General features: G+C 35.9%; 1 protein-coding gene and 1 long non-coding RNA gene across 2 annotated transcripts; one reads left to right on the forward strand and one right to left on the reverse strand.

Annotated features, from left to right (window-relative positions):
* Window positions 1-216: 216 nt before the first annotated feature.
* Window positions 217-35,889, reverse strand: LOC140002437 (uncharacterized). The gene is made up of 5 exons (XR_011809002.1): window positions 35,706-35,889; window positions 34,758-34,849; window positions 32,007-32,065; window positions 8,401-8,543; window positions 217-554 (listed from the first exon to the last, which is right to left on the reverse strand). It is a non-coding gene; the product is annotated as an uncharacterized lncRNA (long non-coding RNA).
* On the forward strand, window positions 35,663-109,903 carry VEGFC (vascular endothelial growth factor C). Its single transcript, XM_027456375.2, is given in 9 exon segments — window positions 35,663-35,768; window positions 35,771-35,878; window positions 35,881-36,113; window positions 86,473-86,686; window positions 87,847-88,037; window positions 99,998-100,149; window positions 103,950-104,059; window positions 104,506-104,836; window positions 109,380-109,903. Coding segments are annotated over 9 exon segments (1,545 nt in total). The 5' UTR covers window positions 35,663-35,677; the 3' UTR covers window positions 109,495-109,903.
* Window positions 109,904-144,179: the final 34,276 nt, after the last annotated feature.

Consider the following 144,179-nt stretch of genomic DNA (forward strand, 5'->3'; position numbering starts at 1 on the left):
AAGAAAATACAACCAGTCTTTTCTTTTCTTCTTTTCTTTTCTTTCTTTTCTTTTCTTTTCTTTTCTTTTCTTTTCTTTTCTTTTCTTTTCTTTTCTTTTCTTTTCTTTTCTTTTCTTTTCTTTTCTTTTCTTTTCTTTTCTTTTCTTTTCTTTTCTTTTCTTTTCTTTTCTTTTCTTTTCTTTTCTTTTCTTTTCTTTTCTCTTAATTAGGTACTTTACTTTTGACAATGGCAATTCTGCAGCATATCCATATATATTAAACTTATTACACTACTATAACTGTATGTACACCGAAATAAAACTTAACTGTTTAGATAGTATAACACTTTTATTCTATTAATTATTCTACTCATTATCTCATATATTCTCTTTTATTTTATATGAGCTTAATGCAGCAAGAGGGGAGAAAGGCTTTGTTTTGTAGCAGTCCCCAGTCCAAGAAACACAATTCTTCAGTCTGCATGTTCATCCTTTGAGTTCTGGTTGTTAAGTGAAAGTTATGATACGCTGCCTGATTTCACTGTTCCCAGCAATATGGCATGACTTTGAAAACTCTGGAATGAAAGACAACATGAATAAAAAGTCTTGCATTCCAGAGCAGGGGGTATACTCAAGAAGGGGAGGGAATAGTGGGGAGAGGAGAACTAGGGCTTTGTCTTCCAAAGCGTAACAGCATGTTTATAATAGAGGAAACACATACCCTTTTAAAACTGACTTGATTGGAAGAAAATTACTTTTTGCCGGCTACTGAAATCCCTAAGCACATGCTGGTTTGTTTAATGGGAACCGATTTTGAAAGCATTTATGGAATGTATAGAGGGATCCTGTCTGAAAACATATACAAGGAAGGCATACCAGCTGCAGTTATTCCCTTCATCCTCACCGACATTAGCAATTTAAGATTTAGCAAAGCACAAATCACCCATGACCTTCTGAGCCATGCAGTCCCAAAAGAAAGTGGTTGAACTCTGCAGTTAGTCTGGGAATTATGAACAAACATCACCATACCATGGAAGACCTAAAATAAATCTGCAACAGTATTGAGAACTGGGAGACAATAGAATAAGACAAATTAAAAACCTCTGTTTTCCTTCATATACTGCAATATTCTCTTCTGAGGATCTTCGTGCCCTGTAAAGCTAGCCAGTGAACAAGACTGAGGACCATAACTGCATGTTTAGCTCCTATTGTTTCCTCTGCTATTACTTTTCTATCTTTGTAAGTCATCGAACAGCAAATGTTGAATCATGCTTCTATCTGTTTTCTACCTGTTCATGTAGAAAAAATGTAATCCAGGGTTTACACAAATGCTTGTGTAGTATATGACTCTAAATACTTCCTGAAATAAATGCTGAATAGTTCCTTTTGTATGCCCTATAAGAAACTTGCAGAAGAATAATATTGTACCATTACAGTTCCACTCTAAAGGCTGCCTTTTAAAAACACGTGTTCACTACAGGAAATTTGCATGCTTCAAGTGTGGGTTTTTTTGTTTGTTTGTTTTATTGTTGCTTTGTTTTGTTTTCAAACTGAGTATATAATCACTTAAAACACACGTTGAGTATATTAATATATCTTTAGTTAACTTTCTTTTTTGTTTTTAAGAACCTTTTTCTGTGATCCAGTTTACAATATCACTCTCCAAACAAGTGTATCAACATGAGTTGTGGGAGAAGGTGAAAAGAGCAAGAGAATGAGATGCTGGAGACAAAATGGGAGTGGGAATTTTCTAAGCTAAATCACTAATATACAGTTTTAAAACCTACTCTAAAGACATTAGTGTGGGACTTGTTATTACAACTTTCTTAGTTTCTTCCTCAAAATGGAAGAATGTCTACAGAAGGGATTCAGAAAAATTCCCAAAGTACTTTTTGGCCTTTTACCTTTGACAGGTAAAGCACTGTCTAGGATGAGAGGATCCCTGCAGGCTCTTCTGTCATCAATGAGTTCTCCTGACCCTGAGTTATAAAATAACTCAGAGAACATCCCATTCCATGCCAAAATGTTTTTTTAATGTCCAAGCTATTCATCTGCTTCAATTACAAATTCAAAAAGTAGTTTGGGATAAGTAGAATTGTATTTGGAAGTCAAATGAACAATTATTTGCAATAGAACAACAAAAAAATATCCAGCTCAACTCCTGAATTAGGTTTTCTAGGCAAAATCTGGCTCACTTTAATAAAAACTTCTTGTATCTTTTACAATATATGATCATATGATTAAAATTGATTTTATGATACATAAGGCTCTAGAGTTGTTATAGTCAACATTCATCTTCACAATAAGATTTCCTCCTGAGAAGAGAAAAAGATGGGAACTTTCCCAGATGGCTCTTGTGAAACCTCAGCAGGTTTTTTTTGTTGCCTTCCATAGGGAAAATAAAAGAAGGCATGGTGATTAATGTTGCCTGCATTTTTGGCAACACTAAAAAATATACTTAGCTCCTGAGTCCATAATTCTTAATAATATTGTTATAAATGTGCTTAGTTAATGGTGTGCATAATATTATAAAACTTTTGAATGCATTAGGAAAGTTCAAAAAGTGCCCAAGGCACACTAAAGTAAGCACAGGGAATTCTGAGGTTATTTTTCACTTTTATTTTAACAAGAGCAAGTACTCCTAATAAAAATGTGGTGTTAATATGTAATAAAAATTTCTTTCTCGTCAGCATTACCAAATGTGTTTTTCATTGATCAAAACCTACAGTCACAAATTAATTCTTTTAATAATGGAATTAACTTTTGCACACACTGTCTTATATTACATTTCTGTTTATTATTTCTCTCTTTCTAAAACACGACTGAGAAATAAGGGCTTCTACTCTCTTATTATTAACGTGAACATTTAACTGTTTTACAGCCCCATAGCATATCAAAATTGTATTTCATAGGGAGACTAGGAAAGAAAAAAAATCTGTCATTCATATGATTACTGTGACCCTTTCTATCATATTCTCTGGAACCTGTCACCTTCTACTTTGGACATTTCCAATACAAAGGTTTCTTCATGGTCATAGTCATTCTCCTGGACTGTATCTGGTTATGTGTTTTTTGATTTTATTGTTTTTGATTTGAATGACAGAAAGTCATTATCTCAACTCAAGCCTTGTTTTACACCTTTATTATATAAAAAAGAAGTATGAATACTCTCTAAAGTGTTGCAAATAAGACTCGTGTATGGGCCCAGAAGTATTTATGAAGATAAAAAGATTTTTTTTTCCCTACTTAAGAATTGTGAAGCGAGACTTACTGAAGAGTTATGCTGTCAAATGCTTTTCACCACTTCATGTGTCAGCAACTGGATTTGGGCAGGTGCTATTAGAAAACTAGAGCATGTGCTTCAACACCCCTCTGGAGCAATTCTTTACTCACACTACCATTTGGGTTGCATTCAGCACCTGTTTTTCACATGGATAAACATACCGCACAGTTCTGGTTTTGCAGAAGACAGTAGTGTTTAATGTGGGACACTGAATAGAGATACACTGGCAAGAGCTATGATACATGGGCTAATGCTGAGAAAAGGACAGGAGATGAATATCAATCCTGTACAACTGAGAGATCTCTTTTCCTAGGTGTGCCAGTACAGAAAGTAAATCACTATAAGGTCTATGCTATTGCTAAGATGCCTGCTCTATGAAACAAGGAATAGAGATAGAGAAAAAAATATTTGAACAGTAAACTTCCATAGAAAAGTTGGTTTTGTGGGCAGTAGTCTGAGGACAACCATGCAAAGATATCCTGAAACCATAATGTAAAAAAATAATAAATTATGGAGTGTTTAAAAATGCAATGAATTTGAAGCTACAGTTCTGAGATTTTATAACAAGCTTTTTGAGACTTTTTTTTTTTGAGATTTGACTTGACATTTTTATTTCATCTTTTCCATTGATCTTTAAAATATTGATACACTTACAGTCATATTATGAAATAAAAAAAGGAGAACTTACTGTTCATCTAAGTGAATTTAGGTTAAACTCATGTTTCCCAAAATGAACTGGCTAATATTTACCTGAGAATAGGGTTCTTCTGATTGCTTGGTCTGGGCATGGAATTTGATCAAAACAACTTTACAGGGTGAAAGCATGGTCTTAAACATTTCTCATGATATACCTTGTCTATCTGAATGTCTCTGCTTACATCAGTCTGACAAACTGACATTACAACACTCTGCCAGACTTATATCAGTCTTTACTTATCAGGCTATCAGTCTGATAGAGTATATGAACATGCATAATAATCCAAATGAAAGAAGCCATGGCTGATCATTTACTTCCTACACATGAATTCAAACCAGCAGTCAGGCAACACACAAGTGAAGCTCTTTTCTCCTTGTCTACTTGCCTCCAAGCAAGTTCTCTTTGTCCTTGTTTGCTTTTATGTTGCGTGTTAGGTTTCCTTTTTTCATTTTCAAGATATTTCTACTGTGAAAAACAACAACAACAACAACAAAAAAAAAACCAGCACACAAAAAAACAAATCAATATTACTGTGGCTTCAGTCTTCCTAGTTAAGTGACTTAGCTAATGAAGTAAAACATAGAAGAATTAAAAATTCTCCCCTGGCCTCTAATGTTTTTCTAGTTATTAAAATTAGGTTCAGTTCCTTGATTTACCACATACTATTACTCAGTGGCCTATGTACTACAAGTGGAAGGATAACATGATAAGGAAGCACTGCAAAGTCCATTGCTTTTATTTAGCCTAGAAAAGATGACAGTCAAGTATGTGAAAATATACGGCTTTCAACTGGGAACATTAAAGTGCCATTGTTGGACAACCATACTCAGCAATAGCTGGGCTCCATTCCAGCTAAGCTCCTAAGTATAAATGCAATTCTGAGCTGAAGAACATACTTAGTAAAGCAAATAAAACTAGAAAAGTAATAAACTTATATATACATTGAAATGTGTTTGGAGCAAATCTCAGTGCAGTAGTTGTGTGCAGCTTGCTGGGCAATACACTGGACATCATTATGAAATTAAAAGTATTCAAGAGAAGTGCTAGTATATAGCATATAGAGCAGCACACATTACACAAATTGTGATTTGTACTTATTTTTGCAGCTAAGTGCAATATGTTGAAACTGCTACTAAACATTGAAATCGGCAATTAAGAATTAGTTCACCTGAGTAAAGAGCATGCTTTGTTCAGTTTCAGGTGAGGTGAAGGCTGTAAATAACACAATGCCTTACCTTTGCCCTCTTTTCCCTCACTGTTTTTACACAGATATTTCTATTAGAAAATTCCCTAGTTTCACCAACCAATGTAAAAAGTACTTATACTGCTCTAAATTCACAAGAACATCTTTATTCTTTTGAAGAAGATAGCTTTAACCACCACTGTTAGCCAACCTCCTGTTTCAACAGCCATTAGCTTTATTCAACCCCACTAGGACTCCAGAAACCAGCCACCCCTAATCTGATCTCCTTTCAAAGCTGAGCAGCAGGGAGAAAAAGATTCAGGTGTTGTCACTTACTTTTAATTCCTGTGTGCTGATGCCCAGCTGTGGAACAATCAGCATGCTCCTGCAGACAGTATTTCTCTGAGTTTTCTAGTTGGCCTTCATATCCATCAGTTGATGTCTCAAATATCCAACAACTGCTTCTACAGAAGTTTGGGTAGGCTTTTTTTAAATTATTATTATTTATTTATTATGTGTAAGTGTTGAATAATATCCATCTAAGGTTAGAGTGTTAATTTTCTGTATAAAAGGTGATGTTATTTTGCCTCTAACAGAGTAGTTGCATGTGTGGATTTGTACTTCCTGAGGGGGTGGGGGGAAGCCTAGTTTACTAAGGTCTTCTGTCAGTATTTTTACCTAAAAAATTGATTTTATGTTATTCTAAAGCCATGGCTACATAACCCAGAAGCCTTAGGGAATGAATAGAAGTGAGGTAAAGAAGCACTTGTAAATCTTAATACCTGTTTCATCCTAAATGTATCTTAGTATCAGTATTCATGTAGTAGTGGTTGTTGTTACTGTTATTTCAATGGTTTTTAATATTTCAGTATGTTAGGAGAAGAGTTAAAGTTAACATGAATATTCTCAATATTTTGTAAGAGAAATTACAGTGCAAAAAATGGTTTATATTTGTGACACTTTAAAATGAAGCCTGAATATATGGATTTAACCTTGGGAATTTATTATTTTATTTTTTTTCCCCCAAGGGAACTTGTTATTCCTGCAGTCATTAGATCAAATTGTAGTTAATCTATTTTAGATTTGTCCCCAGAATAACTGAGACACTTAACTATAATGGTAATATTATTTATGTTATAAACAAATGTTGATTGTGTTTCTCTTCCTGACAATAAAACTTCTGCTGTGTAACACGTGGGAAACGAGTTTAGAAAAGCTTAAAAGGAATTAGTCCATATGTTGTTAAGGGAGTATATGTCTGTGTGAACGTTTCAGACCTGATTTTATTATACTCGTAGGCAAAGTTCTTATTTCAGTAGAAATATGATGTCTGCTGATGTGAGTAGTTTAATAAACACTTGTGTTCTCATCTAAGTGCTTTGTTTACTTTTTTAAGTAGGGGAGTAGTGAAATAGTACAAAACAGAAAGAATGGAGGAAAGAGTAATGTAAGATCATGAAAAAGAAATATGCTTACTTGAAAAAATGAAGTATTTCTGGAATAATGTTTCTGTAATGTGAAACTAGATCAACAGGAGTGAATATATACATTATATCGTGACAGTTTGCAAGCAAAATCAGTACATCTCTGATGTTAAGACAAATGTACCATTTTACAGCTTGATTTCACTAGTGTAGAGAGAGAAAATATAGGCCAATCAAGCTTACTACCTTGCTCTGTATAATTATGTTTTAGCTAGACAGCTCTTCCTGAAAACTCTTCACCTCAGTGAATGTCTTCATATTATGTCTAACACTGCACAACTTACTAATAATGACTCTTTTTTTTATTCTTACAGTACTATAATTTACAAATGGAAAACTGTTTATAGTAGGCGCTATCTAGGGACTTTCAAAGCAACTTTTACCCTTTCTTCCAATACCTTTTTAATTAGTGAGTGTATTTCTGGAATTAGTAGGTAAACAGAATGAGAAACAGCCATTTCAGGAGCTGTGTGGAGGCCTGTTAATCCTTTGGGATTCACTGGTTGGGTCAACACACAGGCAACCGTATCTGATACAGTTTCCCTTAAAAGAATTTTCAATAGATGTATCAGATGTATTATAATGCAATTTGAGTGGCCCAGGTCATTTAAAAAAAGGATGGGGGGGACTGAACTTGGATGGTCAAATGAAAGAAATTGAACCACAGTTGACAATTGGTAACTGGAGGAAAACTAATGGAGTAACTGTAGAGAAAAAGAAAAAAATCAAATGAAATGGGATCTTCCTGTGAAAAAAATGCTGTTTCGTCTCAGATTGAAAACGTGGTCATTAGAAAGGTGTTTTTCTTACTTAAGATTTTAGTGTTTGGACCTGTTTTACACTGTTGTCAGGTTTTTTCTCTTATAAATACTTTGGGACATGAAAGTCTAAGAAACTACTGTACTGTGCCCTGCTCAGTGGACTTGGACAAATTAATACGAAGCATACCAAGAAAAGGCAACTTTAGATGTGTAAAATGTGCTAGTTCATAATCTGTAATTTGACTTTTTATTCTTCATGGTGAGCAATTAAAGTTCAAACATAGGCTTATTTTTTTCCTCGTATTTGCAGATATGGCAGGCTAACATCTACTTAACAAATACCATCATGCCTAAACAGATAATTATTTTTAATTCCTGAAAATTTCAGTGGAAGAGATCAAGAAAAAACAAATGTAATATCTTATTTTTTCAGGCTTAGTGCTATTTTTATTAACTCCTATGCAGCCTCACAGTGCAGGTTGATCACATGCAGATAAAATTTTGACCAAAAAGACTAAGCAGAAAAAAATAAAGGGGACTAGAACATCTAGGAAGATATTTTTCCAAAATGTTTCATCTAAAATCTTCTATCTTGATTCTTAATTTGCCGTAAGTCTTTCTTTTTTTTTTTTCTTTTTTTTTTTTTTTCCTTTTTAAAAGGAAGCTGGAAAAATCTAACATCCCTTCCTCCCCCCCTTATTGATTTACACATGTTATTACATTTATCAGGAATAATGCTGAAACAGTTGATTGGAGTGTACTTGCATTTTCAGTAAGGATGGATGTGGTGTTAAATACAATAAAGAGAGCTTGTTTCTGAATTTTAAAATGTTGTTACTTCATTAAAAAAGTACTATGTACTAAAAAAATCCAACTCTAGTTATTTAAGAAGACTACAAACTTTTGATGGAAATACTTGCAGTGAATGTGTGGGACATTTGGGAGCTGGAAGGGGAATCTAGTATTCCCTAACTGATAATCTGAATTATTTTTGGTTGAAGAGACATCCTTACCTCAGTTCATTTTGGAATATGCTGATCCTGAATCAAATGAAGAATGCCTCTTAAGCTAATATTCTTGTCACTTTAATTCTGTGTTGTCCTTGCAGGTGCTCTGTTGTTGTTCCTGTTGTTAAAGTACTTCAGGTGATATTAATCTAGAAGCAAAAGACCAAAGATTCAGATTCCATTTTGCTGATACTCTGTTGGTATGCATTTGTGCCGTCTATGGCATCATGTACATCATGGAAAACGTGTTTAAGTCCCTTATTAAAATATCAAATTTTCAGTAACTTTCAGTTAATAAGATAGTAACACAAGTTATGTAGGATTTAGAGGTATCAGAATTCTTACATGCTAGAAAAATACAAAATTTTTCAGTCTGCAGGTTTTTGTGGCTTATTTACTCTTGCAGTAACAAGTAAATGGGTGACAATGCACTTGAAATACAATGCTTTTTTTTTTTACCACCTAAAAATTAATTACTTAGCACTCAAAAGGTCACAATACCTATCCTGTCCTCAAACAAAAATATCATCTATCATAAGCCTCTAGCAGCTCTATATGGGCAGAGAGACTGTCACATTACTGAACTTCTATAATCATTCCAGGAAGATGTTACTGTAAAATTATATATATATCATTTTGTTTAAACTCTTTGCGGGTTTTTATGTGGTCTGTTAGGTGACTGTAAGATAATCAATAAGAAAATGGTAATCTCTTTGTCATGCAGGGCTTGTCCAACCTTATTCCTGAAGTCTCCTTGATAAGCCTACACTTTTTTTCAGTATTTAATGAAAAAGCAAAACAGAGAAATTTAGGAAGCCTGAACTGGATAAGGGATCTAAAACGTAACATGGTTAGTAAATAGCTGAAATAAGTGGCTTAGGAACTGTATTTGAAAACTGAAATCTTGTAAAAATGTTTAAATGCTTCATATATGGACTGTGTAACTTGGGGAAAATGAAACATAATACCCCATAGTTATGATTTAAAAAAAAGATAATAGAGTAATGCTATGTTCTGCATACTGTGGAAAAAATTGGTCATTCTTAGTTAAACCTTCTTCATTTTATCTATGAAAAGTCCCTCTGATTAGTTATATATTGCCTAAAATAAGAAGTTCGAGGTCAGTTAATATAGTATTGAGCACTCCGACCTAAAGGGATGCTCTCTGCAACTGGGATGCCTCTTATTACATACAGCATCTAATTTTATTACATCTATTTAACTTCCTTTTCTAGCATAATGCTGTTGACCTTACTGTTTTGCACATACAATGAAAAGACATTCAGAAACCAGGTATCACTTAAGTTCTTAGTCTATTAGATTTCTTAGTGTTGTTTTGAATACCACAGTTAAATTAGCGTTCAAAAAAGTTAAAACTTTAATAAGTCAGATAAGCTTTATAGACTCCTATTATGTTTAGTTAGAAATATAAAAAGAATAGAAAGTCAAAAATTGATCAGCTATGTGGATTTCCTTTAATTTTGCCTTTTCTTAAGGGAAGATGAGCAACAAAATTATAGAACAACATTTTAATGTTTGAACTAGATAGTAGAATAGGGACCAAGTAGTACCAGGCACTCAAGAAACAGTTGCTACATTGAAAATAACTGTAAAATATATATATATATATATATATATATATATATTTTAGTGGTGATTTAGAAATACTTAAAAATGAGATTTATCATTCTGTTGCAAGAATTCCATTGCCTCTGTCTCTTTGATAAGCCCTCCTTTTTTTTTTTTTCCTTTTACCCATGGCTAGACTATTATTTATTTTTTAACATAATTTTCAGCATCTGGCATAGAAGAAAAAAACATTCTTAAATTAAGGACAGGAAAAAGTCAGTTTTTAATGTCATAATAGCACTACCAGATGTTCAGGAAATGTTCATTAAAATAGGAAACTATTTTCAAAATGTCAGTATTAAGCTTTGTGCAAATTATTCAAAAAATAAGCATTTAACTTTTGTATTACCTACCCAAGGAGTAAACATGATTCTGTTGCCTAAACCTTGGGGTTAGGGGGAGGATGATTTCAGTCTCTGGACTCCCGATGAGTTCCCCATTCCCAATAATGAGTACTGGATATGGACATATCTATTAATTGTTGATGATTTAAGTATGGTTTGCAAAGGCACTGAACTGAAGGAAAAATAAATGAGATTTAATGCAATTTAAGAGGGAATGATTCCAGCAAGAACTATCTCATTTCTCACTTTATCATCTACTGAAATATGGCAGGGTTATATATGCATATCGTTAGATGGAGAAAAGTAAAATAGTAACTATTCCTTTCTACCAGTGGAAGTATGAGCTTCTTTTTACCCCCTAAAACACAAGTTACTTTATTTTAGGTTATTGTATGCATAAAACTAACATGTTTCTGAATGCAGTAGCAATATAGACACCTAGACAAGCCGCTATTCTAACCTGCATTTTTTTTCCTGATTCTACATTAGATTTTAAGTATTTTTATTAATGACTGCATATAAAATGAAATACTGAATTCAGCTAAATCAAAAATCACTCTAGTAAATTACGGATGGAGAGCTGATGGTTTCCTTTTCATCTGCTATGTCATATTTCTAACAAATAAGCAAACTCGAATTAAATGTTTATGGTAACTCAGACCAGCTACATTCCTAAAACAAAGCAGCATCACCATTACAATTCGAAAACTAAATCATCATGCCATTGCACAGGCATTATTTAAAAGGCTTAAGCAGACTTCCCAGGGAGGCTCATTTCCATCCAAATCAAATCTATCCCAAATGTAACCCTACCCTATTTGTAGTGCCTGGTGGGACACTTAGGGCTTCTGTTGTTTATGAAGTATTGCAGTGTAAGTAATTTGCCTGCATAAGAGATCTATAGCTTGAAGGTGAAAGGTCTTGATCGCCTGTGACCCAGAAACAAGAAGTGTTTAGCCTTTTTGTGTATATATAGTATGACCACTTCAAAACCTTTTGAATGTGCCTGTGCTGTGCCCCTGCAGCTTTATGTGAGCCTTCTCTCAACACTAATTGTTTTAAAAATTCCTTTAAAAGTCGTACTTCCAGGGACTGTTTGGCCTGCTAGAATGTGAATGGAAAAATTCACTTTCACAATTAAGCTCTCATAAGTGAATGATATACTTGCTCAGTAATTTGTTCCTAATTAATAATTCACTTGCTACCTAAAGCAGCAGCCTACAGTGATTTCAGTGATAGCATATATCTTCATAGTTTTAATGATCTGTGCAACTTGGGATATGCCTTAGTATTTTTTCCATATTCCTTAAAATCTCAGCTCATCTTAATGCAGTATATATGAATAACTTGCATATCTTACCTGAGAAAAGGAACAAATTTGGTTAACTTCAGGTATCTCTTAGATGAATGAAAGGATTTTGCCAAACAATCCGGAATTTATTACTGCAGCTGCTGGATCAAGGAGCAAGGAAAATAATCCAAAAATATGCTAAAAATCTGAACACAAACAAAGATTTTAATGCAGTCTCCTACCCAGTCTTGAGTATGATCTGAGCAACGTTTTAACACTTTTACTTAAAGTGTGCTAAACACTGTAAGATGATCTTTCAAGACTCTTGGCAATGAGATTTTAAGGGATATTTAAATCTCTATCTTACCTAGGGTTCCATGTTAGTACTCGAAATAGACTTTTCTTTTTTTCCCAAAGTATTGCTATTTTAAGAACTATATTAATACATAGATATACACAAATATCCTAGATCAATAGTAGGTGAGAATGGTCAAGCAAATTTATTTAGGTATCCAGTTTGTAGATTAATTTCTTATTACTACTGATGAAGAGTCTGGTAGCAGAGCAGGATCCTAAGAGTGCAAAAAATCAACAACAGGGGGGAAAAAAAGATTATGTTGTAGAACTAGCAAATATTAATGGAGTTAATGAGAAAGGGTGGCTCTTGTCCATTACTTAACAGGACAAAATTATTTTGATTTGTAAGGAAAAGCCCACCTTGACATTACCATAGCGAAGAGCTTCTCTTACGCAACTCTGCTGATCTCTTTCCCCATATACTGCTGAAAGTGCATGAGGTACAGTAGGCAAGTCATGGTGAAGTATGATTAGGATAAGAGTTCATACGTGGGACCTTGCATCAATTCTAGAAGTCATCCAGACTTGTTTAAAGGACACTCCATTTCTGCAGAATGTTTTTCCAGTTGCATATTTATTTAGCTTTTTTAGTGTATAAGCCAAATATATTACTTGACTTATTTTTTTATATGGGCCATACCTCTGAGCTTTGTTCTCAGAATCTTTGCAAGCATTTCCTTTTTGCCACCTTTTCTTATGGAGATGGGGACTAAAAAAGAAGAGTATATTGTGACTGAAATATTTAATATCCTAATATGTAATTAATTTAACTTCCTTTTGAAATATACTTAAATATTTTATCTCAAGGGTGAAGGCAGGGATAAGAGAAGAAATGTGACTGAATAATTAGTAGTCAAGTAAAGCAGTACTTTCATTTCATCGGTCTACTTCACTGAAAAATCATTTATTTTTATCATTATTTATATGAAAATCATGTTTCAGTTCTTAACTTTGCTCCAGTTATCTCAAGTAAACTTCAGAAAAATATTTTCATAAATTTGATTATGCTAAATATTTGCTTTTATTATGCAAAGCCCTGTGATTGAAAAAGCTTGTATGTAGTTGAACAGCAATCCTGAACAGTGGGGTTGAACGTACATGCTTAGTGTTTTAAAAGGTCTCTGCTGCCTTGAAGCTTTTTTGTTATATCCCAGTTGAGCAAAAGTAGAATGACAACTGACAAACCTAGACAGAAAGAAAAACTAGTATTGCAATAGTGACCAGGAGCAACTTCTTCTGTGTGGTTTGTACATTTATTCATATTGCTCTTTTATTTATTTTGGTGATATTGCTAACTTGCTGTAAGAAATTACAGCTGTTCAGAAAAATGCTCTAACTTGGAATATAATGTGCTTTTCTAACTGCAGCTTATTTACGTATCATAACATCCTTTAGCAGTAGATACAACTGTAGTGTTGCATGGAAAAGGTAAAATGAAGAGCAACTATTCAAGATAAACAGTTTAATTGTAATTCTGAGATGGATATGGCACGCCTGTGTTTACTGATTGTAAGCCATGACAATTAAAGTTAAGCTGTGACAATGTTTTATCTCTCCTATACATGGCTCATAGCTCTTCACAGATTAGGTCCAACTATTAATTTCTCTTGAAGGGATGGGCACTTGCAGGTCAGAGTGTTCACTTTTAAAATACTGTTTAGTTTTACAGAAAGTTGAGTAGCCTATTGATCATGTGGGCTGCTTCTCACTTTGGAAGATACCAATAATTGTAATGTTATTTGTCATTTCATGAGTTGGAATATGATTCAAGTTCCTAGGCCCACATACCAACACTCATACCTCTCGGGAGTAGTTCTACTAGCCTACTGCTAACTTTGGCTCATTATACCAAGATCATTGAATGTTTAGTCCTTTTGATGTACTATACATGTGATATATGAGAATGATAAGTGGGTGTTTCTTGGAAATTTCCTCTGTTTATCTGTAATATAAACAGGCCATACTTACTAGTCCTTAGGTAACTAGTTTCTGGCTCAATGTTTAATCTTTGGTATTATGGAAAGATTGTATTTTGGACCTGATTCTGTTTGTATTAGAAAATTATCTAGAGTTTGTAGAAATTATGATTTACTATACAGGATTATACAATAAGATTTACATGTATATATAACCTAAATTGAATGCCCTGATAATTCCTTTATGCTATGTATCATAGACACTTCAGCAATAAATTTTTCTAATCTTTGGGTTAGGCAGTATACCTCAGACCCCTACAAAATCTTTTCTTCGTATTTTAGAGGCTGTATCCAGTAAACTGAAGTTCTTTAACTCATGAGCTAACTGTGCTGTACTTCATTGCTTTTTCCTAACTGCTTGCTCCGTAATGCCGTCACAGTTATGTGTTTTTATATATATGTATATACATATGTAATTTATTAACTGTTTATATACAGTAAATCACCTTATGATAGTAATTTAAAAACATTCATTCTTGCTTTCAATTCTGCTATTCCAGACTCTTAGAATTAGAAAACTGGAAGGTGGCAGGGAGGAGTTTGTGTTCCATCAATTGTGTTTTTTCTCATGACGCTCGTAGTGTGTACTTGTATTGCATTTACCACCTCTTGTACTGATAGCATGACTTCGTACTACCTGTTCTACCTTGTCTGCAAATGATGAATGATCTCTCTTCTCAATATGGTGAAAAATCACACTTTACACTTTCTTTTCCAACTAGAGTTTGGAAAATATGGTCAGATGCCCAGTTAGGAGAAACAGATTCCTATTCTTCTGCATTTGCAGAAAATTTTCAAGTTGGGTTTTTGGGTCTTCCATCTTAGGAATGCTTTAAGATCTCTGCAGTGTCTTCATCTGTGAAGTCCTGCTAAATGGTGCATGGATAATGTTCCAGCATGTGCTGCTGTATGCAGATGACTTCAGAGAGTTAATCGCTCTTGTTCTCTCTTCTGTTTTGTTCCGTTTGGACTCTATGCTATCCATCTATTATGATGGTTATTAAACAAATAAAAAATCTCTTTTCTACTATAGAGTGAAACATCTGTATAATGCTAGTTGCATTATACAGGCTCTTTGAGATTGCTAAAAAGTCTTTCTGGTAGCTTCATCTGACAATGTTTCCTTACAGCAGGAATGAATGCCTCCTTCTTTCTCCGAGCACAAACTACCAGTCTGCACCCCTTAGTCTCTGTGTACTGTTTTTCCTATTGTTTTCAGACATGGGAAAGAAAAATCATTGGCACCCAGGTTTGTTTATCCAAGTCTTTGTAAGCATTACAGCATATGAGAAACCAAAGTATAATTCTTTTATATACACTAGCCTGCACTTCATGCATGGGGAAGAAGTCCTTTTATTCAAAAGCAAGGAAATCATTATGCATCTGGAGTAGCTAAAAACACTTTCTCCCTTGTCTTCTCCACACCTGTCACCTAGTGTAAAGACAGAGTTTACTGCAAGCAATCACTCTTCCATTCTAGCATCTCTTCAAGTAGTTATCAATTTGGCCTCTCCAGCAAATGAGCTGCTAAGCAGCAAAATCTTACGTATTGACGCAGCGGTCAATCCTTTGGTCCTCAGAGGACCAAATTTAAGGAAAGAAAAAAAAAGCCTCCCTTGACAGTTTGTTTCATAAAAAAAAAAAAAAAAAAAAAGCACAAAGTCAAAACACAAGAACCTAGATGTTATCCCCTGTGACCCAGTATTTTAGGGTAAATACTACTTTAAAAACAGGCAAGAACTCTCTCTTCCCCCCCCCCCCCCCCCCCCCAAAAAAAAAAAAATAAAAAAATGCACCCAGCCTTCTAGCAATACCTATTTAATTACCAAAGGTTTATCAATAGCTGTGTCTTTCTGACACCTGCGTTCCTCTGTAACAGCACAGCTTTAAAAGTGTGGGTGCAATGCAATACACAGTAATCTCAGCCAAGGGAACTGGTTGTGAAACAAATTTTTGGAAAACCACATTATTCAAGCATTTTGTCTGAAAAATGTGGCAACTGTTAATTATTGTTACATTACAGGGTATATTACAATGAATGGGAAAGAATTTCGTGAGTTTCAGCAAAGACTACAGATACTATTGCCATCAGAGAAAAAAAAACTACACACTGGTCAAGCTGTAGCTTAAAAAATTCTGGACTTTTGCCAGAGCTGTTACTTCTGTTACTTGGAGTTGTTAACGCTCACAGCACTTTCTTTCCTTCCCTTTTTAATTGCTGGGGGAGGAGTTAGCTCTTAGACTCTCCTTCCAGTCTAACTCTTGATGAATTCACACATTATGCAATGTGCCATGTATCTTTTTTAAGATAACCCTCCTATACTGATTTTGTGTACATAGAAGGGAGGACAAGGAAAGTTTTATTGCCAAAGAGGATAGTTTGTCTTATTCTTAAGTGGCAATAGTAAGTTGCTTGCAAGTCCAACTACAAAGGTATAAATGAAAGCAATCATAAAATCCTCTTGTTTAAAACTGAAGACTTCTGGTTAAAAATAAATCACTTCAGGTGAAGTAATTCATACTGAAATACAAGAAAACTACATTTCTGTGTTTCAGTTAGAGAAAGCATAACCTGCTAATCTTTCAAAACTACATATATATGCTTTTGATCTTCCAAATAATCAAAAAGGAAATTCGAAGGAAACCTCTTGTAATTTATAGCTTGACATGTTTAAACATATTACTATTTTATATTGTGTGATTCCATTAAGGTAATAGAAGCTTTTGATGGTTCTCTTTAATTATATTCTACTTCTATGAAGTTTTGTTTAGGTATTAACTTCAAAAGTCTTCTTGTTAGGTAGAGTTTCAGAGGTGCTACAAATACTAGTCAAGAAGTAAAGCATGTCAGAGATGGAGCTTATTACCCACTTGTTGTTTACTACTCACTTGAGCAAATTAACTTGCTAGTTCAACCCTTAGCACATACACATCAATTTTCATAGAATCAGTGGCTTGGGTTGGAAGGGACCTTAAAGATCACCTAGTTCCCACCTCTCCCACATTATGGGCAGGGATGCCACTCACTAGATCAGGTTGTCCAGGGCATGTCCAATGTGGTCTTGAGCACCTCCAGGGTTGGAGCATCCACAGCTTCTGTGGGCAACCTGTGCCAGTGCCTCACCACCCTTGGAGTGAAGAATTTTCCCCTAACCTCTAATCTAAATCTCCCCTCTTTTAGTTTAAAAGCATTTAAAAACCATTTCCCCCTGTCCTGTTGATATCTGACTAAGCAAAATGTTGCTCTGCATCTTTTTTTATAAGCCCCCTTTAAGTATTGAAAAGCTTAAATGAGGTCACACCGGAGCCTTCTCTTATTCAGGCTGAACAGCCCCACATCTCTCAGCCTTTCTTCATAGGAGAGGTGCTCCAGCTCCTTGATCATCTTTGTGGCCCTCCTCTGGACCTGCTCTAACAACTCCAAATCTTTCTTGTATTGGGGGCCCCAGACCTGGATGCAGCACTCCAGGTGGGGCCTCAGAAGGGCAGAGCAGAGGAGGGCAATCACCTCCCTCACCCTGTTGATGCAGCCCAGTCTGTACAAGTCTGGGATTGCCCCAACCCAGGTGCAGCACTTTGCACTAAGACTTGTTGAACCTCATTAGGTTCACATGGGCCCACTCCTCAAGCTTACCAAGGTCTGTTGGAATGGCATCCCTTCCTTCTGCTGTACCAACTGCACCACGCAGCTTGGTGTCATCTGCAAGCTTGCTGAGGGTGCACACAATCCCTATGTCATTGATAAAGATATTAAATAGTACTTATTTCTGTCACTTACTCTGTGTTTGCTTAAGTTTTCCATGATGGGCAGATGAAAAGGAGGAACAGAAAAGTAGTGAGAACAGGAAACTACAACTGGCAGCTTGGCGATTAATGTAGCTGGAGCTTTTATCTGAGGATTGCACAGTTTGTAAGGTGACAATTGAAGCCATACTGAAATTTCTAAGTCCATATTACAAGTGTGAGTGAATGTGGGCTTAAACAATAATGAATGTCTTCTGTTTTATCGCCTTTTTTGCTGAATATATCGGTGCCAAAATACTATTTAAATACAGTATGTTCACATGTATGGATTCTGAAAGAAAGACAATGTTCCTTTCAGGCTGTTACCATGCACTTCGTATTTTCTCAGCAACAAGAGCAAGGCCATCTGATTAGAAGTACTGATAGTACTAATATTTTATCTTCCTGGGAAGCTTTCCCTGGGGGGGTGGGTGAAATGAATCCTATACTCCCAGATTTGAGTCTGATCAGACAAACATAACACAGCATATAAGAAGTTGTTACCTTGTCTTGTACCCTAGAGTATGTATTCAAATGTGCCCACATCTGACTGGAAGATCTATAGTGGTAGTTTGTTTCAGTGAGCATCTCACCAATTACAAACATATTATTTATTTTCATTAGTACTTGCTTTGGTTTTCAGGGTGTTGTTGGAGTTATATTTCTGCTAGATTAAATTATAATTTCTTAACATCCATTGTTTGGAGAATTTATCTTGCTTGTTTTGAGCTTTTCAAAGTGAAATGCCAAAAATAAAGGCAACACTAGGTTTTCAGCAAGCCTGAAGATGTATCCTACATTGTACTTGATCAGTTAAGTTTTTCTGCTCTTTGACAAACCCTAAAAGCCAAAACGAGTGCTTAAAATTATCTTTTATGGCAATAGACAACTCAAACCGAATGTTATAAATCTTTTGAGAGCTGGCAGCCACAAACGACCTCTTACCATGAACATAACTGAACACTTTATCTTACAATTACACATTTTTGCTTATGAATGTAATTTTCCAGAAATAACCGTTAGTTGAATGACTTTGACAGATGTCACTGTCAGTTGCCTCCTCTGATAACACTGATCAGTACATCACCTTCAGCCTTTACATTTGTAGAGGCACATTCACCTTCTGTATGTAGTACACTTGGATCTTACAGGTGTTTACTATAAGTTACTCTCCATTACATAGCAAAAGATTTCTAGTCCAGTGAGGTAACCTGGGGAAAGAAGAGATGGGAATGGTAGCAACTATTCTGATTCTACTAGCAAGAGTATCGATAGCTCCCTTTGCGTGTTATAATGCAATTTTGAGTCTTATCAGTAGAGTAGAAGCCTAAATTATTAAAATGAACATGAGCTTCTTAAGAAATAAAGATATAAGACATTTCTGGATGGCCTGTATGAATAAGAAAAGATTTCAGGGAAAAAAAAAAAAAAAACAAACACGTTGCACCATGACAATGTCAAGTGTTATGTCTCCGTAAGGTTACAGATGCTATGGCTTAATACAGAAAGCAGGCATAGTGTGATATGTAATTAGCAATATAACTTATGGTAGTACAGAAGAAATAAAGCCAATTTTCTTCTTTTGTATTCTTGAGAGAACATACATACTTGCATTTGAAATTCACAAAATAAATATAACTTATTCTTAGAAAACAAAGCAGATATTGTTTTACAATTTGCAGGATAAGTTGCATGTTGTAGCCTGTCATGACCAAGTAACCTTAGCCTGATTCTGTTGATTCTGTTTCACCAGTTCCTGTTGCAGGTCTTTAAAAATGCACAAGAAGTAGAAACAATCCAACTCTTTGGTATTACCTAAATAAACAGTTCTTGCAGTATATTCACAGTAAATTAATTCTTGCCTGCTGTAATGAGCAGAAGTGTTTTATCACCTTTTTCAGTAAAATATTTAAACAAACAAGGATCGCTGTTTAAAAATCTAGTAATGTCAACATATGAAAATGTACCTTTCTGTAAAAAGATTGCATCTTAAAAGAAAGAGGACAGTAAAAGACCTCATGTATGTTAAATCAATTAATTCAGTATATGTTGCTCTTCCTTGAACCCTAGATGGTATCAGCATGTATAATTTTATATTCTTCTTAACTTTCTCTTATTTGTACAACAGAAATAGATAATGGTTTTTAAACTTATTAATTTTCTTTTTAACGTAAATTCTGCAGAGTCATGGTCTTATGCTTCACCTGAAGACCTGTAATTTTTCATCTTTATTCAGCTTTCAGATGTCTTAGAAAGAAAAGAAAAAACAGCTATCTTTTCTCAAATGTCTGTACACAATTGAATTTTGAATCCATATCTAAGTAAAATTCTTTTGTCCAACAGTATGTGATTGGTTGCATGTGATCTTGAGCTCTGTAAAGGTTCTGGTTGCTATGCATGAATTTACACTGGGAATGACAGAGATCAGAAAAAATACTAGTCAGTAATTCAGTCAGTACTCTCATGTAAAATTAGTTTCTGCTTTGTGCCATTAGTAGTTGGATATAATGCCTTTCATAGTCATGGGCTCACTCTCCACCACTGATCCCTGAAATGGAGACATTGTTTAGCATCACTAAGGAGAAACTTTTATGTGGGAACTGACACCTAAAAAGTACCATTTCCTCCAAAAATTGCAGCAGTGAGAGAAATTGCAGAGATGGTGCTCAGTCTTCTTTTGTATTACATTAAATATTCTGAATGTGTTGCCCAAATCTTATATGGGACATATTAAGAGGTACAGCACGTAAAATACACATGGAAACATCTGTGATTTCAAGTCAAACTACCATCAACTTCAAGGTTGCTTAATTTGAAGTTTGCTTAATTTTCTCAGATACATGTTAGTGGGAATTTTCTAGGCACTAATAAATATCAATACCACTTTGAGACAGAAGTTCTTCTAAGGCTATCTTGAGATAGCCTTAATGTTAATTTGATGCTTCTTGTTTTACTATTTTTGGTTGAGTGCATGCATGTGTACAATGATGGGTACCTTTCAGTACATGTGATGTTAACTGACTTGTCTCTAAATAAATCCTGGATCTCCACAAAGTTTCCTGGTTGGAGGAGTCTCAGCACAGTTGCATTGTCATGGTGCAACGTCTTTTTTTTTTCTTCTTTTTTTTTTTTTTTTCCTGAAATCTTATCTTATTCATACAGGCGATCCAGAAATGTCTTGCATCTTTATTTCTTAAGAAGCTCCTGTTCATATTTATAATATAAATATTATATAATAAATTATTAATATTAGTTATTAAATTAAATTTGCTCTTTTTAATGTGCTCAAATTCTCTCAGACTTTTATTGGTTTCTTTGTGAACATTTCATATACTTTTCAAGGTTGAACAATATATTTTATATTCACTGAAAAAAAAGTTCTATTAGTGTCCATTACATATGAACAAAGTAACTCATCTGTTACATGCTGCCTGAAATACTACTATAGTTGTCATGTCCTCTCTTTAATAGAAGTTAAAATACTGTGGCCATAAGGGAGATGGAGTAGATGCTTTATTTCTTTTTTTAAAATCATTCAATCTGTTATATTCTTTTTTTTTTTAATTATTTTTGTCTGAACTGAGATTATTTTATTAATCATTTTTCTTACTAGTTTAATAATTCTCTTATTTTCTTCTGCCCTAATTCTTCTTTTTTTTCCTTTTATTTCCCCTACTTTTCAAAGCGAGAAAGTTTCTGTACAAAATCCCAATTCATTTAAGAGAATTTCTTTCAAGAATCCACACAAAACATTTCCCAGTTGTAGGATTAAATTTTGACAGCACTGAACTATACACTTCACACTTTTCTTCTGTCTAATCATATTAATTTCATTAGAATTGCTTAATGTACAATGTTACAACTATGTGCACTATATTAAAAACTCCTGGAGCTTAAGCTTGTGGACAGTCTATTACCTTTGAAAATTTCTCTTTTTAATTCATGCTTTGTCATGTAACAGTACCTACTATTTCAATACCTTATTTCTATTGATAGAAATAAGAGGCAATTTTGTGTGACCTTAGAAAATAGGACCAGATTATATAAGAGCTGAAGTTTCAAATAAAAATTACGTTTTACGTGATACCAAGTAAAAGAAACTTGGTAATATGTGGTTTTGGTTTCAGGTTTCTGTTCTGTAGTGGTTTGTTGCTGGTTTCTGGTAGTCATTCATAACTGTATTGCTCGAGAAATACAGAGGCTTGTATGGTTACACTGTGTCTGATGAAGTTTTATGGCTTTGGAAACACTATTATATTACCCTTGCTTAACATTTTAACAAGTGCATAATAAGTTAAAAGAAATTTATTAATTCCTCTTTGAAAATTAAAAAAAAATAAAATAGTAGGATAGGAAGTGTTGGGTATCTGGAGAGAAAACTTGCGGTTTTGGAGCCACTTTCCTTTATTATAAACTGTTTGCTTATTACTGTTCTTCAGTGTTGCAAGATAAAGTACCACGCTACTTGCTACTTTTTTTTTTTTTTGGGGGGGGGGGGAGGAAGAATTTTGTTCCTTTGATTTTCTTTTTGTCAGTCACCAAGTATAAGTATTTCCAGAAGCATAGAGTTGTGCATCACGTTGTTTCCTTTCTCCGTCAGCCATTGTGTTGGGGTGGGGGAGTCCTGCTTTAACAGAGGGAGATAAACCATTTTAGCCTTGTCCTTGCTTCCTGAATGCATGCACCTGTAAATTACCATAGTTTAAGATGAATATTTCTGTGAGAGTTGTTTGTTAGAATGGCATTACGTGCCTAGAATCTTTTCTTTCATTCTTCTAATCTAAATAAATAATATTTCTAAATAGGAAAGAAAACACTTTTGTCATGATAGAATCAGCTTACTGTAAGCCTTATCTTGTCCTTAAATTACATTTTCATTCCTATAGAATGAAGAAATAGAAAGCTATGTTGCTGAGTATGCCAAGCTGAAAGAGGAACACTTCCCTTGCTTTCAATACAGGACTGAACTTGATGGAGAATCAGAGATTGACAGCATTTTGTGTTGCAAAAACAATTTTGTCTTGCCAAGGCATTTGGAATCTATAGATTTCTTTATATAGTGTTCTGCCTAAAAAGCAAAACACTGGGAATTAAATTTCTCAGTGAGGATAGTAGAAAACTGTTAATATTGTTAGGTAAACTGGCTTTTACTAGCAATAGTATTGGGACCCCCCCCCTTTTTTTTTTTCTTCCTAAGCCATAATGAAAACAGGATTCTAAACCATAACGCTGATCTGAATCAAATTTACGGATAAAACTTGGTAAGTGCTTTTACTACTTAAGTACAAAATTGATTCATATTTCATCCTAACACTTTGGTCTTTGAACACAAATCAAAGCCTCTCTGAATGGAAATCATGGCATGGAGGGAACTGGGGAAGTAGAGAAAGCAAATTTTAAACCAGAACAAAACAGTGCTTTCCTAGGTAAATATCAGATGTCAAAGGAAAAACAGATATTTGTTTAAATCCCTTAACTTTAAATTGGATTTAAATTTATATATTATAAATAGCATGCAGGGTGATGTGTTTTTTTTCCCTCCCCACCCCTGTGGGTTAAGCAACATTTTAGTAACTGCCAGTTACCAAATCACATGGCTACATGTTTCATTAATTCGATATTATGTATTCTGGTAGCGTGTGTATGACTGAGCAGCAGGATGTCTTTCATGTACAAAACACTAGCCAAATATTAATAAAACTGTATTCCTGTCAATCTTGAACATAAGCCAAAAAACTTTTAGGCCCTAGAAGACCTAATAAAGGTTTGTTGCTTTCTACTTCTGCTGGATGATTAGAAGTCTGTGAGAGTAGCAAGTTGAAAATTTCTGATGTGAGTGTAAACAAATAATTTCATGAAGTATAAGTGTACTGTACATGTATTAGTGACATGCTTTCTATTTCCTGTAGATGTATTATGACATTCTGTCTGATCTTTGGAAACTGTAACTGTGACACCGATGTATTCAGTGCTATTGTCCCTGTTGTATTAAAGAGAGGGGAGGGGGAGGGGGGGGAAAAAAAAAAAAACAACAAAACTAGAACTTGGAATAAGATATTCTGTTTAAGACACTCTTTGGACAAGCCGGGGGGTAAATCTGCCTGGGAAAATGGGATTTAAGTGTCTAGAAAACAAGATTAGCCTTTTCTATTTGATCTTTGGTGAAATCATGTTGAACTGAGATGTTTCATTGCTGACAGCTCCTAGTGAATTCGCTTTTTTTTCATTTTACTGAATTGGAGAGCAGAGGCCACAGGCCCTGCTGCCCTTTCATTGTCTCCTAACTCTGTTGAGTCAATTCTCATGCAAGATCTGCTGCTGCATGTGTTGAGTAGCTAAGGCTTCACTAATAGTATCTGACGTTATAATAGCTTTCCACCCAAAATTCTCGAGAAAGATTAGATGGACTCAAATCTCTGTGATTAATAGGATATGTTACTTCATGCAACTTTTTGCTTCTTTGAAGTAAGAATACATAATGAATGCCATAATGTAATTACAGTCTGTGACCTTCTAGAATTACTACCTCATATAGGTGGCAAAAAATAATAAAAATAATAAGGTAAATAACTTCTCCCTTGTTCTAAAAAAAAAAAAATAAAAAAATAATGAGTATAAGCCTCTGTAGTGGATGTAAAAAGCAAGTTATGTGCTTCTCATTATTTAATTGTGTAATGATTAAGGCCATATACATGGTATAATCTAAAAGGGAATGAAAAGAAATATTAGCACAGCTGTGGAATTTATTTTTGTCAGACCAACTAAATTCAGGAGAACAGAATGTCTTCAGTAGAATTATTGTCTGTTCATAATTTTGTAACAGAAATTCAGCATCCTAAATGGAAATTAAAAGTACAGTGCCTTGGAGGAACAAACCTCTCACATGGAAGTTATATCTCAGTTGGCTCTCTTTCTTCTCTGCTATTAATTCAGTTGAGCAGTTTGCATTTATTGCACAAGAAACTTAGCATAGATAATTGTAGAATTTCTTCATCCACAGGTAGGCATGTTCTGTTTGCAATAAGAACTTCTCTTCAGACATGTCCAAAAATTATGAGATCTGTCATACCTTTCTTTTTTTGTTGTTCAGTAAACTCTCAGCTAAAAAAGAATGAACAAGAAATAACTCTAAAATGAAGGCTTAAAGTCAGTCAGTTGAGAAACATTCCTATTTGATCAAATATGCTATTATTACCATTGCTCCATTTTGATAGTCAAATTATCAACATAGAGACTAATTCCATGGATTTAATTATGTGTCTCAATTATATTCCTGCCCACTTTTCCTCTGTATACTTTTTTGACTTCTCATTATAATGTGGGGGCTTCCCACGGACAGGATGCAGATACTCCACGTGAGACTTCTCTTCTATAACTTTAGGTATCTCAAAGTTGGGTATATAGTCTAAGTTATGCCACCCTCACCCTCTTGCTACTAACTGAGAACAAATAAATTTTAGTACTTGTCCTAAAATAAATGCCAAAGAAAGGGAAAATTAGTTCCCCTTTGGAAAGGGCCTATTGCTCTTCATTGACCAGACATTTGGCTTTAGGCTAGAACCTTAACTCTGACAGCAGGGAGGTAGGATCCTCTTCCCCATGTTTTACTTTTCCCGGGTGTGGTTAGTTTTGTTGAAAATGTGCCCACATATGACTACTGTTAAGAACCATTGTAATTCTCCTTTTGGATTTCGAGTTCATTGGCCCTGTGTGAGTAAGTGAATGCTGGCATGATGTAAGAGGAATGTGGAATAAGGCAACGGTGCCCTGGAGGCATCCTGGCATTTGCATGAATTTGGGGACTTCTGTGTATTGTACAGTTCAACTGATGAACTGAAGAAAAGCTCAATCAAACAAGAACTTTTTAAAATATATGCAGAAATGTTAGAAAGTATCTTTTTTTTTTTTTTCCTAATCTATAGTGAAAGAAAACAGTTAAATGTGCATCAAAATGTCAATTTGACATTTGTTTTGTTAAAATCAAATGGTTTAGCTTTTCATCATGGGGTTGGGGGGAGGGGGGAAAAGGAGTTTGCTTATAAGGTCAAGTGTTCAAGCCAACCTGAAAGAATGAGTAGTGTTATAATTACTCCCACTGCTGTGCAAACATGAAGCTGACTGAAATTAGCCTTCTTAATTATCAGCTTTGATATTGTATATTTAGGGTAACCTTTTGAAAACTCACTGAGTTTTGTCCTAGCTCTTTTCCAACTTGACTGCAAATAGATTGAATTTGAGAAGTTGTTTTATTCCTGCTGGCACTCAGAATTATTACTTAATGAGGCATCTGCTACAGTTAAACTAAACATGTCACACAATAAATATGCAAAAAAAAAAAAAAAAAAAAAAAAAAAAAAAAAAAAACAAAAAAAAACCAAAAACAAAAAAAACTCCACTGCTGTACTATGATGTCTACTTCTGATCTGGGGGAGGGGAAGAGAATATGCTTTTCCTTTTTATTTTTAAAACTTAAATTTTCAAGATCTCCTATGTACGTGAACAGACTTACTGTTTATATCACTATATGAATACATTTCTTTCCCAACTGAGTGAGAAAGAATCTTATCCTTTTCAGATAGTCAACATACTTGGATAAAGAAAATCACTTTTAAAAATTAGATGTGATTTGAAAGGAGCCTATTGCAATTCATAAGGCTCTAATTGCAATTAAGAGCTGCTCCTAATCCCCGCTGGCTGCTTTTGAACATTTTGGTGCAAAGACTGTAGACTATAGATGTTAGGCTATCAGGTGAAAAATACTCATCTCAGAATTGTGTGGAAATAAATGTGCTTTTGGACTACTCTAACTTCTATATAGCTTTGCCAACTAGAATATTAAGACTCCAGAATATTAAGATCCACCAGAAAACATCTACTTTATTTATAAAAGCTGAGTGATTTACTAGGAGTAACCTGAGAGCAAAAAGTATGTGGTATGGCCCTCTGTGCACTCCCTCATTAGCCTATAAAGATTTTTAAAACTATGGTGTAGCTCATATAATCTCTTGAGTAGCTGCTTTTGTAGCTGGCAGCAGCAGCATGTAGGCTCATTGACTGTCGGACCTTCTCCATAATCCTGTAACTGAGGCAGCTCAGAAGCCATGACCACGTTCCCTGACCACATAGTGCTTCAGTGGTGAAGAAAAATGAGATGGATGTATGAGCAGGGCTTTTCTGTATCCTGCGTAGGTGAGGTAGCTATGAGTGGCCCTATAAGTTATACAAATGGACAGGAACAGAATTATGACTAACCTTCTGGCATGATTAAGGAGGAAAAACAAAACCTGGCTCTAAAACTAGTGATGACTAAGCAGGCTCTTTTGATTGCTCAGAGTGTTTTGTTTTATTTTTTTAAAGTGAATTCTGTGCATCTCTGAAAATTATTTTAATATTATATTTTGGAACCTGTCCTCTTATACAGAATATCTGCACTTTTTTTTAATGCATCTATCTATCTATCCATTCTTTTTACCTCCTCCTCCTCCCATATCGCCTGGTTGCCCTGGGAAGATGCCATCGCTGCAGGGAGTCTTACTAAGAGGCTGGAGTTGTTCTGAGTTTTGAATACACTCAGGCTTATATTCATTATCAATAGAGAAGATTAGGTTGAGTTCCACAGCTGGAACCTGCTACTGAAAATGGTCTGTTGCTCTACCCTTTGCACTCAAGAGTTTTATGCTGGGACAGATTAGTTGAAGTGTCCCTGTGGAGTATAGCTGTAGGTTTGTGATGGGATAGGAATTTTTAAAATAGATTAGGCCCAGCATGCTATCCGCTTTTTAGATCAGTAGTAGCTGCTTAAATTCAGGTTACAAAGAGATAAGCAAGCAGAAGGACGATGGATGTGCTGTACTGAAGGCTGCTTTGCTCAGTGGTGAGCTGGTTCCATGTTATATGCATCAGCTGCTTCGTCTAGCCTGAAGTATTAAAAGTCAACAAGAGGCTAAAGGAATCAAAGAATCATTATGGTTGGAAAAGACCAGAAAGATATTAACAGGTTGTGCAGAAACAGTTCGGAACTGGTCTAACAATGTCTCTCATTAAATAAGTTAATTAATGATGAGGGGGGAAATTAGCACAGCTTTTGCCATATTGCAGGGAATTACAATCTGTATCACTCAGTGTTAATGTCATGTGATTAGGAAAATGAAGTTTCCTGGCTAGATGGTGAAGGAGGGAATTGTTTGTGGCCTCTGATGCAATCTGCATATCAATGCACCTTTGTTCTTTAATTCTTTGTCATCATTTTTGTTTTATTTTATTTTTAGTAGATTTTGGAAAATTAAAAGGTTGGGGATTTAATTTTGAGTTCTCACACATGGTGGATCCTCATCCTCTGGTCTTGAGCCCAGAATATATCCTTAGGTCTAATAGCAACAATAACACTCTTGATTCAGTACAAAACACAGCTTTTTGAAAGAAACATGTTATGGTTTTTATTAAGTAATTGTTTAGCAGAGACAAACCTTCATAGTGACCAAGTTAAGCATGGTGCCAATTCAAACTGTTAGTAATGGTAACTTCCTCATCAAAAATGATGTGTTTGTGTGAGTGTGTGTGTGTATATATATATATTTCTTTTTAAGATGGAATGATAAAATCTATTTTCCATTGTGATGGCAATTGCACTTGTTATTAATTTCATTTTGGATTATAAATAATATTTTACAGATTGGATTTCCTGTGTACTTGCTTCCAACCCTATCTGTTGGACTGACTTCTGCTACAATACTGATGCGTAAAAATGAGTTTTTTTTGTTATGACTAAGCGTACGTGGTCTGAACATGAGACTGAAAGACAAGAACAAATTTACTTTGTGGTTTGGACCTGAATCAATGAGGAATTGATTCAGTTTGCCTCAAAATATAAGAAATGCCCTATTGGCTCAGACAAACTGTCTGTCTAGACTGTCTATCTAGTTTTCTGTCTCCAACAGTTGCAATTGGAAATGTTATTTAGGGAGAGCACACAAGACTGTCTGCTTTATGCAGTCCACTTCACTCATATTCTTGCAGCACCTGTATCCACTGAATTAGGGATGCATGGTGGTAGTCTTCCACTCCTACATCATTTATTTATTTATTCACTTATTCTTAGTACCCATTTATTGTCCTGATTTCCATTATTTTTCTGATCTTTTTAAACTTTGTGGTTGTGTATGCCTACACAGCTTCTCACAGTATCAAATTTCAGAAGTTAGCTACCTGGTGTTTCAAACAAAAAACACGTATCTTCCCCACCCCTGCCCCTGAGAGGAAAAAAAACACACAACAAACCAAAGTAGAACCCCCACAAACCTCCCTTTCATCATTTTTAAACTAATTTTTAAACTACTTTCAACTAGTTTCCTCATGTGAAAAATGAAGATGAACCTAAGCAAGAGTCTTGGATCTGCGTGTCTCCTGATTTGTGTTTCACACTTCTGAATCAGTAACATGTGCTGAAGTGAAATTCAAAGTCTGAACCAGCACCTGAATTTTTAGAACTTCAGCCAAATCTTGCAATGTATCACTAACAATGCTATTGTTGACCCTAACGAATGAAGGGTGATGTTGGTGGAATATACTATTAGTTTGTTATATTTACAGAAAAGATCTAGCTAGCAGGGACAGCACAGACAGGTAGACTTCAAATTGGAAATAATTTTCATAAAGTCAAGAAATGACAGGAAGAAATGGGAGATAATGGATGCTGTTCTGTTTGGAAATGTGAATGCTCTACTTGCTTTGGAAGAGTCAGATCTACAACTGGAGGAAAGGGAATATCTAGCTGGGTAGAAATTCCTCAAAAAAAATAAAAAAATAAAAATCAGAAGTTTAATCTGACCACAACCTGAATATGAATCTGCCAAATATGTAAGTACCATATAGGAACATACAGGCAGAAGAGTGTTTTATTACTGTACTATTATCAGCACTTTGTTTTGCTCAGTACAGGTCAGTTTTGAAGTACTCTTTTCCAGTGTTGGACATCATCTTTCAAATGATGTCTGGATCAATTAAAGAATATTCCAGGGACAATTATAAGGATGAGTAGAACTTCAAAAAATGAAAATCTGTGCAGAAATTTTGGAAAAGCTTATTATTTTGCCTAAAACAAGATAGCTAAGTAGGGAGGGAATAAGTGTTCAAATACATAAAAGGCTTTTATAAAAAGGGTAAGAGAAGAATTAACTTTAGTAAGGAACCTATTAAATAATAAGGAAAAAATGTAGATCATAACAAGTAACAACACATTGCTCTGTTCTGGGCTTGGAAATGAATTCATCTTGATACTGCTTGATAACTTTTGGTGGAAGACTTAATACTTCAATTTTTAGTTGAAGGGTTCAGCATATTCTAAACTCCCAGAACTGCCACAATATTGAACAGAAGACTTGAGGCGCTGAATAAAAAAGTGGAGAATGCAGCTGAAGATACACTAGTGGAGAAAGAGGTATGCAGGAACACAGTTAATGGAAACTGCATCTCTTTACAGAAATAATTAGTTGGGCCATTGTTTTAGCAACTATAGGAAAAGGGGAGAATTCTGAATACATTCTTTGTCTTATTAGGCTGTCAGTTGGAAGGCTACTGCTGGAATGTTTGTAACATTGCAAGAGTTTGTGTGTGTAGTGGTCATATGGTGTTGAGTCCTACTATGTTTTGTTGAATCTAATTTTATTTATATAGTGATGTGGCTTCAGTTATACACAATTTAGTTTACACACAGCTTTCAGCTAAGAGGTAACATAAGCTTACAATCTGTCATTTTATTGTTTATAGTCAGAGGTTATAACTACGAACAACATCACTACATAGAGAGATTAATTTACAGGAAGTTAATGTTCTCTGCGTGCCTGCTCATGTGTGAGACCTTAAACACCAGACGAAAGAGGCACTATGATAAAGAGAGAGATTCTAATGTAAGATGGCTGAATAAAATGCATGAGAGCAACTTCCAAGATATTTAACTAGGCTCAGGGAATTCAAACATTTTCCTTTCCTTGAGATGCTGCTTTGTGCTGCACCTTTTTACATCATAACGTCCCCTTAATATGGCAAGATTTGATAGGGTTTTATGCTATTGCAGATGGCCAGTCAATAGCATAAAGAAGTTCTAATGTTAAATGCCAATAGTCTTGATTTTAAGAGTTTAGAAATAGGATCCCTGAGAACAAAGGAATTCTAATAATCCTGTAATCCTTGAATATCAATGAGTATCAAAGGGCTGAAGACGAAAGGTTCCTGTCTTGTCAGTTAATTTTCAAGAGGGATGAATGCCTATACCAAAAGAAAGAGACATTTCCAGATGGTGATTTTAAAAAATAAAAAATACTGGAAATATTAAAATAAAAATCCAGAAAATGAAAAGCACTAGGCCAAGCAAAGCATCATAGAAAATGATTTTGCAGATATGCCATCTCTCATTAAATTAAAACTATTCATTCTGTCAATATTTCTGATTAAAGTTACATTTCTGAGTCCCCAGTTGTGGGTTTTGTGTAGAACAGTACCCCATGGGTTAAGTTGTACAGTAAGGAATCCTGATCAAAGTCAAGGAAAGATTTCAGTTACTTATGGTGATCTTTAAGCCCCCACTCTTTAAATCCTTTTCTAGGATCGTATAAGGAAATATTAATTGAGGGCCTGTACAAATTATGCCTTTAAATCTTCTTGTGAGGAATGCGGAAGGCCATTATGCACACAATGAAATTTCAGTACTCCAAAATGTTTCCAGTAAATCATATATGTTTTATGTAAACAAGAGGATTTGTGGCAGAGAAGTGGACTACAGCCTCAAATCCACTGCATCATCTTTTTCAGTAGCTAATTGTTCCCTTGCATAAAACTAGTTACACATGGTAGATAAGTAGTAGGATAAGAAATGTGTAATAGGAGTTGGGACTGAAAGATTCAATTGTCAGAAAATTCATTACTTATCAGCTGTTCTGATAGTTTGACACTGAACCCTAAGTGCCTTCTCCCCTCACACATTAGGCTTGTTTACAGTATTTTACATAGGACTTTGCTAGTTAAGATACTAATTAACATCCATTTTTTTTCTTCCATACTTTTAAGCACTGGAGGAACAATGGGAATACATATCTGTAGGAGAATTAAGGACTAAGTTTACAATAGCACCTTCATTCTTTTGAGTTACTCCATAATAGCACTTCAAGTTGCTGAGCTTGGGGAAAAATGTCTCTATCTTTGAGATTTACATTAAATACAGATACCACCAAAACTCACCAGCAAATGTGTTTGTGGAAACAGAAGCAAACTTGCCGTTTTAACTCCTGGATATGTTTCTAAGAACAGAGCACAAAAGAGATTGATTCAAACCAAATGCAAGGCATTAAGAATAAGGAGAATGGAAATGATGTTGTGTGAAAGGAAAACATTCAACAGCTTGTTTTTCAGTCCTGAAAGATCTAAAATAAGCAAACTCTATAGTAAGCAAACAGACCAAATTACAACAGCATGCTACTGACTTTTGTTGCTGCTATTGACACTTTTCTGTTCCCCATTCTTGGCTCATGTTTCCTACGGTGGTTCATCTCTGACTTTTCTATCTCCATTCATTAGCAGTATGAAAGCAAGTAGTGAAATATATCTGCCAAATATATTGGAGAGGACTGTTAACAGATACATCTAGATGCTGTAGAAGAATGTGTTTCGTAGATGTATGTTATGTATGTATGTTACACCAACTTCACCATCAGAATGAGGCCTGGATATATTTTAAAGCAATTTTAAAACAAGACCAAGAGAATTCATTTGAAGGAATTTTATACCTGACATGAAAAACTTCCTTTTTTTGCCAATAGTAGCTATTACCACTGTTAAAGCATAACATGCCAAGAGCTAGAACTATATTTCTACACTACTGGAGATATCTCTTTAATCATTTGTGTTTATAAGGTCACTTCACTGCCAAGACTATTAAGAGCTGCTGAAAATTAATTAAATTGTCCTGTAGGCCTTGCATGGATATTTTCATATAACTGAAAATTATCAAATAATCTCTGTATTGAAATTTGAAAATAAGAGGAAGGATATCTATTGCTAAGCTCCAATGAGAAAAGATTTTAAATCAGCAAAACTTTAAATTATCCCGTCTTTTAGGGGACTGAAAGAATCACAGAATTTCTAGGTTGGAAGAGACCTCAAGAACATCGAGTCCAACCTCTAACCTAACACTAACAGTCCCCACTAAACCATATCCCTAAGCTCTACATCTAAACGTCTTTTAAAGACACCCAGGGATGGTGACTCCACCACCTCCCTGGGCAGCCTGTTCCAGTGCCTCACAACCCTCTCAGTAAAGAAGTTCTTCCTAACATCTAACCTAAAACTCCCCTGGCGCAACTTAAGCCTATTCCCCCTCGTCCTGTCACCAGGCACGTGGGAGAACAGGCCAAACCCCACCTCACTACAGCCTCCTTTAAGGTATCTGTAGAGAGCGATAAGGTCACCCCTGAGCCTCCTCTTCTCCAGGCTGAACAAGCCCAGCTCCCTCAGCCGCTCCTCGTAGGACTTGTTCTCCAGGCCCCTCACCAGCTTCGTCGCCCTTCTTTGGACCCGCTCAAGCACCTCGATGTCCTTCTTGTAGCGAGGGGCCCAAAACTGAACACAGTACTCGAGGTGCGGCCTCACCAGAGAAGAAATAAAAGAAAAAATAGAAGAAAAAAGAAGAAATAAAAGAAAAAGAAAAAAAATAGAAGAAAGAAATACAGCCTGAATTGACAGAAGTCTGTAAAATGACTCCAAGCCAATGTAGTATTCATTTACTTGTAAACTGAAGACGATTGAAATTTATGATACTTTTATTTTAGAACCTTTAAGCTTAGACTATGACTTGAGGTGTTATGAAACCGTGATTATGAGCTTTCTATCATGATGGTTTAAACTTGCTACACAGAGCAATTGGTGGAAATGCTCTCTTGTGTAAAAGTATTTCATGCCATGAAGGATGTTCTGTGAATCAAGAGAAAAGAGTGCTGCTGAAGTGGGAAAAGAGACAAGGAAGCCAGCTGATATAATGATAGCATAGCATGAGCATCATGTTCCATTTTTTGTGATTTAGCAATGAAGAGATGCTCTTTGCATGACACTCCATTGAAATATCTGTGCATGATTTTGTCACTTTCTGCAGCAACATGATGTTTCTTAGAGATTTTTGAGTGTTTAAAACTCAATCAAGTAATGCTGTGTTTGTTTAGATGTATTTTGCATCCTGGAGTATGCTTGCTGGCTTTAATCCTGTGCTTTGATCTGTAGCACTGCAAGGGTCTGTTGAAGAACAACAGGCTTTGTAAATTATACTATTTGGTGTCTTCATAGGGTTTTACTCAATTTCTACCACTGTCATCTATTCATTGCTTCACTGTGTCCTGGAGATATTAAAATGTTAGTGCTTCAATAACTTTGTAGTAACTATGAAAACTGTTTATAAACATCTCTCTATCCAAACTCGAGATTTCATTCTGACTGCAAGTTAAATGATTGCTTCCTAGAATCAAAATAATTCCTTTGCGCAGCAGCAAGCTGTGAAATGCCATTTTGAGAAGGGTAAGGAATGACACAGAAAGAACAGAAGGTGCCTACAGGCCTTCTAGAACCCCCTGTGTGTAAACTTTAGGTTGGCGCTCCCTGGAGAGTCACATACTGGGGCTCCCAAGGAGAGGAGCAGTGAAACATGAGCAGGGTGCCAGCAGCCAGCTAAAGCAGTCCGGGATCTGCCCACACAGTATGTTCCCATATAGTATTGTATCCAGAAGATGTTTATGAGGGATGCAGCACAGTTTGAAAAGCAATTTTAAACATATACGTGTTTCAAAAATGCTCTTACATCAAGCAGTGGTGGAACAGGGAATATAACTTCTTCCGTTTGCATAGCAGAGGTTTGGGCAGGCTGTTCTCTATTATTTCATTAGCACTGTGCAATTTGCTTTGGTTTAACATTTGACTTATTTTGTTGTAAGCTTTGATCAGTGTTACCGTAGCACAGCGTCTGTGTTGTTTTACTTCGGACTCTGAACAGGGTGGCACTTCTGTTCCGAGGTGGCTCCAAGCTGTCATTGATAGGGAGACTGCAAATAAGTAAGAGATACCCTGTGGGGTATTCAGTTTTTCACTTGACAAATGTTTTCCCTCCAGCCAAAAAAGCTGCATGCCTGCTACGCTCTCTCAAAGGGAGCTGCCAATGCTGCTCAACAAGTAGCTGGTTAGGATTAAAGGCAAATCTTGCAAAACTTCACACGGGCTCAGAGTGCATTGTAACCAACTTGATCCAGCGGTTTCGGAGCTGAACGCAGCCAGCGGGGAACTTTGATTCCCCCTCGGGGCTGGGACCTAGAGCGGGCTTTTTTTTTTTTTTTTTTCTTGGCAGAGGCGCAAAGCTTGGGGCTAGACAAGCCGGACTCGGCCACCCGCACCTCCTGGGGCTCCCCCTCCTCTCCTCCGCTCTCTGGCGGAGCGGGGCTGCCTCTCCCTCTCCCTGCCCGCGGTGCGGGGCGCTGCGCTCCGCTCCGGGGCCGCCGGCGGCAGGCGGCGCACCAGCAGCAGCAAGAGGAGGAGGAGGAGGAGGAAGGCCGGCCCCCTCTCTCCGCCCGGAGGCGCAGGCAGAGGGCGCTTTCGCCATGCGCGGCCCCAGGCGCCGTGCACCCCCCGGCCGCGCCGCCGCTGACAGGCGTCGGGCGAGCGCTGCGCGGAGCCCTGCGGAGCCCTGCGGGCCGGGCCGGGCCCCGCGGGAGGGCGCGCAGGGGCCGCGCCGCCAAGGGGGAGCTGCGGGTGGCTGCGCCGTGCCGCTCTCCTTCCCTCCCTCTCTCTTTCCTTCCCTCCTCCTCCTCCTCCACCTCCTCCTCCTCCTCCTCTCTGCGCTTTCCACCTCCCCTGCTCCTGAGTGAGCGCGGCCTCGGATGTCCGGTTTCCTGGTGGGTTTTTTACCTGGCAAACTCCGGATAACTTCGGTGAGAATTCGCAAAGCGGCCGGGAAAGTTGGGAACTCCCCTGCAGGCGTCTAGGAGCTGCTGCTGCTACCGCATCTTCTCCATCCCGCGGATTTTACTGCCTTGGATATTGCGAGGGGAGGGAGGGGGGGACAGGACAGCGAAAGCCGGGGTGGGGAAAGAGAGGACGAGAAGGAGCCCCGCAGCTCTGCCCGCATTCCTCCGCCCGCCCCGCGGCCCCCCGCCCTGCCATCTTAGCACAATGCACTTGCTGGAGGTGCTCTCCCTCGGCTGCTGCCTCGCTGCCGGCGCCCTGCTCCTGGGACCCCGGCAGCCGGCCGCCGCCGCCGCCTACGAGTCCGGCCAGGGCTACTACGAGGAGGAGCCCGACGCCGGGGAGCCGAAGGTAAGGCCGTGCCCCGCGGAGGATGCCAAGCTTGCCCCACGGGGCACCGGGCTCCGAGCCCCCTTGGGTGCGCCGCTCATAAGTCGGACCGGCGAGGAAAAGAGATAGGGGAGGAGGGGAAGAGGTGTTCTAGGAGGGAGGGAAAAGAAAAAAAAGAAGGCTGCACGGGGAATAGCCGCGTTCCCAAAGAAACGCGAAGCATCTGATGGGCAGCCCAGAGGCTGCGCGTCCCGGGGATGGGGATGGGGATGGGGCTGTGCCCGGCAGCAGAAGCTTTCCCGAGCCGGCAAAGCTCAGGGCTTCTCCGGCATGGGAGAAGCTGGGGTGTCCCGGCAGCGCCGGCGGCTCTGTGCAGCCCCCTTCAGCGGGCTGAGGTGCAAGGAGCCCGGTGCTGCTGGAGGAAGGGCTGCGAGAAGCAGCTGGACACAGGGATGGAGCACTGAGGAAAACGTGGGGGACGGTGACAGCAGAAATGGAGACTTTCCACTTGTTGAAAAGTCTCTCTTGGAGCTATTGACACTTCGGATGACTTAGTGCTGCGTGACAGCGCGTACAGAAGGTGTGATGTGACACACCAATCTGAACCTTGCCCAGGCATGCGGATTGGGTCCTGCTTAAATCCTCCAGTTCTAATCACAGATACTTGCAGGGCTGCCTTAACTTCTATTTGCATAGGAAATTTTGTAACTTAGTGTTTGAGTACATCTCAGCAGTCATTGTGGTTTTGCAGTTCTTGGTATGCTGATGCATAAAAATGATGCATAGAAAGTGATTGTATATGCATGTGCCATTATTAGATAGACCTCTGAAGTCTGAGCTTTATAACAGCTCTTCCCCTCATCTCATTGTTTTGAAGACTCGTGTCATGCTTTTGGAAAGCAATCAGGATCAAGTTTATTCGTTATTCATTTGGCAGGGGGAGTGTGTGGATTACAAGCTGAGCTGGTATTCTGACTTCTTTTTTCTAGGTTTGCAGTGATAGTTTTGATCTGGTTGGAGAAATAAACGCAATGTAACAGTGCTGTTTGGTTTACTGAACAGGAGTTTTGGGAGTTTTTACAGTAGCTACATGGGAAGTCAAGTGTTGACGGTGTACACATCAGCTGTACATGTATTTTGGATATCCAGACTGTTGCAGACCATATGTTGTTCACAGGCTTCATGCATTTCAAGTAATATTCTGTATGGAGAAGGTTGCTGAGTACGCTGTAGTCTCCCTCCAAATATTTTAATTACCAATGAATGTTATCAATTGTAATGTTCTAAATGCTAGTATGCTGTCAGCTTTCATATTGCTTAAATGTTTACTAAGTACTCTTCAAATCTAAGTATTAAAAGTTAGGAACACAAAATAAACCTGGTCACTCTTAACACTTAGGCTATTTATAAAAAAAAAAAAAAAAAAGTGAAACTTACAAAAGGGTAAAAATACCTGGACTCTCTCCAGCATGTGACTGACTATAAGCCAGTGAACTGAGTGAAACTGATGCTAGAGGTGTGTGCCCTCAGACTATCTTGTGCTGAAAAGGTAGGGAAAAAAAACAACAAAACAAAACCGGAACATGGTGCATCCTTTGCACACTGAAGTGGCTGAGATCGAACAGCTGATTGTGAAGAAATGCCGGAGTGATGCCGTGCGTTCTCATGCACGTGTTGCAGGCAGTCACTGTGTTTCTTAAAGAAACTTCAAAGTCTTTCAGAGCTGCCGCTGTAGAGCACCATACAGAAGTGCAAGCACTCCCTGGAAAGAAGGGAACTGTGAACAAACCAAAGGAAGAAAGTCAAGAGACAGGGAAGTGAGTGGGATAGTGTGTGTTAAGCTATTACATTAACAGAAAAGTGTTTTTGTGCCTGGCTACTGGTGAGTAGCAGAGAGTGAGAGAGATTGTGCATCCCAGCAGGCTTAGTCACGTTGGGAGACTTTAGCTGGGAGTTTGTTTCTTCTGATGGAACTGTTGGAGTGAGTGAGTATTGTGCACAGTTGTTGCTGTGACGAGAGAATGTGGGATGACTCTCAAGTAATTAGAAAGGATTAAATAAGTAAACTGTAAGTAATTGTTTCAAGGAAAATATGATTATATTGTCAGTAAAAAGACATTTGTTTGAACTTTCTGAGCTTGAATGAAAAATGCACGATCACTTCTGTTTGTAGATACTACGCTTCCTGTGTTTTAACTTTCTACCCCATACTGCTGCATTTTATACTGATGCCTAAGTGCAAGTTATATAGCCTTTTGGGTTGACGTTTTTACAACATTTTTTTTATTCCTCTTTGCTTCCTATTTTAAGAAGGTCAGCTTTAGAAATGTTTCTCTAGAGCATGGGTGAAGTTGAGCGTCCTCCAACACAGGAGGCAGAAAATAGTGTTGTGTTTTTATGCAGGTGAGTGTTATGTATTAGTTTTGTCCTGGAGATATGCAGCAACTTGGAAGCATTACAGATAAAAATAGTAGTGCGTCTTCATATATAGCTCTTGCAAAGGCATGCTCTGCTGCAGCTGGCCACTGATAAGCTTGTGCAACACTGCCTCCTCTCCCTTTTTTTTTTTTCTTCTGCCAAAGGGTAGTGTTCATTATATGACAAGATTATAGGGTCCAGATTAAGACTTCTCAGATGAACTGTCTGATCAGTGGATAGGGAGCGACCCTTGCCCGTAAATCATCTCCTTCAGATTTCCTGCACCACCAGGGAGTTCTCCCAGCACACAGAACCTCACTCAGCTGGCTCCGCTGCCTCATCCCCTGGCACCCAGCCATGCCCCCAGTGCTTCATGCCTGTGGCACGTCTTTAAATCGACAACATGTAGCGAATATGTGCTGCCTACCCAGGAGGTCAAAGTGTACTTAGTAATAATAATAATATCTTATTGTTTGGCAAAAGCTTAAAAACGAGCTGGAGGGGCTACGTGGGCATTTTGGGTATGAACTAAAATTCTGAAGTTACTGAAATGAAGGCGTGACAGTGGCATGCACTTAGACTGAATTAATGGGAATGTGGTAACAATAGCAGGAATAGGTTATTATGGTAACAATAGTGGTAACATTAGCACAGTAACAATAGTGAGAAAGAAGCTAGTGACACAGCTGGGAAGTCTTGCTGAAGTCCCACCTTCGTCTTGCTATGTAGTCAAACCTTTAGGATTATGTGGCAATGCAAAAGCAGTGTTGATCAATTGTTCCACATCAGTTCAGGCAGTTTGAAACTATAAATACACAAGAATTCTTAGTATTGCATTAAAATTAGAATAACAACTGAAAATTTGATTTTTATTTCACTGTTTTAGGTGTGTCCCTGAAAGTAGCAATGGGGCCTCTCTGTGCACACAGCCATACAGAACAGTCTTTGTCCTTTGATTTTGTGGATTTTCTTTTTTTTTTTTTTTTCCCACCCTCATGAAAATAGGTGCCCTTACATGAGCTCCCGTTATCTTAAATGCTATCTCAGCTGAGACATGCCTTTATCATCTTAATTTTATTTTAAATCTGACCTAATCATAAAGTGCTACCAGTTGATGGCTAATGATGTTTAATACCATTCATGTGGGAGTGGGAGGAAAGCAGTCTGTCAGTTTCTGAGACTTCTTCCTTTTCCTACATCCTGATGGTATCTCAAATCTACCATGTCATGGCCAGCTCTAAGTTTATGAAGTGTGCCTTAATGCTTGCTACGCACACTGGTAAGAAATGAGGCTGGGTTTTCCGGTCTGCTAGAGCACTGCTATTTTTCATAAGCCTCATGCCCAGTAATCAAGCAGTGCTAAAATGAATAGGCAGGGGGAAGGTTATTTTTCTTCTGCTGTTACTATTTTGTCTCCTGCAACTTGCTATAAACGTGGCCACTCTTTTTTCAGATGAACATGCGAAGATGCTGTCTTTTTGGGAGGCTTGACTTGTATCAAATGCAACTAGATGAATCTGAGTAATGTAATAGGACCTACTGTGAAGACTAAGTACAGCTTCTGCAAGTGAAATTGTTAAACCTTTGCCTAGTTTTCTGTGTGAGGAGAGTACAATACTAAGCTCCAAGAGCTCATGGCACTTCCTAGTTCTTGGTGTATGTACGTGCATTCCTGGGTATCTTGTGTAAGCACACTTATGTGTCTGTGAGGGATTTCACAGGATTGCTGCTGACAAATAACTGCGTTTCTGAAGGCTCTAAAAAAACCCTTTGAGGATTATTTTAACTAACTGCAGTGCTTGAAGGCTTACAGAAACATCCCTTCAAAAATATTATTTTTAAGCTCATTTAGGTTTAATGTCTTTTAAGCTTCTGCATGTTCTTCAAGGGTGTGTGTTCACTTATTTTGGAAAAAATAAACCAAGATTGCTGTTTTTGCTGTTGTAGCTAGAGTGGTGGTAATAATCATCTCCTGTTGATACCCTGCATCCAGAATAGGCAGTCTGGCTAGAACCTCATGTTCAGCTGCAGCTTTTTTGAATGTGGTCAGTGATTCATTAAAACAAAATGCTTGGAACAAAGGAAATCCATATGAAGTCAGACTGGTATCCTATCAAGTTTAATATCTTTGTTTAATGTAAAAAATGTGCTACAGCTGTGTGTAGAATGAATTATAAGAAATTCCAAGTAAGGTTGTTATTTGAAAGATGTAAGCTCCTTCAGAGTTGCAGAAGAGTTATGTCTTATAAAGTCTTGAATTTTGTTTAGTAACTGGGATAAGTATAGTTTCATTAACTATTATACATATTCAATAGCTGTACTTTGGGAGGAAGGGATTTCCATCCTGAGTGATGTTTAAGTACCATGCACATATAAGAATCTGTGTCAAAGACAGTAATGGCTGAGTAAATTGCAACAGAGTTTTAATTTAAAACATTGATAGCTTAGAGGGATCACAAAGGGATTGTCTCAATTCTTATTTTATATGAATTTGTCAGCTTTTTTTCATAGTATTAAAAACTGTTTTCTGTTTATGTCACCAAAAGTTTTTTCCAATGACTCAATATTAATGCATTGCTCTGTTTGCTCTCATTTGTTGCATTTCAGAATTTAGTTATGAAGTGGCTAAATCATAAGTCATTTACTCTTCTGTTCTCATGTTGTCATCATTGTAAATCAATCTATCTCTTTCATATTTTTTTTCAATTTTCTTGATTTTCTTTAGCCATCTTTCTAAGATGGCTAAAACTCCTTGCAGATATTTAGAGAGTTTATTTGCTGGTAGAATGAATATTTTGGTAAGGTGCTCCAGTTAGCAAAGTAACCAGGAGGAATGCAGTTCATTCAGAAGGAAAATAAAAAGCACAAGAAAAAACAGCTGACAGCTGGAGGGAAAAAAATCTAATAGTAGTAGTTAGTAGATTTTGGATAGGCTGTAGTTCTCCCCAGGTACGGGTGACTTCTGTTTTTGTCATCTTCTTACAGGATGAGTTGTCTTCCTAAGAGTGGTTACTAAGTATTACAGAAGTAGTAGTTACCTCTGTATGGAATTATTGGTTCCTTGATTAGGGTTAACTTCAATGAACATTGATTATGGAAGTTAACCACACAAATTTTCTGATATTGCCATCACCCTGAACCCTGTTGAAGTTGGTTCAAATCCTGTTCCTCATAAAAAAGAGCAGGCCTTTTGTCCTGGGTAAGGGAAAATACTGCAGAAGAGCTTGGAGACCTCTTGGAAGACACCAGAAGGCTGCAGGGGGGTGGTGGTGTTTGTGTCTGGTGTTGTAGATGTTGCATTCCCTGTGTTACTCTTGCATTCTTGTGGCTGTGTTGTGACATAAGCAATTTCAACAATGATATGACATCTGCCTGTGTCATCCCAAGCAAAGTCCTTTACACCATATAACGTCTTCATTTTTTGACTCATTCAAGATCTGTGCTCAGTTGCCAGAGAGAAAAGAGCAATTTATCAGAGGGGATTACTTCTTTGAACAGTAGTTGTGCTTGATAATTTCCTCAGTCTTTTCCAAAGGAAATCTGTAGCACCCCCACGTGTGAAATTTCCAGGACTTTGTAAAGATGTAAAACTGTAGATTTCCTACTAGAGATTATTCAGAAGAAACAAAAGTAATCCCTAGCTGCCCTTCAATTTTCTTTGACTGCAGAATTTGTCAGACCCAAATGTATTTGTGGTGGACTGCTCCAGCTGTCTAGAGTGTACTTGCCGCATCACACTATTTACAGCCAAGTTGTAATACTTAGAGCCAAGAGAAAAACTGGCCAAGTGAAACTTCACATGTTAGCTGCTGTCTACTTACTCGTGTTTGTGATTTGGGGGTTTTATGGGTGTGGTTTTTGGTTTTCCAGATTGGCCAAGAGAGATGCAGCTAGTAGTAATTTCTGCAGTCTGCTGAAAAAATAACATTCTCATCAGAGAAACAAGGAAAAGCAATTGTAGAGGTTGAGGTATTACTTCCAGGTCAAACATTAGTTTTGGCAGAGCTTTTGTAATTCTGATACAAGAGCCCATCCCTCCTTTTCCAAATAGGTGGCTTAATGTTTGTTACCTCCAAGTATCCGTATACACAGCCATGTGAGGAAAGTTTGATAGTTGTTGTGTGCCATGTGCTGCCAACAGATGTTGAGATCCAAAGTCCTGCTCCGCTGACTGTAATCCCAGTTTTGTGGGATCCTTGCTGGTGAAGTGGTTGATGGCAGCTTGCAGGGATTCCCTTTTATGAGCCCCCTGGGACCCAAAGCCAGCCCAAGCAGATAATGCTGTGAACCTGTTTTCATGTTCAAGGTGCTCATAAACACCAAGACGGGGAGCTGTGGACTTGGTTTCACATTTATTTGCACTTAAAAGTGCTCTAAAAATTGAACTCCAGGAACTGCCTTGTCCAGGTGCTCTCACTTTGAGCTGTATACATATTACAGAAACTTAACATGGAGAAAGAAAAATTTCTGAATAGCTTAAAATATAAGGAGAGCCTAAACCAAATAAAACTTTAAGTGGAAATGTGCTTGAATGGCTTTGCTTTTATTTATTCATTTGGGAGTGGGATGGGGGGAGAGAAATTTCTACAATTCTTGGATATCATTTTGGTATATTTTCAAAATAAAAATCAGATTTTCTCTGGAAATCTTGCCTTTATTGCTCAGAAAACTCACCACAGACTTGATCTCTCACTCTTCTTAACCAACATCTTCTAAGTATTGCAAACTGCGGCAGCATTGTATTTTCTGTAATCTGGAGGCTAAGATGACACCATGAATTGTGGGTTTCACTGGAAGTCAAAAAAAAAAAAAAAAAAAAGCATTTGCTTTTCTTATCCCTAAAAGGATAGTTTATTTGATGTAATACTAATGAAAAAATCTCTGCTTGCTTCCAGTCTCTCTGTTACTTGGAGAACATCACTCCTACTATTTCTCTTTATTTCTAATGCAGAAAAGGCAAATTATGTAACATCAGTTGTTCTGGTTATGGATGTTTGTATCTGGCAGCACATAAACTTGATAGAAAAAGAACACTGCCTGTGAATGTAATAGGGCCAAGACTCTAGATAGACACAGTGTGTATCCCTTTTAGAATTCCTACTTACGGTTAGAGTGATAGAGTAATTAACCAAGGAAACTAAGAGATGTACTTGTGAGGTAACGGCTTACTGACATTTGTCTCTTGCCTAGGGACAGATGTTTCCAAATAAAAGCAAAGCCTATGACTTCCTCTTCTCCCCATCTGCTCCCCAGCAAGTCTTGCATAACAGGCAGAATGCTGCTGTGGTACAAACATGACCATTTACTTCATGTTTCTTTTTTTTTTTTTTTTTTTTTTTATGTTATTCATGGATGTCAAGGCACTCTTTTTTAAGATTTCAATATTTCTTTTTGGTAAGGATTTTTTTTTTTTTAATTTCCTTTATATCTTCGGTATTGAATATTCTGTTACTTGGAAGAAGTCAGATAATCTTGCTAATAATCAGCAGGCTGTTATTGTTGAATCACTGTAGGTTCAGTAAAGATGGAGAAGTGTTTTTTTCCAGGAAGGAAGATAGCAATGGACAATTATTTTGTCCTTCCACTTGGGTGTGTTTCTGGCTGGCTATAGAGGAACAAAATGTCAGTTTCATTTTAAAATACCAAGAACCATGACGTACGGGCCACTGGGCACACCTTTTAGGAGAACATTAACAGTGACATGACTGCGTATCATGACTGTTGGCCTGTGTCCTTTGTAAAGTTTCATATCCTTTCACAGAGGTTTCATCTAAACTGTCAGGCAGCAGAAGCAAGAAGTTAGACTCAAAATCAAATTTCCAGGGGATCTCCTTGATGGACCATTAGTGGTGCTGAATCTGGGGCTTCTGCCTTGTGTTCCCAGGTGTACCTATGGCATGAGAACATAGTTTTTTGAACATACAGTTCAGAAAGGTCTGCTTACTTGCTGCTCAGCAGAGCCCAGCAGCTTGGGCAGCTCTTGGCTGTGTGACTTTTCCCCTGCCAAGCAGTAACACCATAGTGCTGGGCACATGAAATTGTCTGGACCATCCGTAGGAGGGGATTTGCTGTGTCTGCACTGGGGAAGGTGGGTTTGATAGCGGCCTGGGCTCAGGTGAAGATCAGGCTGTCTCAGAATAGCAAATTGTGCTATATAGTGGTGTCTTTGCAGGTACAGTTCCTTCCTAGGACTGTGGCAATCAAAAAGACTAAATGCAGCCTGTGCAACTAAAAAGGGTGGAAAAAATGCTTGCTTGTTTTTGTTGTTTTTTCTCCTTACCTAATAAGAGCCTACCTATTTTGCCCTGATCATCAACTGTGAAGAATGATCAGGATCCTTAAGATTAATGAGAACCCTGCTTGTTTTCTTCTCTGGGTGGTTGGCTCAGCAAATGATCAAATCACTAGAAACAAATGAAAGGAGTAAAGCCCTGGAGAGAAGTTCCGAGTACTTTATTATTCCAAATAGCAGTGGAAGGACTGATAAGGCAGTAAAAGCATATTGAACTGTGATCTTGCAGCAGGAAGTAGATGGGAAAATGGGGAAAGTAGCAGGGAAGGATTTTCAGAGGCCAGGACCACATTCTTCAAAGGAAGGGAGAATTAGGATGCCTTATTGCATGAGGTAGAACCAAAGAGTTAAGCAAACTCTAAGCTGAACAGTCGTCATTAATCTGGATTAATGGCATAAAAAGATCTTTGTAGTAATGAAACTCTTTGAATATCTTAGCATAGCTAACAGTTTCAGAAAATTAATGAAACTTTCAAATCCTCATCTCTTATGACAGATGGATGATCTGTGTTTTTCTCTTGAGCCTTTAAGTCACTGCTTTATTCTGATAGTTTACTTGTGGTATTTATTTTGAGTATTGAAGTGACATTAAAGTAGAAGAATGGTGGCTGTACCTGGTCAGACAAAATGCCTGGTTAGCCCTTTATGTTCTTGTGATGAGGAGCAGTCTGTCATGCTTCTCCCCAAGTTTGTTCCACCTGTAGCCAGTAAGACTGTTCCCACTGAGTCCTGATCCCCCAAAATTTTTCTAACCTCTGTCTGGTGAGCTGCCCTGCTTGCCCTCTGCACATAGCATCCAGCTGGTTTGTCCCCATAGCACGCCATGGAAACAACTCAGTGGGTTCATGAGCTGTTTGCTTTGTTTCTTCTCCTTTGCATCCCACAGAGCGAGCTCAGGGGACTGCCTGCAGCCCTGGTGTGTGAGCATGTACTTGCTGCTGGTTCCATGGCCAACTGGGGACTTAAGCTGAAAATTTTGACAGCAGGCATTGACAGGGGCAGTGGAGAGAGATGCTCGCAGAGTCTTGGGCTCATGATGTTTTTTGGAGTGAGAGGGCAACCATGGTAACATGCACCTGGCTACAGCCACTCTGCTGGCCCTTCCAGTACCTCTTAGGTTGTTTTTTGGCTGGGCTTTTTCTTTCCTTTTTTATTTATGCCCTTACCGTCTAAAGCCTTGCCAAATTACAGAACCTACTTGAAAACCTCATTCTAAGCAAAAGAAATGGGAAGTGTCACGACATGCTTACAGACTGCTGGCAGCAGGGTAGCCTGTGGGCCTCATCCCATTAAATGATGGGGGGAGGTATTTTTCTAATGTTTCACTTGACTTTTCTCCTGTGTGTTATCCCACACAGAGGCTTTTGACATCAACACCTCTTTGTAGTAAGAAGTTTAAAGTGGCTGTTCTGTTTGTTTATATGTATATGTACATATAAATGTTATATATGTAATGTTATATATAATAATATTATATATTTTATATATATATTATATATGTATAAAACAACAATGAAACTGAAAGCAATTTGTCTTGAGCCTGACACTTGTGAGTTATGTATGAATCACCCCTAGTCCTTATCCTAGACAGAGCAGGGAGTAATTCTGTCCATGCCACTTGTGATTTTACTGAGTTCTCTCCTTAGTTGTTCTTTTCCTGGCTAATAGTCCTTTTTTTATATAACATGTTTTTGGTAATGAAGCCGTTCCTTACCTTTGATCATCTGACTTCATAGCTTTCCTAATTCTCTGAGCAGCAGAACAAGGAGAGGTGAAAGCCAGGAATGCCTGAAGTATTCCAGATATGGGACACCACGGATGTGTGTAGGAACACAATGGCGTTTTGTTCTTTTCCCTAATAATTCCACTTATTTTAAGTCTCTTGTTTGGAGAGTATTTCATAACATGTCCAACACAAGTATGATTAAAGTGCCTCTTCTAAAGAAGTTTTAAAAGTATTTATATTGAAGGATTAGATGGGGGAAAACATTTTGTAGTTATTTTCTTCCTCAAAATTCTCATAAAAGCTGTTCTTAGAGGCCTCTGTTAAGACAATGTACAGTTATTTAACTTATATGCTCATAATGCTATGAGTTTTTCTGCCTGCCACATGCGCATGAGAGGTTTAGTGGGACTAGCTATCTTCCGAGTTATAAGCCATGAGCAGTATATTTAATGTTTCTAATGACTTTTTCTTTTTTTTTTTTTTTTTTTTTTTTTTTTTTAAGAAATGTGTTCTCAAAATAATCTGTAAAATATACCAGCAAGCTTGTAAAGGTTGTCTATACCTGTTAACAATAAAATGTGACTCTTGGGCAAGATTTGTGAGAGCTTGGTTATATGCACTAACCAGGTGCATATGACTAAGCAAATTTATCTTGAATCTACCCACCCATGCTTGCAAATTTGTGCCAAGCCTGGCCTAAAGCATCAAATGTACGAAATGCCCTTCTGAGGGTATAGGTAAAACACCTAGACAAGTGTTTTGCCTCTAACAGTCTCAGCAGAGCGTGCTGTTTAGGGAGAACAGTTGGGCTTAGTCTCTTTCTGCAAGTCACTCACTCATGCCCTCCTAACACTCATAGTTAGAGGATACATCCCTGCCCCTTCTCTTTAGTATCTGTTTATGGACATCTTGTTCATGGATTTGTCTCAGTTCAGACTGAAGACAACACAGTAGATTTAGAGCTACTTCATGCCACAACTGTGACAGGAGTGTCTCTGATTTTGATGACCAGCAATATTTATAAAGAGTTGTTTATTTTCCAGTTTGTTTGCTTTCTGAAGCTTATATTGTATTGTTGGTCGTGTTTTTTTTTTCTTTTTTATTATTATTATTATTATTATTATTCCTTTAAGTCTTGTGTATCACAAGAATCAGACACAAAAGTAATTTCCAGTAGTGAGAGAAGAAAATTAATGTTTGTTTGGGGATCTGGGATATGTGTCTTGAGATTTTCAAAGTCTGAAGAAGAAACACAAGTGTTATTTGATTCTTTCAAAAAATACTTAAATACAAATGTATTTTGGCCAGTAATGGGGACTAGGGCCAATGTCAAATTGCTTCCTCCCACCCCTCACAACCGCTCTCATTGAGAAGCCACTTTTACTTTAAGCTTTAGACATTTATTATATGTGCAATGTCTTTTCAGTTCCTTTCTGCCTGGGGTTTTGACAACTTTGTGCAGAACTTTTCCAAAGTACTACAGTACTTTCCCAGAGTACTACAGGTCAGAATCAAAATCTGGGCCTCTTTGAAGATGCTTTGTTGATGGGAACTTTTATTATGGGGTTTGTAGGAACTTCCATATTCCAAATGTCACTTGATGAGCACAACTGCAGTACACTGAGTACAGAAGTAAAGCAGAGGATCCTAGTTTGGTCTTGATGCCCTACTGCATTTAAAAACGTGGGAAGAGTTGTAGGGATATTTAGAGAAGGAAAGTGAAGGAGTTGGGTTGTCCACACTTGAGTCCAAAATTTCCATTCATTCCCCCATCTAATTTTCCAGGACGAAGGAAAAGGTAAGGGAGTTAAAGGAAACCTTTCAGGTAAGGGTTATACAGTATGAACTGCAGAGGGTATCCAGCATTATCCCTTTAGAAACATCTGTATTATCCCAAAGAAGATTCTTAGTTCATCTAGGCTTTTTTGTAATGGTGGATATCTTTCTTTTCCCTCAGTAGAGAAGTAAAATTTGCTTCTCTGAGGAAATTGTGCACTTTGTTAAGAGTTCTGAATACATTTATGTTTAAATTCATGTGATCATCTGTGAGATGTTGTCTGGCAAGTGATACAGTGAATAAAATGGAAGCTAGTCTTTTCTGAATAATCCTCAGCTTCTTATTCTAAGTCTCTGTTCCATGTTTGTGCTAACCTATTTTATTTTGCTATTGTTCTACATATTCTTTTACAGAACTCTGAAAACTGTATTTGGAATAACTTCAGTTTTATTCTTTTTTCCTCCATAAATAACATGTACAATACATTCCTCAAAATCCCTGTTATAGTCTTTATCATACAAGCCCTAATTTACAGATTATCTATTTAACAAATGTACTTGTAAAGGCTTACATTTTTATAATCACCGTCTATTTAACTTTTCAACTGCCTTATGAGGAAGCTATAAAATTGAAAGTTTATTCTGAGCCAAAGCAGGGTGTGTTCATTAGCTAACTGGTTTCATTAGAATGGGAATTTCCTTTCTATTTTATGGGTTACAGTGCAGTGTTGAGACTTTTAAAGTAAAGGCAAAGTATTGCTAAGATATGGAATTGCTTATCTTATCGTAAAACTTGCACCGATATCTGAGTAGTAATCTTAAAATAAAAATGGAATTAGTAAACATTGCTTTTGGTAATCATTAAGGTGACTGAATTTCATACAAAAACTATTTTTATCCACCGCTTACCAGTTATTTTCCAATGTCCTTCTATAAAATTAGAATCATTTTGCAAGCAGTGTCCTGATACTTTAGCTGGACCAAAATATTGGCTTCAAAGTCTTCTGGAAGATTGAAAGAAAAACAAACAAATTCTACAACCTGTCTGGCTCTACTCAATGCTGATCATAACAGAGGAATTTTTACCACTCATTTTGGGGGCAATTTCTCTATTTTATTCCAAACTCTGGCAGAGCTGTACCTGGGAAAGACAACTTGAGACTTTATATATAGATAAAAGTTTATATCTATATATAAAATTTATATATAGAGAGAATTTTGTTTGTTGTTGTTACTGAAATTTTGCTTTTTTTTTTTTTTTGAGTAAAATAGGTTTTTATTTGGCAGCAAAATTACCTGTTGAACTTTTCATGTTTATGTGGAAGAGGTTATATGAAGTAAGATGAAGGCAAAACTTTACATAGAAGTAGTTCTTTTCTTAGTGTAACATGATCTGATCTTCAATTTATATTTACCACTTTTTTCTTATATGTGTATAAAGTTTAGTGACAGTGCAGTGAAAGACTGGTAATACTGGACCACATTACTAATTTAACTAGATTTAGCTAGTCATCCATGTTTCCAGCAGAAGGTGGCCCAGGAACAGGGAGAACCAGGGAGATATTGTTAATGAAGTTTGTAAACAGGTTAATTACAGCAATAACGTTAATTCTGCTCCTGAGCAGCTAAAATTATCCTGATTGTTTGTACAGCCACCACATCCCTTGGTTGGTTATTATGTGTTCATGTCAAATCGAGGCAGTTGGCCATAATGTTTTCTATAGAAGTACTCTAAATAACATGTGATCTATATTAAACTAAGGAAGAACATACATGTATAAACAAGTATGATCTATATTAAACTAAGGAAGAACATACATGTATAAGTACTTGCTTCCCTTTTACTTTATACCCAGGCTGACAGCGACATGAGTTCAGCATCTGGAAACCTTTCTCTAGCTATGCTGAAGAAGATTTAGGGTTGCCGTTTTGCTGTCATTCCACATGGATAATGTGCCACCCTAAAGCCAACATATAATAGTACTGATGGACACTGCAACTGTAAATATATGTGGTATATGAAAATATGTATTAGATTGCTATTCCAATAAAAATCAAGCATTCAGAATTTACAAAATGACAATTAAAACTAATGCTAGAACTAAAACTAAAATTAAAGTTTTTATTTTTTTTCCCAGTGTTATATTAACACTTTGGAGTTGAGTAAATTCCAGGGACTTTGAAAAGACTACCAAAAATGCTCCCAGTTGTATCATCTGTACCTGATACAGTGTTTTCAGTGGGCATGGGCCTGTATGACCAGCTTCCTGGAGTGTTGGGAGCTCTGTCCTCCTTTCCCTGCTGCCATCCCACATCCCGTCTGGTTCCGCCCACCGTATTCAGCCTGTTCCTCTGTCTGGCACAATGGGGCTTGGGGTTAGGGGGTGTTAAACCACACCAATCTAGTTGTTTCCACCTCCTTCACCACAACACGTTAGCTGAGCTAAATGTAATCTGGGAGCTGTGAATTCGTAAGGAAACTGATGCAGCTGAAGAGATGGAAGCCCATGTCTTAAGAACCTTTGTGTCTGGACCCCTTTCCCCCACAACACATGCTCTCCAAGGCATCACTGTAAATCCTAGAGCAGCTGAGGGGAGCAGCAAGCTGTAGCTTTAGGCTTCTGTCTTTCACCTCTGCCATTGAGCAGCTTCTGTGTTTTAAATCTTGTGCCAATTCCATGCTGCTTCCTTGACTACTTGTTTCCCTTCTTCAGACCATGGTTTAAGCCCTTTCCCTCCCTGCCTGTACCTAACCCTCTAACCTTTAATTACCTTTTTTCTTGCAAATATATGCCAACTAAGTGGCACCAGACTGACTCAGCTCTTCTCTGATCCCTTTGGCTCAGTATCTGCAAGTAGAGAATTCATTCCCAACTCAGGTCACTGCTTCAAATCACAGCACTTTTTTCCTACTTCCCTGGCTCTTTCCTCTGACATCCAGTTGCAAACTCTAGCTCCCTTCCCTCTCCTGGTGTCCTTCCTTTTTTACCATCTTCCTCTCAGGGTGGACAGCCTTTTTCTGCTTTCTATTCCCTTACACTCAGGTTTCCCCAATTTATCTGCCTGCTCTGGAATTGCCCAAGAGAGAAAAATGTCACTGCTGTGACCTCATAACCAGGTTCAGGCCAGAACTCTACACACACGGGAAGACTTCTTCAGCAGCTTCAGGGAGAGCCTATTGATCCTTGGTTCAAGCTTTCTTGCTTTAGCAGAGTAATCTGCCAAAGGCTCTGTTAGAAATTTGTGAGCTGCAGTGGTTAGAAAACTTATCTGTTGGGCCAGTTTTACTAAAGATAATAAAGCATGCCCCTAAGGCACCCTCTGTGTTTCTTTCTCTTCTCTATCACTCCAGATCATACTTCTCTGTCAGTTTAAGATGCTACAAATCTCCAGAGAGGAGGCTGCACAATTTTAATGCGGACAAAAAGCAGGCTTTAGGACAGACCCACACTGGAAAAAATTGAGCTTCGGGTTAAAGTCTGTCAAAATCTTTGAATAAACAACTAGAAACAAGGTCTTATAAGTGGAAAAATGGGACCAGGTCCAGCTGAAATTAACAGCTTAACCCAGTGTTGTTTGGTACTGCTAGCCAAAATAGCATTCCTGTTGCCCACCTGCTTATTTGTCCCTGCTGGAGAGCCAGTGTAAGTCTGTTAGGCCACATTTTCAGTCTGTTTTACCTCTTGACTTTATATGTGCTCAAGGACATGGGGGGTGCAGGAATAAGTGGCTGGGAGCAGATGGAGCAGAGCATTGGTTGTGGTGTTAGCCCAGGGTATTTGTTGAGCAATAACTTCAGATCACAGCGGTACAACTAACTGTCACGAGGGCCTATTTTCTTTTTAGTTTGCAATGCACTATGAAAAATAGCCATAGAGCAGGAAGTGTCTTGAAGGATGCAGTAATCCTTTGAAAAACACCTGTGGTTATTGGCTGGATTTATCTCACTTTATCTGCCTAGTGGTTAAGTAACTGATTCATGCTGTCTGGACTCCTGTATAACTAGAAGACAGAGAAAGGCACCTGTGAGGAATGCAGGGCACTATCTCATCAGCCACTGTTTCAAGTTTTCTAATTTTCAAGTTTCAGAAGTTATCACTTTGAAGTGGGCATATACTGATTGGGGGGTATTAAATTAAATAATTATGTGCACACATGCACCTGGTTCTTACGTAACCAGAGAAGGTATTTTCTGCTCCATCCTTTCTTCTCTGTGTCCTCTTTGCTGAAGTTGGTGAAGCTAGATGCAGTGCTGAAGTTTCACTTGTAGTTTAAATCCTGTCGGTTGGTGTGGAGTTATAAATAGCAAGTGGCTGAAGGAGACGGTGACAGGGGTAAAGAAAAGCAGCAGCAGAGGAGAGGATGAAAGTGAAGGGGAACAGCCATGCAATTATTCCCTGAGCTCCAGTAATATGCAGCTAGAAACTAAAGCTAATAGGAACACTATATACCAAGATACTCTAGGCTGAGAGAATCTAAAGTATATTTGAAAACAATAAATAAACTGTGACTTAGATCAATACATCTGACACCTAAAGACAACTGTTGTCTTCATTAGTGTTCAATGCTAATACAGTGGTATTTAAGGGGAGATAATTTTAGTATGGTATTTCCTGAGGTCATATACTTTTATTTTAAAGTATTGTTCTGTATCCGGATGCTGTTGCTTAATTTAGCTCTAACTGTAGAACAAAATGATGCTGTTCTCACCCTTGTATGTATAGGCACACATGCATGCACACACAAAATGTATATATATACACATAGGTATGTGTAGACATATCAATACACATAGATTCTTTCAAATATTATTTTCATTATATTTAATGCTTAAAACTGTCAGATAACAATTCTGCTACAGTTGAAGTAAAAATATTTTTTTTCCCCATAAAATAACGTCTTGTAACTTTATGGGTTTGTTTCTAGTAGGTCAGCCACAATTTACAAAATTCAGCATCATAGGGAAAATCATTTAAAAATGGAAATAGTCTTTAGAAAGGTATATATTGGAAAAAAAAAAAATTGTCTATTTTATACACTGCCTGAAGCTTTCTTGTCAACTCTGGCAAGAGTTGACAAGCTCATGTCAGGGAGACGGATTGCAGACAAGTTATTCAGGAGCTGGTTATTATGTTTGTTACAGTGTTGATAAGATGTTACACTGACATTTGTTAAGAGTACAGGATATTTACTTCTTCTTTATTAATATTTTATAAATGTCAAGTTTTTAGGTCTATATACTCTTAGGTTAATATACTATTGAAATCTAGTATAATGCAGTGCAGCAAATGTGCATTGTCAGGAAAATGGTTTTTATTTACAGCAGAGACACACCTGCAAGCCAAAGCTGTGTCTTCATGAAGAGAAGCTTTTCTGTCTGTTAGAAGACTGACTCTCACTCAAATCAGTGTCAGCTCTATTTGATGTGAATGACTAGTAGGCTGTGTTGAGCTAACTTCGGATCCTCTCACTTAAATGTTGTCTTATGTCATTTCATAGTTGTAAAAGTTGATAAAGATATGCATGAGACATAAGTGATGAACTGAATAACCTTGTTTTTATTAATCTGATGCCTTCAGTTGTGCAGGTCTTTATGTCCTGATCTGCACAGATAGGAGTTCAAGAATGATTATAGTTTGTTCCATAGTTCCTTCCATGATTAAGTGTGACTGTTCACACATGTACCTTTAAATACACTCTGAGATCTTTGTAGCTGTGCCAATGAACCAATTGCCTACACTCTCCTAACTTAGATGCCAAACATGTTTTCTCTTTCATTCCTGCTCCTAACCCACTTGCCCTCATTTTCATCCTCCTTTAATATATTTTTTTTTATTTGAGTGGAAAAATGAGACTTGTGTCACCCTCTTAACAGTTATTCATTTCATTTAAGTCAAAAGTGATTCACAGTGACCTTATTTGTTTCCCATATTTGTCCCCAAACTGTGAAGTGCAACAGAATGCATCTCCCTGCTTTAAATAGAAAGAAAGATGCTTTAAGTAGGCCATTATTTAAAAAAAAAAAAAAAAAAAAAAAATTGTCAGTTTGTACTTTGTACTTGAAATGTTGTTCTCTACCCTAGCACTCCAAGTGGTAGTTTCATAGAAAATATGACAAATGAGGAACACTGAATGCAACTCCCTGCATTTCCCACTCATGGTGTGTTTTTGTTTTTAAATGGGAAAAGGCTGTTCAACTTCATTAGAGAGGAAATTGGAAATGAATCAATTAAAACCCTTACTTTAATCCTGTAGAGTGCCCTAATTTTTCAGCATGATAATACTGACCCTGTCAGGCCTCCTTGTTATGACTGGCAATGAGCATTGGCAGAAACGAAGTATTAGATGATACAATGTTTTCTTGAAAGCCTGGAAACTATCTTAAAAATAGTTCAACTGATTTACTGTGCCAGCTTGAATGGCCTTAGTAATAAATCACAATCGTGTTTTATATGGCCTATAAAATGACAACCTATAAAGATAGGCAGAGTAAAAAACAAACATACGTTACTGTTGCAAAAGTATTTCCTATGGTATCTGCTACATCCCATACAAACAGTTCCCATTCCGTTTTTAGTGTAAGCCCAAGGTGAACAGAGTATTAATTTAAGAGGATCTCTAAAGATCGTTTAGTTTTGTTTTCACCCTGCTCTTTTAAAATGCATTAAAATAGAATCCTACATGTGAAAAAACAGGCAAAACAAAATATAGACTTTAAACTGATGAGACTTAAAAACAAAACTGATTTAGGTTGCGTAGGTATTCCTTCAAGTGTTTAAAGTTGAGTACTTGGTAGATAATAAAAGACTATTATGGCAAGTAGTACTAGTAGAAAGACTTAAGGCCACAGGAAAAATTATTTCTATTTGATCCTTCGTTAGAGTGTTGTCATGGGAGAGGTGTCATAAGAACATAATGCATGTAGAAGGGGAAGAAGTGAGCTGCACCAGGGAAGTACCCTCCTCCCCTCATCTTGATGTCTGTGGATCAGCCTGCCCTGGAAAAGAGGGATGGGGGAAAGAGAAATATAACTATAAAAGGAGAGAGGGAGGAAAATAGCTTCTAGGGAGAATCTTAATTAAATGGTGACTGGGAAAAACATGCAGATATCTTTGGTAAAGAGAAAATTTCAAGTGGCAAAGTGCATATCAAAATTAAAAGCTGAGGTCTGAAATATTAGTACTTTTATTTTTTTTTTTTCTGAGCCATCAGAGTGACAAAACTTTGGAATAAACTGACAAGGAAAATTGTGACTTCTTGACAATCTCTTCTGATTATCAAGTCTAGATGCCTCTCAGGTTAAGAGATTTAAAGTTTACAAGATGTTAGATTCAGTGATGAGATATGGAAATGGCCATTGCACAGGAATTTGAAGTAGGTGATCTGTTTCTGTGGTACCTGACTCCTCAAGCACCATACCATCCTTGTACAGGCACATGTAGCATGGCATGTCAAATCCTCCTCAGTCTGACTACAAGTACAAAAAAGCTTAAGAATCAATCAGGGTTGGTATTTCATCAGACTGCGTTGTGAGTACTTAGATCTTGACGGGCTGTATTTGGAGAGATGCTTCCTGCCGCCTCTCACCCCAGCTTTATCCTTTGGCTTTATCCTTGCAGTGACTCCAGTCTATCACATTTATTATCCACTCATCCCCGCAGGTTTCCTTAATTCCTGTGTTAGAGCTGTTTTATAGCCCTGGCCTCTACAGCATTACATGGCAAGAAGCTTGTGTTGCACAACCAGCTTGAGTGTTGGTGGGGAGGTGTAACTAACTCATTTTTCTTTGTTTTTGATCTGTTGTTTGTCTATTTCTTTAGATTTCTATCAGATTTTATTCTGTGGGAAATAGTGTATAATTATTTTTATCACTTGTGATTTTATAATTCTTGTCCAGAAAGAGCTTGACTTTGTGGGTTGCCATTCTTGTGTTTGTGCCTTTGCATTTTGAGATGGGGTGATCTGGTTATGACATGATGTGAGAGAACATGGAAAATATTGGAAATATAATCATACATGACCAAAATGCAATTATGTCCTGTCGAATCAACAGCTAATAGAAGCCTGTTTTATTCAAGTGTTTTCATCCCAAGATGCTCATTAATAACATACAGGTGCCCATCTCCATTGTAATGAACATATATTTCATCACCTGATTGAAGATTGTATGCTGCCTCTTACCTGTCCTTACGTGTCCTCTTACAAGTACACATTCTTCTTTTATATGATGGACAAATGTTTACTTACATTTCAGTAAGTTAGAGTAGCTATCATCATGATGTGCCTGTTTGTAATTAAGAGAGAGAAGCTGTGAACTTCCCATAAATGATATGGTAGGGAGCAAGCTGTAAGAACAATTCAGGCAGCCCCAGCTTGCCTATATTCATATATAGCAGTATCTGAAAAAGAGGACAGGAGGGAGTAAGCTGTAGCTATGTACAGAAGGAATTATTCTAGTGAGCCAAATCAGTCAGTAATTTGGGCACTTCAGTCCAAATGACCTTACTGGCTTTGGAAGAAGTATCACTTTTTTTACTTTTTTTTTTTTTTTTTTAGATTTTTTTTTTGTCCTTGCTATGTTGTGGGCTGTGTTTTTTGTTGTTATTTCTTTTCTTGTTTTTTAATAACATATGTGAAAGTTCAAACTATGATTGCCTCCAGAAGTTTTAAGTAAAACAGTAAAGGCCATGTTAGAAGATGAAAATAAGATTTGGCAATATTGCTAAAAGGAAAAAAAAAAATAATCTTTCATGCAGTGTTTTGTTTTAGATAATTTGTTTTATAATTAAATGTGGATACACCACTTTTCTGAGACTAAGCATGCCAAGCAACTGAGAATACAATTTATATATTAAAATATCTAAATTGTTCAGATTTGACTATGGTTCTAAATTGTTAAGGATTTTAAAAGCCATAAACTAAGAGTTTTTTGGCTTATATTCTCTTATTTACTCAGTTGTATATCTCAAATCTATTAAGCCAATTGTTACTATGGGTTTGCACTAACATGCAAATGGAACTTGACCCATATTGTTGTCATAAAGTGCAGACCTACGTGCAGATTCATGTGTAGAAAGAAACAAAATATGTAGCCAATGTCCCTAGTACAAATCTCACTCCTTTATTGTTGGTTATATTTTTGGATAAAAGATGAAGGATCTGATCAGTAGTAAGAATGGGGGGAAAAAGGAAAACCTGCTTAAGGGCCAGACTGTGTGGCCCTGCACTCAGGATATCATGGTTAACCTCTAGGCACTGAACAGATAGGGAGGGGGAGAAACCCTGAGCAACAGCCAGTTATGGAGCAAGACAATGCCCTGAATTAGGGACTTGGTAAAAATCCCTCAGTGGTTTTGAATTTCTGATACAAACAGTCCTGAAATACTGGATTCACATTTCTTAGGTGAACTATTAGAATGTATTTTTTTCTAGTCTTCTGAGAAGCACAAAGAAAGTGCAAATGAGTACAGGATGATACTTAATTTCCTAAATTTTCCTTACTGCTTTATGAACACAGGCAGTCAAGCTGTTTTCTATCTCTAACCTGTCCTTTCAAAACATGGAGAGTGACTTTTTATTCAGGCAGATAACATTAGAACAAGGGAGAAAGGTTTTAAACCAAAGGAAGACACATTTAGATTAGATGTTAGGAGGAAATTCTTCACTCCAAGGGTGGTGAGGCACTGACACAGGTTGCCCAGAGAAGCTGTGGATGCCCCATCTCTGGAGGTGTTCAAGGCCAGGCTGGATGGGGCTTTGGGCAACCCGGTCTGGTGGGAGGTGTCCCTGTCCATGGCAGAGGATTGGAAGTAGAAGATCTTTAAGGTCCCTTCTAACCCAAGCTGTTCTATGAAAATCAAAACAATGATATCAGAGAGGAGTTTAGAAAGGAGTGTGTATGCCAAGCAAATGTTCACAAACAGGAGACATGGATCATGCATTTTAGTTAACTCAGATTTGTTTTCTTACTATCAAAGCTTTTCTTTCTGCTTAGTCATAACTTCTGAGTTATGTTTTTATTAGTGCAGTGAATAGAAAGGAAAATACCTGTCGCTTAGCTATTGTAGTATGCATCTTGAAAGGAAAATAATTTAAATGTGTAAGCAGTGTGTTCTGGGAAATCCTGGAGTTTTATACTGTTGAAGGTTTCTGCTTGTGTATTTTGCTTCTTAGCACATCATGTCTGGCATGGTAGAAAAACTATCCAAGTTAGTGAATCCTTACTTCAAAAAAAAAAAAAAAAAAGAAAAGAAATTTGTGTGCATTTTTGTTGTATGCCTTAGTTGTATACTCACGTAGCAATATTATTGCAATATTATTGCAGGGATATTGCAGCTGTGTTAGCATTGTTACATAGTACTTAGGTCTTTCAATGTGATTTGTCTTGTTGCTCTACATCTTGTAGTAGCAGGGGCAGAACCCTGCCTCAGAAGGCTTTTTTTTAAAAAAAAAAAAAAAGAAACAGAAGAGACAGAAAAAGCTACACTGCCCTTAGGTTCATTTAACAGTTCTGTGTGTATGCTTACCTACTTCACAACTGGAACAATTTGTGATCTACAAGAATAAAATATGACCATTGATATGTAGCTGTAAAATTATTTTTTGCAAGTGCTTTAAAATAAAATTGAATTATATTAAAAGCAGGGCCAATATTTTTATTATTATTTTATTTTCTCTTAAAAACTAGAGATAGTATAAAATAGCAAACACATGAGCTCACTTACCTTAGTCAGGACTTCAGTGACAGCATCTTTATCATAGGGAAGAATTCTCTTTCAAAAGCACATATTGCAGCTCTATATTACATAATTAGTATGAAAGATGCTTGCTGTAAGTTTAAATTGCCATGCAACTCAAATAGACTGATGGTTTGATTTTCACAGTTGCCCAGATTAAAGCCATAATGTGACACTGAATATATTTTGATGTGATTAATTCATACCTATATCAATTTTAGAACTTAAGAAAGGTTCTGCTGATTGGAAAATCATGGTTCTAAAAAGGCACTTTATTTAAATGCATCATTTAGTTTCCCGTCTGATTCACTTTCCAACTCCTGAAATACAGTTGAGTTGCTTCTGGTATTATGATTTAAGACTCTACTGTAGTTAAATACTGAAGTGCTTTAAAGCATCATTTGGAAAGTGAAAGAAAGCTGTCATGTTCTAATTGCTCATTTTTAAGAATTCTTATCTGTCTTGTGTTACTCATAGTTAATTTGCTTTTGCTTAAATTTTTTTCTTACTGTGATCATATGTAAGAAAGATAAACTGTAGCCACGCACATAAACTAAATGTAAATAACAATTATCACTACATTATGGGCTTATTTAAACAAAGAAGGTCCATAGCAAAGGCTCCTGTAAGTGCTCCTGTAAACTCTCTTGAGGAGATGACTAACTGTGGACTAGCCTGTATGAATTATTGCAAACGGCAGCAAAGCTGAATGAGTTTGGTTAATGCCCCTCATGTTATTTCCTCTTCTTACATCTTCCACTTCAGATCACTTTCTGTGTAATCCACAGGCTGAAGATTTTTGGGGTTATGAAGGCAGTACTCATTCTTACAGAGTCTTAAATCTCGTTCTATAGATTCAGGCACCCCACATGTTTGGTTAATCTTCTATCAAAACCAGTGGATGTTCCACTACTGATAGCAGTGGGGGTTGGACCAACTTTGTGTATTTGTGTAGCAAATGTCTCTTTCATTGAAAGCTGGTATCTGAAAAAGAAGCTTTACTTGTCCAAGCGTGATTTGCAGACTTCTGCATTGTTTTGTGTCGCATACAAGTTTTTTGTTTTCAAGAGAAGGAAATACGATTTCTGTTTTGCTGTTCCTTCTACTACCTTACATTATTTGAAAGTAAGATACCACTTTATATTATATTACTTTATATTACAATTTACTTTGTATTTCATCAAGCTAATGAAATTCAAGATTTTTAATTATTTAAGGTACATTATTATCACAAAACATTTTATTTAAACAAAAGGGCAAAATAATGTTAGAAAATTATGCCATGATTTCTTTTAATTCTAGTAAAAAAAAATAATTAGGAATGTATCATCAGTCTAAATGCAAAGCTTTTAATTCAGAAAGATCCTTAATGTTATGTGTACACGCCTTAGACAGAAGTATTGGTGAGGAGGTGCATGTATTATGAACAAATCACTTTAAGACTACATTTCCTTCTTTTAATGAACTGAAGATTGTTGTAGTGGGTCAATAAATTAAGCAACTGTGAGTGTTTGTTACACAAAGAGCTGGCTTCTGCTGAATGTCTGTGTGATGCAATTTAGAATGGAGGGGTAGTCTTGTGGCTAAGCCAGAGATCAGATTTTTATGTAGACCCAGCACAGGGATGGGTGGCTTATGTTTGAATCCATGAATGGAAAAAGTAGCCAGACAGCAATATAAGTGTGTATTGATGACTGAAAGCATTTCACTGCTGTGGTGCTCTTGTTTTATTAAAGTCTAAGTGCATTTCTACCTGTTCTAATATTGACTTTTATATATGCCTGTATATGTTGCGTTACGTGGTTGGAATGGACTTTGTAGTCTGAGAGTTGTCATAAATTCTGCAGATATCAAGAAAACAGAACTACATTTTAAATTGTATTTATATTCCTTATGAGAGTGATACTGCTTCTAAAATAAGCATTTGGAATTATTTCATTAGTCATAAGAAGATCTGTTTACCTTTCATTCTCTCTCCTTACCCGTACCCTCTTAAAGTACCAGGTAGCAATATGATAGAGTCTTGATTTTGGAACAGATGTTGAAACAACATTTATTAGGCCTTTTTTTAACTGTAGCACAAAATAATAGTGTAGAAGGACTTGATATATTTTCATAAAGAGATTTTGTCAGCTGCTTATGTAAAACAGACTTATTGAAAGCCAATATACCAAATTATTTTGTCTGCATTTTTAAAGCAGTTTAACTTTCCTTCAAATATATATATATATACACACACACACACATATATATACACACACATATGTACACACACATGCATACACTTAAGACCACTTTTTTATGAAATTAAACTCCACTTGTTAGGATCAGGCATCCTGTAGCTTCCCATATAGAGCTGTCTATACCAATTTTGAACAAATATTTGATCCACTGAATCTAGTTGAAGCCAGAACAAATGAAATTACATGTCCTTATTTTGTTGCATACACTGGAATATTAGTTTGTAACAATTTTTAATAGGATATGCTGGTCTATTTTCATTAAATAAATTTGTCTTGATTGTTTAGTCTGATTTCATCTGTGGTGGTACAGTTTTACCATGAGATGCTGACTTGATTAAAAGCAAACAAAAAAAAGCTGTGAAGCTATGATATGCTCTTCATATGGGACAGTAAAGGGAAGACTGGTACGAGAGAAATAGTAAACTACTAAACTTTGTTTATGTACAAAGTTTACTGTTGTACAAATATCTAGAAAAGGGGGATTATTCAAACACAACTCTCTTACCTAACATCCAACGTGAATGTTCTTTGCTCTAGATTTAGGTCAACTGCTATCTGTCCTGTTTAATGTGGACAAGCAGAATGGCTTATTTCCTTCTCCTTAGTTCTTAGCCCTTTATTTCCCTTAGACTTCTCTTCTGTAGACTAAACAATGCTAGTTCCTTCAGTTTGTTCCTTGTGGATGTTAACTAGTGCTCAGCTTGTGACTCATAGATCACTGTTTTGGAGAGCAGAGTACAAAGCTGGAATTTCTTCAACTTGTATTTGTCCAATTGAGTATTCCTTCTTGGAGGACGGAATTTAAAAGATCCTAAAGACTGGATATGTCCTAATGAATTTAACATCTTTATTTTTCTCTGAGTATTTCTCTTGTCTGCCAAGTTCCTTTGGAGTTCCAATCCTGTCTTCCTGTTTTTACAGCCTATCACGAAGGAGTTGGCTGCATATTTTGTAAGCATCTCCCTCCTCCACCACCCAAATCTGTAAATACTATATTCAGTAGAACAGCACCATGAGTACAGCTGTGTTCGCTTTGACAGTTAACCACTGATAAACAGTGTAGCATAAAGTTTTCCAAAAGATTTGCTTCTTTGTAGTAACTTCCTCTATACCAAATTTCCTTCATCTTAGAATATCAAGGAAAAAGTCTTACTAAAGTCAAAATAAATTAGATAGTGGACAAAATGAGACTTCTAAATCACACTGAGGTCACAAGCTTTCCAAGAAAAGTAGGGTCAGGCATCTGAGCTAGCAGGAAAAAAAAATGATACTGATTTTTCTCAAGAATAATTGTTAAGAGGAAGTACAGCTCCATGGTAACTGTTTCTGTTTCTTTTAGTCCCCAACCAGTGCAACACATTGGAGAAAGTGCTCTGTTTGCTTATCAGTATCTTTTAGTGGGTCCCTATGACCCATGGGGCCTCACAAAATCATGCGCAGGGTAGGACTGTGAAGGAAAAAAAAAGTCTGCGTTGTACAAGTGCTTGATGTGCAGCTAATGCCATTTTTGGCTGAAAGCTTTCATTGTGCTGGGGGTTTAAAAAGCAGCCATGGTAAATCTAGAAGCACAAGGTGTCTGGATCGGACTGGAGTCTGCATTTCCATGCAGAGATTGGGAGAAGATTGGGAGAAGGGTGCTGGGAGCAATGAGTCTGGTCTGCTGGCTTGCAAAGAGAAAGTGTGGCACTTCCCCACATGTAAATCTTAGAGTGCTGCTTACCTTCCAGAGGTTTTATCCTAACTCATCTGATTCATATTGCTTCTTCCTTATCACCTTGTCACACTTCACTGTCATGGAAGGAAAAGATAATGATACTAAATTGACATGATTTGTGTGTTATACACAGCCATGTTTACAATCCCTTGAGAGGGCAGGGGGCAAGGATTCTTCTTTTCCCACTCCCCAAGAACTTGCAAATAACTTGTTTGTTTATTGTTTGTTCCTGTGTTTGTGCAATTGGTGTTGAGCTTTGGAATTCTGCTTTCCTTTTCCAGTCTCCTGAAACCACTAATACTCCAGAAGGTCTCCAAGACAGCAGTTAATAGCTCTACAGTTGCTTCTGTCAAATCTGAAAGTATCTTAGGGCTAACTAGACAAAGGCATTTGGTTTTGAAGCATCCAGATTAACATGTTGGAGAACACTTCGTGCTTTCCCAATTTTATTTGAAGTTCTTTGTCACTGTGTTAATTATGTCAGCTAATTACAAATGAGCTTTTGTTTTAAAAAAATGAAGTCTGAAAAGAGACTGAAAAGTCTGTCTTCTCAGATTAATCTGTCATTAAACTTCTGTCCATCATCATCTTTGTTTTGAAGTTTAATGGACATTTTAGTCAAAAACTCTATTTCCTTCTTCACATTCTGGACTAAGTTCTGCCTTAAAGTTTTACTCAGATTTCAAAATATTTGCTCTCTACTTGTTTTCTCTATCTTCTCTGTAAAAAAAAAAAAAAAAAAAAAAAAAAAAAAAAGTAAGCATGTAACAGAAACTTGCTGGACAATCTGTTCTGCTTCATTGCTTCATTTTTTTTCTCAGCAGATGGGCAAGTTAATGCACAGTTCCCTGTACTAATATGTCCTGCATATTGGTTGGTCAGATCATGAGAAGCTGCATCCTACTCACCTTCCTGTGGCTAACATCCTTACTACCACCTTTACTCTTTTCAGTCTTGTCGTTATCCATCTGCAATAGATGTCTGTCTATAAACAGCATGTGCTGCAGCAGATATGTGCAAATGGCATCTGTTATAATTGCAGCTTTGACCAAAGTCAGTCATACTTACTGATGGTCTTTCATACCAGTCCTGTTTATCCTGCAAGTATGTTCTGTCCACAACTCAATTGCTCAGAGGGGGGGGGAAAGAAATGTAAAAGTTAAACTAGATAAATTTGTGCCTTGTAAATCATTTGAATTGATTAGAAGAGAGAGGGCTGGATTTTGAGCTTTACCCTTTTACATAAGCTAACAATCTGTTCTAGGAAAAACAGCTTTGTATTTGTAGGGACATAAGGTAGATTTATCAGAGTTTATGTGTTGTTGGTGATTGATGTAGTACACAGACATAATAAATGCCAGCTGTTCCTCCCCCATAAATCAGAAACAATAATATTTCTTTCTATTTTGGTTTGAACTGTGTGACTTGGTTGAATTCCTTTTTTGATTTCAAAGGCCTTTTTATTTACAGTTACAAAATAGCAATTTATCTACACTAACAAGTTAGGAACATTATAAATATAACATTATAATGAAACCTGAAAACAGCATCACAAATACTTTCATATTACTAGGAATTGCTATGCTTCATGAGGTATGCAAAAAAACATGTTTCCTTTTTTTTTTCCACATTTTACAAATATGTAATTCTGTCTTTCTCCATTAAAGTTGATTTGCTTGGGGCTGCCCACATCACTCAGTGTTCTAGCTATATTTGGAAGCATCATGTTTTGTATTGTTAACTGGGTTGAAACAGATTTGACTGTCTTACTCCTTTTGATCTCCACTTTCAAAGTTCATGCTTTGTCAGCAACTGTTAAATAAGGGGATTGTATACTTAGCATGAAAAAATCCAGATGTTTGACAAAGTAAACATATAAATCCAGTGATCTACATACTGCAAGTAGCTGTATGAAAATCATGATTGATCTGTCCTCTTTAGGCTAAAGGAGGTTGCATTTCCTTACTATTTCTTCTCAATTTTCTGTAACCAATAGGTGTGTTGGTAAATATCATGTGTTATGTAATAGGATCTAAAAAAAATTGTTACGTATTTGCATCACGTGAATGGTTGTGGAGTATGCAAAACGGAATCAAGTGAAGTTGAATTCAACACTTGTTGAATATGCATAGTCATGTAACGCGACAAGCACGTTACTGCAGCTCGTTAATAAATTCAATAAATGAGAGTTATCAACAGCTGGTATCTGCTTTTATAGTTATCCAAACTAACAACTGGTGCATGGTGACCTTTGGTAATTTATTTTAATTTTATTTTAGTGGCTATTTAGAGTTCTCAGACAGGTTTACTTAATAAAAATTCTGTATGCTGGCATTCTCATAGATATTACATGTCTTGTGCTGTTTCTTGACCTTCAAGTTACACGGACTTTTAAAAATGAAAACGCACTGCTGCTTGTAAAAGAAAACAGGACTGCTCTGTTCATGTATATGACAAATGGCATCTGTTCACTTATAAGTCTTGTTCGGTTCCAATGACATTTAATTTCTAGGCCCCAGTCCTGCTAAATTACATATTGCAGTACTTAATGCAAGTTTTACTGAATTCTCAACTCCAGACTGAAATAGGTTACACATAACACAAAATACTTTTTGTTTGGATTGTTTTGTTTTATTATTTACTTTAAAATATTTTTTAAAAGTCTGACTTTTGTGTTGTGTGCCTTTCTCATGTTCTGCATTTACATGAAAATTAACTAAAGCATTTTTTTTGATTTATGAAAACTCACAAAACTACAAGTTGACTTTTAATGTGAAGTTCTGTCATTTCTTCTGTATTTTGTTTTGTCATTTCAATCCACATACTCTTTTAAAAGATAATTAGAAGAAATAAGACAGGTGCTACTGCTTAAAAGTGTAAACTGAAGCTTTATTATTTCAGGAGTTGTGCTTTTCAGAAATATGTTTCTCTAATTTGACCCTCAGTAACCCTTGAGAGACATAAGCACAAGTTAAAAACTAATTACATGAATTGCTTTACTGGAACTTGTTAGGCATTTTCTGTTTATACATTAATGTAATATAAATATAGCTTAGGCAACAAAAGCCCTTGGGGTAAATTTATGTCCTGAGTAACCCTGTTCTAGTGACCTCAACAGAATTACTCAAAGTCAAGACAGAATTTAAATTAGAAGACCAGATCTTCAGCAGCTGAAAATAGCGAAACTCACATAAAATCAACGTTCACAACTGCTGTAAAGACAGATTTGTGCCTTCAACTATATTTTGATTGGGTTTCTTGATCTGCAGGCATTTCTAGCAAAGGGGTTGCCTTTTTTTTTTATTCTGGTGTTAGGCTAGAGTTATGTTATGCAACCTGCTTTTGTGTGCATTTTGAAAAGGGGCTTCAATGGAGTGATGAGGAACTTAATATCTTTCAATCTTGCATGTTTGCTTTTTTCTATTTTTTTTTTCCATGCTGTGATCTATTTTCTAAGAAACTCTCTAACCAAGCAATACAAAGAAAATTATGCTCAGTGCTTATACAATCTTGCTTAAGAATCTCTACACTTATATAGGGGCAGTCACCAGATGATGTTCATGTGTGCTTCCTTAATAGCTTTGTTTCAAAAATAAAATTTAAAAATAGATAGTCTGTACTCTAGTCCTACAAACACGTAGTGCTTTACTTTAATCTTGGTGATTATCTCCTTCCTTAATTAGAAAAAAAAAATGGTAAAAAAGGTCTCAGTGTGAAATCTGGATGCAGTTGGTTTCACTACTGGAAATGTGGATTGAGAGTATGTGGTTTATGAAGAGCAATGAGTGATCTGCAATTTTTCCAATACTGTAGCAGTAGCCCACCAATGGGAGTTATCCAATAAATGTTTTTTCCATTCAGTATCAACATTAGTACTGATTTTTCAGCATGATGAGTTGTGTGTCTGTCCCTCCTCTCCAAGATTCCCTGAGCTATAACTAAAAGGGTTAATAACATCTCCATTCACGGCACAAATACTAAGTGACTATCAGTCAGTTGATTTTGATGGAAGAGAAACAGCATACATTTCTAATAAATGAATCTTTTTCCCCATCATTCTCTGAACCTGTCCTGCCAGCTTCACCAAGGAAGTGGGAATGTAGTGGAAATGTAGTTCAAGATGTAAGGCTGGTGTTCTTGACTGTTGCTCAGTGTTTCCATGTCTAGCTGGACAATATCCTCTGCAGAAGTGAGACCCTGCTGATATTCTGGCATAAGACATGTTTTGAGCTCTGTTGCTTTGTGCTCTGAAGCATGGTAGGATAAGTGCTGCAAGCCATTTTATGCCTCTCAAAAAAGTTTAAACAGGCACTCTTTCTGCATTTTTGTGGCAAGCAACACAAAGTCACCTTCCCCAAGAGTGTCCTGCTTGGAGAATGGTTTTAGAATGGCTGTTCACAAGCAGTTCAGCCTCAAAGGAATAGCTCCAGTTACTTTGAAATGCTAGTCTGTGTCCTGGTCCAGAGAGTATCCCCCACAAAACAATGATGTTCAACAATCTCAGCACTGCAATGCATAAAAACATGTAGGGTAACTGTTACGGGCAGTAGCAGCATAGCTGTATTTATGTCTCTTCAGTCAATCTAATATATTATTTTCAGTTTGCTATGATAGTCTTTAAAATCACCGTGTTAGAAAAGACTTAAGCTATGCTTGGGGTTTTATCTGGTAGATTCTTTCCATTGTCTGCAGATATAGTACTGAAAGCTATAATGCATAGACTTCTACAGCTTTTTCATCATTTTGATTTACTACAGTACAGCTTTCCCAAAAGTAGTAATGCTAATTTGAAAATGTGATAGCTGCCAGGCAAACTGCTACTGTGTCAGTTTGTCTATACACACTTTTTAATTAATGTTTTCATGTCAGAATGGAGAGCAATAGGAACAGATTAGAGAGAAGGAAAAAAACGTTGGGGGAAGAGAATCCAGAATTTGGATGACAGACAGAAAAGTATTATCAGCAGATGGTCAAATCTGAGGAAAAAGCTCACATAAATTTTCTGTTTTATAGAATGTCAGGGAATAATTGCCTGCACAGAGATGCACACAACCCGGGAATCAAACAGGAGGATGCATGCAGATGCATCACTAAGGCATTATTGGAACAACCGTGATGAATGGATACAGAAAGGCATGGAGGGAACAGAGATATGGGCTTCCCTTTACAGAGCGAAGCAGTTTGAGTGGATGAGCTGATGACAGGGTTGGTTGAGTATTTGTGGATTAGAGGGGCTGGTGTGGGTGACATTACAGTGAGCGTGTGTCACAGATCGTTAAGTCAGCATGAGGAAGAAGGCAGTTATACTTAAGCAACTCAGAGACCCTTGTTCATAGGGGAGGCTGTAGCCACCCTGTTGCCTGCTGAAAGGACAACTCAGTGGCTTATAAGCAACCCAAGAGATTTCTGGAGACTGCTAAGGGACTGTAATGTAGATGCAACATGCAGTCAACCTGGGTCCTTCACAAATAAAGAAGAACTGGTCAATAGCATCCTTGGCTTTTAGCAACCACAAATTAATGGAGCTTAACATCATGAGGGAGACAAGTAGCAGAGTCTGCATTTTAAACTGAGAGTGTAAACTTTGGTTTATTTACAGAACTGGTAGATGGCATTCTTCTGGAGGCGAAGTAGTTATAAGGGTAAATCATGCTTGACTAATTTAATCACCATCTATAATTAATCAATCTGTGGAAGAGGGCAGTGGATATCATCTAGCTTGACTTTAGCAAATCTTTTGATGCTGTGTTTCACAGTATTGTATTCGAGTTAGGATGTTTGGTCTGGGTGGGTGGAAAAACGATGAAAGAGTTGGTTGGAAGACTGTTCCATGAGGTAGTTGAAGTTTCATAGTCTGAAGTTGAAGTTTCATAGTTCTTGGAGCCCAGTTACAAGTATCTTTTCTCAGGGGCCTCTCCTGAGACCTATCCTGTTTTATATCTTCATCAATAACAGAAGAGGGTACATTGTGGAGGAGACAGGGTGCACCTGTATAAATTTTGTGAATGACACCAACCTGGAGCTGTAAAGGTAGTGTAGCTGACAGATTTTAGTACAGGGTTGTCATTCAGAGAGGCTTAGGCAGGCTGGAGTAATGGCCTGACAGGAATCTGATTAGTTTCAGTAAAGACAAAGGTGACATTTTTAACCTGGGAAGGAAGAGCTCCTTGCAGAGGATGAGGCTGGCTGGCTGGGGAAAAGCTCTACAGAAAAGGACTTGGGGGATATTAGAGATGACAAGTTGAACACGAGCCAGTAGTGTGTCCTCCTAGCAATGTAGGCTTATGGCATCTTTGGCTTTATTGAGATGAGTGTACAGCCAGCAGATTGAGCAAAGCAATTATCCCACTCTATTTGACTTAAAACTGCTAAGTATGGAGTACTGTATCCGATTTTGGGGTTTGAGGAGGCAGATAGGGGGAAAAGAAAAGAACAAGTACAAAAAAGAGTACAAGGCATTGATAAACTTGAGTGATTCTAGTAGCAGGATACCAAAATGGGCAGGAGCAGATGCCCTATAAGAAGAATCTGCATGTGGGAACTAATAGCAGTTTTCCAACACTTGAGGGGGATACTGAGCAAATAGAGATGTGTATCTCATAATCTTGTGTATTTCAGTGAAGAGCCTAAGAGACAACGGTCATAAACTGAAAGAGGAAAAGCTCCAAGAGTAAATAAGGAAAATGAGTTAGTGTTGGGTTTATTTGTTTGGTTGTTTGTTTTCCTAGAAGTACAATTAAGCATTAGAAGGATTTGCTGAGAGAGGTTGTGGATTGCCATCCTTGGAGGTTTGATCAGCAGTTTTGACTAGATGTCTTTTGGAGGACCTTTTTAACCTAAATGATTCTATGACTCTAAAAGGAATAGAGAGTAAACACCGCTGGCCAACATTAAACAAACAAATAAAACAAGAATAACAACAAACAAACAAAACAACCCTCAAACCTTCTGCTGTTCAGATGTTTCTACCAAACCCAAATAACAAATGCTAATAGCACTGGTTTATGCAAACTATTATTTGGTAATAGGGGGTGGCGTATGACACACAAAGAGAAACACATGTATTCCTATTTTCAGAAACCATGGAATTCACTCCCGTATTCTGATGGGGAACATGCAGATGTCAAAAATGTCAAAAAAAAAAAAAAAAAAAAAAAAAAAGTCACCTTGAAAGTTGCTATAAAACTGAGTTATTGTTCTCCAGGCTCTAGTTTTTATATTTGGGCTTGATAAGGATATATTTTCTACTGACATTAATCCTTTAATCTTTTCATTATGGACATAGGAGTTCCAGTTTCCTAGATGTTATCCAAGAAGGGTGAAACACTGCTCTTGAGTCAATACTAAAGGAAAGAAGATGAAATACCAGAGAAATTGAATTTAAAATTGCAGATCCAGGAGAAGAAGAATAGGGAGGGGTAGAAAGGAAGATTTTTTGAAAGGAGTCCCCTGACACAGACTCTGAAACAATGTAAGAGACAGAACGGGAGACTTGTCTGGGTTGTCTCTTTTTTTTTTCTTTGTTAAATGGCTGTGGTAGAGTTCATCTGTCTTTCAAGATAAAATAAGTCCTTCCTGGGGTGAAATTTTCTAGATATCAGCTTTCTCAGTCTAATCTTAACATTTCTTCTTCAAATACGGATGACTTGCTCAATATAATTAATAACTTGCATTATATTCTGTATGTTGGTATTTTACACACAAATGCATATCAGGAGAAAGAACATATTTCTGTCACAAACTTTGACAAATTTTGTTCTTTAAAAGAACAAATAACAACAACAGAAATCTCCTTTAAGATGCGGCAGTTTTTGATATTCAATTCAACTATTAAGGCGTTAAACGTGTTCTGGTTCTCGGGCTTTTTTCTGGGATATTGGATACTGCATTACTGTAGTATTACATAACTAGAAATTAAGAGTCAGATATAAAACACAAACATTTGCATTTGTTCCTTTGTTCCTTGTCTCAGTCCATGCTGAGACACCGTAATGCACGTGTTATTTTGTCTTAAAGTCTGTTCAGAAGGGTTGTATTCATTTTATCTAAGTAATGATCTGAGGGAATGCTAGAGTTAAGCTCAACGAGCTAATCATTTAGGGGATGGGAGTCCGTAAATGACAAGTATTTGTTAAATCTTTGAAAAAAACTGAGAATGGAAAAGATGCATCCGGTTATTTCAGAGAGGATGTATTTTCTGTTCTGTACGTAGGCTACAAGCTACCATGGCTTAGTGGAAGCTTTACTAGCAGGTCAAAAAATAAGCCAAACAAAAAATTTGGAATCATGGAAAAGATGCAGATTTGAGTTCAGTTTAAAAATGTGCACTTATTTGGCAGGGCTAGTTACTTTCCATAAATTGGGTTGTCCATTTTTGCTTTATGTCCAGCATGTTTGTGCTTTAAGTTGCTTACAGACAGAATGGCAATTACAGTTACCTAGCCTTTGAACTGAATCAAACTGACAGCTCTTGTTATCTGATGTCCCTGGTTGGATGTGACCAAATACCATGATACTGAAGACTGAAGGAGAGCTAGCAGTACTCATGCAGAGCCAGAAGGCATCTGGTGAGCAGGGTATAATCTGACAACTAGCTGTATACTCTGCTGCTACTGCATATGCCTAGGGGGACGAGTACAGCAGTCAGGCTGGTCGTTGAAGCCCAGAAATCACAAGTTAACTGCTGTTCCTGTACGTGGGCAAGACGTGGCTGTGTCTGTTGACTGTAGACGTGTAGCAGAGTCTCAAACTTGGCACTGAGCTTGTGTCCTATATTTTTTAATAGGATTTAAGTGCTTTTTTGTGTGTGTTTAAAGTAAATAGATGATAACATCTCTTGACTAGCATGTACTTTTCAAGCATGAAAAATACAGGTGCATATATTGACTGTTTCACACCGTATTGGAACATAATGTAACCTTGAAAGTCAACCAGATTAAACTGTATTCAGATTACTCACAAAGAGATATCAGAGAAACTGGAAAATCTCGAACAGTGGTTATAGATAATCTGTTGCTTGGTAGCTTTCTTACTAAATGGATATGCTTTATCCAGTTTATCCAGTGTGTCATTGTAGTTCATGCTGCTCATTCTTCATCTTTCATCTACTGCTCAAAAAATCTTGTTAAAATTATACTGCAATGCATGTACACCAGAGGAAGGAAAATAACTATAGTTATATGCTTAACCACAAAAATGTAGATATGGGAATGTGATTTTTCTCTTCTTTGAAAATGCTGTAATTCAGTTGTACAGAAGAGAGGCTGTACTAATAAAAACATAGAGTATTGGCCTCTCACAAGACAAAAATCAGTCTGTTAACACCCAGCTTCAGTCTGAGGTGCACAGTTAATGTGTTGCTCACAAATCAGAAATGAATAGTTAAAACTGAGGCCAACAAAAACATTTGATGCTGTCCAAGGACCAGCATAAACTGAAGACTATGGGCCTATGTAGAAACAAAGTCTCTAGGAGAGATTGTCAGACATGATATTTAAAAGCCTTTAAGAATTGGGGGGAGGGGGGGGGGGGGAAGGTTTTAAATCTAGATGCTTAATATAGTAATTCACCCATTCAGTGTTCCCCAGCACATCTTTCTAATTGATTGAATGTGTTTTTTTTCTTGAAAACCCATCTTGGAATCTATGTAGTCCCCTAACACAGATCTTGATTTTCTGTCAAAGTATACTGTTACAACAGTATACTGAGAATATTAACTGTATATAGTAACTGAGAATATTATTTTAGTATAGACCAGTAGGGACCTGAGATAGGATGAGCAGCATTGAAGGGAGATCAGAGGATGTGAGACAGGCAAGTCATGTCCTGCAGTAAGACCAGTAGGTACTTGGCCTTCTACCTGGACAACCCCGTCTGGGTTATTCTTGGTGTTTTGCTTGAAATTCTTGCAGTAGCACAGTCTGTGATGTGTAAAGTCTTTCACCGTTAACATTTCTCAATTTAATCCAGCAGAAAATTTGAATATAGCTGGTTAGGGAGTTTGAGGCAGCTACATTTTCACTAAGGCTCTGCCTCCATAGGGAATACTGTGTAAAAGCCCACCTATAAATTTATCTGGGAAGTACAATAGCACAAGAGAATATTAATATGGATCAATACAGTTATTAGACTAAGCTGCTGCACCCTGAAGCTGTTTGGCTTCAACCTGCATGGGAGTTACTGCATTGTAAATCATATGCATCGTTTCCTAACTTCCTTGATCTGTTCCCACTTTTCAGGAAAGTGTTGTGCCAGGCCTTACTTTGTGAGGTATGAGGAGTTAACCAAGATTTTGCAAAAGGTCACACCATGTGTGTCTCTCACATATGCTATTTCTTAAAGAGGAGAGTGTCTAGGCTATCTTTGTGGACTGTAGCAGAGAGCAAACAGTGGCCCCCAGATCTCTTGGGTCAACTCTTGTTGTTGTTGCTGGAGCTTAATATTGCATCACGGAGCAGGCTGCCCACATGCACTTGGCCTAGCAGTTTATATGGGTCTCTTGGGCCCTATGTAACATCTCTGAGGTGTAATTAATTTTGTATTTTGTTTCTTTAGAGGGTTGTTTGGTTTCAGAGGGATTTTTTTTTTTTTGGGGGGGGGGGTTGGGGGGGGGGAGGGGGTTTGCACTGTGAAATTCTGTGAGTGCCTGTGAGTTTTGAGGGTGCCAGACCAGCTGGGATACAGTTGAGCGTGACTCATGGCATTTTGTGTTTGTGCTGTTTGAAGCAGGTCCTTGAGTGAACTGTCTTGTCAGCTGTGTCTGGGTTTCCTCATGTATTCGGTTTGGATGAGGAAGAGACCAACAGGCCTGAGCTGACAACACAGAAACACCCTTGCCTTTGAGAAGTACAGCTGGTCTGATAAAAAATTATAGCATGCGTTTTGTCTAGATTGTAGCGTTTGCATAATGATGAAAAAATGCTTTATGAACATATGCTGTGGGGTAAACTAAGGAAGGACTGCAGGCGACTTGATGTAAACATCTGAAAAAAAATGGAATTGGGAATTAATCACACAAACATGCTGCGACAGGCAAAAATGTTTAGAGAAGTCAACAAAAGCTATTATGGGCATTGGTCAGATCATCTAAAAATCAGCAGACTGCTTTAATGAGGAGCTGAAGTGTAACTGAGAATTTAAGTAAAAAACTAGGGTAGGAAAAATACCGTCTTTGTGTTTTATCAGAATGACTTAACAGTAGTTAGGTAAATAAAACAGTAGTTAGGTAAATAGGTTTTCAAAGCAACTAGCATGTTTTAAATGAAAAATATAGCAGCAATGAGACAAATATTGGCTGCCAGATTAAAAAAAGTCCAATAATGTTGAAATAGGAAATTTAAGTATAACAAAAAGAATCTGTTTTAAGGCTTTTAAAGGGGCAAGGACTTCTAAAAGCTCAATGTGATACTTAGGGCTAGTAAAATTACAGCTATTATGACCATAGGGACTGAAACATGCTACACATGGTGATGTATAGATGCAATACTTAAATAAGCTAGGAGGCCAAATCCTGTAATTCTCACTAAACAAAAATCCCATTGAAGTCAGTAGAAGATTTGGGTGAACAAGGAATGTATAACTGGGCAATTAGAGACAAACTTGCAGACTGACCTTGACTGGGTCTTTGTGCCTGTGATTAGCTGTACCCACAGCATCTGGGCACATTTGTTTAAAGGCACAGACAATTTTAAAGAAATCTCCAAAAAAAATACAATTATGTCATAGTGAAATTTCTGGGTGATCTAAATGACAAATGCGGATAGTCACATAGACATGAATAAAGGCCACACTTGTCAAATCTGAGTCTTATGGAATGGCAGAATTCTTCATTCTTTGTTCATTTCCTGCTCAGGCAAATCAGGAATTTTACAGTGTTCTAGTTTTGTCCCTAATAATATAGGGAGATGGTTAAGTGACTTTTCAGAAATGGAAGACAGATTATTGTGTAGGATGTCAGAAATAATATCTGGGTAAATTAATAAAAGCATACAGCAACATCTGCCCTACAGGCTTTTAAAGTTGTATTAATAATTGCTCTTGTTATTGTTCTAAAACTATGTAAGAATGAAGCAAAACGTTCCTGAGGTTCATTCAATTACTTTTTTTTCCCTCTGTTACCATCTAAGTTAACATAAATAAACAAAACACTTTCTTTTGAAGCAAAATTTAATTCATTATACTGGAAGTGTCATTCTCACTGCCAGTTATTGTAGTGGGATGTGTGTTCCATGGGTCTGAACCTGCTTTCTTTGAAAAGCTGCTGTCTCAAAGAATTGAGGAAATTGCAGTTCACAGTAAAAGAAATCCTAGAAACGTGCGCAGGAACAGACAGAAATTGTTTCATGGTCCCTTCCTATAAAGGGTAACCTTAGTGACTACAATGGGCTCTTGATATTAGCAAGTATATGCTGCAAATTCCAGTTTGCAGGCCTGTGGTCCTGTAAAAGCGTATGTGTGCCTCATGGTACACACAGTAAGCTGCTGAGAAAAAAGTTAAAGGAATCCTTCTACTACATTAACTTCATATGCACATATCTCTATTACGGTTTTATATGCAAATCATTATAAATAATCTCTGCAAATTGACTTTAGGAGATGGTTTCCTATGCCTAAAAAAGTCCTTAAGGGTTGCTGGATGTGCTAGAAAATTTCAAATATCTCTTCTGCATAAATTCTACTGCTTTGACGTTTCCTTCTGCTAAAATCTTAAAAATAAAAAGGATACTTTATTTTGAGAAAGCTGAGAAGTGTGTTAGGATCTATTTTATTCAGAAAGTCCAGACCTGTGTACTTTAATTTCTTCCTCTTGTATTAGAATATAAAACTGTGATTAGAGGCCATCTACACTTTCAAGTCCATCTTGTCCCATCAAGATGTGTACGTTTACTTCTGAAAGTAAACGTAAGCACCTCAGGGTGCTTAGAGCCTGAGATTGGGTGTTATAGTGCACTGTCCTGGTACTAACCTACATTTACTCTTTCATCTCTTTTCTATCCTTACTCCCATTTTCCTTGGTACCTGGATTTGTGCATTTAAAGTTCTTCTGTCCGTGACACTGTGACCAGGTGAGTACAAAATGCAGTGATCCAAAACAGGTTTATTTCACAAAATAATATTTTATTTCTTAAAACAGATAAAAAGCTTAATGTAAGAAAATAATTTAACAGGAAGATCTGGCATGTGCTTAATTTACCTTAAAATTAGCTTAATTTTAAATATCTTCCTTATATCTTTCCACAGACTGAAAAACTAGAACCTCTGCTCCCCTTTCTTCTGCTCTCTGTATGCCTCCTTTTAATATATATAATCCCTATAAATCTGTTTTCTTTTTCATTAGTTTCTAGGCCTGGGTAAGAATACTGGCAACTCAGCAAGATATTATAGGGAAAGTTTATACTAATGCTGCTGTCGTGGATTTTAAGGTGCCGTATTGTAACTTCTATTAGAGATTATACATATTCTTGCAATCCAGTAGTTGTTCTGTATTTTGTAAATGTAAAAACTTCATTCTGTAGTCAAGACCTCTTCGAAAAGTCTTCCATGTTCAGCATTGGATTACTCTGTGTCCTGTCAGTATAAATTAGGGTCTTGTTGAATAGTGCTGATGTTCCCTGACCTTTCTTAAGTGACATTACGGTATAATAGACTATTCAGAATAATTTAAGCCAAAAATAATGGGCAATATATATTTGTCCTGATTTGGTTGCCTGAAAGGGAATCGTGAGCAAGTCTCAGTCTGGTTCTTGAGGATTCATTTACGTTTCCCCATCTCTCATGCCTTGCTGACAAACCCCTTAATACCTGTCAGGTTCTACATGGTACAGTAAGCTTTCTCTTTCAATGATACACAAGTGTTCTTATTTTCTGATTCAAAAATGTAGTTTTTTTATTTTCATAGAATCATAGAATATCCTGAGTTGTAAGGGACCCTTAAGGATCATCAAGTCCAACTCTTGACACCGCACAGGTCTACCCAAAAGTTCAGACCATGTGACTAAGCGCACAGTCCAATCTCTTCTTAAATTCAGTCAGGCTCGGTGCAGTGACCACTTCCCTGGGGAGCCTGTTCCAGTGTGCAACCACTCTCCTTCCCCCTAGTACGGAAGGGATGTGACAGCTTCACAGAATTACTGATCTTTTACTCTGTAGTTGCAATAAAGTTAGCCCATTAGAGAAAGCAAAAGTGGGTGTGTCTGGCATCTTTCTTACCCCTTCTGTAGAGAGGAATACATGAGCCGATCGCCATCCCTGGAAGTGTGAATCTGGTACAGGCTATTTAAACATAGGAGGAACACAATGGTCTCCTTCCATGCCAGACTACTGTAGTACTTAAATATTGAAGTGTTGAAGTGCTGTATTTACTTGTGTTTAAATAATTTGCTCTTAATGGAACAATATGGCTTTGTGTGGGGGTGAAGGCTTTTGTTGTTGTTTTTTGTTTTTAAACTGCTTTCAATGTAATGTTGTACTTAAAGGCTTGAGAATAAATCTTCTTCTCTTTGTACTGTTCTAATCCATTTGGAATTTTGGGATTAAGATTGGATAGTGCTTTTCTCTGTTGTCTGGCTATTTTTTTATGCACCATCAAAGCGTTAGCGCAAAAAAAAAAAAAAAAAAAAAACGGGCTCAGTGTCTAAACAAGTGCTTTTTTTCCCTGTATAATTTCTCTGTAACAGATGTCAAATGGTGATCCAAAGAATGTTCCATGCAGAATTTAGGATGGAACAAATTTCCAGATTACCAGAATGGGCACAAGTAGGCAATGGATAGCAAGTCCTTTGTGCCTACCTACCTCAGGCTAATGAATTTCAGATCATCTCTTTCATACATTAGCAAAGAACTTTTATATAAAATATTTGTGTAAGGGTTTGACAACAAAAAATAAAAGCAGCTTACAGCATTTTGTGTATTAATAAAATCTCAGAATGTAACAGCTTAGTTAACAAAGACTTAGCTGTGTGGTTTGTTAGTCTGTTGTGTTACTTTGAGTTACTAAATATACTTTTTTATGACTTTTGTAAAATGAACTGAAGAAATGTGATACTAAATAAAAGAAACAGATGTTAATATAATCTTAATAGAATGCACTTAGAAACCTGTGCATTTTACTAAATTTGAGTTTTCAAGAACCTTTGTTTCTTTTTTCATTTATGCAAAACTTGCCCAGAATAATTTAAAACAAAGATGTTGCAACTGGAATTACTATGTTGTAAATTGCTTGTTATTCTTTTAACTTTTTTTTTGTGTTGAGCTTTGAGCTTTGTATTATGTTTATAATGGGCATATTTGTTGAAATAGGCAATGTAACAAGGTAGGTGGTCTTCTAATTAATATTTCTGTACAGATCTGTAAACTGTGTAAAGCTTGTTTAACAATACAGAAATCATGTCCTGTTAGATTAAGACATTTGTTTAGGAATAAAGTTCAGCTTTTTCTTTGAAATCCAATTGATCTTGTTTCATGGCCTGTGAAATTATTTATTTTAAGAACTGCTTTAAAAGTATAATTAATTCAAGAAATTTCTGTGACCTGTTGCTAAATATTTAGACCGTGGATTAATTATGTTTGCTCAGAGTTTTAAATAGTGATTTAAAAACTTGATGAAAAGGAAAGTTATTTAGCAGTGAGAGAAATTACACAACGATGATAAGAGGTGATGTGTTCATGTAATCCTTCTGTCCTATAAACAGCCACATTGTTAAAAATTCAAGAATACATAAGAAAGTTGAATTTAAAACTAAATACTGTCATTGTGGTGAGAATGTCCCAGATGATGTAGCCATATGTGTTCAACATAATTCAGAAATGTTCATAAGAATGTGCAATTTCTTATTCCAGCTGTTAGGAAAACCTCCTCATATGCACTATTGATTTGTAGAATAGAAATTATTACATGAAAATCTATACCAACTGCCTTTTTGAAGTCCACCTCTTGATACATGACCAGAATTCTCACCTCTTTCTGGGGTCTAGGATGTTTTCATACAGTGTGACTCAGGTACTGTCCCAGAGTGGGCTGGCATTTAGATTAAAATAATGGGGTTTTCCCTTACCTTTCAATCTAGTAAATCTCTGCTTGATAATTTAAAAGCCTTGAAATATCACTGCCAGTATTACATCTGCCAAAGTGATGACAGATAACTGCAGTGTTACGATGTTAATAGTTTTCTTCAAAAAACCGTCTCCATATTTGTTTGCTTTTACTGACAAAGCTAATGGCAGTTGCTAATAAAAGTCATGATAATACCAATGAATACACTCACTAAAGACTGAAAATAAACAATCTTGTTGTAAAGTCATGGTAGGTTATTCTTGTGTACTGATTTTAATGAGATATGTCTGACTGTTGGAAGGAAAACAAAAGGTTGCAGGGCATTTAAAACAGACATATTCAAAAAAAACCAAAAACAAACAAAAAAAAAAAAAAAAAAAAACCTTACTTGTAACAGGCATTTTACCATTTTTCCAGGATAATAAGGTCTTAGAACCAGAGTTTTTAGTCAAAGTTCAATTTCTATTCAGTTTCCAAGTACTTTCAGAATTGAATGCTTCACTTTCATCCTTAATGTTAATGAAAAGTTGCTTATTCTTAAAAATGAACATCATATTCCCTCATATAAGTCATATATATGTTATAGAAGTTACATATATGACTTAAACTGACAGTCTGCAGTGATTATGTTGCAGGGGACACAGGGCTGATTTTGCAAACTGTCTCCTTTCTGGTAGATGGCGTTGTCTGTTAGCCACCTTAATAGTGCAGCAGTCATCACAATGTTTTCCTTTATTTTTAGTTTTCAAACGTTTTCCCCTTTCTTCTGATCATGCACCTAGTCCCAGTGATCCTTGCCATTTATCACCACTTATCACTGTACCTGAAGATGACCAAGAAAATGCATGTATCTCTTCTGCTACAGAATGTGCTGCCTGGCGTCTCCACGATTTAATCAGGTGTAAGCTTTTCAGCAGCAATAATCCAAATCCTTATTGATTCCCAATCTATTTGTAATGCTAGTGGAAGCCCTGGTATGAATCTTTCAATCAATTAAAGAATCTAGATGCAGCTGCACTTACACAACAAATGGTTATCCCATAAATTTACATGACTGCAGTACAGCCTTTGACCTTTAATTTGTATGCTCATCTAGCACAAGCTTCTGAATAGTGAATTGAGTCTTTTGAAAACAGGCATGATTTTCATAATTTATTTTGTAATTACTACGTGGTGTATCCCTAGAAATAGCCAGTAGGTTTTTGCTAACCACAAGTTGAGAGCTATTGCTGTGGAACAAGGCTGATTTTCAAAGACCAGGCTGAAGTGCATGGGAACAAAGCCTTTTCTGTTGTTATAACGTAGTTGTGAAATTGCTTCAGAAAAGGTCATAAATATTCAGGATCTGGCTATGGTGCCACCAACCTCTTTCTCAAAATTACTTTCTATTCCTTCAGGAAGGGTGTTTAACACCTTTTCCTGTGTCTACACACACAGTCACGTATGTTCAAAAACAAAGGTCTGTATCTTATGGATTTCTTTCACTGTGCACTGTGGCATTATGATCTCTACTTGTATCAGATATCATGTCACCTACAACAGTGTCTTAATTGCCTAGGCTCATGGAAACCTGGGAGAATTGGCCACCTAAGATGAGTTTCTAAAGAAACCACTGAGTGGAGTGGGGAGTTGCTCTAGAAAGAGAGGAATGATCTTTCTCTCTCTCTGCTTCCCAGGGAAATCAGACTTAGATTAAAAAGTGGTATTTTCATAAGTAATTGCCATTGATTGGATGAAAGTACTGCCGTCTTATTAGGGAATGTTGAGAACCGTTCAGGAATGCATGTACTTGAGGAATAAGTACAAGCCAAGAAGTGCATTTCAGAACCATAGGAGCACTGAAATGTTGACTAAAGGACCAAGCATAAATGCCTTTGTACAAATATACAATCTTAGAATATTTTTCAACATTTTCTAAGAATATTGAAATAAAATATTTACTGCAAAGTGTTGATGCATATAAAAATGGGGTTTCCCACAAAGTGGAAATTGTACGCTAAACACTTAAATGCTTGTACTCATAAATAGAAGAATACTAATGGAATCTTGGGATGATTTTCTAGTACTTTATCCTCACCAAAAATACTCTGAACATAATAAGATACGTGATTTATAGTACAGGAGTGAAACTTCTGTAGTTTTAAGGTTGTCCTCATAGCCAATGTAATTTTTAGCTTATTTTTAACAAATTCAGTCTTCCACATATCTCCTCAAACTCATTTATTTTTCCTTCCCTATCCATTTTACATATTTTACTTTTGTTTGTTTTGCCTGGTGTTATTCTTGGTATTTAAAATGCCAGAATGAATAAAGGTCATTTAAAGCATAAGGTAGTTCATACCATTTTATTCATTTTCTACTTTCTGTTTATTTTGTACCTTCATTCTTATTTGCTGTGTTTGTCCAATGCATTTTGTAAGCTCTTTAGGAGCAGAGACTGATCTTTTTGATCAGAGAGATCTCTGCTGTTATTATGATGTTCTGATTTAGTTCAAATTAGCTGCACTGGTGTTACTACTTCTTTAATCTGAAATAAAAAAAAAAAATGCTCAGTGTTAAATTTAATTTCAGTAAAGCACTGTTTTGTAACAGTATCCAACAGGAACTTTGAAGTTTGCAATTCTGGAAAGTCATTCAATTTTGCTAGTACCAAATCAGTGCATATGAGATCAAAATCAGGACTATTCTGGCACTACTGTAACGGCAAACAAACAAAGAAAAAAAAAAGTTGATTTTAATTCTTAAGTATGGTTAAGACATTTTCTCTAATTAGCGTATTTTGTGTTTTTTTTTTTTTTTCTCATAGCAACTTCCAAAAAATAGTGCTGAAATACATGAAGACTGCAATAAAATATTATGCAAGTGAAATGTTTATACATACTTTTGCAATATTTCCATTTGCCTGCACACTGTTTCAACATTGTAATTTAACTACTTGATTTTTACTGCATTTCAGTCAGTCAATAAATACAGGATATAAGCATATTAAAATGGAGGGTTTTATAGGCAGAATTTTCTTATTAAGATTTGTCAACAAAATCCTTGAAAATGTAGTGAGTTGACAACTATTATTGGAACAGATGCATAAAGTACCATTATAGCACATTGCACCATCAATTATGTGTCATGTATTCTGCCAAATATTAAGTGTTCTGACCTTTGTTATTAATAATAGAGGCATACACTGGGGATATGAAAGACAAATAATGTGTGGAAAATCTATTATAGATCTGATTTTTTTTAATGGTTATGGAGTCTGCTTTGTGTCCTGCCTCTCCTTATGTTAGGTATAATTTTATGAAAAACTGGACATTCCAATTGTGGAAACCCACATTGTGAAAAACCTACTTTGACAAAATAAAACATTCCTGAGTTAAATAATTTTTAATGAAAGAAATCTTGTCAGCAAGCTTTATTACTTTATCATTTGGAATGGAAGACAGGTATATAGAGTCAGCATTTTTTGTGAAATTAACCAAAATTTGGACAAAATAGGAAATGTTGCCAGGCAAATCTTACATTTAGAAAAGCAGTTGCATTCAGTTCTTTGGAGATAAAAAAAAACAAACAAACAAACAAAAAAATCCAATCTCTTTTTAACAGTTCTTAATGATCTGGTGTTTTTACTATATGCAGCGTACACTCTTCTATCAACAAAAATTTAACATTTAGCTTGATGTTCATGTCAATAATAAATTTTGACTGTCATGCAAAAATTGAATCACTCTAAAAGCTTCTTATGCTTGTGTTCCTCTGAGCAGTTTGACACAGCTGAGAGTAATTTGACACAGTTCAAAAATACATGCCTTTCATAGACTTGCAGTGAATACACCAAGCAGAAATCATTGAGCTGTGTGTCAAGGTAATATTGGAAACATATTCAAAAATGACATTCATATATATCTATAATCCAGAACACTGCATATACCAGTTAGTACACATGCATGGTTTTCCTTCTTTTCTTGCTAAATCTGAAGAGTAGAGAGAACAAAAGCCTTCTAGTCAATGAGTTTTCTACAGAGTATTCATAAATTTGAATTGAAGTTATCTTTACAAGCAAAGGGTTTTATAAAACTCTACAGAAAATAATTCCAATGCAATAATTAGGATTCACTTAATAATAAAAAAAAAAAAAAGCATACCCATATATTCACACTTGAGATTGTAGGCTATCTGGTAGGCAGATTGTTATTCTGTCTTTCACATAGCTCTGAGGCCCATGGAACGTTTAGGAAGAAATGCACTTGGAGACAATACTTTATTAAATTACATTCACTACTTTATTAAAGTCACTTACTTCTTCATGCTTTCCTTTATTCACATGCATTTAACCTGATTCACATCCATTTAACCATTTATACTGAATTTGCTGTCCAGCTGGAAAGATATGACTTGATTTCCTCACCAAAAAGAATTTCATTAGCACGAATTATACGTAGTAAGTACAACCTCTTTTCTGCTCTATACCATGTTATCTTTTCAACTAAGTCATTTTGAGTTTCAGTACTTACTTTTCTGATGATTTAGGCCTGTACCTTGAATAACTGAAACAGCACTAGTTAGCACTTTGTCTACACTGGTCCATATTGTTTTTAGAAAGTCATCAAAGTGTGGAAGGTGCCAATTCACTTTCTACTTTCACATCACCTCCATTCAGCTAGGATGCAGCTATTAGATGACTAACAGTTTCCATCTCTGTCTTCTATGTAATGAACTGGCATTCAACCCTGTGACAAGATATATAAGGAGCCTCCATGCTGTGACCTCCCATGACATATTTTACCATCACATGTCAGTTACTACAGTACAGTGCTTCAACAACTTGCTTCTCAACGGGCATGTGCTGCAGGATGCTTGGGAAACTACCTGATGGGAATGAGGCTACTCAAAAACCGTCCTCTTTTTATGGAATCAAAGAATGGCTTGGGTTGGAAGAGATCATCCTTAGAGATCATCCAGCTCCAATGCCCCTACTATGGGAAGGCACACCTCTCGTTTGATCTGGTTGCTAAGGGCCCCATCCAACTGGGCTTTAAATACCTCCAGGGATAGGGCTTCTCTGGGCAACCTGTGCCAGTGTCTCACCACCCTCAGAGTGAAGAATTTCCTCCTAATCTCTAATCTAAATCTCCCCTCTTTTAGTTTAAAGCTATTTACCCTTGTCCTGTCATTGTCTGCCCGAGCAAAAATTTTATCTCCATCTTTTTTATAAGCCCATGTTAAGTATTGAAAGGCTGCAATGAGGTCTTTCTGGAGCCTTCTCTTATTCAGGCTGAACGTCCCCAGCCTTTCTGTATAGGAGAGGTGCTCCAGACTCATGTACTTAGAGAGATGAAAGCAAGCAGACAGTGGCTGAAGTAGTTGTTTGTTAAGATTGGATTTTTGCCTGTGACCAATGGATTGAGAAACTGTATGGTATCTTGCAAGGACAGCAGGAGTGATGGGAGCACAAGATACTCTGTGTTGCCAACTATGTTGAAGACAATGCCCAAGATACTGCTTGCTGCATGGCTTGGGCCAGAGAAGGCACTTCCTAGAGGCACTTCCTAGGGAGGCAAGGAAAGAGGTGGAGTCCTGAATGTGTGTTTCTGAGACTGAAAGCTTGATTGTGAAAATGATCGAGGACAAAGTAGTCTGTCATGGCATTGTGGTTAGCAGGGCTGCAGTGATTTATATATTTTTTTTATTTAACCCACAACACTTTGACATATGAAATGATTTTGAAGTTTGCATTAGTTCCGGCTTCTGTAGTTATGGAAGTGAGTTCTGTGAGCCTGTCTTACTGAGGCATTTCTCCTGGATTTGGTACCTGGTAAGAAAGTAGATGCTACACTGTGTGCTGTTTTGTACTTTTCTAGTTGTTTGTGAGATAAAAAGTAGTTTAGTAGTTTTGGTTTGGGTGAGCTAGTTTAGAACTGGTTACTTTACTTGGGAGCATTACTTGTTAGCTAACAAAAGCTAATTGGGCAATTCATCACTGAAGAACTTAATCACTGAATTGAAAGAATTTCTTATTTTCTTAATAGTGGAGTTTGATAAGGAACTGAATATTGAATTTTAATTTCCGTAGTTTTATGTTTCTGGTTTTAGACGTACATTTTATTTACATTGTGTTTCTTGGACTAACAAAACAAGTTCTGTAGCAGCATACACAAAATCTACAGTAGACACCTTACTAAGCATACCTATATTTCATGTCTCATACTGCCATCTAAGGGTGATGTAAGCTGAGAAGGTGACTAAAGGTTCTTTAATATTTTCTGCTTCTCTTCCCTTTAGGAATTCAGCAGTCTGTGGGTGAGAGGGTGGGCAAGAAATCACAGCTGTCCCTTGATATTGTTTCAGCTAAGGGGATAGAGAAATCTAGGAATCTTGAGTAAATGAGAAATTAAAATGTAAATCCCAGTCAGTCTTTTACGAAAATGCCATTGCAATGAGTTTGTGTAAAAGCCAGCAAATAAGAAAGTGAGATTACCAGACTTGAGGCTTCTCTGGAAATAATATGTTACCAAGCATAATACTCATACAATCATAGAAGAGTTTGGGATGGAGAGGACCTTAAGGATCACCTACTTCTAACACCCCTGCCATGGGCAGGGACACCTCCCACTAGATCAGGTTGCCCAAAGCCCCATCCAACCTGGCCTTGAACACCTCCAGGAATGAGGCTTCTCTCGGCAACCTGTTCCAGTGCCTCACCACCCCCATAGTAAAGAAATTATTTCTAATATCTAATCTAGTTCTCCCATTTTTTTAGTTTAAAGCTGTTATGCCTTGTCCTTAGTCCTGAAGAGTTTCAATTGAAAGTCTTACTAGCAAGGGAGTATGCAGTTCAGATTCTTAAAGGTATCAAAATCCTTGACTCATACAAATTTAAGGATTAATCCTTTATAATAAGAATTTATTCACTAGGGATTTCCATAAAAGGATACAAAAATCATATTAATTATTTTCTTCTTTTTCTAAATTTGCTTTCACCCTTTTTGTATTTCTGGGTGTTTTCATTTTCCTGGACTTTTGGAAAATGAAAAAAATATGTTAAATATTAAATAATGTGAGCATCATATCAGTATTTTTGGACTTAAGCATTCCAAATTGTATCATGAAAGCTTTTGTTTCCAGGAAAAAATGCTTTGTTTTGTTTTGTTTTAATCTGCAAATTGTACTTGGATAGGCATAATTCTACAGCTTCTTTCTCACACAGGTGTTTTGAACTACATGTATGATAAAGAATTACTGTCACAGGCAAAATGTTTCAGTATATGTCAATATAGTGTTATGTCAACATCGATTGACAAAAGTAGATTTTGAAATGAGGACCCCTTTGATCAAAACTTTACAATGCATGAGTTGTTTTTCAGGCTAATTTCCAGCAAACCTTGTGTAATAGAGAAAGTAATTAATCTTACATGTTACTTTGACAGGCTCATGCAAGCAAAGACCTGGAAGATCAGTTGCGATCTGTGTCCAGTGTGGATGAACTCATGACAGTACTTTACCCCGAATACTGGAAAATGTTCAAATGTCAGTTGAGAAAAGGAGGTTGGCAACACAACAGGGAACAGTCTAGCTTTGACACAAGATCAGATGATTCACTGAAATTTGCTGCAGCACACTATAATGCAGAGATCCTGAAAAGTAAGTGCAAGTTATAAAATAGGTTATAACATGATAAATTAAAATCTGAAGACTTGTCAGTTACATCAATCTATAGATTGCTTTCTTAGCTCGGTAAATGTAAGAAATTGTTTCTCTTAAGGTATGAGAAATCTTGATTTGTAGAGGCTATAAAAAATTGTAAAAAGCAAAGAAGGCACTAATAGTTAATTCAGTAACTGATTCTGCTCATTTTCTGCAATTAAGTCATGGCTGATAATGTTTTCTTTTCTTATGTGTTATTGCTGTAGGAGGTCAAACTATCCACTTGTAACTTTTTGCTTTTACAAGAGGACAGCTGACTTATATTCAAACAAGAAGAAAACAGCTTTCAAACAAATATGTCAGTACCCCCTTAATATTTTATGTGACCTGAAGCTTACAATTTAGCAAGTGCTTGCAGGCAGAGGAACACAAGATTTATAGTACTAATTTTTGACATGATATTGGAAATCACATACCTTAATGGAGCCCATTTTCTCTGAGTTGCCTACCAAATACTGGCTCCATCAGAGAATAAATGGCCTGTACAACTGCAAGTCTCATGGCTGTTTAGTGTAACTCTGCTTTTGGTAAAGGCTGTATAACACTATGTGAAATACTGGCTGAAATTTATGTGGATGATCTAAGTGTATATACCACCATTCAGGTTAAATCACGTGGTGTGCATGATAGCTAAATAATAGCCTTTTGCTTTAAATTACTCTCTTGTAGTTAACAAAGTGAATGTATTCAAATTAATTTCATGTTAAATGTGGAGACAGCAAATTTATTGTTTTTAATGTATAGTATGATCCAAATGGAGTACAGTGTTGGGACCATTAAATTTTAATTTTCAGAAATCTGCAGTACTTCTCTAGACATCGCTTAAGGTGGGACTTAACTCAAGCAAAGAAGGAACCCATGCAGCTTCAGCATCCACAGCTCCGTTGTAAATATGCCTCTGCTCCATGGCACATGCCTTTGAAGAGAAAATTAGCTAGATGTTAACACTGAACAATGTGTATTTCATTGAACAAAGGGTGGGACTCTTGCAATGCATATTCTGTTTCTAACCATAAATAAAAAAAAAGCTACTTATTTACTGCAGAAGAGTACTGTTTTAAAGCAGCTGCTTAATAACATTCCCTATATTTTGGCAGGTATTGATACTGAATGGAGAAAAACTCAGTGCATGCCACGTGAAGTGTGCGTAGATGTGGGAAAAGAGTTTGGAGCAACTACAAACACCTTCTTTAAGCCCCCATGTGTATCCATCTACAGATGTGGAGGTTGCTGCAACAGTGAAGGACTCCAGTGCATGAATATCAGCACAAATTACATCAGCAAGACAGTAAGTTCTCACTCTTACTACAATCCAAGTGCTCCTTGCAAATCTGTTTATGGCCATGCATACTTAAAACTTATTTATTGCCACGATGGGGAAAGAAAAAAATAAATCTTAAAATATATAGGAAAAACAGCTGAAGATACTACTGCCAGGAAGAAAATGCTTAACCCACAAATATATTTGTTTTTAAAAAAAAAAAAAAAAAAAAGATTATGATGTTATGATGTCCAGTTTTGTTATGACATTTTCCATTAAACTTAATTTTATCTGTTTGCTGTATTTAGCCTGTAATTTTGTTAGTGAAGACTGTATTAGGACATGTGCAGACAGGATTCACATTGCAAAGAGAGGCTTTTAGGAGCTGAACCTTGGCATATTAAGAGCTACTTGTGTAAAGTAGCTTTTTTGTGTGTTTTCATGCAACATCCTCAGGTATATGTCCAGTTTTTATTCTTCAGGACTAGCTCAAGGCTAGTGAACAGGTAAGAGTGTGCAGGGATTGTGCATTGAGCCTGTGAGCTTCTATTAAAGGAAAAATATACATTCCATATTCTATTTTAGGTATCTATAACAATTATTACATCATCTTAAAACAATGGTTTCCACAAAATTTGTGTAAAAATAGTCACACTTCAAAATATTTGCTAGGGTTTGCTCTTGTTACAGTATTTGATCTTTCTGTTGGTTGTGGGCTTTGCTTTTTTTTTTTTTTTTTTACACTTCTTTCTAATACTTTGAAGAAAACTGATTTTAGAGTAAATCTAGTTTCCTTTTTCAACTAGATTCTTCTAGCTGAAGACATCCATATGTATATATAAGTATGATATGTAACTGCATAGCCAATGATTAAATGGTAGCCCATGGAAATATCATTCCCTTGTCACGATAATTCTTATTGCTCAGAGCCTTCTTGAGAGAAGATTAAGAAAAATTCAGAAAACAAAAGCAAATTTTTTTTTTTTTTAAATACATCTTCTGTCTTCATTTCTCATGAAACCTGTCTATGTGAAATGGTGTATTCTACCAAAAATTTTTAATCCTGAGTGTGAGCTAGTGCTAGACAGCCACACAGCACAGGGATAATGCAACTCAAATAGCTTTAACAAGGAAAACTACAACACTGATACCATTCAGCTCCATAGATATTATTCCCCCAACAACTGTCCTAATTCCAGTTGCTTGAAAGATATATATTTTTCATGTTACAAACTAAGAAATATGGCCAGATTAGTATTATTATTATTATCTGGCATATAAGAAGTTTATCTTACCTGAAGAAAGGATGATCTAGTTGGAGACAGTTGTTGCATTTTGCACAGACTTCCTGGTCTTGGAATACAGTGTAATCTTTGGGTGAATAATCCCCTTTGATTCATCTTTCTTTTTATACCTGTTGAGTGAAGTCATTAGTCAATTTTTTTGCCTAACATAAAATGTTTAGATTAGTACTGAGTTTCTTTCTAAGTTCGTGATGTCATTGGTGATGATATGATACAGGTGTAGTTAAAGATTTGAGAGACTCTGAAAAGGAAAATGCTACAAGGCTTGTCAGAAAGAAGAGATGACAGCATTGTTTTGCTTTCTTACCTATTCTGTAAAAGCAAGCAATATAATCTCAGAGTTTTCTATCTCGCTTCTGCTTTCCAGTTTTATCTGGTCCTTGACAGAATGCAGTTTAAAAAAAAAATACTTATAAAGGAAGAGAGCTATAGCTATATCTCTTCATCTGTCATCATCTCAAATCTTTTTAAAGTTATGTGACTACAGCTTGCCCTGTATCAGATGAGCATTAGGAAGAAAAAAGTGTTGGATTCAAGACCCTTCTGTGGAATTCAGGTACCCTGCACACCTATTTTCACTACTGTTTTCCTTTTATTTCCTGAATGAAATGAAAACAAATGGTTAGTAACCAGGCTTCTTATGTTTCTTTTCATAAGTCACCATTTTTGGTAGCCTTATTTTTTGATGTATAAACTCCATAAGAGAAGCCTTATGGTCACCTTGCAGAAAAAGTGTTTAATGGCAAGGGAACTTTTCAGCTGGAGATCTTACTGTGAGGGCAAACACTGGTATTGGTTCCAGACATTAAAATCTAAAGAAAATGGATATTGGCTTTATTCGTAATGAATTAAAAAGAAAAGAGCTAAGCATAGAAATTACTTTTATGGAGACCAAATAATTGATTGGCAGGAGAATGGTCTAGGTCAGCTGTTCCCAGGTTGGCTTGTGGAATGCTGTGGTGGTCCAGAGAGAGTTCAACAGTTCTCCAGTGCTGGCTGTGCTTCTCCTTTCTAGCTACTTAACTTTATTAAGAGAAAAATAGAAAAATATTCAGGTTTGCTTTTAATTTCAACAAAAACTGTTTTTGTAATGCTAGGGGGTGTTTATACAATCATGATTGGGATATGAGACAGTTCCTTAAGATGCGGTACAAGGTCTATGAAAACATTTGAAGGTCCCCTTAGGCTAATTCATAAAATGCCGTAGATCATTTCTTCTCCTTTATCCATGACACTGCAATAGCCTAGGTTTGTAAGTGGTGGCTTATCTAATAAAGGTCTGTGAGGAAGGTGGTTGGCTGGGTTTTGATTTTTTTATGGTGTTTTTTTTTTGTTTGTTTGATTGGTTGGTCGGTTTGTGTGGTGGTGTTTTTTTGTTCCTAAATTGTTATTGATCCTATATCCATTCTCTGTTTCTTTTATACGAGTAATTCAACAGCAGTTACAAAGATTGGAACTACTTGGTGCAACAATAGCTGTCCCTGAGCTGTATTTTTTGTATGCCCCACCTAGAAGTACTTAGTTACAGTGTAAAGAGAAGCAGTGAGGAGATGTCAAAAATGAGCCATCTCATTCCATTCTTCCTCTTGGCTGGCAGGATGGACAGTTTTTTGGCTTCTTTCACATTATTTGATGTAAAGATCCTAAATCTTTTTTCATGGTTACAGTAATAATCCCTTAAGGGAAAACATCTTTCCAAACAGTTTGAGATGAGATTTAGAGGAGCTTTTCTCACAGGAAACAAGCTAGCAGCTTGATGTTGTTTGCCATATTTGAGATGTACGTGATGTTCCTTTAAACAATTTGGAGATGCATTTGTCGCAAGAATTTTCAGTCATTTTGAACTTTACCATTTATGTCTTTTCCCATGCATTTTTCTATATTAGACTGGTGATCGTAATGATAAAGTAGCTACTATTAATAGTGGGAGATAAATCAATATAAATTCCAAATGTTTTTTTTGTTGTTGTTGTTAAAATCTATTGGAAGAAAATTGATTCAAATATAAGAAGATAGAATAAGGAACCCTAGCATGCTAAACATTTATGAAATCATTTATTAAGTCTTCTATCTGGTGGTCTGTGGTACCACACAGTTCTGCCCTGCAAGCTCTTGCAAGAGGAATAAAGAAATAATGAGGTTGAAAAGAAAAGGGGACTGATGCACTTGGCATCACAGTAATTGCAGAGTGCCAAAGGCCATTTGGGTTGGATGGAACAAGTCAGGACCACTTTTGCAATGTCTCCTCTGACTGTACTTCTCACTCGAGAAGCACAGCACAGAGCATATGCGCTGAACTTAAAGAATTTTAAAAAATTACAAGTAAAAAAATGAAAATTCAGGAAAAAAATGGTTTGATAATTGCATGTGTGATTCTGTAAGGGATCTAATTATCCTCTTACCTTTTTATTAGTCTGAAAAGTTCTTTAATTGCATACCTGTCTGTACCAGGAGGCAGAAAATATAAGCATAGGCAGCTGACATTCAGGTCTGTAGGACAAGTTTTTTAGTTTTGGCTGGTGCAGTGGAATGAATGATAGCTATTTAGCCTAAAATATACCTGATTATAGGTTGTGTCTGAGGTAGAGAAATTTGCCATTGAAATTACAGGTCTCCTACTGTGGAGGAGAAAAAATCAAAACAGCCTTTTCAAACCTTTTAAAGTACATGTATGTTATGTATTTTAGTGTCGTGCTTTGTGAATAAAATGCAGTTTCATATTACACATATTCTATAATTAAGACATTATGAGTTCAAGATGACCAGATACCTCTTGTTGACATTGAAAAGTTATAAGAAATATATTAAGAAATGTATTAGATAGTGAACTAACTACTTGACTTTTTTTGCTTCAAATCAGTCCTATGGAGAATTAAAAGTAATTAAATGCCCAGAGATTTGTAAAAATATTTATGGACTATAGCGATAGACTCGAAGCCTGTAATCCAAATGTTCAAAGAAAAATTATCTTTCTTTGTTTTTGAAGGTGAGCATTTCATGTTTGGCTAGGTTGAAAGATTTATGATGGGGAAGATACTATATTCAAAGTATTATCTGTAGATAGATTTGTGTATACTCATTTATGAGAAAGGTTATCATTTTCTCTTTCTGTTCCTGTTTTCCGTTTAGTGTTGTGCTCAGATGAATTTAGTCAAAAAATCAGTCTTGAAAGATGATCTTCAGATTCTGTTTTTATTAATGCAAAATGATAGCTGTAGAAGTCTGTAAAAATACAGTACATAAAAATCTTACTTTTCTATAAATACAAATATCCAGTGATAAATTTGTAAATGTCTTGCAGGGATAACAAAATCAGTCACAACTGGTGAATTTAGCGAATAGAAGATGTATCAGGTTTTGGTCTAAATTTAAAGACTATTCCTTGTTTGTTTGTGGGTTTTTCTGTTTGTTTGTTTATTTGCTTGTTTTAATTAACATGAGAAAGCCAGCATTGATAAAAGTATAGAACCTGTTTGTGTGTTCCCACACAGAAAAAAAAAAATCATCTAAATTGCAAAAACAGGTGTATATAGTTACTGAGGGAAACTATTGTACAGAAATTTACCTAGAAATATTTATAGAATCAAGTTCTATAAAGTGCACATTATCATGTGTCAGGGTGAGAGACATGGACCTGTTTAGCTTGGAAAAGAGAAGACCGAGGGGAGACCTCATCAATGTGTATAAATATCTGAGGGGAGGGTGTCACAGGATGGAGGCAGTGTCTTTTGAGTTGTGCCCAGTGAGAGGACGAGAGGCAATGGGCACAAACTGAAGCACAGGAAGTTCTGGCTGAATATGAGAGGGCACTTCTTTACTGTGACAGAGCACTGGGGCAGGTTGCCCCAGGTTGTGGAGTCTCCTTCTCTGGAGATATCAAAATCTTCCTGGATGCCATGCTATTCAATGTGCTGTAGGTGATCCTGCTCGGCAGGGGGTTGGACTAGATGACCTTCAGAGGTCCCTTCCAACCTTCGCCATTCTGTGATTCTGTAGAAAGTAAAGCTTTTTTTTTTTTTCAATATAAAACAACAGTCTCGTAGCTGACTTTCACAGTAGCCTATCTGATAATTAACACTTCTGTTATTAAGCATAGTCCTAATGCTTTGAAAAGTAAATGTAAAAATGACCATTAGTATCTGAAGAGACTTTGATAAAAAAAAAAAAAAAAGATGGTACCTGAAGAAGAATCAGCTTTAAGATCTAGAGTATATTTAGCAGATACATGAGATCTGATGATAACTTAACATGTGTTGTTGATCAATAATTAAATCACATTTTCTTATACTATAGGCATGGAAAAAGTTGTGATGGAAATACAACTCTCTCATTCTAAATATAGGAAATATGTTTTCTATTCAGTATGTATGTTCTGTACAAGGAGAAAGAATATCAAGTAATCTTGATAATGGTCAGTAGAAACTACAGAAAATATGTATTCTTAAAAAAAAGTCCTGCAACCAAAGCTTTTTGAAAATCCACATAGTATCAATTACTGCGATGATTTTGGCACAAAATTCTTGCTTTAATAACACTATAGTTTTTACTCAAAAGTGGATGATCTTCTTGCAATTTACTGTGCAAGGCTCTTCAATCTTTTTGTGACACAAAAAAAAAAAAGGAAAAAAACATCAGAGTCACACACTATCATGTTCAATGGTAAACAAATATAGTTTAAGCAGCCTAGTGTTAGGAGTACCCAGTTTACCCCATTGGGTAAATCACCCCATTAGGTAATTACTCTATTGTCATTCTCAGCCTAACTTTGCTATTCTTTAATCACAGGTGATGTTGTCTGTGCCAGACACTTGATGCGTTGTTTTTACTTTCTTGGTTTTTGCTTTAAAACTTCAGCAAAAGTGGTGGTTCTGCTGCTTCTTAGACCAGAATGAGAGAGAATCATAGAATCATTCTGGTTGGAAAAGACCTCAAAGATCATCTAGTCCAACCTTTAACCTAGTACTAAAGTCCACCGCTAAACCATGCTGCTATGTTGTACATCTACACTTTTCTTGAAGATCTTGAGGTAAGGTAACTGAACTGATTATCTGGGCAGCCTATTCCATTGCGGCACAACTCTTTCAGTAAAGAAATTTCCCTAATATCCAACCCAAACATCCCCTAATGCAACTTGAGGCCATTTTCCCTCATCACTTGGTGTTTGGAAGAAGAACCTGATTACCCACCTCGCTACAACCTCCTTTAAGGTAGTTGTAAAGTACTCATAGAACCTCTTTTCTAGATCCTTCACCTTCACCAGCTTCATTGCCCTTCTTTGGACACACTCCAGCACCTCGATGTCCTTCTTGTAGTTGAGGTGTCAGCATAAAATGAAACTTAAAGAAAATTAAAGGGGCCAACAAAATAAATTTTTTTTTTTTTTTCTCTGAAAAAGTTGTAATGTTTCCTGGCTTTAGGCAAAGTATATGATGCTTGTTAATTTGTAGCAGGAATATGTGTTTTGTTATCTTCAGGACAATCTGCATGCTCTTAGGCCTGAAAAAATACTTTTTTTTTTTTTTTTTTTAAGACCTAGGAAAGGCATGAAAATGGAGAGTTGGAATTATTTGTGACTAGAGCACTTCATAATTTTGAGTTGAACAACTATGCAGTTTCAGATATAGACACCTAAATCATATTTTTTTAGGGAGAACCTGTCATTAATACATCTATCTTTATCATGGTGGGAGGGATGGAACCTGGCTGATTCAGAAGGAGCTGGGACAAGATTTGCGTGTGCTAAGAATTATATTAAGGAGACCAAAACCAGGGAAGGGCATTGAGCTTTGCAGGCTGGCTGGCTGGCTGAAAGAAAAGCTATGTTTGGGATGAAGTGAGGGGAGGCTGGCATGGAGAATCATACTGGGTGTAGACCTAAGGAAACAAGGGCTGAACACAGTGCTTTGTAGAGGAATACTGGGAGGGGTGAGAAAGACTGGAAGACCTGCAGGCTAGTTGTCTGTTGCAAAACAGCCTTAGACTGGCTGAATGGAATGTGCTCAGTTCCTGTGAAATGCATTAACTCTGTATGTTTTATAGCTGTTCTTCCATTGTGTCGAGATTCCATTAGTATTTGTGATATACTGATATATACAGTATGTTATTTATATATGTTGACAGTATTAGCTCATGTGGAAGAGGCTGCAACACAGCTTTAACTGTAATTATTTTTTTCATGTTAAATATATATATATATATATATATATATATATAAAAAATACTCTTTAGTTATCACGTATTGCTGTGGTGGTTGTTTTCCATTGGTTTCCTGACCTTAATGTAGTGTTGGTAGCATGTAAATACAGAACAGCATGGGAAAGTTGAGTCTAATTTTTTCTTTTAAATTATGAGTATTTGCCTCTAACTTTAGTAATACTCATTGCACGTACTTTAATTTGCTGTTAAATGTACTATAATTATTCACATTTTTCTCAAAACTTTGAGCCATAAAAGCTCTCCACCTTGAAAAAAAAAACACTACCCTAATACCTCCTACCATCAGATTTCATGTTCTTCAGGAGATTGAAGCTCATTCTTTGCAGCCTTTCATCCTGAGTATCTGTCTTTATGCAACAGCCCCTGAAGAACTGACCTGGTGGAAATGTCTTTCCCCTTATTGTCTGTAGCATTAATTAGCCTGATTTTTACTATCATTTGAAGCTGAGAAGGAAGGGCAGATTTGGGCCTTTAAGAATACAGTGAAACCAATCCTCTACTGAATGGGGCAGTCAGACAGAAATATTAACCATCTGCTGGCTTGAGAGGAGGTACCCACAGCAACAGTAGACACCCAGCAATGGTGCCAGCAAAGAAGGCAGTCAAGAACCAGCATCCTGCTCAGATGCTGTGGTACATTTCTTATACAACAGTCCTTTCTGGATATTGACATTTGGCTATTAGGTATTGTTAAATATGGCCTGTAGTTGACAACAGCTGTTTAAACGCATTGCTCTATTGGATGAAGAAGATTAGGAAGAAATAAATTAGAGATACTAACAAAACCAGAAAGCATTACATAAGGTCAGATCTTACCTAACTTGAAGTGATTTATTGACATAATAATTCAAACTCTGTGTATGTATATTCACTTTCACTTAAATAACTTAATTGGATTTAGAGATGCTGCTATCAGTTGAGAGCAAAGCATTTTTTTTTAGAATGGATCCTATTTCAAAATGCCAGAGATTACTTAAGCAGAATTATTCGGAGTTATATAATACATTTTCTGTAGCAGATTACTTTTCAATAATGTATTTCTTGTGAAATCACTTCTTGATATATTTTGCGTTATCAGAAGAGAAGAATAAATATCTCCTTTTCCAGAATGCATCAGAATATAGTATCCTAATAGCATGTGCAGACATGCTAAAATATAATACTAAATATAATGTGTTATAATCACTAACATAAATAGGTGAGTTTGGGTTATTGGCTTTATTTGTAAGCAGTAGCTGCAAGCGGGTGATGTAAAATATGCTGTTAACAGAATTTTATTTAACAAATTGAAGGTTATTCTATGAGAACAGGGAAACTAGTTTACCTTTCCATTGCTGAACTAGGGTACTTTGTACTGTACTACTGAATGGTAATAGTTGTTAGCAATATTCACATCTAAACTGATACCTTTCACAGTTTAAATGGAAGGATAAATGTAGATGAAGAAAATTCATGCCCACCCTCTTTTCAGCTCACAATTGGGAAGTCTTAGAATTTTTAATGAAATTTCTCGTAGTGTACTCCAGAAGCCCAACATGTGCTTGGGGATTGTAGCAGTGGTCCTACACTGCCATCTCCAGTGGTCTGGAGTCTGTTACACTTAGCAGCATGGCAGACTGATGTATTCCTAGAGCAAAGGAAGAACAGACCATGCTCTTTTTTCAAGAAGCTGCAGTTTGGTCCATGCAAAGAATCATGTTTATCTTCAGCTGCTAAATTTTATTATTTCTCCCTAGAACTAGTGGGTTTTAGTGGATTTTTACTTCAGCTTTGAAAAAGCAAATTCATGTTGTCATAGGAGAACAGAGAAAGCAGAAGATTCTCTTCATATGTGTAATATTGTGATTAAGTGCATATTCTTTGTCCAGCCCTAGTGTTTGATCTGCCCTTTGGTTCATATGTGTATTAAAAATCTTTTTTACAAGATATTTAATACATTATAAAGTCCTTTGCTCTGTAAGTTCTTAGGTGCCCTTTTTTTTTAAGGAGGCCTTAATGGCTGTACTGTCCTTCCAAAAGCACAAATTGTTTAAAAAAGTATATAAAATGGAATTCTTGCATACGTAGGTGACTGACTTTTGCCAACTCTTTAGAGATCAAGATTTAAAAAACAGATAGCCAAAAACCTCAGCATGTATTTTCTCAAATGTGTACTGTATATAGAAGTGAAAGCTATTTTTCATAAATGTGGTCCTTTCTCTCTTTACACCCTCCTCTCCGATTTCTTTGTGTGTGTGTTAATACCAAACCTATGATGGTCTTCAAATAGATTGGTATTTTTAAGAGAAATAAATAGGTACATAAATTTATTTTCATATAAAAAAAATATTAGTATGAAAAGACTGTGTTATGATTATTGCTCTCTTTGGATGAGACGTTGGTGAGAATGCCGTTTGTGATTAATTTAAAAACTTTTATAACAGATGAGGGTAAAGGAGCCAATATTGATTTGTAAGCCAACAAGGATTATAAGAATAATAAAAAGTTGATAAAATTTCTCTTTCCAGAAATCTATATTGAACTTAGTGAAAAGCCTGGAAGTTTGCCTGGTGATAGTTATGTTTAAGAGAGGCAGACACTGATTTTGCATTCATTTTATTAGTACCAAACTTTAAACTAGGAGTGGACTTGTGCCTTTATAATGACCCCAAAATTTAATAAGGGTTATTTATTTTGCAATGGGAACAGGAATCCAAATGTTAATATTCTTTGTTGAGAAGCCTCTTTGTCAAGATAAACTCTTTCCATGGTAGCTCCATAAATGGAGAGCTTTTTTCCATCAGTACTATTTTCTGTTTGTTTTTTCCTTGTACAGAAGCAAAGATATATCATTTTGCATTTTTAGATTCTATTGGGAAAAAAAAAAAAAAAAAAAACTAATATAAAGGATTTAGTACTTCTTGCAGGAAAGCTAATATTCTGTAACAGAATAAGATGCAAATATAGTACTTCTGCCAACTCAGTTCTTTTATGATGACACTCACAACATTAAACTTTTTTAAAGATACAGTCACTCAATGCTTCCAAAATTCATTTTGTAAAATAGATATTTGTCAGAGTTGAAAGCCCTTCACAAAGTTTAGGTTTAAGTTACCTAATTTAGGTACGGCAATGATATGAACTTTATCGTGGGCTGTGCAAGCACCCCTTTACCTTGCGGGTCCTTGGTGAATACACCCCATACAGCTGTACCTGCATGCTTATTAGCACCCAGGCTCACTTGTGTACTCCTATGTAAGATTTTGTGTTCAAGACATCCTGAAGATGTACTTTGCATCTTGAGTAATTTAAAATGATCAGTGTTTTAATTACATTTGCAAGCTTCCTATATGCCATACTATAAAATTATTGACTGTAAAGAAAAAAAAAAAGCAAAAAATATGTTATAAAAACACATTGCAGATTCCAGCTAAAAATTAATCATCAACTGAAACTGGACAAATAACTAAAGACCATATTTTTAAAGGCCCCAGACTATTCAGAAATATTCTTAAATGCATTTGGAAATGTGACTGCACACCTAAAAGTCAACAGTGTGCTATTGTATTAAATATACCACCAAAAATATTTTTTAAGACTTTGACCTAAAGTATTTGTCCTAACTTTTCAGTAAACTATTGAAATTTTAGTTTTGAAATTTTCTTAATTTCTTAAAATTAGATGACCTGAATTAAATAATGAAATGTGTCTGGGTAGTTTTCTGTTATCCCATGTTGAGTTTTTCCACAAGGCATCACTGAAGTTATCTTCTTTGACTCATTGAATTACAGTTCCCACTAAAATTAGGCTTTTGTTCATTTGCATACATTAATATTTCATTAAAATATATCATTTCTTAATATTCTGGAAATATATTCTTAGTACAAGATGCATTCTGTTAGGGTGACCATATAATTTTCACTGATATAAATACTAGAAAGTCAAAAATATGGTATGTGTATTTCAAACTCATTTATATGAAAATGATAATTTTAATGAAAATGATTTGATCTAAATATGTTGCTGTTTTATACAAGCTCTGTAATTTTTCAACTGATGTATTATGTCATAGGTGATCCCCTTTTTAAATTATTATTGTTTTCCAAATTTTTGAAGAATCTTTCAAATACTATGTTTTGGATATTAAAAAGGCTGCCAATTTGAAGTAATTTCCTCTAGAAGAATGAGTTCTTCATAAATTTTAATCTTTTAACATCTTTGATTTGAATGTCATAGTAAGCAAACTGGCATATAACAGGATTTAACACTAAAAATGTTAAGTGTTATGACATAGATACTGTATTCTTTTTTTTTTACTTAGTAATTATTTAGCAGTATCATTGAATATTGAACTGAATGATAGTGGAGAACAAAAACCGAAGCTTAAATTCCCTATGGCGTTTTGTCTATGTCATTATATTATCTTTAGTTATACTGTTACCGGTCTATAAAAAAGTTCTTTTCTTCTCTTTGCTTTCCCTTCTGTAGTTGTTTGAAATTACAGTGCCTCTTTCTCATGGCCCCAAACCTGTAACCGTCAGTTTTGCCAATCACACGTCCTGCCGATGCATGTCTAAGTTGGATGTTTACAGACAAGTTCATTCTATCATAAGACGTTCCTTGCCAGCAACACAAACCCAGTAAGTATGAGACTTGTCTTTCCTTTCACCTTACAAGCAAGCATGTGTAATTAAATTTAAAATATTGCTGGAAGCTTTCACAGTTAAGATAGGTGACCTTGTATACATCAGTAATAGCAGAATACATTTTGCAAAGGAGCTAATGGTGGTTTACATGGAAAGAACATTACTAAAGTAATTAACACAGTACCTTTCTACCCAGTGGGTAAACTGGGAATAGGTCACTAATAAAAAGTGAAGAAAAAAAAAATTATAATAGTTGGTTTGTTTGTTTTCCCCCACGGAGGAGCAAAAATGTAGCTAAGGGGAAAAAAAAAAATCAACTTCTTAAAAAAAAATAACACTAAGAAAAGAAAGCTATCAAAAAATACTGACTTTAGAAATAAGGAGCAGGTAATATGTCTCCCTCAAGCTGTATTTTACTGTTAATATAATAAGATTAATAATAATATTTTTTTTAAAAGCTGTTAAAAGAAAACTCCTGTCTTTAGGGAATCTTTGACTAAAAATCTTTTTGGACATTTTCATATGCCAGAAGTGAAAACAAAATAGAGCGGGAAGGGGAAGCAGTCCACAAAACTGACAAACTGACATATCAATTTGTTTGAGTAGTTCATAGGCTTGGTGATTTTGTAAGGAAAAACTCACAAAAGTATTAGCACTGAAGTAATTGTCATTAAAACACTTGAAGAACTTACTACCATTAATTCACAGGACTGAGTGGTGATTTCATGGTGCATACATATTTAGTAGGACAAAAATACTTAACAGGCTACTAGTTGCTTTATAGACGATGAATGACTAAAACCTGAACTGGAATCAATTATATACATTTTTAATAAGATGAGTGAATAGTTTAAAACACCCATAGAAGCAAGCTAGGTCTTTCTCTTTTCATTTGTTCATTCAGTTAAAATGTGAATGTTAAATGTTTTTATCAAAATGTGGATTAGAAAAATATTAGGGAATAAATCTATTTATAGTTTGATTGCATAATTAATGGATTGTAAAAAGTCAATAATGAAGACAAATTATGCTGACTGTTGGCAGCTTCTCAGTATCTAAGATTACAATTACTATTACAGGAGTTTATTCTGTGCATGAAAGAGCTACCTATATTTAAAGGGAAGTAAGCATGGACATACCAGACTTTGGCCAGCTGACTGTCCTGCAGTAGTATACTGTAGTAGAACACACTATATAGTAGCATTCTGTAGTAGTAGAACACACACAGGCCTTGCCTACTGTTAAATATTATCTTTACTTTCATTTCCAGAATCTTGAGGCAGTCAGGCTCATTGGTTTTTGTGTTTTGTTTTTGTTTGTTTGTTTTTCATATTTTCATTTTAGAAATCATTGCTTTTAAACTTAAAGCCATTTATATGTTGCTGATGACTGCCTGGATTCTTTTCAGAATCCCACTGTTTTCTGTGTTTTGTTGGTGTTGTTTTTAATTTACATTCTTGTCACAGTGGTAGATCTGAAAGTGTGCATGTATTTCTGCACCTCTCATTTTAACAGAAGTACAATAATAATATGCATATTATTTATGCATATTAATGTATATGTATTAATGGAAAGAAAAGCCTAAGAGTGTAAATTCTGGTTTTAGGGTAGTAAACTTAGCATCTAGTAGGAATTGAAGGCTGGACTGTAACATGATGCACATGTTAGAAAGAGGAAAATAACTTGTAAGACATAACATAAACAGTTGCGCTTTTTTGTATAAAATATATTTTCTGCACAACTTTATCATGCGAATTAAGGTCCAGGTCTTTGCCTGTTCTCCCACTTTGTTCTGTTTATTTAATTTTAATAAGTAGTAGCTAGCACTACATACCTGTGGGGCTGAGGCATGTCAGTTCATGCTAACCAATGTTTCCGAATACCTTCTGGATTAATGGCATCTTAATCTGTACCCTTCTCTGTCTGTATAGAATTTCATCAAGATGTGCTACTCAGTTAGAAAATTGTTACTTTATTTTAGGAGCTTGGTGATTTTGGAGGAGCAGGAGGGGAGGGCATGGTCTTTATATATCATGGTCTATATATATCATTCAGATTCGAGTCTCTGTGATGACCGTTTTTTTCCATGGTAGTGTAAATAGGTACTTACAGAGCTGACAGGCATATTTTATATGTGGTTTGTGTGCATGCTGTACACATTAAATGTTTCTCCCTCCTGTGCATCATCTGTCTTGACAATGACAGGTAATGACTTAGTATGCTTTTTTATTTTATTGTTTTATTTTGTTTTATTTTATTTTGAGTTGATAATGGTTAGGAGAGAAGGTAGTGATTTTTTTTTTCAAAGTGTTTTTCCTCTGATTTTTAAGCCTTCTTAACTTTCCAAAAAAGTTATAATAAGATTTTAAAATTTGAGCCATGTCCCCCAGTAATTTGCTGTCCCAGCAGCCAAAGAATTTCTAAGGAAAGTAGTTGCAGGTTTTTTTGCTAGTTGTTTCCAATCTTGATGTTGAAATACATACAGTTCTCTTCAAATTCTTAGTTTTCATATCAGCATCGTCTTATTATGGTTCATGTGTTCTTGGTGTTTTCACACAGTGTCACCCTTCTGACAATTGCCTTCTCTGCTCCAGGTGTGATTTGGGGTGGGGGGGTTAACAGAATACAATTACATGCCTGTACATTCTCAAGCTGCAACAGGAGACAGGCAAAAAGGCATATATGCCAAGTGAAGGAGCAAGAATGAGATCATTAGCGGAATGAAATCAGAAAACACCAGCTTGATAAAACAGGAGGTGTTACAGGGTGATGTTGAACTAGAGGCAAAGAGTTGTTTAATGTGGTTGAATGATAATCAAGGAAGAATGTCCTAGCACCTGCATTTTTGAATGTGTGAGTAATGCTGCTGCTCTCAGGGAAATGAGAAAGTGCCTAAAATGGGTAATGTATGAGCTGTCTTAACACATGAGAATTTTAGAAATACTCTAGACACAATGAATTAACGACACAGCCTGGATGGGTGAAGTTAGGCATGACTCGTTAAAAGTTGTAATGGGCATCTGCGGTGATAAAGAAATTGCAAACAAGGAAGATCAGATAATATATATAAATATTCTCATGTGGTGGACCTACTAGCTGTTTCACATCCTTTAAAGAGATTAGCTGCTGTTAGGATTTTTTTTGCTTTCTTTGGCACCACTATGTTGGCTACAAAACTCCAGCAGGTACAGAGCACTAAACTGTTAAATTTTGTATTTTCTTTCATTTCTAAAGTGACTTCGTCGCTGCTGAGGTCCAAATCTTCAGAGTCAAGAAAGCTGGCCAAGATTTGAGAGGCTGATGAGAAATAATCAGTTAATGACACACAACTATCATATAAAGGGGAAGAGAATCTGGTTACATTTTAGAAAATTGAGTTTGGTCTACACCATTGATTCAGAAACTGTTATCAACTGTTGTCATGTCCTGCTAAAAAACAAAATAGAAAATTATTCCAGTTGCCACCTATGTGGTATTTGACATGCAAACACTTTTTATACTGCTCTATTTTATATGTAAGGCTTCCATTCAAGGGTTAGAAAGTACAAGTATCAGTTTCTAGAAGTTAAAGCTAAAAATTGAAATGTAAGAATGTTTCTTCAGCAAATGGTTGAAGATTCTCCTACTTGGGGGAACCTTAACTAGTAGCAGACTTTGATAGGAGTTAAAAACAAGATCATGAACGAACCTTTGAAAGGCATTTTGTAATGGAGGGAAAAATGCAATTAGCACCTAAAAACAATTTCTTCTTGATTTCTTATGGCAATAAACCAACTGTATATTTCATTCTATAGGTGTCACATGGCAAACAAGACCTGTCCAAAAAATCATGTCTGGAATAATCAAATTTGCAGATGTTTGGCACAGCATGATTTTGGTTTCTCTTCTCACCTTGGCGATTCTGGTAGGTAGTTTTGCTTAGCAGATTAAATGTAGTTCCATTGTTTGACTTACCTAAAGAAGGTAAAGAAATTAAGAGTTGAGAATTAAATCATAGAATGGCTTGGGTTGGAAAGAGACCTTAAAGACCATCTACTTTCAATCCCCCTGCCATAAGCCAGCATGCCATGCACTAGATTGCCTAGATTGCCACGCACTAGGTTGCCTAGGGCCCCATCCAGTCTGGCCTTGAACACCTCCAGGGATGGGGCATCCACAACTTCTCTGGGCGGCCTAAATGAATTTTTTCTTTATTAGTGGTATTACATAATGTTGCCTGTCTTCTGATTTATGTTTGTTCTCCAGACACCTTGAAAGGTAAGAATTTTCTATCATTTCTGCACTTAAAAATATGGGAATAGGATGAAATAAAATTCTGATACTTGTGTAACTCCTTTGTTGTATTTCCAGACACATCTGATGGATTCCATATTTGTGGACCAAACAAAGAGCTGGATGAAGAAACCTGTCAATGTGTCTGCAAAGGAGGCATGCGGCCCTCAAGCTGTGGACCTCACAAAGAATTAGACAGAGCATCGTGTCAGTGCATGTGCAAAAACAAACTTCTCCCTGCTTCCTGTGGACCCAACAAAGAATTTGATGAAGAGAAGTGCCAGTGTGTATGTAAAAAGACCTGTCCCAAACATCAGCCACTAAATCCTGCAAAATGCATCTGTGAATGTATAGAATCTCCCAATAAATGCTTCTTAAAAGGAAAAAGATTCCATCACCAGACATGCAGGTAAAACATCAGTCTTAATCTCTTTTGGTGTGCCTAAGGTAGAAAATTTGGGGTTGTGTTATTAGCTGTTTTGCTGAATCATTTTGTAGCCATAAATTGTAAGCCTCTCTTAGGTTCAGTTTTATCTTCTATAACTTTTATATCTCAGAGGAAACTACTAGGCAGAATAAATATTCTACAGCGTGCTTAGTTTCTTATGCTCTCTTTTACTAGTACTTCATATTAATCTCTTTTCTTTTGATGAAAATTAAATAACATGAAAGAAAGAAAGAGAGAAAGAAAGGAAGATTAAAGTACCACTTATTTTATACCACTTATTTTATTTCCAGGAACAAAATTCTTCTTAATTAGATTTCAGAAGTCAGTTCTGGAGATATAATCATTTGTTTTATTTTCCACAATTCTGCATATGCTTCATTTCACTCAGTTGATGCTAAAGATTTATGAGTACACAAAAAGTCTCTTAGCTCTGGGTGATTTCTGTGAAAAGGCAGATCTATGTGATTTTACAGTTATATACACACGTTCATCATTTAAATTGGGATTTGGCCAGGCAAGAAACTCTGAAATTTATTTATATATCACAGGAGCTTTTCCTTCCATGACTGCTACATCAACAGAGGTAGCAGTCTATATACATACATATTTAAATGTCTAGGTTTTAAGAATCAAACAATATTATTTCTGCCTTATATAATTTTGTTGAGGTAAGTTTTTCTGCAAAGTTAATTTGTTAAAACATAAGACTATGCTATTTGGAGGAGAAGGATCACTTCTATTTATTAATATATCAAAATTATTTATATTGTATTGATTACTCTTAACATTTCCTGAAATGTCCATTCATTGGAAATGGAAAATAGGGAGATTTAAATATCTCTGGTAATTTGTAGTTTATCAAAAGTAAGCCACATGCTTAGTTTTCATAAAACATGTAATTGACAGTTATGTCCACATTAGTTTATCGTTAATTAAGACAACATGTCTAATATCAGGAATGAGAGCTGTGCTGAAGAAAGGAGAAAAAAAAAAAAGATTAACAACTGGCATTATCTGCTTTTCTCTCTTTTGGTTGACATAACAGAGTTTGAATCTCTTTCTTACTTTCAAAGACAATATGATATAAGAAACAGATGGAGAAAAGGAGGCTCAGGGTGCCCTTATTGCTCTCTATAGGTACATTAAAGGAGGCTGTAGAGAGGTGGGGGTTGGTCTATTCTCCCATGTGCCTGGCGACAGGACGAGGAGGAATGGGCTAAAGTTGCACCAGGGGAGTTTGAGGTTGGATGTTAGGAAGAACTTCTTTACCGAAAGAGTTGTTAGACATTAGAACAGGCTGCCCAGAGAAGTGGTGGAGTCGCCGCCCCTGGAGGTCTTTAAAAGACGTTTAGATGTAGAGCTTAGTGATATGGTTTAGTGGAGGACTGGTTAGTGTTAGGTCAGAGGTTGGACTAGGTGATCTTGGAGGTCTCTTCCAACCTAGACAATTCTGTGAAGTATCCTATTTATAACTTTTACTTCTTTGTGTGGAAAAGATTTGCATAAAGTGTAACTCTATAGGTCTATAATCAATAGCTCTGTAAACAGTAGACTGTCAAGGGAAATAGAAGATTTGATCTCTTCTCATTCCTAATAAAGGATTTAGTGTAATTTATTTGCATTTTAGCTTTGTCCACAATCCACAACCTTCTGTAAAAAAGTTAAAGACCTACAACATTGTCTTTCGCAAGAAAGATCCCTTCCTGTTATGAGACCAAGTAAATGGAGGTGCTGCTCTATAACTTTGTGATTAATAATAATTTCTTTTAATAATAATAATACTTATTATTATTATAAATATATAATAATAAGATGATACGATTTCTAATAAGATTAATAATAAGATTTCTAATAATTAGATTTCTAAGACATAGACAGCTGTCCTAGACAGCTCCCTGTGCAGAGAGAGAACAGTGTTACAGATTCTTGTTTGGAAGCACCTAAATGTTTAGAGGCAGAAGTGTTTTAGGTACAAAATAACACTGAAACTTACTGTCAAGGTGCTACCATCATTAGAAGTAGCATATTTACTTCAGTTTCACCTTTGGAGATGTTAGACTCTCCAAAATCTCACACCTGAATTGGATTTTTTATTTTTCTTTTGGTAGCAAAAAATCACAATCACTGACCACAAATAAAAAGTTGCCATTGATTCACCCCAACACTATACATACTGTTGGCACACTCCAGCATGCTCAGATTGTTCTCATCAAAACAGACATCAGCCACATAAGAGCGCCCATAGAATAACTGAATAAACAATATTCAGTCTAAATCTTTGAAATACTCAGTCTGTTGTTCAGCAGTTTCCTAAGAAAGTCACATTTATATAGTTACAATGATTGTGCTACTACTCACTCTGTACCATCACATTAAAATTTGATTTTGGCCAGTTATGGTGTGGCCAGATCACTGGGTGCCTATCTGCAAAGGAATTTAGAGGGAGGAGAGGAGAGGGAATTTTTTGCTCTGTTGAAGTGTCCCAAACAATGATACGACTGCAGGTAACTGGAGTGTGACCGCTGCCAGAACTGAGAGGCTCACTTGGGAGAGATGCTTTATATCATCTCTCAACTGCAAGTTGAGTTGAAGTCCACAGTTCACTAGCAGGCATGACGCCTAAACAAAACAGACTCCACATATTTAATGATGACATGACTGCTTTTCATTTTGTGCAGTGTGTCATAGGGGAGTTTGACTTTGTGTATCATCTTTTCTTTTTTCTTATTTCACTGTACTATCACTCAGTACAGTAAGTAGTCTGCCTGTCTCTGCCGTGAAAGTTAAAAAGACAGAGTTCAGTGCTTCATCCATTGCATCACTAAGGAATATCTTTTTCCCAGTAGAACCCTCTGGCTGATTTGCAGAGTATTAGATCCTTTAGCAAGCATAATAGTAAAGTTTACTTGCTCCCTTGCTTTCTCTCTCTCTAGTGACAATAAGATTTTCATGCCTTTTACCACTGTTTCCAAACGTGATTGGTCAAAAGGTCAGTAGGGCTCTGACAGGTTCCTCTGAGCTGTTGGGCTGATCTCAAGTATCTATGTAAAGACTTAGATTAGCACAAAGTAAAGTTACTCTCTTAATTACAGAGACCACACTGGTGAAATAAGCTATGATTAATGACACTGAAAACACTGAACAAGACGTGACTAGTTAATAAATGCCATGTTTGCAGCCTTCCTCGTTCCTTATTGCTTTCTTCATAGCCAAGTTCATTGGTTGAACTAACCAGCTTGAATTAATGTAACTGTAATCCAGACCCCATATCATAAACAAATTATTGCAAAGTGGTAATTTGGTATCCAAAACAAGCATGAGACATACTATCTTATCTGCAACAATAATAAGAGTACCCTCAAGCCTGAAACAAAAATCGCCTAGGGAAAAGGATACTGAAATTGCCTTAGTATAATGTAATGTAATGTCTTTAAACTGAAGTTAGCAATATCACTATTTCACAGACACACAATATTTAAATATAAGTTTTAAGTATAACTCTGTTGAAATTTGAAACATATACTTTTGTCTTTTGACTCATTGCCAGTGTCTGAAAACAAAACAAAACAAAAAAACAGACTTGTACTTTGTCTTCATTATATACCAGAAAGTATTTAGCATTGTTTTTGCAAGGTTATTTTAGGTCAAGTTCTTGTTTTAAAAGAATAAAAAAAATAAAAAAGGAAAAGGAAGAGGAGTTCAGGGACAACCACAGATATTATCTTTGTATGACTTCTATTTTTCAGTTAAGGAAAAATTTTCCTGCTTTTTAGATACTTGTGCATTATTTTTGTTGAACTTATTTTAATCTAAAAGAGGCTATTTCTGCTCTTTTTCCTGTCAGATTTATCAGAAGTATGCAGGCTATGACCTTACTTTAGAATGCACATAGATGCAATATGAGGTATAGATAGATATAACACTACTGAACTCAGAGAGTGGTGTAGGAATTTGCAGCCTGAAGAAAGTACGTTCTCATTTTGAAGATCAGAGTCACAGAGTAACAAAAATAAACAAATCTCTTATGCCCACTGCATTAAGGTAAGAAACAGTCCTGGGTAGGAAAATGGTACATTTGACAATCAAAAGGACTCCAGGTTGCCACCTCAAACTGGCAGGATACAGTATGCAAGCTCATAACAAGCCAATTTAAATGCAAAAATATTACTGTATTTTCAAAATTAAAAGGGAGAAAAAAAGATGTGATACTGAAGGTTAGACTGCAGTTACAACCTGGCAATACTTTAATTCATGGGTATTTCTTGCAATGAAACTATTTATTTTCCACAACATTCATGATTCTTGCCCTTGTCTTTTGGAATTATCTTGGAAGAATAGGCCAATTTAAAGGGGTTCCCAGAACACAAACAGAAGTCAAAGGATATGTATTCATGGGAATAAAACTTCCCATTGAGCAACAGCAATGTAAATGCACACAGATTTATACTCCAGGTTAATATAAATGATTGTGTTTTATTAATGCCCACTTTTTTCATTTCTTTAGTTGTTACAGACCGCCATGTACAGTTCGAACGAAACGCTGTGATGCTGGATTTTATTTTAGTGAAGAAGTATGCCGCTGTGTACCCACATATTGGAAAAGACCACTTATGAATTAGTGAAGAGAGCACTACTTGCTATTTTGGTGTACATTTTTCCACTAGAACAAAAGAACAACAGAAACTTTGCAAATATTTGGAATTAAATGTTCACCAGAGACCCTGTGGGGCTTTCAGAGACAGATACATTGTGCTTTTCTGAAGATGTGGAAAGCAAATGTAGAAAATAACTGGGGTTCAAGTTTTGTAAAGAACTCAATAAGGACTTATTTTATGCCAATGACCAAACAGCCTAGGTTCTCCTTCTTGTGATTTTTTTAAAGAGATAATGACTATATAATTTATTTCCACTAAAACCATTGTGCAGCATTTCTGTTTATAGCAGTAACAATTGTTAAAGCTCACTGTGATCAATATTTTTATATCATGCAAAGTATGTTTAAAATAAAATGGAAATTGTATTATATAATGCTGAGAACGTTTGATCATCTACCTATAGAAAGGAACTACAATTCAGCTATGTTACTGAAGTCCTAAAAATAGGGAGAAATATGTTAAAAGGAAGTTCTTCTAACAGAGGAAGACTACAGGCATTTTCTTGAATCTGTTGTATATGTCATTTGAAATATAAGGAGTTATACTTAGTGTTTCATAATCCAGTGATATACTTGTCTTTATAAGGAAACTAGCAAAGCAAATATAGCTAATAACTAATGAAAACTCTGGAGATCCTGTACCTTGCACAAGGATAAGGACAACAGCAACTGTTCACATTCCACTATGCACACCCTTCATTTCATTTCTTGTTAGCATTCCTAAAGAATAATATAAAGCCATGATCTGTTGAAGGTTAGTAGTGTGAAAGTAGAAACACCAGCTATGCTTTTTATATAACATTACAGGCTGTATACTACTAAATAATTCAGAATGCTTTGTTGCACTTTTACCCTTTCATACAGTTGGTTAGCTTGGTCAAAAATCTGCATGTGCAAAAATACTTTGAAGGAAAATAGTACATTTTACATTCCACTGGGAACATGAGAAGACATCCATGAGTCCAGTATGAATTGACATTTACTGTACATAAAAAAAAATAGTCAGGACCACTCTTAGTTAAAGAGAATGCAAAATCGAACATCTTCAACTCTAAAGATAAATAAATAAATAAAGGTAAGATTTTTTTAATTTGCATGGGAAGAGCAATGTGCATAGACAACCTATTCAAAATTGAAATATTTCAGTATTTCCAAGGAAGTTGTTAAATTCTGCACCCAGTAAGGTTTGCATAAATAGAACAATCAAATCTTAAAAGCAAGATTTTTATAATGGGTAGATCTACAAAAATATTTTTAGTTGTCATAATTACTTCTCAACCAAGTGCTGGTTCTGAGTAGCAATTACTTAGAAAGTTTCCTGGAAGTGGGGCTTGCTTTTCTAGGTTTTTGCACATTTAGCTATCAGAGCTTCTTAAAATTAGTGAAGGCTATTTTTAATTACTATTTCCACCATGCGTTGAGATAGGTCTAATAAGTGGGCAAGACGTAAAGTAGTTTAAGAGATCACAGATTTCATTGTACATCTGCTATCTTCACAGTTCTTTCTAAAAGACCAACTATTTATTAGCTAAATAGGATGAAGTTTAGGCATACAAGTACTGAGAAATGTCTTTATTAGTATATTGCCTCAGCAACTAAATGCAGGTAGAACTGACAATTTAGCATCTAAATACAGCTTTATACTAATACAACTACGCACGGCTTCTCATTGGTGTCTAAATTGTTGGCTATGAAAATCTAATATCAAGAGGTTAATAGCCAAAACTTCATCCAGTATTACTAAATACTGGATTTAGGTCAGAGGTTGGACTCGATGATCTTGAGGTCTCTTCCAACCTAGACAATTCTGTGATTCTGTGATTTTGTAAAGATACTTTTATATATGCCAGCTGCTTGATTTCTTAAAATATTTTATGCTTCTTTCAATTAAGGAGCAAACTTTAATGAACTCTTGAGAAAACAAACTGTAGGTGAAGCTTCTAAAATAAGTTTCCTCGTATCTACCCATGTCCAATACAGGAGAGAGGTAGTGGTGGATGGACAAACCAAATCTGAAACCAGGACTAGAAGCCAAGTAAGTCAGTAGAAAATAATATGTAGTTGTGGTTAAAAAGGAGGAAGACACAAGCAGCGACAGAGCAAAACTGCATTCCAGAAAGTACATAGATTATAAAAAGCAAATGTTATAATACTGTATAAATAAAACTACTAAACAGTGCAATGCTCACATTGTCTAATCAATTTGAAATGCGTTCATTAAAATAACAGAGCTAATAAAGTCATTCTGCTTAAGCAGATATTTGGATTTCTACCACAATCTACACTCAAAAACTACACTCCAAAATCATAAAACCCAGCAGTGTGGGGAAGAGAAGTCAGGCAGTTTAGAAGTGACAGCACTGAACAGGCAGGTAAACTATTACAACAAGCAGCAATTGATAAAAATGACTTTTGTGAATGTACCTTCTTCAGTCTCTTAACTTTCCAGATATAGAGACCTTTAGACATAAAAAATTAAAAAAAAAAAAAAATAGATATGTAAATCACCAAGTAAAACTACGTTATACAGAAACTAAAGACCTGAATTCTAAAAGTTACCACAAACGAGGCTTATGCCTGTGCAAGAGACTGGCCAGGCATTCTCAGAGGTACACAGTTAAGTAGAATAATATATGCAAGTAGTTGATTGCATTTTCTGGTAATCATGCTTTCCAATTCTGCTTTACCCTAAAATAGTTTCCTTTTTTTTAAAAAAATACATTATGCATAAGAAGAAAATATATTACAACTATTATTAGTATTAGCCTACAGATTTCCTACCCTATGTGATTGTTTATCTCAGTATAGGCACAAAATCAGTCATCTATATTTAAGCAAGAAAAAAATAATTTACTAGTGGCATAATAGGTGGTTCTGTGCATCGAGCATATAGAGTAGCCAATAGGTTTACACTATTTTCAGTTAGAGGTGTTATTTCATTATAATTCCCTTGCAATTTTCATCTTAATTTCTAACTCATTAAATATATATATAAAAAAATAGAAGATACAGTCTAAAAGAAGATCTCAAAATACAGGTGATAGTCCTATATAAAATTTATTCTATGCCAACTCTGGAATATAAAGTTCATATTGCCATTTTTGTAAAAACTGTGCACCTTCTAGAAAAAAAAAGATACAGGGAGAAGAAGGAAAAAAAGAGAGAAATAGCAGTAAATCATGTTTAATAGTAAACAGATTTATGCTTGCATTTCATCAGGAATTTACAGCCGTTCCTGCACTCTCTCAATTATGATACTTTATAGAGACCATAAATTATGCAAAACAGTCCCTCTCTACCTTTATTAACAGAAGGAGATAACATTTACAGTATGAGTGTTCGTCTGCTGACATTTAATTCGTGTTGAACAAGTAAACCTCTTAAACCTCTTAAGTCAATTTGAAAGACCAGCACAAAATCTTGAATATGTATAAATCTTGAATATGTAAATGATCCTTCATTTTGAAAGGCTTAGCATTAGGATTACTTTTAATATTCTTATTTACTGTCCTCAGTTCTCAATGATAAGTATGAATGCCCTTGAATTTTAACATCATTCTCTCTGATTTTCTGCGGTGATAATAAGCTATTCCAAAAGCTAGGAATGGACTAATTTATGCAGCCAGTAAGTGCATCAACAGATTAGCATGAGTAATGGAACGTATTCTTTGAAATATATACTGAATCATTTGAATGTACAAAAACGTTGTACTCAAGTAGAAAAGTTTCAACGTGATGAGCTCAGAATTTTCAACTTTCGTAATTTAGTCATTATAATATAGTGACAATTTATAATATCAATTTTACTTTATTGCAAAAAGTGACAATTATATTTGATGATGTATTTCATAGAAGAATACTTTTGTTCTCTTTCTCTTTTCCTTTCCCATTTCAGATAAAAACTTCTGTGAAAGAATGCAGGACAACCTTCTGAGTGACAAAATGCTAACATCATATAAACCAGGTATTTATTTATGTAATAAATATGAACTAATTAATACAAGCTAAAGAGTCCAGACTACACTAGAGCTATTAAAAGGCTCTAGATAAATCAATACATTTTTATAATCATAATATATCAGGAACCATCTGAACAGTAACAAACATTATGTTACAATAGCATAATTTCTAACATTTCAATAACTGAACATTATAAAAATGTACATTTTATCTGTATTCGGCAACTAGAAATCAGGAAACAATTCTTAGGAATAGACTGGATCACAAAAAACAGCACATTCCAGAAAAATATTAATCACAATACTTTGCTCTTTTATATGAGTATTGCCATTTGTTGGCAAACCAGTGTGGAAATCTCTGAAAATTGTGTATTACCATTTACTCCTTTTTCTACTCAGCAAAGCACTAATGAAAATCACACTTTCTAGCTTCAGCCATCTTTCCTGGGTAAGGGGTCTAAATCTGTTTGTGACAGACACTGACCTTTCATCTGAGTTTCAGCAAAATCTGTATCCATTCCCTACATTTGTATCAGCTAAACGTGGTCCTTGAACTCTTCCCCTTTGCCCCCTTTTTCAACTTAAATTACTTCTCTTAGATTTCTGGACCATATCTCAGTCTCCCCATAAGAATATCTGAAGTTCTCTTTCAGCATTTCTCACGTATCACTGTTAACTCTAACCCTTCCATTTGCTTTTTATGTCTTATCTCCCACTAAAAATATAATTGTCTTCCTCTATATTACCATTAAAACCTCTTTCTACTATATATTTTAGATAATCATCCAAACAAGCGGATTAATCCATTTTAAATGCCTAGTGATACTTTTAACTATACATACATGAAAGAACAAGTTTCAAAAAGAAGTCTGAAAGTGAATGACTTGAAACTTTGCGTTCTAAGACTGCAAATCCCATCTGCCCAAGATAAATAATAATAAAAATGATTATGCAGTTGAGAGACTCCCAAAGTGAATTTGCAAATAAAATTAACACCTACAGAAACCACTCTAACAAATTACAGTTGAAACATAAAAGGCAATTTATATCACCTTTGCTGTACAAAATACCACCTTTAATTCTGAACACTGCTGGACACTCTCTCCAGTCTAACATTGCACTCATACAGTCCCCAGCCACATCCAACACAGCAGTTTGGCCTTGTAAAATTGAGTTTACATTCACCTCATTCACACTTGCCTGGAAAAAATCCAGGGCTTATGGGCAGATAAGGTGACTTTTGGAACATAACACAAAACCTGTAGCTCTTTGCTCTTTCTTATCACAGAATTACCCACCTCTGTGTTTAAAATCACTGTGAAGAGAGAAGAGAGATGAAATGAGGTCACAGATTCCTTCCCAGAAGGGTAATGCTATTTTTAGGGATAGGTAGTACTGGTAAGCTCATGGTAGTATTGGTAAACTGCCTTCATAAGGAGAATGTGTTTTTCACCAGCCTGCTCCCTGTCCACAACTAATAGTTTGGATGCAGAGAGCTGCCAAGTCACAGAACACTTCAGGTTCAACTTAGTCCATGGGTTAGCATCAAGGTAGATACAGCTATATTGGTTTTGGTTGCTCCAATCAGTTTTTAATAAACCATTTAAGAGAGACTTATTTTACAATACAGCATATAACCTGTTAATGAAGACATGTTGGATTTGTATTGCTTTCAAATAATAAATAAATAACATTCTAAATATATGCATAGGCATGCTGCCTGAAAGCCTATCTGGAATTAAACTCAACTAAAATTAAGATTAGCTCAGAGAAGCAATGCTGAAATATTTTTTCTGAAACAAAATCAAGTCAGTTACACCTATTAGAGGAAGATGTAGAACTAACGTTTACTTTCATTTCCAACCTATGAAAAAATATATATATGTATGCTTTATGTAGAGATTAAGTGTTTATCAAAGATAATTTCCAAAAATAAGAGAATGAGTTTTTAAATACATTTTAGGTACATATTTGTCATCTCTGGAGGAATCGTAAGACTGACATCCCTTTCACATTTATGTGCAAGAACAGACAATGAGTAATAAAAAGAATTTTAATGTTTCTGCAAGTATATTTATATAAATTAGTATTTTGTTCTTTTTTATGATTAATAATCAATAATGTGTTATGCTTAAGTGAATCAAAGCACTAAAAGTTCATTTAGTCCTCCAGTACATTACTGCATTTTTGTTAAGTTTACAAACATTCAGATTTTACAAATCGTTACAATCACAAGTCTTTAGCTATTGAAAATCTACCAGTTATCATTTCCCTTTACTTTATTATGTACTGGTCATTGTTCCTTAAAACATACAGGAAGTATGTCTTATATTCTTTAACTGTAGGTTATTTTGAAAAATACTTCCAAAATAACTACTTTTATTTTAGTAACGCTAACTGTGATATGACAAAAAGCCCAAAGTAGCAGGTTAATAAAACTTTACCTTCTCAAAACCACATTTCTGTTATTGCCTCTATCACCGGCTGGGATCCTGCACTACACCGCATGTGGGTTCCTAAACCAACATCCTTCCTCCAAATGACATCAAGCTGGGGGGTGAGGCTACAGCCACCAGTGCTTCTAAGGTGCTGGCATCAATTGAGCATACCCATAGGGCAGCTCTTTTGACCTAGTTTTAGCTTACCATGAGGAATATCTGTATTAGACAAGGGGATTCTCAAACTACAAGGAAAGTAATCAATACGCATCCAAAAAAAAAATAGTAATAATTAATAGTAATAATATATATATATATATTGACCTCTGAGAAGAACAATAAGAAGAGTTTAGCTAAAAGCAAATCAAAACCATTACATCTACAGGAGACAACTTGTTGCTGACATCACTGATTCTTTCCTCTGATTTAAATGATATTACTCATGTTGATGGCATGACTAAGACTGTGATCAGTCTTCACAGTAGTAAGGCCTGGTAAATGTCATCAAGCACTCCTGTTCTTTACAGGTTGTTCCAACAGCATTATTTGCTCAAGGAAGAAAGAATTACATATAATCACAAATATAGCATCATTCTACCTGAAATCTCTTAACTGTTACCAGAGAGTTAACTATAGCTGTCAGAATGGTGCAGCTTGAGCAAACATCATCCACAACTTTTGCTATTGCTTTACACAAAATGAAGCACACAGATGCCTACTAGAATTCTTGTCAACTTTTCAGGGGGAGTGAAAAACACTGCTAAGCTCAAAGCATGCTTTATGGAGGACTGAAAAAAGTAAGAGAAAATTAAACATCCCAGCATTAATGAAGTGTTAATTAAGATTAAGTGCATTTGAAACAACACATACCAACAGCAAAACTGTTTTATATAAGGTTCAAGAAGTTTTAAAACATACTTTAGACTGCATTGTGGTCTATTAACTATATTCTTCCTGCAGTGAGTGTTTGCAACATAGCCACATGCCGTACAAACAACTGATTAAGTCTAATGAGTACTCATGAGTGAGCATTTAAAATTTCATTATTTATCACTGAAGAATGGTAAAAAAAAACACAAAGGATGTACAAAGGAAAAAAAAATATAAAGGATTAGATCCACAACTGACTTTATAATCACTATGAGAAGTACTTGAATCCCAAACTTGACTAAAAATCCTCATTCATTTGACACTAATTCACAGGAAGCAAGTTTTCAGAGCAAGTTTCCCTACCTCCATGATGCACTTCTGCAAACGCCTATAGTTGTCTGTGCTGTTAGTAAAACATAACTGTATGCCTAACCTCCCTCAAAATACATGAACTATTGACTCTATTTACCCTGTAAAGTAAAAGCTGGAAGACTTTCAGAAAGTACTAAAGTCTTTATGCACAAACCAGAAAGACCTGAATTCCAGTACATACATCTTTGTTCTTGTAACGTGCCAGCCAATGTTTGAGAAAGGACTAAACTGACCTGGATGTTATCACTCGCTATTACCTCATAGTTCTGGAGCTTTGACAAGCATGGAAATAAACTTTCTTCACCTATTCCATGCAAATAATTTCCATTTCTCACTTCTGTCATGCTTCTCTTATCTAGGATATGACAAGTTTCTGTTTCTTTGATTAAACGTCTTGCTGTCATGAGTTGCAACTGTTTTACAATGAACAATAACAACAAAAAACATGTATTTTTGCTGTGGCTTTCGTAATTTTCATTTGCCTTTTTCAGCTTTGCCTGGTATGCACTAGATTCACAGAACCAATACATGGTTGAGGTTGGAAGGGTATCTGGAGGACATCTGGTCCAACCCTCCTGCTAGGACCACAGCAGGGTGCCCAGGACCATGTCCTAGCAACTTTCAAAGATCTCAAAGGAGGAGACCCCACAGCATCTCTAGGCAGCCTGTGCCAGTGCTCTGTCACCCACAATGTAAAGGAGTGCTTCCTGGAATTCAGACAGAACCTTCTGTTTCCATTTCTGCCTATTGCTTCTTGTCCTGCCACTGAACACCGCTGAGTAGAAAACATTTTCATAAGCAAATGAAATTATTCATCTGGATCCTGCCATCTATTGAGACACACCAAGTATGAGAGGAACATCAAATATGACCCTAATGAACTTTAAAAATTCATACTGCATATAAATATTTTTCCTTTAGTTAGATTTCTGATTACTCTGGGTTTGCTTTTTAATCTGACAGACATTATGTATTATTAATAGAGATCTAATCTCCCTCTCATGTCAAAATAAAACAGAAAAAAATCAATGTTAAACATTCTGTAGAGATGCTTAACTGCAAATAAGACAGAGAACACTGCACGATTTTCTTATTACTCAGTAAAATCATGGTTCCGGTGCTATTCATATATCTCATAAATTTTCAGCAAATAAATTTTAAAAAATGACATATACATTGAAAACAAAAGAGAAGTGGCTTTTCGCTCTAACTAGCTCTTTCAGACTAGCATTAGGCTGATCTGTTTTCTAACTAGTCTATAAACAGTAGACTGATTCCTATGACAAGATACATTTCTGAAGACCTATCTTCTTATTTCACTCCAGACTTTGATGGAAATGAAGAATGCTCGTAGCATTGTACAAACAGATCTCACTGTATGTCACATATACTTCATATATTATATAGAGTATATATATAGGCTGATCCCCTACAATAGCAATTCAGCCTCTGGCCAACTTTTTTGATCCATTTTGATTTTTTTCCTCAACTACTGTGAGGAACACCATTATCTGCAGAAGACTAGAGCAGCAGTCTCTTTTCTTAGTTAGGGTTTTGCATCCTTGCAAATGGAATTTCAAAAAGCCACATCTATATACACCTTACTAAGTTGTAAAGTTTATCATTTGTTACAAAATCTTGCAGAAAAAGTTTACCTTCAATGTCTATTTAACCTGAACTGCTGACTAGTTTACTACACAATCTCAGATGGCTGGAGGAAGCTGCCCACATCCAAAATGCTCAGTTCTTAATTGGTCCCATTTCTTAATTGATCCAGTTCTTGAGGAATGGGGAATGGTTGTCTTTGAAAGACAGCAGAAAAGACAGTGAGAAAAATAATGCATAATGATACCAGAATAGTAATAAACTCATCTTTCCCTTCCCACAAGAAGGCTATTTTTTTAACCTTCCTTCTGCTTTCTTTTGAAATCACTGAATTCAGTGAATCTACACACAGAAGTAGATCTCAGATTCTGACATGCTATGAATGGGAAATGCTTCATAGGCAGAAGGTACCAACGTCCAAGTCAAACAAACAGATACTTAAGTCTCTCTTGATCAGTGAGTTAAAAATAGCATAATTCTGAGAGCACTTCAAGATGTAATTTTTGTATTTCATGTCCTTACTTACTCTGTAAACATAATAAAAGGAACATGAGTATTCCTTTTTAAGTGTACAGTAAAACTGGTTTTTTACTATCTTGGCTAATACCTGATCAACTTCTGCATTTAGATAGCCAAGGATGATATAATACATGTTTATAAATATAGACATACAGAATTGACGTATTTATAAATGTATACGTATAAGCAAAGTGTATATACACATATTTGTATATGTAAGCATATACAGATAAAAAAGGTCAAAAAATACAAGATCTGAGTTTTGAAATTAAGGGAAAACTGGGGAAAAACTATTTTTTTGAGCTGCTTCTTGTTGTATTAGGCAATATATGACTATGGATTGGAAGGAAAAAAAAAAAAAAAAAGACAAGGTATTACCCTGAGCAAAGAAATGAACCCTGTAGTAGGTCTTTGATGAGATTACCTGTCTGAAACTGCAGCAAGTCTCAAACCTTTTTGTATGTGTCCCATTTTCTCATAATTTTCTCCTCCCAGTACATACTATGAATGAATTTAGAGAAATGTTTATTTACCTGCTATTGTTTAACCTGTAAGAGATCTATATACGTATAGTTTTTCTAAATATATTTTATGTAGTACTACTGGAATTTAATTTTATGTTAAATGCTAGGTCAAGTCCCTTTGAGTTTCTCTTACCTTTTTCTTTGTGCATTTAATTTCATACACAATCCTTGTGTAGCAATTCAAGTCCCACCATTGGTTCTTTAATCATTGCTGTATTGCTGCTTGGGGTAATCTGCCCAATTCCAAAACCGAGACTGATTGCTATTTGCCCCTTGTTCATACCAGAGCCAGTGCCATGTCACACAACCTCGTTTGCCTCTCCTCCTTCCACAGTAGTAAGCTGTCACTGGAAGAAGGCCTGAATGTAACTTTGCATAGTTTCTCTCCTAATAGAGCCACAAAGTCTCAAAATTTAGCTCACTGAATCAGAATATCAGATATATACATTGCAGAGATGATCATCTTTTTCTAAGTAGTCCATAAAGAGTAGACTGATTCCTATGTTCTCCATTAATTAAACTCACTTTCTCTATGAAAAGCTATGATAATGAAAATATTAATCTTCATACAACTGTATACACAGCTTCTTCCACTTTGGCTATCGAGCAACACAGATCAAACTAAGTTCTGTTCTCTTTATAGAGATCTAAAATCATGCAGGTGGGCGGGGGAAAAAAAGAGGAAAAAAAAACTGCTCTGCTGAATGTAGCTTACCCTTTCTAATTGTAACTAGTCCATAATACTAGTTACATGTTAGTCACATCTGAAGGCTAAAAGTTATGCTATTGGGCATAAAGTTATTAAAATGATTGAGTTATCTTGATTATAAAGGGCACAGATGCATTAACAAATTAATTTGTTTCAGTTCTTTTCAGCAAATGGCAGTCTGTAAAAATATTTCTGAGCTCGTTTACTTCCCACGTATAAACTTGTATAGTAATTACTTATATAGTATGTATAATTCCAGCCATGTCTTTCCACAGCATGGTAAAACTGGTGGATGAAAATGAGAAACGTGATTACTTTTGATCAAAGCCCTTGTTCAGTTTCATTAGTATAACATCTGCACGGTAGTCCAGTACCCACCTCTTCCCAAGTGAATGACTGCACTAATCCATGAGTCACATGCCCAAACCTTCACATTGCTAAGAGTCACAGGTTACCATGTTCCCCAAAGAGGTAAGAGAAGGCACAGCCCTGGAGTGGTGCAAAAGCTGGAGGGGATAACTTCTCAGGTGCCCCAGGGCAACAGGTCCAGACCTACACCAAGGCCCGAGGTCAACCTCTGCCTCAAACATCCCCTGCCACCACCTTCTGCTAGTATCAGACACATTGTTTTATGTTTGGGAGAGTTTCCCCTAAAACCCAAGGCTTCCAAGAGTCACATATGGACCATTCCAACAGTAACTGATTCAAATATAAATTAAGAATTAACAAGTAGAGATTGCAGACTTATTTTGTTACTCCTTTTAACAGGAGTCATGGTGCCTGGCAAGGAAAGAAGTACACCCATTCTACACAGGTAGAATGACCACTTGGCTTCCAACCCATACAGGATATACTATGTAATAATGGTAAGATGTTAAGAATAAATAAAAATAATAATAATAATAATTAAAAAATTATAAATTAAATGCACATTTCATGCTTATTTCTGGGTCACTTAAAATTATTTCTTTTAATGGTTTTTAATAGTGAATCTAGGAATGCTAACTGTGCGTTTTTCACCCTTACAAAACATATCTGCTAACAAATACTGTTTAATATTTAAAATAGTTTTACTCTACATTTAGAATAAAATTTTCTTTAATATATTTTTTGAAGAAACTGTCTTACCAACAAAGACAGATGATGAGCAATAGCTTAACAGAGTTTGAAATATGAACTTCTTTAAGCATTTTTTGAGTTTACAAAATCTATCATTCCTTGGAAGGTGTTTAAATACCTTGGAGGTATTTAAAAGATGTATGGACATGGCACTAAGAGACATGATTTAGTGATGGGATTCAGTAGTTCAGGTTGATGTCTGGACTTGGTGATCTTAGAGGTCTTTTCCAACCTATATGATTCTTGATTCTGTGATTAAGTAGTCACCACTTTGACAATTTTTCCCTTTCCTTTATTGGACAAACATCTTCCTACATATTTTGCACAGTTTGGCAGGGAAGAGAAATTATACTGAGCAGTAGCCAAAAGTACTTAAGAAGGAAGGATATATGAAATCTCAGGTGTTCAGCAAGACTTTTGAGCTATCCAGAAGAACCAATTTTATTCATCATGCTTATTTAATAAGAATCTGTATTTCATTTCTGACCACATATATGTGTATACACTTGATTCCGTCCAGGCTCTTTTCAGCAGCGTGTAGTGATAGAACAAGGGGCAATGGCCAAAAATTGGAACATAGGAAGTTCCACACAAACGCATCTAAGAACTTCTTTACAGCAAGGGTGACAGAGCACTGGAACAGGCTGCCCAGAAAAGCTGTGGAGTCTCCTTCTCTGGAGATATTTAGGACCTGCCTGGAAGCTTCTCCTGCTCAACCTGGTTACTTTAAGGGAACCTGCTTTTAGCAGGAAGGTTGAAATCAATGAGGTAGGTCCCTTCTGACCCCAACCAGAGGTCCCTTCCAACCCCTATGATTCTGTGATTCTAGTTTAGATTAGATTAATTTAGACCAAAATTTTACTATGTACTTATCCTAAGATGGGTTCAATAAGTAGCTTTAAAACCTATTTATTTTTTCTCCATAATACTTGCTAAGCTTTCAAATTGTAGTCTAAGTGACTACATTAGTATTTTCATGCATATACATAAGGACACCACCCGTGAGAAGTCCTTATTTCAGTAACACTTCTTCTATATAAATTTTCATAACAACCTCTCCCACAACTCTCTAACCCCATGAACTAACAATATTTTGAGTCAATTCCACCATCATTGTTTGTATCTCCTATTACACCTGAGAAGGCATTTGATCTCATACAATATGCAGCAGTTGCTATTGTTCTAAAAATGGCCTCTATTGGATTTTCTGTGTGAACGGTTTCTGAAAATTATGATGGTTGAATTTGTGGTCAAGTCAGTGGTTCTGAGAAAGCTCATAAAATCCCTAGAGACTTCCAAAGAACAATCAATCCCTACATCAGGAAGCAAAAAGGAAGTGCCAACCCAGTGGAAATTTATTTATTACACGTTTGAAGTCTGCTGAAATAACAAAACATCAGACTTAACAGTTAAACAGGGCATATACAAAGGTGCTGGAATTAAATCTCATTTTCAGCCAGGGAATGGTGTTCATATAAGTATTAAAAATGGATTTTTTTAAAGTCACTCCTATAGAAGTTAAAAGAATGTGTGATCATATAAATTACATTAGGCATCAGTGAGAAACTTTCCTTGAACTATATTCTTGCAGGAAATTGGCTAAATGTAGCCCCTTGGCGCCAAGGAGGTCATGAGCTCTGCGTCAGCGCTAATTCATTTTTCGTGACCGCATTGTGTTGGGAAATCCCGATTCCCAGTGCTGAAGTGTAAAACAAAACTTTGAACTCTATGGGGTTATGCACATGATATGCCAAACATGAATGAAATTTCATTCCCTTAAACCTGTACGGAGTGTATGATTTCAGAAAATATTCCATATATCAGTAATCATTTTATTTTGCAAACATTTCAGACAATTTTATTTTCTGAAATTAAATTTATACTTGGAATGAAAATACCAAATACCATCATTTTTGTTCATTTTTTCATTTTTGTTTTAAGATATCACCCAAACTAAGAATTTCTTAAAGCAAAATTAACCTATAACCACCTTTTAAGAAACCATCAATTGCAAACAGGTATTCACACACACACACAAAAAAAAAAAAAAAAAAGCTATTTCATATTTATGCTCAAGAAGTACTAAAATAATTTAATGTGCAAGTGTGAACACAATAGAGACTAAAACCACCCAACAGGCTGTGCCTCAACGTTAAAATAGTCATTAAAGCTATAAATTATCCTAAATAAATGACAATACTGAATGCAAGTCCTCAGATGTTGAAAAATACCTAGATAGAGATGTTATAGAAACTAAAAACCACAGTTAAAAACTTTCAAATTGTGTTCTTCAGATAAAACATTAAATGTGACAAAGAAAGAATATAGCAATGTATTCTTGAAGGCAAAGGTTAATCATGCATACCGCATGCATCTGTGAATAGGGAAACCACAGCATTCTGCACTAGCACTGACTTCTGAGTATGCCAAACTTTAGGTTATGTAACCTGCATTGCAGTCATGTTTTATAAAATCAGCAGTAATTTTAGAGAGTGCCACTTAAAGAGAGAAAAGATAAAACTCTTGACACCTAAGATGCAATTATCATACATGTAATAAGCACACAAACTAGAATTCAAGACATTGTAATTCAGGACAGATTTTCAAATCTTTGCAGACCCTCTTTGAAGGGTCCTACCAGCTCTTTCCCTGCTTCACCAGCTCCACTCATCAGCATTATTGCTGTTTGTCTAGCCAGAGCTGTGCTGAATTACTACTAATGTAAACTTAGTTCCCTCTATAAAATGGTCTAGGAAGAGCATGCCACAAACAACTACTAATGTAACGAGAGTCAGGTTTTCTCTGTGTAGGTGCCTACAAAGCTCTCCAACTTTGGAGGTACTAATGGCATACCAGGCATACTCCTGCGTCCACTGCCATCCAGAGAGCAGCCTCTTTATGTGGCTCATGCAGAATTTAGAAAAGGTTGAAATAAGCAGCAGAGCAGAGAGGTTTAGAGGAGGTCAAGGTCTCATTCTGTTACTGAAGTTTTATGGCAGAAAGTGCAGTAGAAAACACAGGATTTCTTACAAGTAGGGCGCATCATCAATGGGATGGGCTAATTCATCAAAAAACACATTTATTATACATGTTATATGGGGGGAACAAAATACATTCTTCTACCATGGCAACAGATACAACTTGATGTTAGGGAAGAAGCTAACTGCTAATCACATGCAGGGGGTGACCTCCACTTCTCTCCCCTGTTCATTGCTTCCATATTGGCGGGCAGGTAACTGCCTCAGGAGGGCCGCAACTCTGGGACAGACTGAACAGTCTAACTCCTGCAGCCCCAGGGCTTTCCCTGCATGAAATTACTGGAGTCACTGCAAATTTTCTTTTGAATAGAAACCCAGCCAACCTCATCTGCTGAAAACTTGATGGCAATTTTGCATTTCACAGAAAGCACTTTCTACCTGAGTATAGCACTGGTATAGTTGTGAGTTCTCTCCAAACACCTAATTGTTGGGTCTGTACTCATTTCCCATTTTCTTTGATCTCTACCTGATTTCATGTCCTGCTACCACGTGTTAAGAAGGGAAAATTTCACCACATCCCACTGACACTGACTTTATATTTGATTTGCTCTTTAAATAATTCATTTGAAAGTACACATTATGGAGGTCTGAATTAAAAAGATCATATAGATTTACAACAGGCTTTAAACAAATTTCAGAGGGAAGATTATGGCATAGTCTGTATGACATTGAAAACATTTAGGAAGATATATTATTGATAAACTTAAATTGTCCCTCACTCTGTTTTTCTACTTTTCTTTCCTTTTATTTTCTTAATAACTTGCTGCTAGACCTGAAATGTCAAAAGTCTTGAAAGAATTTATCCAGTTCCCACCAATAATCCATTCGGAGCATATTACATCCTGAGCTTTATTTTGATCATTAGGGAGGTGATTTCCATTGCCACACATTTGTAATGACTAGCCATCTGGCTTTTGCAGATTTCTTTGCACCGCTGTTTAAAACTGAATCTAAACACTGCTCTTGTTTTGGGACCAATACAGGTATATCTGAAGAATGTATGTTTATTTTAATTTCCTTGCAAAGTCTGTTTCAGCCCGAGCTTTGGCAATTTTAACCTCCTTCTACTTCATCTGACCTACAAGAAATGGCTTTCTTTCACGCTGTCTTGCAGGATGGAGGTTTGGGCAGAGAGGAGGTGGCAAAGGCAAGAAATTCCTTCTTAAATCACTATTCACCCCAGTAAGCCTGGAGATCTTCCCTAAAAAGGTATTTTTGGATTTAATTAATTAATTTTGGATGTTGACTTCAAGAGGTACTAGATTCTACTTTGGAAAAAAAATCATACTTATAGTTTCTATGTATATTTTTATTGTTTGTTTTAGCATCTGGAAATATATTTGAAGAACACACGCTTAGTAATTCTTAAAATTTGTTGTTATGCATTGAACATATATACTTATTGTTTTTTGTCAATCATAACCTGGTAAATTTTTTAGAAATATTTTGTATTGTTATATATTAACAGATTTGTACACTGAAGAAATAACAAATGCACGTATATTTTTTTAAGGGACATTTTAATCACATGTTAATACTGAAATGTAGTTCTCCACAAATTCAGATGATGTTTTGATCTCCTGGACTTAGTCAAATGTTTATTCTCTTTTAAGTAGTATACACAATTTGAAGCCTAAGCAGAATGTCCCTCTTCAAGTTAATTATTATACTCAAGGGCTGCCACACACGTATATAGTAGGTCAGACAAAACGCACATTAGGTGTTGTCCCACATCCCAAGGATGTTATTTGATGTGTTAACATTACAGTTTTTCTCTTTATTAGTCCCTAGAGTTGTGCTAATTTTGACAGCTGCTAAACTCATTTTCCTGCATTTTAACTGCTCTAAGACAATCATCATAAAGGGACAAATCCTGCTTGGCTTCATAATGGAGAGAGGTTTTGCAAAAGCTTTTTAAATCATGATGAACACAAAGTGATTGTTAAGACTTTATGGTTTGTTTGGGTTTTTATTTCCATTCAGAGCAAAGAAAGCTTCCCAAAGCAGTGATCTTTGTCCCTCTTCCACTACTCCAGTCCCTCAGTATTTAGAAGATAGCTACCTAAGCACTGACCTTTAAAATTCTGTATTTTGTCTGCTGCTAAACTACAATGGTAAGATAATAAGCACTTGTTTCATTAAAAGGTTTCTGCAGACAATTGCGGCATCAAATCACTAATGTAACTTTTTAAACAAATCTCTTCTGATGAAATCAGAAATTAAAATTTATGTTTAAAGTGAAATGTATTTTAAAAGCGAAATAGGAGCTCTGCTTTATGCTGTTTCTGCTGTTTCTCTAGAATGTGTCTCTTTTTGGGTTTTCCATACATCTCATACATGTTATGTCATAGACCATAAATTCATAGAATCATTGGGGTTGGAAAAGACCTCCTAGATCATCTAGTCCAACTGTCTCCCTGTTACATCTGTTTTTTGGGTAATGCCACAAATATTATATTAATTATATTATAATTTGTGGTAATACCACAAATATTATCCATTAAACCATGTCCTTAAGTACCACATCCAACCTTTCCTTAAACACTTCCAGAGATGGTGACAATACCACCTCCCTGGGCAACATGTTCCAATGACTAACCACAGATGTTGGAAAAGCTCCAAAAAGAACATCCTAGCAGAAGGTTTTGAAAGTGAATAGCATGAGAACTGCGAGGTTCTCAAAGGATGATGTCTCAAAGGATGCTGTCATTGTGAGAAAAGGAGCAGTACATTTCATCAAGAAGACTGGTAATATGCATTTCAAAGGAGTAACTGGGAAGACACACGTCCTTCCGGAGGAACTACCATCCTTTCAGATAAAGCAACAGGTAGAGAATATGGTCTAAAATGTGTTTAATGAAGTTAAATATCCAAACTACTATCATAATCAAAGCTATCAAATATATGAGATTAATTTCTTTCATGTAAATGATTCTTTTGAATGAATATCTAGAAACAAGTCTGGAAGTAAATTTCACAGGCCAGAATCTGGAGGTGTTGCACATGCCATCAGAGATTTTACTTCCCCTCTAATTTCCACACCACAAAGCTATTCAAACTACTAATATTCATTTTAACTCCTCCAACAGGGTGGTTTCATAGAAATTACTATTTTACTTATGACCAAACTTTACATGAAATGCACCAGGAAGGTTAAAGGTATCCTGAGAAAAGTTTCCACAACTGAGTCTCCTTCTTTCAGCCTCTTAATATACAGGAATTATGTCTCCTCACTACCATCAGTGGATTGGCCAAGGACGACACAACTCCAAGTACCATTATTTGCAGTAATTGAAATTTCTTATGCTTCCTAAACTGTAACAAATACTTTATGTTCCCTCCCATGACTTGCAGCAGCCTAATCTTTGAGAAACAAAGAATTAACCTGAAAAGGCTACTCAGAGGGGAGAAGTTGAACAGGAAAAAATATGTAAGTATACATACATACATACATATATATATATATATATATATATATATATATATATATATGTAATTTGTGTATATTCTATTGACTAAAATCAATGAGACCTCAATCAGACCTGTTTGTTATATAAATTATAATGGGGTTAGCAGGAGCAGATACCCACTATACCTCTTGCTTTGTCCAGGCATATTTCTCAATCCACAGCTTACTTCTATCAAAATGAGGCCTCAAGGTAGATATTTAATTTCATTTCCCTCTTAACATGACTCATAAGGGAATGGACTGGAACTGCCCTCTTCACCTCTATGATTTCATGAAGAAGTAATTCTGCATGCTCCCCTGCAAAATACTGTTATTCTTAGTTCACACCTTTTATCTAAGGTTACACCATAACATTACTGAACATTACATATAAACACCCTAACAGTCACATCCTGAGCTACTGTCATCTTGTGGCAGAACTGAAGACAGAGTCGAAAATGACTTAGTGGCAGTTTAAAAACGCTTTTCTTTAACGGTTCTCTTAAAAGCATTTCCTGCTATTGTCCTTGGAAAGCTATGTTGACTGCTCATTGTTCTTCAGAGTCTAGGCTGACAACATAATTTTTCAATCTGACCAAGTTTTGACTCTGTTACCTTCCATTTTCAATGACATATAGGTCCCCTGTATAATTCTCAAAACTGGGACTTTAGCTTTTAAATCACATGGAAACTGTTTTTATAGAGCACTACAAGGGAACAAATCATAAGCCAGTCTTGAACAAATGACGTGTCTCCAAGGGTCAGAAACCTAGTGCAGCAGTTTAGTAGATTCACCTCATTTCTCCCAGCTCCATAAGTACAGCTACATGCATGTGTACTTTTTACAACAAATACCTCCTTCAACATCTATTGAGCATCTTTATAAATTTGGATTATTTCCCCATACTTTCTAATTAAGAAACTATATTTCAGCTCCACTGCATCTATCAGAATCATGTTTGTATTAAAAATTTTATAAGAGACATTAAGTTATTAAAAAAAAAAAAAAAAAAAAAGGAAGAGTCACAAATCACTCAGTAGGCTCTTTGGGCTCTTGGTGATTGCAAGCTTGCTTTTAATAATTCAAGAATGCTTTCTCTTTAATCACCAAGTTAGTTTAAACAAGAAATTAAGTACACCACTATTTGTTAATATAATCAAAATCTCTCAAGCAATACATACACAAGTGAAATATTTTTTCTATGACTTGACTGAAACTATTTTCTTAATTACTAGGAGCCAAAGAATTGCACAAAATGCACACAATGCCCACCAGTCAGAACAATTTGCAAAGTTGACCACTGCTTCTATATTATTTCATTTTTAAGGTCTTCGAGAGGTTTTATCCTCTTTGCCTCTCCTCTTCTCTTTCAGCTCAAAGGAAAACATAACCGGTTAGTTTATGACAACTGTCTTACATCCCTGGAAATGAGTTTGAGTTTGAATCTGTTTTCAGTTGAAAGAACTAAGAGTAGATATGTGTCACTTCTTTTAATACCCAGTTTTTCTATTGTTTAGTCCTAGAAAACACTAGCTTAATACCTAGTTATAGAACTATTCTCTATACATCAGCCACAACGCTATTCTGCAAGGAAACAGTTGTACAGTTGAAGTGATGTATACCATCATATTCCGGATGTGGAGGGTTATCCATAACATAAGAATACCTCTTTTTCTTTGTTATAATCTGCTTTTTTTTTTTTTTTTTTTTAAACCAGAGCACATATTTTGTCATATTTTATTTTTACAATCTTTCTTAAGAGTCTTAAAAGACTCTGTGAACTGTTGACATTATAATATTCAAAGCACCCAAGGAAACAATATTCTTCATTATTTCTATGTGGCAAATTATCTTGTTCCTTTTTTTATATCTTAATTTTTTACTATATACAAGGAAGAGTATATCTCCAGTTCTGTCTCACTCTATTTAAACTGGCCATGAGCACTTACAAAACATATGTAAGATGACAGACTATATATTGTGTAGAGTGAAAACACAAGCAGGAAAAAAGGAAAAAGAAGAAACAGTTATAGAAAGATCCTCTAAGTATCTTCAGGATGGTCTCTAATACATTTCCATATGTTAAGGTGTGAATCACCCATACTCACATAATTCCTTAACAGAAAAGTTCGAAAATACAAAGAAATATTAAAATAAGCAATTATAGAGATTTCACAGCCCTCTAGGCATTCTATCCATCTGTCCTTACCATTTATAAGTTTCTGTCTTGCCCTAATTGTCCTCATTACAATTTGAAGGCAATTGATTTCTGTGTTATCTAAAAACAAGAAAAAAGTCTGTATTTTCAAGCAGTTTTCTCCACATTAATTTGAACACCATTCAACCCGGTCATCGTTTTTTTTTGTTGTTGTTGTTTTTTTTTCCCCCTAAACAATCTCAAGACATTCCACTTTTCTTCATGGGATCATGCCTTCCAAAAGCTTATTTACATCTTTCTAGCTTTATTTGCTTGTTTGTTTAAATAAAATTCTTATGAATTTCAAACTATTTTCTCCACCTCCCAGAGCCCATTTTAAACAATCTAAAATAAAGACACTCTGATGTGTTTTTGTAGATCACTGGATAAAAGCGGTCAATAAAAGTGTGCTTCTCTTACCTTCCTATTCTCACTGAGGACCTTCTAACAGTACCACATCCCACTGAAAGCAATAAGTCACATATAAAACCAACATCTAACACACCCCATTTCAGTCATCTTTCAGATCCCAAACCGAGGTAGGTACCAACTAAACTACAACCTTTATATCCACCCAGAAGAGAATTCCTCTAGAAACAGTTCTCACTGAAGGACCAACACTTTCTCCTAAAATACACTCTGAAATCAGTTCACAAGTGAAGCTTAGGCACAAGTAAACTCAAACTATCCCCCTTTTTCATGGGAGTACAGAAATCAGTCAGAAATAGTGAGCACAACTTTGTTGAAAGCAGACCACTGCTAAGTAAACCTTCGGAGCCACTTTGTAAACAGCCAGAAACATGCAGCTAGTTTTTTGTAAACAGCCAAGTCACGCACAAGCTGAGGGTGGCAGCCTTCCGCAGAAGGTTTTGGTTGATATTTAACAGGGTTACATTTTAAGCTAGCAAATAGTCATAGTTACTATCACTGCAGTTTGATTGCACAAACTAGAAAACCAGAAGAAAAAAAAAAAAAAGAACCATAACCTTTTCTGATTTGGTGACACTAAGAGGTTGATGGGACAGAATAAATCAGATGAAAACTCAATCCACCTCCTTCTAAAACATGACAGGCAAATTTATTCAAGGTCTGTTCTTAGTCCTTACAAATAAGCAGAGAAAAAAATTAATTCACGTTGACTTTACTCAGAGCAACAGACATAAGTACAAATATTTATGCCTTGTTTGCTTTTTTCTACTTTACACTTAGGCCCCATTAGCATACTTTGAGAAGGAATTAAACTGATCATGTAAATGACTTTCCTGACCTCCAGAGCTTGAAAGATTCAAGACTTGTATTTACTCAGAGCAATATTACATGTTTTATCCAAAGGAATTCTCTTTCTTTTGATGTGGCTTCTTATTTTTCTTTACAAAGTGAATGTATCACTATCACTCCCACAGGAATTCATTTAACCAACTTAGTCTTTTAATCCTGTCTCTCTGATTGTACCTTAAAAATAACCTAAATTACTATAAAGTACTCAGTGCCACAAAAATTAAAGATTTAGCACATTGGCCACAGTTTAGGCTATGGCTACTCTTACAAATTGCTTGGTGAAGCTTTTAAAACTCCTGAGATCTTCTAGGTTGAAAGGCAATGTAAAAATGAAACTTGTTGACAGAATGAATACATTTGTACATTTTCTGCAGAAATAAATTACTTAGTGCCTTCTCTCATTTTTGCTGATGTAGAAGTTCTGGAGGACTTCTACACTACGGGCTTTTATATGTTCATTTTAAGTTTTTACAGAAGTAGGATTGATAAGTATCGCGCAGCCTAATCATTGTTACTTTGTAGTAATGATGAGTATTATTGATAGCATACATAATCGATCCCAATACCAATTTTAAGTATTCCCCCAGTTCACCTCCTTCTAAAAGAATACAAGATATTTTTTTTCTCCAAAACTGTAAACTGCTGCAGAAAATTGAAGAGGTCTAAATAGAAAAGCTAAAACTTAACACGATCCTATTTCTAACGCAAATCTCTCAGTAACTTCAGTAAAGTATGAACCTAAAAGGAAGAAACTAAAACTTCCAAATACCTGCAAGCTAGAGGATAAGACTGGTTAGTGTATTTAAGGCACCTTGATATCTGTGACTAACATGCAAAAATGTTAGGAATTTTGTTATGGCATGGATTCTGAACAGTTTCACAAACTAAATTCAAGAGATTTCTATAGAACTACAGATTTATTCTGAAAGTTCAACCTTTAATTAATTTTTATCTTACCATTATCTTACTTTAATTGTAAATTGAAAAGATATGATTTCACAAAGTACTTTGCCAAAACAAACAAGCAAACAAAAACACTACAGATTAGGTCATTAGTGAATATTCTGATATAGGAAGAATATTATTTGGATATTTGCATTGGACTGGTCAAGGACTGATTTTTTTTTAAGTTATGAATAATGCATATTAAAGTTCTGAGGTTTACGCTCTCTATAAAAACCAACATTAGAAGAAAGTATGAAAATGTCATCTTTGTTCTTATCTTATCACTACTAGTGTGAAGTGCAGGGCATGCTGGTTAGCCAACAGGAGAAGTGGAGAAGGGACTACAACTAGTTTCGCTAGTTTTCTATCCTTGAATCCTTGGCAGGCTTTTCCTCCATGTATGCCAAGGAACTAATCAAGAAGCATATTTGGCAGTTTTTGATGAAGAATGCAATTGCTGAACATCATCATCTTTGGCAGGAAGAGTCCTGCAATTTTGGCCAAATTTCTGTAAAACATAGGTATTCCTGAACCTCACCTGTATTAACAGCTAGATGGTTCCAGTAGAATGCTGCTACTGTGAGAGATACATGTATCAAAGAGAGATACACTGGAAGGGATGAAGTCTGAGGGACCCTACAGATTTAACCTTTGAGCTGAAGTGATGTCTAATTATCATAATTTTCTGAATTCTTTGTTTTGAAGTTAAAAAAAAAAAAAAAAAAAAAAAAAAAAAAAAAAAAACTAGAGAACTCTACCTAGAGAAATTATGAAATAGTAGAGAAAACTCTAGTAGCATAAGTTTTGCCCTGTCTTTATATATCAGTGCCATCAGCAACATAAGTATGGACGTGTTTTATTTCTTAAGAAAACAGAAAGAATTTGCATTTTGTGTCAGCTGAAGGGATAATACACAGAGGATGTCAAACCAAAGCTAAAAATTTACCAGCAAAAATCACTTTTTGCAGAGAACAGTTATAGAACAAGAAAGGATACGGTATGAACTTTTCTAAATTGCTTACAGAGATTTTTTAGAACATTGCTTTATTAAGCTGCTAGCAGTGTACTAATAAAAAGTACTTTCTACTTTTTCCAGCTTTAATTATACTTATTGTGTAATCATAAAATTCTAAGATATGAAGATCTTTTGTCTAAAACTGATTGTTATCTTTCTCATCTCAAACTAGGTGTACGTTGTTTTAATTTCCTATGGGGAAATGGTATTCCTTTACCCTGGCCGGCTGTGTTACATGATGTAACAATCCATCTCATTCAAATTACTACAAGTTACCTAATTCTCCTAGTCTACTGAAATTAGCCTGAAGATGTGATTAAAAATAAATAAAATAAAAAATCATAGTTACCAAATACTACTGAGAACCATAAAGGATTTCATTCAGAAGCCAAAGACTGAGAATACGAGTTATCTCAATTCCTGCTATTTTAATCTGGAAATTTGAGTTTTTGGGCTTTTTTTATTTTATTTTATTTTTTAATTATAGAATCTTTTATAAATTCCATTTTACAAAAAGAGGGAAAGAAAGAAATCACAAGGATTTTATACAATCTCATAACTAAAATTTACTGCTCAAGAGGTTCACCTAACAGATTACAGCTCTTAGTGTCACTACACTTGTCCATTTACCTGAGTCACTATAACAAAGCATATTTACCGTGACCATGATGAACCATATAACCTAGAGGGGAAACATGGCAAACAGATACAATGAAAACATAAGATATGTGAACTTAACTCTCATGAAGCATCACAATAGCTTAAAGAATAAGATTTCAGACTGATTCTAAAGGAAGACATTAGGTTTTTGTGGGGCACTGAATGCAGCTATTTTGTTTCAGAGATGCTGATGTAAAAATTTTAAAGTTTTAAGCAGAAGCAGCTCTACAGGTAAGAAAGAGCACTGCGGGAGAAATGTTTGCTTTCTATTGATTTTCCTTTTTTATGTAGGGAAAACTATTTGTTTTGTTTCCTTGTTTACTGAAGAATGGACAAAAAAAAAATTAAAGTTGGAGCAAAGATTTCCTGATATGGATGTTGGTACTTCCTGTATTAAAATTAACTTGGAGAAATCAAATGCAAACAGTGCTGACAGTATGCTATTACTTCTATATTGTTAGACTTCATTTAATTTCTGCAATATTTGGCTACCCAAAGCAAAAAGAAGTCTTTCTAACATGATAGCAAACATACAATTAAACCCTTCCTTGTCAATGGATGTCAGCATGTAACTGTATATTAATACAGGACAGTGGACAAAAGAACTGTATTTAAATAGCCTAAACAAAATATGATACAGTAAAATAATATATGACTTGTGCAGAACTAATAAAAACATGTAGTTCTTTTGATTTTCTTCAAGGGTATGGGTTCAAGCTGTCTAAAAATGTTAATCTAAATGTTGAACTGGAGAGCTCTCATCTCCCCACACCATTCTCAGTTCACATCATGACTACAGAGTATTTCCAGCTGTTACTGACTTGTTAACAGGACCACTGTGAACACATACTATTGTTTAATCCAGATGTATAAAAATGAGTACTAGTAATATTTCCAATATAATTCATCTCTGTGATGACTTTTTTCCTTGAAAGTTGTTTTTATTCTTCTTGCTAACAATGAATACAGAAGTTGTCACCTTATGCATGACAGTGGTACATAGTAATGTTGTCTTAAATAGACACGCCTCGACTACAGAAGAGCAAGAAAGCACTATGGAAGAGTTGTTAAACATTACATCTGAAAACTTATATGGTATGTTCCTCTTCCTCTCATCCTACCTAATATTTTATCTTCTTTCCCCTCCTTGTGCAATGACCCCCAAGGCAGGGAAGTAAAACGCAGTGCTATTGAAGTGCTGGAGATGTTGCATCCAGATTACACTTTACATAGAATAATGTTGTGATATTAGTACCTATTATTAAAATGCATACATAACAATAAACATCATATCACAAAATAGAAGGTAAGTTTATGTCCAAAAGCTGGATCTGAAGTACAATGAGAATCAAAATGTATTAGCCTTGATTTCACTAGACTAAAAATTAAAACATGAGAAATAAAAGTATGCTATGATGTTTCCACCAAATAAAAGATCAGTAACAGCATCTAAAAATACACAGAAAATATGTGAAGTTTCAGAAGTATTGGGAAATATATAAAAAGCTAACTGCAACAAGTTCTATCTGGACAGTAGGAAAGCACAACAGATGCATACTGAGCAATTGCTATTAGGATTACAGCACCACCTAGTGTGTTCTGGTACTGCTCCTAACAGAAGCTTTCTGTGTTTCACTTTTGTTTTTCTTTTGTAATTGAAATCCAGCTTTTCTGGGTTTCTTTTTGTTAATAATTCTTTTAATGTGTATTATATGATTGTGGTCCGAGTTTCATTAAATTCATGGATGTTGACTCCATAAGACTGTCACCAGAGGAAATGTTACATATTATTACACTAAAGCCCACAGCTGCCAAGGCAGGACCTCCTTTCCTTTGTCCCATTCTTTAAGGCAATGAACATAATTTTCTTCAGGCTTGGAAGAAGGACCCTGTCTGCAGGAACAAAAGTAGCCCGGTGGTAGGACTGGCTACCCTTGTAAGCCCCTAAATGTGACTCTCTAGGTTCCCAGATTTTTCAAGTTACCAGAAGCCTTCTTTCTATTTGTCTTAAACATGCTGAAAAACTATGGAACAAACTCATTATCGAGCAATTAGGTTGGCATTGCTTTTGTTTTTAATTTTGTTTTGTTTTTGTCCCCCCTCCCACCCTTCCAGAACAGGATAATCCTAGACAACCCTGAGCACAGTTTGATAATGATACTTGATAATTATATGTCGCCTTTCATATCTTTCTCCAATTGCAATGGGTATTGAAGGAAGGACAGCTGTAGATGTGGATAGGGAAGGTAGGTTATATATTTACTTACTTATCAAGAAGGAAAAACAGTGCTAGAATTAAAAAGGAAGAAGAAACACAATGATTAAGCAAGCCTCTGAATTTTCACATACTTGTGAAGTTCCATTTCAGTTGTACCACCCTACTACATTCAAACTTGAAATGGATGTATTATTGTTTTTGTTTGTTTAATTTCAATAAGAATGATCATAAGGACTGGAAAACTGCAACCTTATCAAACATTCCACAATGTATCTGTATACATACTACTTAAATGTATCTACGAATTTACAACTTGACAAGAACCATTGAAATCTAGCATGTAAATGCTAATTTCAAGTTGTCCAGGTTAATCTATGCCTTTGCATAAAGGGAGTATGCATAATACTTTCTTTTAATTGCACTCCTGTTCTTTACAGTGAACTTATTGCTGAACATAGATACTGCTCGAAATTATTATTTCTTCTTAGAGTCTTTATGTAGAATTTTGCTCTTTACTGTACATTGTTCAAACCCAATGCTAAAGGTAGTCAGGTTTGTCAGTTAGGGTTTCAGCCCTGGAGGGAGCCAAAACCAGTTGCAAATGGTAGCGGCTACCTATCTTTGTAAAATCTTTGCACCGTCAACCTTTCCAGGAAGTAACAAGCCCTCCCAACTGATAAGCTATGAGCAGGCTGTAATGGGACAAGTCTCCTTCCCCTCAGTGGTAAATGGGTCCCTGTGCTAAAAGGATTCAAATATTTAACATACATAAGACAATCTGATTGTGTAGCCTAACAAGGAAGACATTTCCCATTGGAAGCTATGAGGTCTTGTTTCAGTTCACTGCGTCATTCATTCACTTACTTTCAATGCCTCAAAGCAAATTTATCAATAAATTGCTTATGAAGGAATCAGAGATTCAGTTTTCTCTATCTAATGGAATTTAATTAATCACAAAGCTACAAAGCTTTCTCAAGAATAAAGACATCATTTACTAAATCTTAAATAAATAAAACACAAAGCCCAAATATGTAACGGTGAAATTGCAAACCTGACCATAATTGCATTCATCATAATTGCCTTTACTTTACTATCAGTTTCAGCTTCTTTACTTACTCCTTTTTCATGAACATCCTTCATGATTCATTTTTTATAGTAATTGAGCAACACTATTGCACCAGCCTATTAGATGCTTTAATATTTTTTAATACATTTGCAAACTTTATATTAGCAAGCTAAAACAAACTGGAACTTCATAACTACAGGAATACAGAATAACTATAGTAATCGTTGTAATTCAGATTTTAAGAAGTTCATGTAGAGTTTCTCTTCTTTTTTAATTTGTATTGAACTAGAAGTCTACAAGTCTACAAATATGAAAACAAAATCTAATTAAATTTTACTCTTAGCAGAGTATGCATAAATAATACAAGTCTGTATTATTTATGAAGAGTACAGTATAGTCACATCTGGTTTCAATTACATGCTGTATATATGGATAGCTGAATGGTGATATCTCTGTGCAGAGTAACACAACAGGTTGGCTATACCTGAGCTAGTTACCTGTGTCCCTTCACAGTCAATGGAAGTCACTTAAAGGGTGCATTTTTCTTACCAATATTAGAATGAGTTTAGTCATGCTATAGAAATGCCTGTTTCTTTCTTCTGTCTATAAATGAACGCAGATGACTAATTCTGATAAAGATATCTGTGTTATGGATGTCAATATTACATCAGATAAGTCCCAAACCAACTGTCTGTCTTTCTCATCATTCTTACATGTAGAATAGCCTCTTTTTTTTGTTGTTGTTTTGTTTTGTTTTCTTGTGAAAACATGCTTGACTTAATCTCTCTGACTTGGTAACAAACTATTTTAAGCCTTTATTTCTTGACTTATACTTGACACATTGTTACTTAGAAATATAATTTTGAATGAGTGACTGTTATCAATAAAACCATTATTCTATCAATTATTTTTTGCTATGAATCTTTGGGAACTCTATATATCATTTCACTGACAATACTATTGATGTGTTACTTTGTCATAAACATTAAATGATCACAGGATGAAACAAACAGTAATAGCAGGATCTGGGTAAAAACTAATTAAGCTGTCTAGTTTAGTTTAAAAAAAAAAATGTACGTGTATATTTAAGAGATCAGTTGACAAAAAGTCACCAGTAATTTTTGTCTCCAAAATTTTTGTCGCCAAAAATTTTTTAAACTAATATGTTCAAAGGTGAGGGAAAATACCTCCAAAGATTTAAAAAATATATATAAATAAATAAAAGGAGAGGGGAGTGAAATTCATCCTTAATCTCTTAAACTAACAAATACCAAATATAGAGGTTCATAACAGCAATGTTGTTTCAAATACGGGACAAAAAATACCTCCAGGGACACGAATTGTAGTAAATATTTAAAAACATAACTTTTCTTTTATCTACACTTCTATTCAAATTCTAATTAAATTAAAGGTTTAGAAAAAAAAAAAAAAAAGTCTTTGTGAGTACTAAGAAGGTTAAGAAGGCCAGAGACTCAGAAGTTGATGGCCAATGACTTGGAAATCACCAGACAACATCTTTCCTTAGATATGTGAGGAGGAGTTGTTTAGGGTTAGGGAGAAAGAACTGACAAATTAAAAAAAAAAAAAGTTATATTGACCTTGAAAACTTTATCTAAATTAGCATGTCTGTAGACTCTGTGTTGGTATAAAAAGAGTGGAACAAGACCTTAACCAAATCATACACTAACACTTTTTTAATACTGGTTACAGAAACATCTGGCTTGTGGAAAGGCACCAAACAAAGAAAAGCAATGAATCAAAGTAAACTCATGCAAGGGTTGAAAAGAGCTTTACAATCAGAATTAAATCTAGCAATGTTTTTTATCATACATAAATGAGATGTATACACACACGATAACCCCTAGAGAACACATTCATCAAAAAAAGACAGAAGACAAAACCAAAGAAACAGACATGAAGTGCAAGATAACATTTAGAGCTATCTGTGATATTGTGATAAAATATTCTCTCAAGATAAAACAAAATTATATCCTCCAAGGAAACATGCTTTCCTATTTATATGTCATCATATGGCATGAAATCAATTTTTTTCCATGGAGCCATGAATACAAAGACCACTTGGCAGCTCAGAAACTTGGCAATATTCAATGGTAGTGCATTACAGTGGCATATTTTAAGAACAGCTAAAGCTCTATTTTTTCCTTATTGGTACTCAGTAAAGATAAATTAACCATGAATTGGGTGAGCCTTCTTTCATCAGAAGATATCTAGTCACTGAATTTCAACCTAACCTTCCAAGAACAAATAAAGTCTAAAAAGAATCTCTTTTCTTGTAAATTATTAAACATATTTAAATAAAAATGAACTTTTTTTTCTTGAAATATTATTTGGCTCTTCACAGATTTGACAGTCAGGGAGGGTAAGCATCTGAAATGGAAAAAGGATAGGTTGCATTGCACTGAAATGCAATTACCACATTGCAGAAGCTTTAATGCAAAAACTGCTTTATTTGTCCAGTCGTTATTCAGCATCATTTTTCTATATATCACTTATAATTCTTAACACAATTTTCTCAGTTCCAATAGGAAGTTCAGTATATGAACCGCACAGAGACATTCAAGTGAAATGTAATAACATATTTTCCTAGTAGTGCAACTTTCTACAGGAAGGTTCCATCAAGACAATCTCACCTAAGTCTATAAATTTACCATCCCTCAATACACCATAAACCAAGAACTTAGTAAAACTTTTTGAACATGACATGAATAAAATAAAAACCTCTGAATGCAATCATAGGTAAATAAACAAAGTCTTTCCCCCTAATTTTCTCTCATAAGAGAAAACGCTGGTAGACGCCTCATGTACGTCTACCTAGGTCTTATTTTCTTTTCATGTGCAAGATAAAGCAAGGTCAACAAAGTAAAACTATGAGTTAAAAGCAGAAGTAAAATTCTAAATATCACATATTTGCTCATAACAATGAACTGACTATTCTTCCAAAAGACCATTGAATGACACTACACAACTTGTTCAACCTAAGCCTCTTCCTTTTAACCACTAGGGTCTTGCAGATGCCTTCTTTTGAAAACTTGTGAAAACTCATATGACTGGTATATTCATCTGAGCCAGATCTACAAGAATGGACCCTATGTACAAGCAAGAAGAATAAGACAGGAAGATAGGAATGAAAAGCCTGTGGATAGTATTTAGATTTCTTATTGACATCTCTTGTTCTAGCATATCCATATGTATGTCATGACTTTCTCTCTCAGAAGTTGAAAAGTGAGCCTAGTTGCCTTAGAAACAAGTTAGATACACCATCAACTAAAATATAACATGCTACAGGGAATTTACAGGAAAAATGCACTTAATAAAAGAGTTCAGGATTACTTGTGCCAAAAGCCCACCCAGTATAAACATATGCTGGCAACTGAAGATGTTATTGTTTCTCTGCCCTTACTATATAATCTATTTTTTCCCTGAAGCCTTTTTTTTCTTGGCTGCATTGCTAAAAGATGGATCATCCAAATACCTGTTTAAACATGTTTTTACATGTACATCATTATCATTATTGTGTAAAGAAAGCTAAGTATTAATTTGGAAATAATGCCCAAACATGTATCATTGGGATGTGTAATTAACCTTTTGGGCATGCAAAATTTGTTGTAAAAAGTTTTATTAGAGTTTATGAGAGCTTCACAGAAATCAAGAAAATAACAATTAAAAAAAAAATAAATCAAAGGTAGAAAATAATACTGCAAACAAGTAGTAAATAAATCAAGCCTACTAAAGCCCAAATTAATCAAAAATAAAGAATTACGTCCATCAATGAAAAAAATACTAATACAAACAAGAATCAAAACTGATCTGATTCTTAAGAAATGCAAACCTCAGGAATATAAGGAGCAGAGCATTCTTCCCAACCCTTGAGTTAATTCCCACAAGAATGCTATTGACTGATTGACTTATTTCTTATTTAACCTGGATATCATACTTTGAAAAGCAAAGTTTTACAATCCTGAGTTCTCTTTCATGGTCCATTAAGCTTCTAGTGAAGTCACTTAATATCTTCTCAGGTTGTAAAAGCATGTAAAAGTGCACAAGGGGAGGTTCAGACTGGACATTTCAAAAAATTTCTTTACTGTGAGGGTAGTCAAACACTGGAACTGGCTTCCTATAGAGGTGATAAATACCTTATTTCTGTCAGTGTTCAAGAGACATTTGGACAATGCCTTAAATAACATGTTTTAACTTTTGATTAGTTCTGAACTAGTCAGGCAGTTGGACTAGATGACCTTTGCAAGTCCTGTTCAACTGAACTATTCTGTTCTATTCATGAAGTCTTACATACAGAAATATCCCCTCATTTTCATGTAGAGAATGGTTTATTTTTTATAAACGCAAAAAGAGAATGGAAAATTATTAGTCAAATACACCTTTAGGATCTCAAAGAGAGGTTATGCAATGCAGATAACAGATTAAATTTTTGCTGGATTTTCTTTATATCAACCAAACAAGAATAGCTTTCCCATATTTTTATTTTTTTAGTCAAACATTGTAGCCTGAGAATTTTTCAGTGTAGGGGTGTGTTTGTGAAGTCAGTTTAGAGTCAGTTATCATTGCTAAATATTAGGCTAGGGATTAACAACAGATTAGCATAGCAACAGAAGTCAGCATGAGAACAGTCATTAAGGAGGAAACTCATCCACTGCCTTGACATAACTCATATAGAATACCCCAATCTTTTCCCATGCGAGTGAATATGAGAACACAGCTTTTATCTTATTTTTTAACATTTTGGAGACAAGATTAGGTTAGAGTGTTACAACCAAACCCAGCTGATCCACCACTTCCCACTCTTCTATGCAGGCACATGCATAGAAGCCCTTTCAGGAAACCTACAATCCAAATACATCATTTTAGGTAAGCAGAGCCTGGAGTCACGGACATAGACAGAAACTAAAAGCTTCTATTTTACCCTTTAAGTAACTGTTGAGTAATACTGAATGTCAAAGTCCAGAACAGTTACAGCTCTCTATTCTCAAGACGGAGGCATTCACAAGTAACGCTAACTGAAAACTTCAGTTGTATTTCACAAATTTCATTTGGCGGTCTTCATAGAAAATCTCTATTCTTTTGCCCTGTTCTGAACTTGTATCTTATGTCCTAAAGCCTTCACCAATATTCTTCTGCACCAAAAATACCTTCATAAACAAGCACAAAGTCGGTCGTCATTTTTATGCCGATAAATAAGAGACCTGCTGCCCAGCTCCAACTACATTTCTAGTGATTTATCACCCACAAAGAGGTATCAGAGAACTGACTTAAACTTTAAAACTCTTTATGCCACTTATTAATGAGGAGTTACAAGTCACTATATATTAAAAAAAAAAAAAATCTCATATAAGGAAAAAAATGATACTGCAAAGGTTTAAACTGCTGCAAACCAGTGTGACAGCTTGCAGACAGGCACTATCTACTGAGGGAGCAGCTACAGATTTTGACATTTGCTCAGAAGATTATTCCTTGCCAACCTTATCTAGATTGCAGCTAAGCCAGATGGCCTTAGTCCAGGGTTTGTAATCAGCCAAACGTAAAGGGAGGCAACAGCTCTAGCTGAAAAGGAAACAAAACAAAACAAACCTTAGAAATACTAATAACAATCCATGTAATGGTAACCCATATCCTCCCTTAGGTCTCCTGTAGTAACTGAAAAGATCAAAATATTTTATGTATGTTGTTCGGAACATTTCTGAGGCTGTGACTTTTGGTAGAAAAGTAACTGCCTATGAAATGTCTTCTATGATGTCTCAAAGAAGAGTCAATGGAACTCCATTATAAGCTTTCCTTCTATACCAAAACTCTCAAAATCACAACAACAGCAGGTCCTTCCTGGTAAGGTTGAAATGCAATGAATTATATCTTTCAGCTCTCAAAACGGTATGTGTAAATGGGGCAGGGAGGAGTGTATTTTAGTTTACCTGAAATATTTATCTTAATCCAAGAGGTAACATTTCATTTTTATTTTGATTAGTTTATTTTTCCCCCTTTTTCTCCTTTAATTTTTAACTTAAGTTGATTTTTAAAGTTGAAATAGTAATTTCAAAATGAAGAAAAATCCCTATTGTTTTATCCCAAGAATAAATTGCTTGCATGTTTCATTTTTCTCCCATCTTTAAAATAGTAACCACATTTTGTTTGTATCTTCTCTACAAAATGTTAAATAGCAGTTCTCTTTAGTGTCACATATTATTAAAATTAAAAAAAAAAAAAAAAAAAGAATCAATAAAAGAATAAAAGACTAGGAAAAAACACCACTGCTCTGCTGTCCAATACATAAGGATATATAAGACTGATCACTGAAAATAAAAACCTACTGCATATTTTAATTCATTTAAATCTGTTCTGAAAATATACCATTCTTTTTTTCTATTACTTTTCTCATAAATTCTAGTTAAGATCTAGTTAACATCTAGTTAATCTGATAGTTATCAGTAACTGGATGTATTTAAGAAGGTTTTCTTCAAGAAACCATATATAAGCATGATGAAAAGTAAGTCTAGAGTAGGTCTAGCTATTTTTCATCATTTGTCATCAGACACAAAGGGGATGGAACTGATGAATAATTGGTACATCCATTTTTACAAAGAGAATTTCAAACATTCAACAATCAAGGAAGTTTTTAGCTGTTTCCTTCTACCTTGATAA

This window comes from Anas platyrhynchos, chromosome 4 (assembly GCF_047663525.1).
Source record: "Anas platyrhynchos isolate ZD024472 breed Pekin duck chromosome 4, IASCAAS_PekinDuck_T2T, whole genome shotgun sequence".
Taxonomy (NCBI): domain Eukaryota; kingdom Metazoa; phylum Chordata; class Aves; order Anseriformes; family Anatidae; genus Anas; species Anas platyrhynchos.